Below are 121,896 nucleotides of genomic sequence, written 5' to 3'. Positions count from 1 at the left end.
AGAAAAAAAAAAGAAAAGAAATTGAGAAGTTGGTTAATGGGTACAAAAATACAGTTAGAGAGAAGGAATAAATTCTAGTATTTGATAGTAAAGAAGGGAAATTATAATTATAAATAATTTAGTGTATATTTTAAAATATCTAGAAGAATTATAATGATCCCAACACAAAGATAAATGTTTGTGTTTGAGGTGATGGATATTCCAATCCCTTCATAATTGATCATTATACATCATATACATGTATCAAAATATCACATGTACTCCCAAAATATGTACAATTATTATATATCAATAAAAATCACCAGCCTGGCCAACATGGTGAAACCCTGTCTGTACTAAAAATACAAAAGAAAAATCAGCCAGGTGCAGTGGCGGGTGCCTGTAATCCTAGCTGCTCAGGAGGCTGAGGCAGGAGAATCGCTTGAAACTGGGAGGCGGAGATTGCAGTGAGCCGAGATCATGCCATTGCACTCCAGCCTGGACAACAAGAAGGAAACTCCATCTCAAAAAAATAAAAAATTAAAAAAGAAAATAGAAGTGAAGGGACATTTCCTAAATTCATTTTATGAGGCCAGCATTACCCTGATACCAGAATCAAACAAAGACTTTATAAGAAGAAAAAGCTGCAGGCAAATATGACTCATTGACTCAGACCCAAGAATCCCAACAATATTTAAAAAGAATACTGTATCATCGGCTGGGCGCAGTGGTTTATACCTGTAATCCCAGCACTTTGGGAGGCCGAGGTGGGTGGATCACCTGAGGTCAGGAGTTCAAGACTAGATTGGCCAACATGGCAAAACCCTGTCTCCACTAAAAATATAAAAATTAGCTGGGCGTGGTGGCCTGCACCTATAGTCTCAGCTACTCAGGAGGCTGAGGCAGAAGAATGGCTTGAATCCGGGAGGCGTGGGTTGCAGTGAGCCAAGATTGTGCCACTGCACTGCAGCCTGGGTGACAGAGAAAGACTCTGTCTAAAAGAAAAAAAATACTGTATTTGTATCATGAATTAATGTGTTTTTTACAAGAATGCAAAGTTGGTTCATATTGAAAAGTCAGTCAATATGATTCATCATAGTAATGGAATAAAGAAGTAAAACTGGCTGCGCGCAGGGGCTCACACCTAATCACAGCACTTTGGGAGGTCGGCGGATCACCTGAGATCAGGAGTTCGAGACCAGCCTGGCCAACACGGTGAAACCCCATCTCTACTAAAAATACAAAAATTAGCCAGGCGTGGTGGTGCATGCCTGTGACAACAGCTACTCAGGAGGCTGAGGCAGAAGAATTGCTTGAACCTAGGAGGCGGAGGTTGCAGTGAGCCGCGATGGCACCACTGCACTCCAGCCTGGTGACAGAGCGAAACTCCGTCAAAAAAAAAAAAAAAAAAAAAGGAGTAAAACTGTATGATCATCTTAATAGAAAAAAAACTTAAGGAAAATCAACAACTATCATGATTTTTTAAAATCTCAGCAAACTAGGAACAGAAAGGAACTTTCTAAACCTAAGAAAGGACATCTATACACATGCAGGTGCATGCACACACAAAACTACAGCTAACATCATATATAACAGTAAAGTACTGAATGCTTTCTTCTTAAGAATGGGAACAAGGCAAGGATGTCTACCATCACCACTTACATTCAACTGTGTACTGGAAGTCCTAGCCAGTGGAATAAAGCAAAGAAAAAAAAAAGGGATAGATAGAAAAGAAGTTAAAGTGTCTTTATTTACAAAAGACATGACCATATGCATAGAAAACCTGAATAGATTTCCAAAAAGTTACCAAAAGTAATAATTGAGTTTAGGAAGGTCTCAGGATACAAGGTCAACGAAAAAATCAATTATATTTTAATATACTAGAATTTTTCTTTTGAGACAGAGTCTCACTCTGTTGCCCAGCCTGGAGTGCAGTTGCATGATCTCAGCTCACTGCAACCTCTGCCTCCTGGGTTCAAGTTATTCTCCTGCCTCAGCCTCCCAAGTAGCTGGGATTACGGGCATGAGCCACCACGCCCAACTAATTTTTGTATTTTTAGTAGAGACTGGGTCTCACCACGTTGGCCTGGCTGGTCTCCAACTCCCGACCTCAGGTGATCCACCCACCTCGGCCTCCCAAGTGCTAGGATTACAGGCATGAGCCACAGTGCCGGCCAGCCTTTTTCTTGAAAAACGAACAAAGTGAGCCTGTCACTTCAAGGAAAATAACTGACAGTATTTGTTGCCAATAAGAAAATTCCAAAATTCCACATTCAAATGCCAAATAAGAAAAAGCCTTCGGCTGGGGGCAGCGTGAGCCACCGCGCCCGGCCAAGTTTTGTATTATTTTTCTTAACTATGTCTTCTCAAATTGTGGAAGCGTTAGGCCCAACAACATTTGACATCACCAGTAGGGATCCAGTGGAGAGGAGGGACATGATCAGAAACTGTTTTTAAATGATCATTCAACAGCCAATTATCAGGGTGGGTAGCAGTGAGGCAGGGAGATCAAAAGGCAGGGAGATTGGCTGGATTACAGGCGTTGTTACCAGAAAGGGGTCCCGATCCGGACCCCAAGGGAGGTTCATGGATCTCGCACAAGAAAGAATTCAGGGAGAGTCCGCAATGCAGTGACCGCAAGTTTATTAAAGTACAAGAACAAAAGAATGGATATTCCATAGATAGAGCAGCCCCAAGGGCTGCTGGTTGCCCATTTTTATGGTTATTTCTTGATGGTACGCTAAACAAGGGGTGGGTTATCCACGCCTCCTTTTTTTTTTTTTTTTTTTGAGACGGAGTCTCGCTTTGTCGCCCAGACTGGAGTGCAGTGGCGCGATCTCGGCTCACTGCAAGCTCCGCCTCCCGGGTTCACGCCATTCTCCTCCCTCAGCTTCCCGAGTAGCTGGGACTGCAGGCGCCAGCAACCTCGCCCGGCTTAATTTTTTGTATTTTTGGTAGAGACGGGGTTTCACCGTGTTAGCCAGGAGGGTCTCGATCTCCTGACTTCGTGATCTGCTCGCCTCGGCCTCCCAAAGTGCTGGGATTACAGGCGTGAGCCACCACGCCCGGTCAGGTCCTGAAACTTAAGCTTCATTCGTTTCACTGCAAATCTGCTTCTGCCTACAAGTCTGGTCTAATTTTCCTCTACCTAAGGATCTTCCTCCATGCAATTTCGGCCTAGGAGGCCCTTCCCGCCCCTTTTCGCCTAGCTAACTCTTTCGGTACTCAACCACCAGCTCCTAATCCTCCCTGATTCCCCAAGTGGGCTAGGGGCTTCTTTGGAGTCCCTCGCACTGCTCTAAGCATCCAGGCAGAGTCATTATTCCGGGTGCCAGGTTGCTCTTTTTCCAGCAGCCTTCAGGGGACCCCTGGCTGGGCGGAGTCTGTAGAGGCGCGCGGAGTCCTGGGAGAGCGTCGGATGTATTTCCTTCCCCTTTTTTCGCTCGTGTCCCGCTGGGTGGCGCTTACCACCTCCCCGGAACACGCGAGTCTCCCGTCGCGGTTCCGGTCGGAATTACCCAGTGGCGCACGCCGACATGGCTGCGCTGACACTGAGGGGTGTCCGGGAGCTGCTAAAGCGTGTGAACTTCGCGACGGTCCCGCGGAGACATCGATATAAGAAGAAATGGGTAAGGTCCGGCTTGGGGCGCAGGAGGGAACAGTGAGGGTGGAAACTTCTCCAGTCTTTCCGTTTCCCGGCCCTCTAGAACGCCTAGCGTCTTTCCCAAGCACTCCACGGAGCGTCCCTAGGCACCTCCCTCTCTGGTCTTTTCCGTCACCGCCTCTGTCCGCACTCTTTACGTCCCGAGCGTTAGTCTCTTCCACTTGTTACGTCTGCAGTCGCCTGACTCCGCCCCTCTAAGTTGCGTCTGTAGTCGCCTGACTCCGCCCCTCTAAGTTGCGTCATCACCTTCGCCTTCATTCTTTTTAGTGATGTTACCGTCTCTTGTTCCCCAGCTGTGTCCACCTACCTTTCTGTCCCCCACTCCCCCTTTTACTTCCCTCCCTCCCCTCCCCCTTTCCCTTGCCCATTCTTCCCCCACATGACTTCTCCTCCTTTCCTCATTGATTTTCCAGCCTGGTCGCCCTCATCCCTCGGAAAATACCATAGCGACCTTGCCTGCACTCCTGGGTCTCCGCCGCCTTGCAGGAAAGGATTCAGCCCCTTCCTCAACCTCGAGCTGCCTCTGGCGACCGGGAAAGGTTACAGCGACCACCCTGTCCATACTGCCGGCCCAAACCCTGGCAAAAGGTGCAACGAATCCTCTCATCCTCTGGACTCTCCCTGCTTCTCCAGAGACCCTTTTTCTTGCCTCACTGGAAGCCCTGGAATTTCTTCTATGACCGGCACGCCCCCCTGCCCACCCCAGCCGATTCCCTCGCCACCTCCACCATCTCTTCCACCCCCACAACCTTCCTCGCACTCAGGGAGATGTTCTTTTGAGTCCTCTTCCCCACTCCTGGAAAGGACCTACTACCGCGAGCCCTGCCACTCGGGTTCCCCACTCTCCAGCCCTTATTTTGAGCAGTTCAGCATTCCGGGGTCACCCCCTCTCTGTCAGCGGACCCCTTATTGCAGCTGGATGAGTCCCTCGAAAATGCGGCGTCCCTGTCTTCGAAGCACGTACTTTGACCAGCACACTAATCTCTGTTACTCTAGCGGATGCCCTTCAGCTTTTGGAACCAGCCCGACAACCTCCTTTCCCCTTGCTCATCAGTCCCCGGGAACGAGCCCAGTGACCTCCCCTCAGTTCACTCATGTACCCTTGGAAACTGGACCCATGATTTCGCCTCCTCCTACACATAGCACCCCGGGAACTTGCCTCACGTTTTCACCTCCTCTTGCTCGCCGGCCGGTGGAAACTAGTCCTATGGCCTCCCCAACCCTTTCTCACAGAGTTTTGGAAACTGGGCTGATCTCTCTGCCCTCTCACTGGTGCTCAGGGAGAAGTAATAATGACCCCCTTCTCTCCCCAGCATCTTCCCCACCTACTGGCAGCTTTTACCGTGGCAGCCTTAAGCCTCTAGACTCTTGTGAACCCAAACCACAGCTTGACCTGCCCCTTGAGAAAAATTGTTGTGGCTCCCCACTCTCTTCTCAGGCAGGCATTCCTGGCTCTCCCAGCTCACCTCAGGAAGGTTCTTATCATTACTCCCATCTTTCCTCAGAGGCCTACATGCCTAGCCCTGGGAGTCCTTGCTATGCCATCTGCCTGTGCCCCGGGAGTACTGATTCTCCTTGCTCACCCCAGTCCCAGGCTCCCAGGAAGGCTTGCTGTGAGTCCCTTCTCTCCTGGGAGGCAACTGGGAACTCTTACCTCATCCTAACCCCGGGCACCACAACTTCTGGTCCCCCCTGTTCCCAGGAACCATCTCGTCCCCATGGTCCTCATTCTGTCCTTTCCTTCCCTTCACCCCTGGGCAACCAGTTTATATCTCCACCCCAGTCACTTCCCCGCAGAAGCTATAATGAACCCCCTCTTCCCACTCCAGTTTCCCCTCAACCGAAGTCCCCTAAGTCCCCAGATTTAAGACAGTCACGTACTCCTGACAAATGTCTCTCCCTAGTCAACACTCCCCAGCACACCCCTTCTGGCCAGCCCAAGCCCGCTAAGGCCCACACCTGTCCCCCACCTCCCTCCTGCCTCTCTGGTCCTTCTTGTATGCAGCCATACATCACAACTCCTTCAAATTCCAGCCCCAAAGAACTTCCCCCAGGGACTACCTTACCGACTGTGGTCCCTAGAACCCTCAAAAGTGTTATCGCCACTTCTCTTCCCCTCTGCCTTCCTTGTGATCCTGTCTCGCCCAATAGTTATGCTCAGAGCAGCCCCCATGGACCCTCCATAGAGCCCCCCTGCAATACCCATATATACTCTGTGGTTCCCTCCACCCCCCATCCCTGCCCACTGTCTGGCTCCCTCAATCATTCGACAGGCCCCCCTCCCATTGTGCCTGTGTGTGACACCTATAGCACTCCCAGGGGCCCACCCCAACCTTGTTGTCAGCCTGTGATGCCTCGTTGTTCTACCCACATCTATTCTTTTATCCCTTTGAGAACACCCTTTGATCCTCAAAGTTTACCCATTGTCCCCCGAGTCCGGGCCTACCCTGATACTGTCCCCTGTGGCCTCCATATCTACCCTGTGGCCTCTCAAGGCCCTTGCAGAGAGCCTCTGCAGATCCCCTACAGCTGCCCTTTGCCTTCATCCAAGGATTCCAGCTGTAGCACCAATCCCAGCTGTAGTTCCACTATTATTAGCGAATGCCAGAGTAGTGACAGCGAGAGCAGGAGTTCCCGCCAAAGCCAAAGCCGGAGCCAAAGCAAGAGTCCCCATGATGGCAGAAGTCAGAGCCGGAGCAAGAGCCATCATCTGAGCAGAAGTCCAAGCCAGAAAAGGAGTCCCTATCCTAGCAGAAGCTGGGGCCGGAGCAGTAATCCTCAACAAAACACAAGTCAGGGCCAGAGTGAGAGTCCCCAGCTTAGCATAAATGAGCGCCAGGGTGAGAGTCCCCAAATTAGCAGAGGTCAGGGCAAGAGCAAGAGTCTATGATGGCAAAAGTCAGAACCGGAGCAAGAGTCCCCAACCTGGCAAAGGTCAAGGCCAGAGCAAGAGTCCCCAACATAGCAGGAGCCAGAGCAAGAGTCCCAGCAGGGCAAAAGTCATAGAGCAAGAGTCCTCACCATAACAAGAAATGAGGGCCAGAGCAAAAGTTCTGACCAGACCAAAAATCTAGGCCAGAGCAAGGCATAGATAGTAACAAGATTGCCAGCTATAACAAGCATCCCAGCTGCAGCAACCAGGACCGACTTGTGCACTCCTCATCTGAAGTCTTCATTTCTCTTTTACTCTACCTCCTCGCTCTTGTCCCCTGCTACCACCGTAGCAGTCATCCTACAAGTCCCTGTTTTGGTTCACACCTCAAGATTCTGTGGGCCCTCCTTATCCAGCCTTTCTGGGGTCTGGGAACTCTCCCAACATGACCCTTAACCCTCTGATTCTAAGCATGGTGGTGCTAGTCACTGCATGACGCTAGGTAAGTTACCCACATCTCTTCATCAAATTGAAATGTTAAATTTTTTTTTGTATCTTACTGAGCTATCAGTTGCAGTGCTCACATAAGCTAGTAGACATGAAAGTGCTTTGAAAATAGGACTGTTCAGAAGAAAAGGGCCTTTTGCTTTTAAGTTCAAAGCTTCCCAGAGCCTCCATAGTTTCTCCTAATCTTCTGCAGGCTCTCCTCAAGAGTCCTCTCCTGAGCTCCCATTCTCCTAAGTTCCTCTTTCTCCAAGGTCCCCCTTCTTGATGATCCCCGCACAGTACCGTGAGAGTTACATCTTTATCTGACAACCCTGGGATGGGAAGGCCCACCCTCCACTACTTTTCCCTCTCACACTTCTCTGGCAGGCAGGCAGGATGCAAAAGCAGGAGTGGGCACTAGCTGGATCCAAGTTTGCCCCTAGGCTCTGAGGTGGGGTCAGGTAGTAGGGGGTAGAGGCAAGACTGGGAAAACCAATAAGCCTGTCCTCTCTCTTTTAGGCTGCCACAGAGCCCAAATTCCCTGCTGTTCGACTGGCTTTGCAGAATTTTGACATGACTTACAGTGTGCAGTTTGGAGATCTTTGGCCATCAATCCGTGTCAGTCTCCTCTCAGAGCAGAAGTATGGTGCACTGGTCAATAACTTTGCTGCCTGGGATCATGTAAGTGCTAAGCTGGAGCAGCTGAGTGCCAAGGACTTTGTGAATGAAGCCATCTCCCACTGGGAACTGCAGTCTGAGGGTGGCCAATCTGCAGCCCCATCCCCTGCCTCCTGGGCCTGCAGTCCGAACCTTCGATGCTTCACTTTTGACAGAGGGGATATCAGTCGCTTCCCTCCTGCCAGGTAGGATCTGGAGCCATGACTGGAGCGGTCCTGAGTGCCTGCTGGAAGTAGACATGATGAGACCCAGCTTGTACCCTCTGTAATAAGGACCATAATATTGCTAATATTTATGGCATGTTTATACAGACTAGGCATTTTTTGAGGTGCTATACATATGTTATCTCTTTTTGTTCGGTCAACAGCCTTATGAAGTAGGTAGTATTATTGCTCTTTTACATTTGGAGAAACTGAGGTACAGAGAAGTTAAGATTCTTACTTGCTTTAGGTCCCTCAGATGGTAAGTGGTGTGACTCATATTTAGACCCAGAACCTGCACTTTGAACCCACTCTGCTCTGTGCCTCTGGTAGAAAACAGCCACCTTTTATGTGAGCACTCACTGGGCCCTCTCAAGTTGGAATGTGTGTTATTCACAGCAGTCTTCTCATTTTGCCCTCACAGCCACCCATAAAAGTGAATAGGAAAAGTAACTTCATGGTAGCAAAGAGGTAGTGGGACTTTCCTAGGAAATAGGGCTGGCCTAGGGGCACAAACTTGGTATTAGACTGGGAAAAAGAAAGAACTTCCAGTTTCTTGATTCAATCCTCATGTATATGAAGTTGAATGAGAAAAGACTGCAGAATCAAATGCTGAATTATGCTGTAACAGTTAAGGAGAGCTCAATGTTAGTTGTAGGGTATGGGAATTGATTTTTGAAAGACTGATTTATTTATTAAAAAATATTGGCCGGGCGTGGTGGCTCACGCCTCTAATCCTAGCACTTTGTGAGGCCAAGGCAGGCGGACTGCCGGAGCTCAGGAGTTTGAGACCAGCCAGGGCAACACGATGAAACCCTGTCTCTACTAAAATACAAAAAAAATTAGCTGGGTATGGTGATGTGCGCCTGTAGTCCCAGCTACTTGGGAGGCTGAGGCAGGAGAATTGCTTGAACCCAGGAGGCGGAGGTTGCAGTGAGCTGAGATCGTGCCACTGTACTCCAGCCTGGGTGGCAGAGCGAGACTGTGTCTCAAAAAAAAAAAAAAAAAATTTGTCTACCGAATGCTAGGCATTTAAGTGCCTCAGTGAACAAGCCCTCATAGAGCTTCCAGTTTAGTGAGGAAGACAGCTATTTTAAAACAATAATTGGCCAGGCACAGTGGCTGACACCTGTAATCCCAGCACTTTCGGAGGCCGAGGCGGGCAGATCATCTGAGGTTAGGAGTTCAAGACCAGCCTAGCCAAAATGGCGAAACCCCATCTCTACTAAAAAATACAAAAAATTAGCTGGGCATGGTGGCACAAGCCTGTAATTCCAGCTACTTGGGAGGCTGAGGCAGGAGAATCACTTGAATCTGGGAGGCAGAGGTTGCAGTGAGCCAAGATTGTGCCACTGCACTCCAGCCTGGGCAACAGAGCGAGACTGCATCTCAAAAAAAAAAAAAAAATTAGCCAGGCATGGTGGCAGGCACCTGTAATCCCAGCTATTCAGGAGGCTGAGACAGGAGAATCACTTGAACCTGGGAGGCGGAGGTTGCAGTGAGCTGAGATCGTGCCACTGTGCTTCAGCCTGGGCAACAAAAGTGAAACTCCGTCAATCAATCAATCAGTAAATAAATAATCATTCTGGCTCCCGTATAGATGAGTGAATAAGTGAATAAGTAAGTGTGGGTCTGAAAAATGAGTTTTTGCTGATTGGAGCTCAGGCCCCAGAGGGCATGGACTTGGTGGCCTTGACTCCCAGTGGGTGTCCTGACCTGGAATTTAACAATAAGTGGTCTCCTCTTTTCCAGACCTGGCAGCCTGGGTGTCATGGACTATTACCTGATGGATGCTGCCTCCTTGCTGCCTGTTCTGGCCCTTGGCCTGCAGCCTGGGGACATCGTGCTTGACCTATGTGCAGCTCCTGGGGGAAAGACACTAGCGTTGCTTCAGACTGGCTGTTGCCGTAAGTCAGGGTGGTGGTGTGTTGGGCAGAGAGAACTCCCCACCTCACCTAGTCCCAGGTACATTTAATGTGGTAGGTTCAGCCGGGCGCAGTGGCTCACGCCTGTAGTCCCAGCACTTTGGGAGGCCGAGGCAGGCGGATCACCTGATGTCAGGAGTTCCAGACCAGCCTGGTCAACATGGTGAAACCCCATCTCTACTAAAAATACAAAATTAGCTGGCGTGGTGGCGCATGTCTGTAATCCCAGCTACTTGGGAGGCTGAGGCAGGAGAATCGCTTGAACCCAGGAGGCGGAGGTTATGGTAAGCTGAGATCGCGCCATTGCACTCTAGCCTGGGCAACAAGAGCGAAACTAAAGAAAGGTTGAGAAATGTAGTCTTTTGGGGCAATTTTCCCCTTCTAAAAAATTGGGGTTCTATTCATGAGGAGGAAGAGGAGAATAATTTTGGGTAAATAAACTGTAGTATCTACCAAAGATGAAGAGAGCCATAGGTTTCCAGAATAGTAGGAGAGCATATTTTTTTAGAAATAAATATTCTTGGCTGGGCATGGTGGCCCACACCCATCATCCCAGCACTTTGGGAGGCTGAGGTGGGAGAATTGCTTGAGGCCAGGAATTCAAGACCTACCTGGGCAACATAGTGAGACCCAGTCTCTTTTTTTTTTTTGAGATGGAGTCTTGCTCTGTCGCCCAGGCTGGAATGCAGTGGCGCCATCTCGGCTCACTGCAAGCTCTGCCTCCTGGGTTCACGCCTTTCCCCTGCCTCAGCCTCCTGAGTAGCTGGGACTACAGGCACCTACCACCATGCCCGGCTAATTTTTTGTATTTTTAGCAGAGACGGGGTTTCACCATGTTAGCCAGGATGGTCTTATCTCCTGACCTTGTGATCCGCCTGCCTTGGCCTCCCAAAATGCTGGGATTTACAGGCGTGAGCCACCGCGCCTGGCCTTCTAGTCTCTTTTTAAAAAATTATTTAAATATATTTTTATTTTTGTAGAAATGAGGTATTGCTATGTTGCCCAGGCTGGTCTCAAACTCCTGGGCTGAAGCAATCCACCTACCTTGGCCTCCTCCCAAAGTGCTGGGATGAGAGGCATGAGCCACTATGCCCAGACTCAGAGACCCTGTCTTTAAAAAAAAAAAAAAAAAATGTGGCTAGGTGCAATGGCTCACACCTGTAATCCTAGCACTTTGGGAGGCCAAGGCAGGCGGGATTACCTGAGGTCAGGAGTTCAAGACCAGCCTGGCCAACATGGTGAAACCCTGTCTCTACTAAAAATGCAAAAATTAGCCGGGTGTAGTGGTGCACACCCATAGTCCCAGCCACTCAGGAGGCTGAAGCACGGTAATCACTTGAACCCAGGAGGTGGAGGTTGCAGTGAGCCGAGAGTGTGCCACTGACCTCCAGCCTGGGCGACAGAATGAGACTCTGTCTCAAAAAAAATGAAAGAGAAAGAAAAGGAAAGAAAGGAAAGAGAGGAAAGGGGAGGGGGAAAGGAGAGAAGAAAGGGGAAAGGAATGGGGAAAGGAAAAGGGGAAAGAGGGGAGAAAGGGGAAAGAGGGGAGAAAGGGGAAAGAGGGGAGAAAGGAGAGAGGGGACAGGAAAGGAGAAAGGAAAGGAGTCTTACTTGGTCTGCTTTGTTCATTGACTTAAATAACTTTCTTACTTTCTGGCCCATTTAGGTGTTTGCCATTGTAACCCTACTCCAGAATGACTGATGCTGTGCCATGCACATAATAAACGTTCCTGATGCTGGGGTTTGCATTGGCTGGGACTGCCTGAGAATTGGTCTGACTCCATCAGTGCCATTGCTGGTGGAATGTTTCACTGGGCCATGGCCTCTGAAGTATCTTTATTTCCATAGGCAATCTTGCTGCCAATGATCTCTCCACTTCTCGAATAGCCAGACTACAGAAGATCCTTCACAGCTATGTGCCTGAAGAGATCAGGGATGGAAATCAAGTTCGAGTTACCTCATGGGATGGCAGGAAATGGGGAGAACTGGAGGGGGACACCTATGACCGGGTGAGTGATTCTTGATGTAGGACATGCATCCAGCTTAGTGCGGCCTCCCCATCCTGGCTCCAGGGCCTGAGGAGTTAGGATCCAGCCCCTATGTTTGAGCATGTAGAGCTGTTTCTGGACTGGCCAGTTCTACATCGGTGATTTGACCAAAAGAAAAATCAGCTTAGATGACTGGTTGTTATCTCTATTAAAGATAGTTGGCAGCAAAAAAGAATTTGAACCTATTTGAGTGGGGGAAAAAGTTACTAGGCTTACTTTATTTCTCAAGTCACTTGGTTGCTCAGAAAGCCTCATGAAGGTGAGTATGAATAAGCTCATTTATTTATTTTTGAATGTTAGTACAGCACATGGTACAAAATTCAGAAGGCACAAAAGAGTATCCAGTGAAAAGTGAGTTTCTCTCTTCTGGCCTGTAGCCCCCTATTTCCCCACCCTATGGATAACGATTCTTTCTTTTTTTTTTTGGAGACGGAGTTTTGCTTTTGTTGCCCAGGCTGGAGTGCAATGGCACGATCTCTGCTCACTGCAACCTCCGCCTCCCGGGTTCAAGCAATTCTCTGCCTCAGCCTCCCGAGTAGCTGGGATTACAAGCGCCCACCACACGCCCGGCTGATTTTTGTATTTTTTTTAGTAGAGACGGGGCTTCACCATCTTGGCCAGGCTGGTCTTGAACTCCTGACCTCGTGATCCACCTGCCTCGGCCTCCCAAAGTGCTGGGATTACAGGCATGAGCCACTGTGCCCGGCCGATAGTATATTATATTATACTTACTATTCTGAACTTTGTATTTTTTTCATTTAATAATGTGTCCTGGGGTTAAATCCTTTTTAATTTTGTTGACATTATTGAAGTATAGTTGTTGAATAACAGTTTACATCCATTTAAGATTTTGATAGCAATTGCTAAATTTCTCTGTGGAGATTAAACCAGTTTCACTCCTACTGGTAATGAATGAGTACTGATTTCCCACATACTGCCAACATTGGTGCTATCAAACTTAATTTTTTTGCCAAATGGATAGTATCTAATTTATAATCTCTTATTAATCATGTTGAAAATCTCCATATTTATTTTTATTTTTTTTTTGAGTGGCAGGTTTTCACTTTGTCACCCAGGCTGGAGTACAGTGGTGTGAACACAGCTCACTGCAGCCTCAACCTCCTGGGCTCAAGGGGTCCTCCTGCCTCAGTTTCCCGAATAGCTGGGACTAGAGGAGTGTGCCACCATGCCCAGCAAATGATTTTTTGTAGAGACGGAGTCTCACTATGTTGCTCAGGCTGGCCTCGAACTCCTGGGCTTGAGCAGTCCTCCCACCTTGGCCTCCCAAAGTGCTGGGATTATAAGTGTGAGCCACTGTGCTGGGCCGGTCTCTTCATGTTTTTAAGTTATTTATTTTAAATGGCATACTCTAAAAATATTTGTTTAGAACACATATTTCTAAAAATATATAAAATATATAGCTGTTGTCTCTGTGTTGTCACCTGATTTACCTAATCTGTCTAGTTCTCACCATTCTGCCTCAACCACTCTAAGAAACTGAAAGAAAGACCAAGGCATATGGAATCTTGGATAGGCTTGAGACTTGCTTTCTGCCTGTGTAGGAATCCCCTACTCATTTTTTTCTTTTTTTTTTGAGACAGTTTTGCTCTTGTTGCCCAGGCTGGAGTGCAGTGGTGCAATCTTGGCTCACTGCAACCTCCGCCTCCCGGATTCAAGCCTGGGTTCAAAGTTCGATTCTCCTGCCTCAGCCTCCCGGGCAGCTGGGATTACAGGTGTGTGCCACCACGCCTGGCTAATTTTGTATTTTTTTAGTAGAGACGGGGTTTCACCATGTTGGTCAGACTGGTCTCGAACACCTGACCTCAAGTGATCCACTCGCCTCAGCCTCCCAAAGTGCTGGGATTACAGGCGTGAGCCACTGTGCCCGGCCTATTCATTTTTCTTGATATGAGAGCAGTGGAACATGATGGAGAGAGCATGACCTCTCCTGTCAGCCTAACCAGTTTCTACATTACAGGGGTGCTACTTACGAACCTTGGCAAACTGTTGATCTTGCTGAACTTCAACCTCTTCGTTTGTGAAACAGGGTAATCCTACCACTTAGGATTATTGTGAGGATTCAGTGAGAGTATCCAGGGAAAGCACTTAGTATAGTACCTGGCAGTGAAGATTAGGCAAGCAGGAGCCATTATCATTATTCAGCCTATGCTTAAACACATCCGTTGATGGGTACACACTGAGATTCTGTTGTTGAACACTTATAATGTAAGAAAGTTCTGCCTCTTACTGCAATCTGTAGATTGCATGGTATATGGGTGAGGGCAAGGATTCTGGAGTCAGACTGCTTGGATTAGCCCTGGTTCCATTACTTACCTGCCAGAGAAGTTTCAGTGAGTTAGTTAACTTTCAGTTAAGCTTCAGCTTTTTAATCTGTAAAATGAGGATAATAGTGTAGTGCCTATCCCGTAGGTGAAAATTAAATAAGAATGCATTTGGCACAATGTCTGGAATATAGAAAACATTCAATAGTATTATAATCATCACAATCCTTACCATTATTATTATTATTATTTCCATTCATTGATCCTAGCTACTTATTTTAGAACAATATAGAATGAGTGACCTGCTATTTCACTTGACAGCTTTAATGTTTGAAGATGTCTTTGTTAATTTGTTTGTTGAAAAACTAGTTGTGGCCGGGCACGGTAGCTAACGACTGTAATCCCAGCACTTTGGGAGGCCGAGGCGGGTGGATCACCTGAGGTCAGGAGTTTGAGACCAGCCTGGCCAACATGGTAAAACCCCATCTCTACTAAAAATACAAAATTAGCCGGGTGTGGTGGCAGGCACCTGTAATCCCAACTATTTGGGAGGCTGAGGCAGGAGAATTGCTTGAACCCAGGAGGCAGATGTTGCAGTGAGCCGAGATCGCGCCATTGCATTCCAGCCTGGGGAACAAGAGTGAGACTTCGTCTCAAAAAAAAACCAAAAAACTAGTTGTGTACAATATACTCTGTGGTAGGCAAGTGTTAAGCACTTTTATTTATTTATTTGAGACAAGGTCTTGCTCTCTTGCCCAGGCTGGAATGCAGTGGCGCAATCATGATTCACTGCAGTCTTGACTTTCTGGGCTTAAGTGATCCTGCTACCTCAACCTCCCAAGTAGTTGAGACTACAGGCACGTGCACCATGCTTGGCTAATTTTTTAACTTTTTGTAGAGATGAGGTCTCACTATGTTGTCCAAGCTGGTCTCGAATTCCTGAGCTCAAGTGATCCTCCTGCCTCAGCCTCCCAAAGCATTAGGATTACAGGTGTGAGCCACCGTGCCCAGCCGTGTTAAGCACTTTAGATGCAAAGAAGAATACTACTTCAGGGCTCTACATACTCTTAGTAACTCCATCCTTCTCCCGGCTCCACTTGTCCATCAGCTGGAGAAGGGACAGGACCTCAGAGCTCTGCCTGTTCATGGAAGACACTAACCCTTCCCCCCAAGTCACAACTTTCTTTTTTTTGTGAGCTCAAGTTTATTTCAAATAATACAATGTTTATTTGAACATGTTTCTATCTTCCCTTATAATACAATATTATACAAATTGATATTAATACAAATAATATTTGTTAGACACTTGCCCAGGGCTGAGATTCAGTGGGAGCACTATCCTGGCACGACTGGTTATTTATGACTGACATCCATGCCAGTGCCTGATGTGAAGATGCACGTGCCATATCTGATGTGGAATGATTTGACTACCCTCCCTAAATGTTTCCTAAGTGTAGTGCAACAGTACAACTTCCTTTTCTTTCTTCTGTGACTGAGTGAGATCAACATATTTTTTTATTTTTGAGATAGGGTTTCACTCCCATAGCCCAGGCTGGAGTGCAATGGCACAATCTTGGCTCACTGCAACCTATGCTTCCTGGGCTCAAGCAATTCTCCCGCCTCATCCTCCCAAGTAGCTGGGACTACAGGCACGTGCCAGCATGTCCAACTAATTTTTTTGGTATTTTTTGTAGAGACGGGGTTTTGTCATATTGCCCAGGCTGGTCTCGAACTCCTGGGCTAAAGCGATCTGCCCGCCTTGGCCTCTCAACATGAACATTTTCCACAGTTGACACTACTGAAACAATATTAGAAATATATTAGAACCAAGATATTCAGATATATTGCCATCGATTTATAGTCCCCTTGAAATTACATAGCTCTGCTGTTTCTCTGCATTAGGGGCTCAGGAGTCCAGCGGTCCTAAGTTTACCTTGCAGCCATCTTCCTAAGAGTTCTGGCCATGACTCAGGACACTGAGAAGGAGTAAGGAAAGAGTCTATAGACATTTCTGCCTTTTTGGGTTGGGGAAACTCCTACAGCTTTTTTTTTTAAAGCATTGCAGTTATACCTTTGCTCATCCCTTTATATTTAGGCCATTTCCTTTGAGGTGTATCTCTTATATGCTGCATAGACAGGTTTTGCTTTGTGAGCCAATCTATAAATTTTATTCTTTTCATTGCTGACTTAAGCAATTGATGCCATTGATGATTTTGGTCTCAGCTCTGTCAAGTTATTATCATTTTTTAAATTTATTTTTTGAGACACAGAGTCTCGCTCTGTTGCCCAAGTTGGAGTACAGTGGTGCCATCTTGGCTCACTGCAACCTCCACCTTACGGGTTCAAGCAATTCTTATGCCTCAGCCTCCCAGATAGCTGGGATTACAGGCGCCCGCTACCATGCCTGGCTTGCTTGCTTATTTATTTATTTATTTATTTATTTATTTATTTATTTATTTTGAGACGGAGTCTCGCTCTGTCACCCAGGCTGGAGTGCAGTGGCGCAATCTTGGCTCACTGCAACCTCCACCTCCTGGGTTCAAGCGATTCTCCTGCCTCAGCCTCCTGAGTAGCTGGGATTACAGGTGCCCGCCACCGTGCCAAACTAATTTTTGTGTTTTTAGTAGAGACAGGGTTTCGCCATGTTGGCCAGGCTGGTCTCGAACTCCTGACCTCAGGTGATCCGCCCGCCTTGGCCTCCCAAAGTGCTGGGATTATAGGTGTGAGCCACTGCTCCTGGCCTAATTTTTTTTTTTTTTTTTTGAGATGGAGTCTCACTCTGTTGCCAGGCTGGAGTGCAGTGGTACGATCTCGGCTCACTGCAACCTCTGCCTCCTGGATTTAAGCGATTCTCCTGCCTCAGCCTCCCGAGTAGCTGGGACTACAGGTGTGTGCCAACACGCCCAGCTAATTTTTGTCTTTTTAGTAGAGATGGGGTTTCACCATGTTGGCCAGGATGGTCTCGATCTCTTGACCTTGTGATCTGCCTGCCTCGGCCTCCCAAAGTGCTGGAATTACAGGTATGAGCCACTGTGCCTGACCCCTTTCAAATTATTTTACTGTGTTTATTTACCATGTTTCTTTCACTGTGGGATCTCTGTCCTTGCTGTTTTGTTTCTTTTAACTTCTTTTGTTATTTAGGAAGGTTTATATTAATATTTTAATTCTACATTGGATAATTCCTATATCAAAACTATTGTTGACAATCAGTTACAGATGGAACTTCGTCTACTCTTTCTCCCCTTTTCACTCCTGCTCTTTCTCCCTTTCTCACTCCAGCAGTTGACTAGTCTCATTGAAAAAACAAATTGGGGCGGGCCAGGCATGATGGCTCATGCCTGTAATCCCAGCACTTTAGGAGGCTGAGGCGGGTGAATCACCTGAGGTCAAGATTTCGAGACCAACCTGGCCAATATGGCGAAACCCCATCTCTACTAAAAAAATACAAAAATTAGCTGAGTGTGGTATTGTGCGCCTGTAGTCCCAGCTACTTAGGAGGCTGAGGTGGGAGAATCGCTTGAACCCGGGAGGTGGAGGTTGCAGTGAGCTGAGATCGTGCCATTGCGCTCCAGCCTGGGTGACAGAGCGGGACTCCATCCCAAAAACAAATAAACTGGGAATTTAGTTTTACTGGTTGCTGTTTCTGCTGACTTGCTCAAGGAGTCGTGTTTCCTTTTAAGTTTTGTGGTTATTTTTGTGTCCTGTAGTAAGCTTTTTTTTTTGAAGCGAAGTCTCGCTTTGTCACCAAGGCTGGAGTGCAGTGGCGCGATCTTGGCTTACTGCAACCTCCGCCTCCCAGGTTCAAGCAATTCTCCCACCTCAGCCTCCTGAGTAGTAGCTGGGACTACAAGAGCGCTGCCACCACGCTCGGCTAATTTTTTTTTTTTTGAGACTTGCTCTGGCGCCCAGGCTGGAGTACAGTGGCGCGATCTTGGCTCACTGCAGCCTCTGCCTCCCAAGTTCAAGCGATTCTCCTGCCTTAGCCTCCCGAGTAGCTGGGATTACAGGTGTGTGCCACCATGCCTGGCTAGTTTTTAAATTTTTTGTAGCTGGGACTACAGGTGCATGCCACCATGCCCGGCTAATTAAAAATTTTTTTTTGTGCAGGTGGGGTCTCATTATGTTGTCCAGACTGTAATAACTTTCCTATTGGAGTATAATATAGAAGTGACCAAATCATAAGTGTACTGTTTAAAGAATTATCTTATAGTTAGCCTGGGCAACATAGCAAAATGCTGTCCCTACAAAAATACAAAAATTAGGCCGGGCACGGTGGCTCATGCCTGTAATCCCAGCACTTCCGGAGGCCAGGGCGGGTGGATCATGAGGTCAGGAGATCGAGACCATCCTGGCTAGCACGGTGAAACCCCGTCTCTACTAAAAATACAAAAAATTAGCCAGGCATGGTGGCAGGCGCCTGTAGTCCCAGCTACTCGGGAGGCTGAGGCAGGAGAATGGTGTAAACCCGGGAGGTGGAGCTTGCAGTGAGCCGAGATTTCACCACTGCACTCCAGCCTGGGCGGCAGAGCAAGACTCCGTCTGGGGAAAAAAAAAAAAAAAAAAAAAAATATATATATATATATATATATATATAAAAATTAGTCTGGAGTGGTGGTTTGCATCTATGGCCCCAGCTACTCAGGAGGCTGAGGTGGGAGGACTGCTTGATCCCAGGGAGTTTGAGGCTGCAGTGACCTATGATCACGTCACTGTACTCCAGTCTGGGCAACAGAGCAAGATTTGTCTCTAAAAATTTAAAAAAAAAAAAATTATAGTTATTTGTGTGTTAGTTTTGGGTTTTTGACCAGCCATGAACATTCCCAAATATATTGTTTTCCCACTCATTATTTCATAATTATCTACCAAGTTAAAATGAAGAACTTTGTCGGATACTCTGCAAAGGAGGGATAGGCAGAGGGAATATTTCACAAACTTAGGCCAGGGGCCTAAAACATCTCTGGCCTAAGGAAGAGAAGCCTATAAGGATCTTTAATACTTTACCCTTTAACACTCTGGGTAGGTGCTGGTGGATGTGCCCTGTACCACAGATCGCCACTCCCTTCATGAGGAGGAGAACAACATCTTTAAGCGGTCAAGGAAGAAGGAGCGACAGATATTGCCTGTGCTGCAAGTGCAGCTTCTTGCGTGAGTGACAGATTTTTAAACTCAGGACTTTGTGCCAGAGTGCTCTGGGAGACTGGGGGACTGGAAGCTCTTACCAAGACCATAACCCACACAGGAATCTTACGGCTGAAGATCTGCCTAGAGGAGACAGAAATGGGATCATCTCTGGAACATAAAAACCCTATTTGAATTAGCTGGGTATGGCGATGCACACCTGTAGTCCCAGCTACTCAGGGGGCTGAGGGAGGAGAATCACTTGAACCTAGGAGGTGGAGGCTGCAGTGAGCTGAGATCACGCCACTGCACTCCAGCCTGGGTAACGGAGCAAGACTCTGTAAAAAACAAAAACAAAAACAAAAAAGCAACCCTATCTAGTAGGACATATATACTAGAGTGGGCTGCACGATTGACTCATGCTATTTCATCCTCAGTACCAGTGAGTAGCACATGTTTGAAAAATAGCTACTAGAGTAAGGACTCATTCTATAGCCAGCATAGCAATTTGGTCCATAAACAGAGCTCAGGGGGTCATTGTAAGGAGACTTCCTAGTGAAGAGCTCATGGAGTAAGGTTGGGTTGCTATCTGCCTTGAGAATGACTTTTCAGGCAGTGTCATTGTGGAAGGGACTTGAGAGGCAGTCTAACCGGCTACCCATCCCATAGTAGCCTTCCCTTATCCATGTTTCCAGCTCCTTATGTTGCTCTTCTACTGCTGGGAAGCTCACTAGTCACTGCTTCTGTCTCTTTCTGGTTTCAGGGCTGGACTCCTTGCCACCAAACCAGGAGGCCACGTTGTCTATTCCACCTGCTCACTCTCACACTTACAGAACGAGTATGTGGTGCAAGGTGCCATTGAGCTCCTGGCCAATCAATACAGCATCCAGGTGCAGGTGGAAGATCTGACTCACTTCCGAAGGCTTTTCATGGACACATTTTGTTTCTTCTCATCCTGTCAGGTTGGGGAGCTGGTAATACCAAACCTCATGGCCAATTTTGGCCCTATGTACTTCTGCAAAATGCGTAGGCTGACATAGCATCACCCAATCCCTGAAGCAAGAACACAAAGGGTATACTCTGTTGGAGGCAGCAGAAACTGGAAACTGGGACCAGTGGCAGAGATGCACTCTGGGTCCTGTCTCCATCCTGTTCGTGTCTTTCTGCAGTTTTCGGCAATAAGTAGAAGATTTTCTGTCCTGCTGTCCAATTGTGGAGCATCAGCAGGTTTCTAACTCACTCATTACCCCCTACCCCATCTCCAGGCCTGTACTAAAGTTCGCTGCCCACTTAGGGGCATAGAAGGAGAAGCCAGTGAGCAGGCTCACACTAAGTTGTAAACATAGGAAGAAGCATTTGGCCAATAAAGTTGTTGAAGCTCTGTAGACCTGGGGCTGCAGTTGGGGACTTCATGTCAGTGCAAATGCCATTAGTTCCATTTGTACCAGCCAGTTACTGAGCCCCTGTCACCCTTGAAGTGAGTTCCACCTGATCAGTCTTGAGCAGCCAGCAGGCTCAATTAAGCCCACTTGGTTTTTCCATATGGCCTATGATCTAATTTAAGGAACAAGTAACTGAAAATGTTAAGCCAGTGCAAAATAATCTGCTTACCTACTCACATTGGAAAAGCCCTCTGAGCTGAATAATTCTGGCCATTCCTGCTGTCAACAATACTGCTGCCCAAATGTGGCTTAGGAGGCAGCTTCTGCCACAAAACTGTCATACTCTTGTGCGTGCCTTGTTCTTTGTTCATTCATCTAGCAAGTATTCCCAGACCTCATGTATGACAGGTAGCTAGGGAGCTCTTGGAGATGTAGCAGTTGGGATTGTGGGAGATTACTGGGCTTCCTCATCCTTTAGAATGGTAACTCTCCTTTTGCTTTCTGAACACCTAGGAATCTCCTGATGTTTTGTTTTGTTGTATTCCAGACTTTTTGTTGTTTCTAGTCTGCAGCTGAGCTCTGGTGCCTGTTCTTTGGCCCACCCCCTAATCCCTAACTCTTCCCTCAGCATCACAGGGCTTCACTGCACACACTGTGTTCAGGGCAAGATTTCATCATTTACTGACTGCATACTCGATATGTTGTTTTTGTAACTTTAGCCAAAATAAAGTAACCTTTAGTGGCAGGGATATGAAAAATTGCTCAGGGTCACTTGCAGATATTTTCTTTTTAAACTTTTTTTTTTTTTTCCTGGAAAACTGGTCCTGTGCAGAAAAGGGTATATAATTTTAGAATACCTGAAGGCTTCTTGGCTCTTCCACTTTCCTTATTCCTCCTCTTCCTGCCACTCTTTTTGTCCCTTCTGCCTTTCCTGCTCATCCTTATTTGGGTATTAGAGGTGTTAGTTGAGGAGGGACTTTAGCTGAGGTTAAGCCTTCTTTTGGGATTTGCATTGTAATTGAGGGCCCTGGAAGATCTCTGAGACTCAAAATCAGGTGAAGCTAGGAAGATGGAGCTTCAAGGAGCATGGCTAGTGCTCTGAGTAGGACCCTAACCAGTCTCCGTGCGTGGCATGTGGTCCCTGCATGCTGTTCACTCTGTATAGTACTTAGTATTTGTTGAGGCTAAGAGGCCTCAGGTGCCTGGGCTTCTGTCCTTGGACTCCTGGTTATCCAGCCTGGTGCTAATTGAATGCTAAGCAGTGGTAATTCAAAATGAGAGGGTCCCCTGCCTCTAGAGTCATCATCTAATTGAGGACAGGCAGACCTAGATAAGAAAAGCAGAGAACTACTTTGGAAAACAGTTTATCTGCTGTAATTGAATATTCAGCTACCCTATAACCCAGTTAATCCAATACTGGGGATAAATCCTAGAGAAACTCATACATGTACGCCAGGAGACATGTACAAGAATATTCATAGCAGCCCTATTCACAAAAGCAAAAGCCTAGAAATAACCCAGATGCCCATGAGCAAGAGAGTGGTCAAGTAAACTGGAATATTCACGTAATAGAACATTATACAATTGTCAAATGAACTATAATGATACCTAACCATATGGATGAATCTGAGCAATAAAATAATTAAGTGAAAAAAGTTTAATCCCAGAAGAGTAAATGTAGCATGATGCCCTTTCTGAATGAAACGTTTTTTCTTTTCTATGGAGTTATTCTTTACATACAATATAGTTCATAAATTTTAAATATATTGTTTAATAAATTTTGATAATTGTATACAATAGTATAGTCACCATCACCATCAAGATGTAGAAAATAGAAAATAGGCTAGGCACAGTGGCTCACTCCTGTAATCTCAACACTTTGGGAGGCTGAGGTGGGAAGATCACTTGATCCCAGGAATTCTAGATCAGCTTGGACAATATAGTGAGACCTGGTCTTTACCAAAAAAAAAAAAAAATTAGCTGGGTGTGCTGGCATGTGCCTGTGGTCCCAGCCACTCAGGAGGCTGAGGCAGGAGGATCACTTGAGCACAGGAGAATCACTTGAGCACGGGCAAGAGAGTGAGGCTCCGTCTTGTGCCACTGCACTCCAACCAGGGTGACAGAGTGAGACTCTGTCTCAAAAAAAAAAAAAAAAAAAGGCATCGGGATTTATAATGTGCTGTTTAAAGTCTGGAGCTTGGCCAGGTGTTGTGGCTCACGCCTGTAATCCCAACACTTTGGAAGGCTGAAGCAGGTGGATCACCTGAGGTCAGGAGGAGTTCAAGACCAGCCTGGCCAACATGGTGAAACCCCATCTCTATAAAAATACAAAAAGGCATGATGGCAGGTGCCTGTAATCTCAGCTACTCAGTAGGCTGGGGCGGGAGAATCACTTGAACCTGGGAGGTGGAGGTTTCGGTGAGCCAAGATAGCGCCATTGCACTCCAGCCTGGGCGACAGAGAGAGACTTCATTTCGATAAATAAATAAATAAATAAAGTCTGAAGCTCCACTAGTCACTCCTTTTATTGATTATTTGCAGCTGGTCTAACCAGTTACATATGTCTGGCTTGATTACATGGCCAGAGCAACATAAAAGCCCTGCTGGGAACTTCTGATTTGAGCTCTTCCAAAACCAGGATGGATGCCTCACATAGATCATGATGATTCAATCCAAAAGTGCTTTGCAGTGCAGTCCACATGTGCATAAGGACCATGGGAAGCTTGTATTTGGGAATTCTGAGATTCCTGATGTTTACCTACCCAGTCTTTCTCTTGCTGCCCTGTATCCTTTGCCTTTAAATAAAAATCTTAAGTGATTATGCTCTGTGAAGCCTGGATAATCCTTTCAAATATTTGGTCTTGGAAAATTTTTGCATATATACGTGGAATCATACAATATGTAGTCTTGGGTGTTTGACTTCTTTGACTTAGTATAATGTTTTTGAGATTCACTTTGTTGTGAGTATTAATGTTTTGTTCCTTTTTATTGCTGAATTGTATTCCATGGTGCAGACATACCACCATGTTGTTTATCTGTTCACCAGTTGATGGACATTTGAGTTGCTTCCAGTTTGGGGCTATTATTAGTAATGCTGCCAATACCTTTTGGGCATATGATTTTGTTAGTACGTGTTTTCTTTTCTTTTTTTATTTTTTGAGATTGAGTCTCACTCTTTTGCCCAGGCTGGAGTGCAATGGTGCAATCTCAGCTCACTGCAACCCCCGCCTCCCAGGTTCAAGCGATTCTTCCTCCGCAGCTTCCTGAATAGCTGGGATTACAGGCACCCACCACCATGCCCGGCTAATTTTTTTGTATTTTTAATAGAAACGGGGTTTCGCCATGTTGGCCAGGCTGGTCTCGAACTCCTGACCTCAGATGATCCAGCCACCTCGGCCTCCCAAAGTGCTAGGATTACAGGTGTGAAGCACTGTGCCCAGCCCATGTTTTCTTCTGAGTAAATACTTAGGGGTAGAATTGCTAGGTCATATGGTAAATGTATGTTTAATTTTATAAGGTACCACCATACTGTTTTCCAAAGTGGATCTACCATTTTGCATGGCCATCAGCAATGTATGAGAGGTCCAGTTGCTCCACATCTTTACTAACACTTAGGATTATCAACCTTAAACTTTATTGTAGTGGGCCGGGCAGGGTGGCTCACGTCTGTAATCCCAGTACTTTGGGAGGCCGAGGCGGGCGGATCACTTAAGGTCAGGAGTTCAAGACCAGCCTGGCCAACATGGGAAAACCCCGTCTGTACTAAAAATGCAAAAATTAGCCGGGTGTGGTGGCGCATACCTGTGATTCTAGCTACTTGGGAGACTAAGGCACGAGAATCGCTTGCACCCAGGAGGTAGAGGTTGCAGTGAGCTGGGATTGCACCACTGTACTCCAGCCTGGGCAACAAAGGGAGACTGTCTCAAAAATAAATAATAAATAAATAAAAACTTTATTCTAGTGGATGTGTCTTGATACCTCGTTGTGGTCCTAATTTGCATTTCTCTCATGAGTAGTGATGCTAGAAAATTAAATACAACTAAGAATTTAAAAACATGTAAGAAGAACATGTATGCAGTAAAACCATGTAAGAAGGAAAGAGTGGTTCTCACTATGGGACTCAGTATAATGCTTCTTACAGATAGGGGGATAGGATGGGGCTGGAGGGAACATAAAGTTAGATTATTGTTAAGGCTCTAGCTTTTATGTTTGGTACTTATTGCATTATTAAAAGCAGCTAAGTTAAAAGTTATACATAAAAATTTGTTATTCATGACAAAAGTGATAAAAGTATGTTATAAACAAAGATTATGATTAATTCAATTTTGTACACCTGAGGTCTCCCTAAAAAAAGAGAAGGGGTTGGCTGGGCGTGGTGGCTCATGCCTGTAATCCCAGTACTTTGGGAGGCCAAGGCAGGTAGATCACCTGAGGTCGGGAGTTCAAGACCAGGCTGCCCAACATGGCGAAACCCCATCTCTACTAAAAATACAAAAAAAAAAAAAAAAAAAAGAAGAGAAGCGGGTAGAGAACCAAGCCCACAGAGAATAATAATGCAAAATATGGCTTAATGTAGGAGGGATCATATTGAGAGACCTGGAAGCTTAGCAGTATTGCCTCAGTCTTGTTCATGAGCTCCTCTTTCCTTGTGACTTGCAACAGTTCAACCATAGCAGAGGGTCAGGTATTGGGACAGCTATGGGTCAATATAGATTGATAGCTTTGATCTATGTTTTTCACCTTTTAGGAGTCACAAATCTGTTTGAGAGACTGGTAAAAGCTTTGGCTGTTCTCAGAAAAATAGAGACAAAAAACACCATAGCATTTTACATATAATTTCAGGGGCTTGGGTACTTCCTAAGACCTATCTCCCCCAAGTTAAGAACCTTTGGATTAGAAGATCTCAGATTTGAGGGTCTTTAGTGGAAGGCAAGGGGGTCAAGCAGAGACCCCAGTAACAACTCAAATCACCACTCTCACCCCTGCCAATCTGCCCTTCTTCCCATCTGCATTCTTCATCTCCAAACTTAAAACCACCCTTTACCCTGCTGCCCATGCCAGAAACTGCAGCTATCCTTGACGCAGTGACAGTAATCACTACTGTATATCGAAAGTACCTGAGCCAGGCCCATGTGAAAAAAGCATTGTTTTACTTACATCATTGTTTCTTACTTTCACAGAAACCCTGGGATATGCTCTTTTTTGTTGTTGCCTATTTATTATAAAACTTCGAAAGAGTTATTTGTTAATTTGAACATTTTCATCCATTTTGTGGCTTTTCTTTGCACTATTTTTATGGTGTGTTTTTATTGCAGGGCAGAGAAGCCTCAAAACTGGGGCTTAGCCTGGGAGAAAGCCAGGAAAGAATTCAAGGGCAAGCTGGTGGTGTTAAACAGCAATCTTTTATTGAACATTACTGCTCCTTGCAGAGTAAGGGTAACTCATAGGCAGCAAATCCAGAGTCAGCTGATATACTCTTTTTAGTCCCATTTTATAGAGAAGGAAACAAGCTTAGATTGCTTAAGTAACTCAAAAAGTTGCAATCTGAAATTTCTTTTTTTTTTTTTTAAGACAGGGTCTGGCTCTCACCAGGGTGGAGTGCCGTGGTGTGATCTCGGCTCACTGCAACCTCCGCCTCCCAGGCTTAAGTGATCCTCCTGCCTCAGCCTCCTGAGTAGCTGGGACTACAGGCACATGCCACCGCACCTGGCTAATTTCTGTATTTTTAGTAGAGATGGGGTTTCGCCATGTTGCCCAGGCTGGTCTTGAACTCTTGAGCTCAAGTGATCAGCCTGCCTTGGCCTCCCAAAGTGCTAGGATTACAGGCATGAACCACTGTGCCCAGCCTCAATCTGAAATTTCTTTCTTGAAATGTCGCTTATATTTCTCTCCTTCCTAGCATTCCTACCTTAGGTAGGGCCTTATCATTTCTCACTGATCAAAGGCAGTGGCCTCAAAACTCATTTCTATTACTCTAATCAGCCCTAAATTCTTCCATTCTCCCCCGTCCTCTCATGCCACCCCTTATCTGTTGTGTGATTGCCGATCACAATAAATCCTCCCATCCTGTCCCAGTACAATGTGACTTTGCTGCTTCTGTCATTAAGAGATGGAGTCTGTTTCCCCACCTCTTGAATCTGGGCTGATCTTATGATTTGTTTTGACCAATAAAGTCAGGTGGATGCTGTGCAACTTCTGCATGTTTAGGCCTCAAGAAGCCTCGCAACTTCCACGCTCATTTTGGAGCTCTTCTGCTACCCTGTGAAGAAGCCTGGACCAACCTGCTGGAGACATGTGCTGGAAGCTGTCTTAGACCTCCCAAGCTCAGTTAAACAGTTAGGTGACCCAAACAGCATGAGTAACCCCAGCCAAGACCAACCTAAATCGCTGACCCCCAGAATCGTGAACAAATAAAGTAGTGGTTGTTTTAAGCCAGTAAGTTTTGGAAATGGTTAAGTAAATTTAAATAAAATTTTAACATATGTCATTTGTGTTAGTAAGTAACACAAATCTGAGTGTCATTCATCTGCTTATAATTCTTTGTTCTTTAGGCTGGGCATGGTGGCTCATGCCTGTAATCCCAGCACTTTTGGAGGCCAAGGCAGGAGGGTCGCTTGAGGCCAGAAGTTTGAGACCAGCCTGAGCAACATAGTGAGAACCCATTTTTACAGAAAGATCCTTTGTTCTCTCTGCATTGCCAGCAGGATCAAGTCCAGACTCTTGCCCTGATCCCTGGTTGTTGATGCTGTTTTATCTGTGTCTGTCATGCCTTGCTGCTCCGCTTTTGCACAAATTCTTTGTCTATCCATGCATAGCATACCCCAATGCTTCCGTGTCAGGACAAATTGTCTCCTCTGTCTAAATGCCTTTTCCCTTGTGCTTTCTTGCTAGCTCCAATTTCCACCCCTCTGGAAGCTTTCTGTAATCCTTCTAAAGCTGGGTTGATCCTCTTCTGTGCTCCCCAACCCTCTCCATAATACAATGCATATAGCACTTTCCATGGCCACTTTTTCTTCTTTACCCATCCCCAAACTAGGAATTGTTAGGGACAGTAAGCTGATATTTATTTTTGCATCCCTAATCCGCAAGTACCAACATACTTAGTACCTATTTGGTAGTTAATATATATTTGAGTACCTCCTATGTGCTAGGCTTAATTGTAGACACTGGAGTGGTGAACAGAGCAGAAAAAAGTCCTTGTTCTCATGGGATGTACAATTTAGTGGGCAAGATAGACAAGTAATTACAAATAAATTACAAGCAATTACAATTAGTTATAAGTAAATTATGAGTGAGCCAAGTACTGAGAGAAATGTAAAGTGCATATACCTGAGGGACCTAACCTCTCCTGGAGGAAGAGATCTTTAAACAGAGCTGAAGATAAAGAGGAGTTAAATTAGTGAGGCAGAGGAGGATGTTGGGAGTGCTCTAGCAGAGGGAACAGTTCGTGTGAATGTGAAGTCAGGAAAGAGGATATTCTAGATTCTGAAAGAGGTCCAGTATCCTGCAGTGTAGGGAGAAAGGAATGGTTGTGAAACACAAGGCTGGAGAAGCAGGCAGAAGCCAACCTACAACAGGGCCTTCTGGGCCACTTGAAGGAATAGGTATTCTATCCTGAGTAACTGGAAGCCATTGTCGGGGTTTTAAGCTGGAAAACGACCTGATCAGATTTCATGGGCCCCCACAGTGGGAATATGATTATGAGAATTTACTGAATGAGGAAGTTAAATAGCTGGCTCTACAGAAATTGCTTCTGAAAGTCAGTCCTGTCCTTAAGCTTACTCAGCCTTATCTCTCTGAATAAATGGGAACTCTTGAGCTCCAAGCTGTTCAGACCATATTTTGAGGTGACACTTTAGGAGGTGTACTGGCTGAAGAGGGTGACCAGGATGGAGAGGAAACTGAAAGTCTCATTCTGGGGACAACTGGGGGAATTGGGAGTATTTCGCCAGGAGAAAGACAGACTTAGGGAAGAGAGATGCTGTCTCCAACTAGGACTGTTCTGTGGCAGGGGAAGCAGATGTGTTTTGAGTATCCCCAGGGGCAGAGCTGGGACCAGTAGAAGGAAGTTGTAGTGAGCCAGACCGTAGGTTAGCATACAAAACCTTTCAATGAGTGTTTTCTGAATTATCGCTCACAACCATGAATCATTAGTGGTCATGAAGTCAATTTGTGGGTATGGTAAGCCTTAGGACTTCTCACAAAGGAGTACTTAGTTACTCCTTCTCTTGGACATGTGGTAGGCTTGCCTTCCCCACTCCCTCTGCAGGTAGGCATAGTCATGTGACGTGCTTTAGCCAATGAAATGTGCACAGAGGTGGTGTCCTTTTTTTTTTTTTCAGATTCATTTCACTTTTGTTATGAACAAACACAATCTCAGATCAGTATAACTAGCTTCAGAGTTGACATTAATAGAAATTATTCCAAAATTATTCTTAGGTCACAAATAACTAGTATGCCACATAAAAAGGGAAAAATCCCACCTAATCAAAGAAAAGGTGTCCTGTGTATATTTCCTTGGGAATGAGTTTAAGCATTCTCAAATTTTCTCTGGCTAGTTATCCACCACTTCTCCAATGGATTCATTCAGTTTCTTGGAGAACCACATAGACTAATGATAGCATCTGGGACACACAGACAGATCAAGTTCATGGTGGCCATTGTTATTATAAAAAATACTCAGGTCTTGAGAATTCCTGTGCTGAAGGATCCCAAAATGCTTTATAAAAAGCATTAGTCATGCCTCAAAACTGCCCTTTGAGGTAGCTCAGTATTATTATACCCATTTTAACAGAAGAAAACTGAGGCATATTAGAGTTAAGTGACTTGCCCAGGGTCACATAGCAAGTCAGTGGCAATGTGGTAGGAGAGGCTCTGTCCTTAACCACCAGCATAACATTGCCACCTTAACTTTTTTTTTTTTTTGAGACAGAGTCTTGCTTTGTTGCCCAGGCTGGAGTGCAGTGGTCTGATCTTGGCTCACTTCCAGGTTCAAGCAATTATCCTGCCTCAGCCTTTCCAGTAGCTGTGATTACAGGTGCCTGCCACCATGCCTGGCTAATTTTTCTTTTTTTGAGACGGAGTCTCGCTCTGTCGCCCAAGCTGGAGTGCAGTGGTGCAATCTTGGCTCACTGCAAGCTCCGCCTCCTGGGTGCACGCCATTCTCCTGCCTCAGCCTCCCGAGTAGCTGGGACTACAGGTGCCCGCCACCATGCCCGGCTAATTTTTTTGTATTTTTAGTAGAGACGGGTTTCACCATGTTAGCCAGGATGGTCTTGATCTCCTGACCTCATGATCCGCCCACCTCGGCCTCCCAAAGTTCTGGGATTACGGGCGTGAGCCACCGTGCTCGGCCTAATTTTTGTATTTTTAGTAGAGACGGGGTTTCGCCATGTTGGTCAGGCTTGTCTCAAACTCCTGACTTCGTGATCCGCCTGCCTCGGCCTCCCAACGTTCTGGGATTACAGGTGTGAGCCACCACGCCTGACCAGGGAGCTTTCAATCATGATGAAGGTGAAGGAGGAACAGCCTTGTCACATGGCAAAAGCAGGAGCAAGCAAGCGGGGGTGGAGGTGGGGGGGTGCCACACACTTTGAAATGACCAGATCTCATGTGAACTCAGAGAGCAAGGGTATGCTTATCATTGAGGAGATGGCCCAAGCCATTCATGAGGGATCCGCCCCTATGATTCAAACACCTCCCACCAGGTCCCACCTTCAGTAGCGGGGTTTACATCTCGACATGAGATTTGGGTGGGGACAAATATTCAAACTCTATCAGAGTCCTTCTTTCCTTGTCTTGATAATCCCTTCTCTCTGTGCTAATCTCTTTAGCAAACTGGTTGCTGTGCCATACCCTTGGTTTCCTCTCCCAAACATGCCTTTTTACTGTTTTTTTTTTTTTTTTTTTGAGACGGAGTCTCCCTCTGTCACCCAGGCTGGAGGGCAGTGGTGCGATCTCGGCTCACTGTAAGCTCTGCCTCCTGGGTTCACGCCATTCTCCTGCCTCAGCCTCCCAAGTAGCTGGGACTACAGGTGCCCACCACCATGCCCGGCTTGTTTTCTTTTGTATTTTTAGTAGAGACGGGGTTTCACTGTGTTAGCCAGGATGGTCTCGATCTCCTGACCTCGTGATCCACCCATCTCGGCCTCCCAAAATGCTGGGATTACAGGCGTGAGCCACTGCACCTGGCCGCCTTTTTACTATTTACATGGCCAGGCTGAGTCTTCCAAATCTTTCCACTTTACTTCCCTTTTCATTATAAATTCCATCTTTAAGTCATTTTCCCCTTCTCCCAGCTTAATATAGGTAATTAAAAGTAGTCATGCAGCAACCTGAATGCTTTGCTGCTTAGATATTCCTAATTTCTCCCACCAGATAGCCTAACTCACTGCTCTTCAATTCTGCATTCCATAGAGCCCTGAGGCATGGACACAATCTATCAAGTTCTTTGACAGTTTTTTGTTTTGTTGTTGTTGTTTGAGACAGAATCTCAATCTGTTGCCAGGCTGGAGTGCAATGGCGTGATCTCAGTTCAGTGCAACCTCTGCCTCCCAGGTTCAAGCAATTCTCCCACCTCAGCCTCCCAAGTAGCTGGGACTTCAGGCGCACGCCACCACGCCCAGTTAATTTTTGTATTTTTAGTAGAGACAGGGTTTCACCATGTTGGCCAGGTTGGTCTTGAACTCCTGACCTCAAGTGATCCGCCTGCCTCGGCCTCCCAAAGTGCTGGGATTACAGCTGTGAGCCACTGCATTCAGCCTCTTTGCCCGTTTCTAACAAAGATGACCTTTAGCTTCCGTTACTTGTTCTTCAGGTCCATCTGAGACCTCATTAGAATGGCCTTTACTGTCCATATTTCTATCAGCATTCTGGTCACAACCACTTAAATAATCTCTGAGAAATTCCAGACTTTCCCTAGTCTTCTTTTTTGTCTTCTGATCCTTCACCAGGACTGCCCTTAATGCTCCAGTCATGTCAATACAGACCATGCTCCTAGCCAACCTGCTCCTCCAAATTCTTCCAGCCTCTGCCCATTACCCAGTTTCAAAGCTGCTTCCACATTTTCAGGTGTTCATTTTTAGCAACAACCCCACTCCTCAACACCAATCTTGTGTCTTAGTCTGTTTTCTGTTGCTATGAGTGAGTACCTGAAGCTGGATAATTTATAAGGAAAAGAAATTTATTTCTTTCAGTTCTGGTGTCTGGGAAGTCCAAGGTTAAGGGGTCCCACCTAGTGAGGGCCTTCTTGCTGGTGGGGATTGTCTGCAGAGTCCCAAGGTGGTACAGGACATCAAATGGCAAGGGGGCTAGAGCATGAGCCAGTCTGGCTTTTATAACAGACCCACTCTTGTGATAACTTGATAAAAGCTGGAGGCTGCCCTCAGATCAGGCCCAGGAGGCCCTCACCAATAATCCATTACCATGATAACCCATGAATCCATTAACTAATTAATCCATGAATGAATTAATCCACTCATGAGGGCAGACTCCTTATGACCTAATCTCCTCTTCAAGGCCCCACCCCTTAATACAACTGTTACATTGGTGATAAAGTTTCAACATGAGTTTCAGAGGGAACAAACACTCAGGACACAGCAATCAGGAATCTGAAAAAGTGGAAGTGGAAGTAGAGAATAGAATGGTGGTTATCAGAGGTGTGGGGTAAGGCGCTGGGGGATGGGGACGGATGGGGGTGGGGAGATGTTGGTCAAAGGATACAAAATTTCCGTTAGAAATAATTTTAAGAGATCTAGCTGGGCGCAGTGGCTCACACCTGTAATCCCAGCACTTTGGGAGGACGAGGTGGGCGGATTACCTGAGGTCAGGAGTTCGAGATCAGCCTGGGCAACACGGTGAAACCCCGTCTCTACTAAAAATACAAAAATAGCCGGGCGTGGTGACACATGCCTGTAATCCCAGCTACTCGGGAGGTTGAGGCAGGAGAATCACTTGAACCTGGGAGGCGGAGGATGTGGTGAGCTGAGATTGTGCCATTGCACTCCAACCTGGGCAACAAGAGTAAATCTCCGTCTCACCAAAAAAAAAAAAAAAAAAAAAAAAAAAAAAAAAAGAGATCTATTGTGGCCAGGCACGGTAGCTCATGCCTGTAATCCCAGCACTTTGGGAGGCCGAGGCAGGTAGGTCATGAGGTCAGGAGTTCAAGACCAGCCTGGCCAACATGATGAAACCCCATCTCTACCAAAAATATAAAAAATTAGCTGAGCATGGTGGTGAGCTCCTGTAATCCCAGCTACGCGGGAGGCTGAGGCAGGAGAATTGCTTGAATCCAGGAGGCGGAGGTTGTAGTGAGCTGAGATGGCACCACTGCACTCCAGCCTGGGCAACAGAGGGAGACTCCATCTCAAAAAAAATTAAAAATAATAAAATAAAATAAAAGGGGATCTATTGTATAACATGGTGACTAGTTAATAACAATATTGTATTCTTGAAAATTACTAACAGAATAGATGTCAAGAGCCGGTGGGCTTGGGACACTTAGTCCCAGCTACTTGGGAGGATGAGGTGGGAGGATTGCTTGAACCCAGGAGGTCTAAGCTATAGTGAGCCATGATCATGCCACTATACTCCAGCCTGGGTAACAGCATGAGACCCCGTCTCTGAAAAAAAAAAAGAATAGATTTGAAGTGTTCCCACCATACACACAAAAAAGTATGTGAATAATACATTTGTCATTAGCTCAATTTATTCATATTTCAAAACAATATTTGCACACCATAAAGATATACAATTTTTGTCAGTTAAAAATTAAAATTTTAAAAAGGGTAATAATAGTTTATTTGAACAATCAACATAATTGATAAACCCCTGACTAAACTGATCAAGAAAAGAGAACACAAACTACCAATATCAAGAATGAGGCAAGGCGTGGTGGCTCACGCCTGTAATCCCAACACTGGGAAGCAGAGGTGTGTGGATCACCTGAGGTTGGGAGTTTGAGAACAGCCTGACCAACATGGAGAAACCCCTTCTCTACTAAAAATACAAAATTAGCCAGGCGTGGTGGCGCATGCCTGTAATCCCAGCTACTCGGGAAGCTGAGGCAGGAGAATTGCTTGAACTCAGGAGGCGGAGGTTGCGATGAACCAAGATCACGCCATTGCACTCCAGCCTGGGCAACAAGAGCAAAACTCGTTCTCAAAAAAAAAAAAAAAAAAAGAAAAGAAAAGAAAAAGAAAAAAAAAAAGAAAGGTCTGAGTGCAATGGCTCACGTCTGTAATCCCAGCGTTTTGGGAGGCGGAGGCGAGAGTCTTTTTTGAGCCTAGGAGTTCAAGACCAGCCTGGGCAACATAGTGAGTCCTTGTATTTACAAAAAATAAAAACAAAATTAGCCAGGCGTGATGGTATGCACCTACAGTCCCAGCTACTCTGAAGGCTGAGGTGGGAGGATGGCTTGAGCTCGGCAGGCAGAGGTTCTAGTGAGCTGAAATCATGCCACTGCACTCCAGCTTGGGCAACAGAGCGAGACTGTCTCAAAAAAAAAAAAAAAAAGGAAGAATTATATTCACAATAGGTCTGATTTATATTAAAAGAATAGTAGTAAATAGGCCAGTGCATGGCTGGGCGCAGTGGCTCACGCCTGTAATCCCAGCACTTTGAGAGGCTGAAGCAGGTGGATCACCTGAGGTCGGGAGTTCAAGACCAACCTAACCAACATGGAGAAACCCTGTCTCTACTAAAAATACAAAATTAGCCAGGGGTGGTGGCGCATGCCTGTAATCCCAGCTACTTGGGAGGCTGAGGCAGGAGAATTGCTTGAACCCAGGAGGTGGAGGTTGCAGTGAGCCGAGATCGCGCCATTGCACTCCAGCCTGGGCAACAAGAGCGAAAGTGAAAAAAAAAAAAAAAAGAGGCCGGGTGTGGTGGCTCATGCCTATAATCCTAGCACTTTGGGAGGCCAAGGCAGGTGGACCACCTGAGGTCAGGAGTTTGAGATCAGCCTGGTGAACATGGTGAAACTCCGTCTCTACTAAAAATACAAAAAATTAGACGGGCGTAGTGGTGGGGCACCTGTAATTCCAGCTACTCGGGAGGTTGAGGCAGGGGAATCGCTTGATCCTGGGAGTTGGAGGTTGCATAAGTCAAGATCACACCACTGAACTCCAGTCTGGGTGACAGAGAAGGACCCTGCATCAAAAAAAAAAAAAAAAAAAAAAGAAAAATAGAATAGTAGTAAAGACATATTATGAATAACTTTTTGCCAGTGAATTTATAATTTGGATGAAATGGACAAATTACTTGAAAATTTTCACTGACTCAAGATGTAAGAGAAAATTTAATAGCACCTCCTTAGATAATAGATTAGTCTGTCTCTCTAAAAAAAATTAAAGGAACCACAACAAGCAAGTTAATAAATTAGATGGCCCCCTTTAAATGAAAGGATAGAATAGAAAACATGTGCATCACACATAGTAAAGGTAAGTATTATATTATGAAGCATTTGCTTTAGAGAGCATGTGTGTGTGTGTGTGTGTGTGTGTGTATAGAAACACACTTACTAGGTTTTTTTTTTTTTTTGAGATGGAGTCTTACTCTGTCGCCCAGGCTGGAGTGCAGTGGCACGATCTTGGCTCACTGCAACCTCCACCTCACAGATTCCAGCAACTCTCCTGCCTCAGCCTCCCGAGTAGCCGGGATTACAGGTGCGCACCACCATGCCTGGCTAATTTTTGAATTTTTAGTAGAGAAGGGGTTTCACCGTGTTGGCTATGCTGATCTTGAACTCCTGACCTCAGGTGATCCACCCACCTCAGCCTCCCAAAGTGTTCAGGTTACAGGTGTGAGCCACTGCACCGGCCTTTTTTTTTTTCAAGACAAAGTTTTGCTCTGTTGCCCAGGCTAGAGTGTAGTGGCGTGATCTCAGCTCACTGCAACTTCTGACTCCCAGGTTCAAGCAATTCTCATGCCTCAGCCTCCAGAGTAGCTGGGATTACAGGTGTGTGCCACCACATCCGACTAATTTTTGTATTTTTAGTAGAGATGAGGTTTCACCATGTTGGCCAGGCTGGTCTCAAACTCCTGACTTTAAGTGATCCACCCACCTCGGCCTCCCAAAGTGCTGGGATTACAGGCGTGAGTCACTGTGCCCCGCCTACTAGTTCTTAATTTTAAAAATATTTTTACTGTGAATCATGGTCAAAAAAGTGAAAAATCTGCCTCTGTATACAATGATGGTGGTCCAGCAATGGAGAGTTCTGCTTAGTAAATGTGGCAGACAGCAACTGACATGGGTCCCAGGGATCCCTGCCTATGACTATTTTTGCCTTTTATGTAGTCCCCTCCTCTTGAATGTGGGCTGGACCTGGTGATGACTTGCTTCTACAGACAGAAGGCAGTACAGCAAAAATGATAGGATGTTACTTCCATGATTAGGTTGCAGAAGACTATGACTTCCACCTTACCGGTATTCTCTTTCTGACTCTCGTGCGCTTGCCCTAATGGAGAGGGCCACCTAGGCCTGAACTATGGGCAGCTTTTATCAAGGAATTTAGACCTCAGTCAAAAAACCCTCAAGGAACTAAAAATCCTGCCAACAGTCATATCAACATGGAAGTAGATCTTTCCCCAGTCAAGTCTTGAGATGACTGCAGTCCTAGTTGGCATCTCCATTGCAGCCTTGTGAGAGACCCTAAAGCAGAGCCCCCAGCTCAGCCATGCTCAGATTCCCAACCCACAGGAACTGTAAGATATTAAGAGTTATGTCTTGGCCAGACATGATGGCTCAGGCCTGTAATCCCAGCACTTTGGGAGGCCAAGGTGGGTAGATCACTTAAAGTCACGAGTTTGAGACCAGCCTGGTCAACATGGTGAAACCCTGTCTCTACCAAAAATACAAAAATTAGCCAGGTGTGGTGGCAGGCACCTGTAATCCCAGCTACTCAGGAGGCTGGGGCAGGAGAATTGGAGAATTGCTTGAACCTGGAAGGCAGAGGTTGCAGTGAGCCAAGATGGTGCCATTGCACTCCAGCCTGGGTGACGGAGTGAAACTCGGTCTCAAAAAAAAAAAAAAGGAAAAGAAAAAAAAAAGAAATATGCATTTTAAAAAGGCTCTTCAGGTGATTTAAAAGTACACTAAAAACTAAAAACTGAGAATCTGCAACCTAAATGGTCCTCAGACAAGGATATCACTGATGGGATTTGCATACTGTTGGGAGACTGGATCCAATGACCTCCAAGGTCTCCTTTGAGAGCTGACACAAGCCCAAGTCATTGGCTTTGCTGCCATTCACTCTCTCCTCTCAACCAGCCCTTATCCTACCCACATTCTAGTGGGAACTTATTTCTTTTTAAAGCATTTCTAATCACTCTGCACTCTGTAAGCTGCCCTTCCAGCAGCACTTACTCATGGTACTATGTTTAATTTCTTCCAAGCATCTGTGCCATGCCATCAAGGGTTGCTAAAGTTTGGGCTCAGATGGCCCTTTGGCATTCAGAACCACAAAGTGACCATCCTGTCTGAGCCATAGGTAAAGCGGATGCCCCTCACCGTGACCCTAGAGCTAGAAGTGGCTATGGAGGATAGAAGGAGCCTGGCTTAAGTATCACACAACCTGGCTTCTATTTTCTGACCTGGCACTTGTCAGCTGGATACCACAGGGACAGTTCCCTTCCGTTTTCTGAGCCACAGTATTCTGAAGATTAAAGAGTACAACATTCCTTAAAGTACGGTGTAAACTACAGAACCCTGTAGAGAGAGATAAAGTATTAATAAAAATAGATGGTGAATTAGGTGTTTCCATCTCTTGTTTCCTTATCTGTAAAATGGAAATAAACACAGTTCCTAGCTCATAGAACTGATATGGTGAAATAAGAAAATGTCTGTGACATGCTTCTTAACATACAAAAGTGCTCAATGAAGGATGGCAGTTATCTCCATGCCCAAAATGTAGGATGGGACACAGAAGGAGCATTACTGGCTGCCAGATCCTACGCATGGATCTGGGCATATGGGGGCTGCCTGAAGAAAGGGGGAGGGTAATAATCAGAGTAGATAACTGTCTGTGGCCTGGACTGTGGTCTTTTGTGGGATCCTGGAGACTTCACAGGACAGGGAGGAGGGACATAGGTTGCCTGCAGTGATGAGGATGGGTCAGGGACCTTGGGGGCCACCACCTCATTCTGAGTCTTAAGTGCCAGCTGTTGCCAAGAAGCCTGCCAGATGTCCAAAGCTGCAAGTGGTGGGCAGCAGGGAGGAGCCAGAGATGCACACTCCCAGGACTTTGGAGCCATATGTTTGATCCCACATTGGGACCTTTCTGCATCTGCCCTTCCTTTCTCTTCCTCTAGTTAAGCCAGGAAAGTTTCTCAGGTGAACCTCAGCTGGCTTCAGTCACTCTACAACCCTACAGAGCATGTGTGTCTGAGTGTACACAAACAGATATGTCTGCAATTTAGCAGGACCAGGACCCTAAGGGTTTTCTTTTCTTTCTTTCTTTCTTTCTTTTTTTTTTTTTGAGACAGAGTCTCACTCTGTCACCCAGGCTGGAGTGCAGTGGTGCGATCTTGGCTCACTGCAACCTCCACCTCTTGGGTTCAAGCGATTCTTGTGCCTCAGCCTCCCAAGTAGCTGGGATTACAGATGTGCGCCACCATGCCCAACTAATTTTTGTATTTTTTAGAGAGATGGGCTTTCACCATGTTGGCCAGGCTGGTCTCAAACTCCTAACCTCAAGTGATCAGCCTGCCTTGGTCTCCCAAAGTGCTGGGATTACAGGCATGAGCCACTGCACCCAGTCCCCTAAGCGTTTTCTGCAATGACAAAACCAGAAGAACGCAATCTGAGGAGGCTCAGTTTGACCATTCTGTCCTTTCTTAGAGGAAGAAAAACTGCTTATTTTGGGGCACTCTGCTCCTGATCTAGCAGCCTATGGGCTGCCAGCACTTAACATATGTTATAAATAAAGTTTCGGTGCCACAAAAGAAATAGCACCCCAATATAAAATTTTCTTTTTTTCTTCTCAGCAAGGGAATTTACTTCTATAGAAGGGTGCGCCCTAACAGATGGAGCAATTGTGAGTGCACACCTGGCTGGACAAGGGAGGTGAAGAGGTTCTTATTCCTGACCCACGTGGCCCCTGCTGCTGTGTCGTTCCCCTATTGGCTAGGGTTAGACCTATAGGCTAAACTAATTCTGATTGGCTAACTTAAAGAGAGTGAAGGGGTGAGTGGTTTGGCAGGAAAAATGGTTATGGCAGAGCAGGAAATTAGAATGAGTCAGGGCAGAGCAGGTAATCTGAATCAATCAGGGTGGAGCAGGTAATCAAAATGAGTCAGGGTGGAGAATGAGTCAGGGCGGGGCACGTAATCAGAATGAGTCAGGGTGGAATAGGTAATTGGAATGAGTCAGGGTGGAGAATCAGTCAGGGTGGAGCAAGTAATCGGAATGAGTCAGGGTGGAGCAGGTAATCGGAATGAGTCAGAGTGGAGAATAAGTCAGGGTGGAGCAGGTAATCGAAATAAGTCAGGGTGGAGCAGGTAATCGAAATGAGTCAGGGCAGAGCAGGTAATCCAAATGAGTCAGGGTGGAGCAGGTAATAGAAAAAGGTTGCTTACGAGGAAGTTAAGTTTAAAGTGTAAGTCAAAGAATTGAACATACTGACATACTGATTCTTTGAAGAGAAATTTAGAACTCATATCTGAACACACAGGAGAAGGGTTTTTAGCAATTTACCAACCCTAGGGTTTGACCAGGGAGCGCTAGTAGTTTATCATTAGATGTGTTAAGGAAGAACAGCGGCTACCAATTAATTTTTTCAATTTTTTAATTTTTTTTTTTGAGACGAAGTCTTGCTCTCGCTCTTGTCGCCCAGGGTGCAATCTCAGCCCACTGCAACCTCCACCTCCTGGGTTCAAGCGATTCTCCTGCCTCAGCCTCCCAAGTAGCTGGGATTACAAGGCACCCACCACCATGCCCAGCTAATTTTTGTATTTTTAGTAGAGGCAGGGTTTCACCATTTTGGCCAGACTGGTCTCAAACTCCTGACCTCAGGTGATCTGCCCGCCTCGGCCTCCCAAAGTGCTGGGATTACAGGTGTTAGCCACCGTGCCTGGCCCCAATTTAATATACTAGCCACTGGGATGTAAGCAGAGGTGTCATCAGTGCAACAGAACACAACACAACACAATTGCATGCATGCATTCATACAATCCATACAACAAGTGTTCACTGCATGGGCATGGTGCAAGGAATAAGGTGATGTAGGACCCAATGCTTGCTCCGAGGAGAGTCCAGACAGACACAGGAACAGATGATTCAATACTGTGTGATAAATCCTCGCACCAGGGAACACAGGCAGCTTTGAGAGCATAGAGAATTGGCCGTGATCCAGATGAGGGAATTCTGGGAAGTCTTCCCAGAGAAAAGCATACTTCTGCTGAGACAGGAAGGACAAGTAAACCAAGACACAATGATGAAATAGCTGCAAGGCAAAAAATGAAAAAGGAAAAAAATCAACTATAATCTTCTTTTTTTTGAGACAGAGTTTCACTCTTGTTGCCCAGACTGGGGTGCAGTGGCGCAATCTTGGCTCACTGCAACCTCCGCTTCCTGGGTTCAAGAGATTCTTGTGCCTCAGCCTCCTGAGTAGCTGGGATTACACGCACGTGACACCATGCCCGCCTAATTTTTGTATTTTTAGTAGAGATGGGTTTTCACCATGTTGGCCAGGCTGGTCTCAAACTCCTGACCTGAAGTGATCCACCCGCCTTGGCCTTCTAAACTGTTGAGATTACAGGCGTGAGCCACCACGCCCAACCAGAGCTCTTTAAATAATAATAGACTTACCTTAGGATTTGATTTGCCTACAACCTACCAAGAATATTTTCTCTATGAAATATGACATAAATGCGTGATAATGACCCAAGAGTGCTTCTCAAGACGAGAGATGTACTTTTCTTCACGTCTGGTTTTCAAAAACTGGTTTGCCACCCACGAGATGTTTTCTCCCACACCAACTTGGACAGAAGAGCTTATGGCAGACAAGCTGACTCAACACTCAGACTGATGTCACTAGATCAAAGTGAAAAATATGTAGCTCTCATGATCCAAATAAAAATGTTTTCCTAATAAAATTGCCATTGCTGTGGATCAGTTTTAGTCACACTTTTATTTTATTTAATGATATAGTCCTTGCTATATGTCAGGCACTGTTCTAAGCACTTCCCTAACATTAAGTCATTTAATTCCCATGGCAACCAATGGGGTAGTACAACATCCCCATTTTACAGAGGAGGAAATTCAGGTACCGAATGGTAAAGAAACTAACCCCACAGTTTCAAACAAATTTTTTTTCAAAAAAAATAGGAGGGAGACAGCATGTATTTCATGTGTATCCAAAGAAGGCATGGGTGAAAACTGGTTGAGGAAAACAGATTTAAGGTGAGGTATGGCTGATGGGTTTCCAAGTTAATGATTGGGAACCTTTAATAACGATTCTACAGTCTAGTTTTAGGTGTCCATGTTACAGAAGCAGCAGGGCTTTTTAAAAATTTTTATTTTTTTAAATAGAGACAGGGTCTCCCTATGTTGACCAGGCTGGTCTCGAATTCCTGGGCTCAGTGGATCTTCCTGCCTCAGCCTCCCAAAGTGCTAGGATTACAGGCATGAGCCACCATGCCTGGCCATAGCAGAGATTTTTTTTTTTTTTTTTTGAGATGGAGTTTCTCTCTGTTCAGGCTGGAGTTCAGTGGTGCAATCTTGGCTCACCACAACCTCTGCCTCCCTGGTTCAAGGGATCCTCCTGCCTCAGCCTCCTGAGTAGCTGGGACTACAGGTGTGTGTCACCACACCCAGCTAATTTTTGCATTTTTAGTAGAGATGAGGTTTCATCATGCTGAACAGGCTGGTCTTGAACTCCAGACCTCAAGTGATCCTCCCGCCTTGGCCTCCCAAAATGTTGGGATTACAGGCATGAGCCACTGTTCCTGGCCAAGGGATTTTGAGTCTTGAAGATCCAGGTTTGATTCACAGTTGGGCCCTCCACTGACTGTAGCACTGAGCAAGTGACTGGTTGTCTGTAAGGCCTCGGTTACTTATCTGGGCAATGAAGATCAGGAGATCTATCAGTTAGCTATTGCTTTGTAATGAACCAACCCTCAAAGTGGTGGTTTAAACAACCATTTATTATTCTCTGAGTCTATGGTTTGGCAGGTGATTCTGCTGACCTAAGTTGGCTTGGCAAGACTCACTCATGTATCTGCAGTCAGGTGGCTCTGCTCATCTTGGCTGTCTCGCCTGTGTAAGGGCCTGACCAAGGGCACATGGGTTGAGCAGGCTTTTCTCCACATGGTTTCTAGTCCTCTAGCAGGCTAGCTTGGGCTTTTTCTTATGGCAGTGGCAGGGTTCCAGGAGAGAGAGACAAAACAGTTCTCTTACAGCCTGGGCTAAGAAGTAGCACAAAATTCCTTCCACTACTTTCCATTAGTTAAAGCAAGTCACAAAGATTTACATAGGTAGGGAAATAGACTCTCCTACTGGGGAGAGGAGTTGCAAAATCACTTTGCAGAGAGCACAGATACAAGGGGTCCTGGATTATTGGGGTCATTTATGTAATCAACTTAGCAGAGGAGACAAACTCTCCCCAAACTCAGAGGAGGGTGTAGAGGTTAGTAGGGGGCCCAGATATCTGCATTCAAAGTCTTGACAGTGCTTTGTAAATTGTCAGCACCCTAGGCAGTGCTTCTGAGTGTGGAATCCTCCCTCCTATGTGGGGCTGTGAGTTCCTGTCTTAGTCCAGTCGTGCAGTTATATCAAAATACTTGAGAAGGGCCAGGTGGGGCGGCTCACACCTGTAATCCCAGCACTTTTGGAGGCTGAGGTGGGCAGATCACAAGGTCAAGAGATCTAGACCATCCTGGCCAACATGGTGAAAACCCGTCTCTACTAAAAATATGAAAATTAGCTGGCGTGGCGGTGCGTGCCCATAGTGCCAGCTACTCAGGTGGCTGAGGCAGGAGAATCGCTTGAACTCGGGAGGCAGAAGTTGCAGTGAGCTGAGATCGCACCACTGCACTCCAGCCTGGGCAACCAAGTGAGACTCTGTCTCAAAAAACAAAAAACAAAAAACAAACAACAAACAAAAACAACTTGAGAATGGGTAATTTATAAAGAGTAGAACATTTATTTCTTACAGTTCTAGAGGCTGGGAGGTCTAAGGTCAAGGCACTGGCAGATTTGGTGTCTGGGGAAGCCTTGCTCATTGCTTTACAGATGGTGTCTTACAGCTGAATCCTCCCATGGCAGAAGAACAGAAGGGAAAAGTGGCGGTGAACAGCTACCCCATACCTCTTTTATAAGGTCTTTAATCCTATTCGTGAGGCCAGGGCCCTTTTGACCTAATCACCTCCCCCAAAAGTTCCACCTTCTAATACCATTACCTTGGTGATCAGGTTTCAGCATGAATTTTGAGGGACACATACACTCAAATCATAGCAGTTCCTTAGAGCAGGACTGCATCCTCCCCTTTAGTAGGCCCCTGGGAAAGGCTCACAGAAGAGAAAGGAAATGAAGAAGCAGAGCATTTACTGCTCCCATCCCTGGAACAGACAGACTTCACACCCTCTGGAATCTGAGAAACTCCCTTCCCTTCTCTCCCTTGGACAGCCCTGCCCCCACCTCAGAGGGTGCCAGGGAAGGTATTACCTGTCTTCCCACTCAACAGCTGAAGACACATAAGAATAACTTACCGTCACCAGCTGACTGCGGATGCTGGCAGGGAAACTTACCAGGGCATTCTAGAGGGGCTGTGGGCAGGAGTAACTCTTCCATGAATGACCTGACAGCAGGTTATGGCTCACAGAATGGTGTGGTGTTACCTTCTGGATAACACAGGTGGAGCCCTGGAAACCCACCCCTATTGGATCTTTGCATCCACCTGCTCTTCTAGTCCATGACCTCAGCTTCCAGCTTGCCTCTCCCTACCCTCCTCCATACTGCCTTCCCAAAATACTGGTTGGACTGCATACATCTCTGCTTAAAATAAAGTGAGCTAATATTTATTGAAAACTTACAGTGGATGAGGTGCTGTTCCAAGCTCTTTGCTTGGATTAACTTGCTTAATGTTCACATCAATTCTGTGAGATAGTCACCAGTGTTATCTCCATTTTACAGATAAGGAAACTGAGGCACAAGAGGTTAAAGAGGCTTACTCCAGGTTACACAGTAAGTGGCAAGTTAGGATTTGAACTCAGGCAGTCTGGTTCCTGAGCTTGGGAGTCTCAGCCCATAAAACCCCTCTCTGTAGGCCTCTATTTTTCTAATAATAAGTAATAACAACAGCAATAATAATAATGATTAACATGCATGGATTTTTTACTATACATATGCTAGGCCCTGTTCTGGTTGTGTTACATGCATTAACTCATTTGATTCATATAATAGTACTAGAGTATTTGCTGTGGGGGGGGTACTATTATTACCATTATTTGACAGGTAAGGAAATGAGGACACAGAGTCACACGACAAGGATGGGTTACTAGCTAGTCCTACTCTAAAGCTAAGCTCTAAAACACTTGCTCTGAATCATGTGCCATCTTGCTTCCCCCAAAGACTGTCCCCAACACAGTCCAAGGGCCCAGAATCCAAGGCCCTCTGGGTTATGCAGCATGATCTCTGCATTTCCACCAAAGCCTGCCTTGGTCTATGCACATCTTTTTTCTTCCCATTCAGGCCAGATTTTCAGTCTACTATTCGTTTAAGTTTCCCTAGAGCACAGCATATAGTAGCAGGTGTCAGTGGATGTCTGTTGAATTGAATCACTGGATGTCAGAAGGGTTTCTGGATCCTCTCTCACAGGAACAAAGTGGCCACTCACTGTGACTTGAACATTAGAGTCAGTCCAGGACTTGCTGCACTGGCCTCCAAACCCACTCCTAACCCCTAGACCCTTTTTGTAAATTAAATTATATTTAATATGTGCCCAGGGAGCTTTCTGCTTAGAGAAGCCATCATTTCAGCAAACACAAGTGAATGCTTTGCAACTGGAGTCCCTAAAGTAGCAAATCTTGGCCCTACTCACAACAGGTTACAAACCTGGTGATTAAGCCTCAGGAATGGCCAGTGTTTCCCTAGGACTATATATTATTTTCCCTTTGAGAAGGAGAGAGAGTCTGGAAAAATGCTTCTTGCTTTGCAAAAAGAAGAATTGAGTTACCCAAGGTCATCCAACAAATGAAGGGTGAGTTGAGGGCTAGAATCCCATTCTTTTACTCAGGAAATGGGGTGAGGTGACCTCATAAGAACCAATTCAGATTGCTGTTTCTATCATCAGCACCGTCAGCTCCCTTTTTCTAGGGAAACTGAGGTCTAGGACTTGAAACTTGTAAAGGGTTATCAGTGCTGAGTAGGAACAGAGGCACTCAATCCTCACTGAAGACAGAGATGTGAGGATTTGGGACCTTGCTTAACATACTCAAGAGCCTGACTCAAGGCCCTCAGGCTGGGATTCTTCCAGTACCAACCAAGTCTTTCCATAGGTGGGCCTTTCACTCCATTCATAATCATTTATGGAGGGCCTACTAAGTGCCAGGCAGTGTTGCTAATAATCTTGCAAGGTAGACATCATAAGCAGCCCCCTTAGACAAGTAAAGGCACAGATTCAGAGAGGTAAAAACAACCAGGATCCAGGACTGCACCCCCACCCGGGAGCCCCTCCCCATGTCTCAGGAGACAGTGTTTCCTGGCACAAAGCACTTACCTGTGTCCCATCATACTTTAAGTAAAAAAGTCGGGACAAATAGGGCCACTATGCAATAAAAAAAGCTACACGTCATCCCAAAGATACACATATTCTAAACTTTTACGACCCATTCCCAGGGGCAGTAATGGTGGTGCTGATGGATGGGGAAGAGCTCTGGCTTCCGGCTTCCCAGTGGAATCCCCATTCACTCAGCCACCTGTGTGACCCACAAAAGTTACTTTTATTTTTTAAATAATTTATAAACATCAGTTCTATGGGACACAAGTTATTTAATGCCATTTGTCTTCAGTTACTTCATCAGTAATATGAGCATAAAAATGCTTTTTTTTCTTTTTTGAGACAGTCTCACTCTGTTGCCCAGGCTGGAGTGCAGTGGCATGATCTCGGCTCACTGCAACCTCCACCTCCCAGGTTTAAGTGATTCTCCTGCCTTAGCCTCTCAAGTAGCTGGGATTACAGGCACAAGCCAAAACGCCCAGCTAATTTTTGCATTTTTTGTAGAGACGGGGTTTCACCATGTTGGTCAGGCTGGTCTTGAACTCCTGACCTCAGGTGATCCGCCCGCCTCGGCCTCCAAAAGTAATGGAATTACAGGTGTGAGCCACCTCACAGGGCCAAAAATGCTTTTCTCATAAAGTTGTTGGGAGAACAACTGAGATAAAGAACGTAAAGTTCTGTGAGAGAGGCCAGGACAGCAGTAGGGAGCCTGTGTGTGTATGTCTGTGTCCATGTAATTCATCCCCCTCTGAAGCGGGCCAGGTCCCCAGACTCCCCCTGGTCTGGCATTCCTTCTGCTTCTTGGATGTAAAATCCAGAAGTGCCCAGGACTGGGACAGGGTGACCCTATGGAGGCCAGTCTGCAGGAAGTGGCTGAGCCAAAGGACAAATAATGGGCAGATTGGGCCATGAAGAACAGCCCAGGGTGAGAGACCCGGTGTCCTGGGTTTGGGAAAGAGGAGGGGCAGGGGGTGGATGCCCCAGAGACTCTTCCAGTGTTTGTCCTGGGCTGGTGCACCAGAAGCCCCATGCTGGGGAGAGGCGGGTGCCCTGTGGTGCATGACCAGCCTCCTGGTTCTCCAGGAAAGATACTGCTACAGGGTTTACGGAGGTTAAAGAGGTCTGTGAACCCAATCTGTCACTGCTCCTGATCTTGTTGGCTGGTGTTATAAATAAAGTTTTGGTGCCACAAAAGAAATAGCACTCAAATATAAAATTTTCTTTTTTTTTCTTCTCAGCAAGGCAATTTACCTCTATAGAAGGGTGCGCCCTCACAGATGGAGCAATGATGAGTGCACGGCTGGACAAGGAGGGGAAGGGGTTCTTATTCCTGATGCATGTGGCCTCTGCTGCTGTGTCGTTCCCCTATTGGCTAGGGTTAGACCTATAGGCTAAACTAATTCTGATTGGCTAATTTAAAGAGAGTGATGGGGTGAGTGGTTTGGTGGGAAAAATGGTTATGGCAGAGCAGGAGATTGGAATGGGTCAGGGTGGAGAATGAGTCAGGGCAGAGCAGGTAATTGGAATGAGTCAGGGTGGAGTAGGTAATCAAAAAAGTTGCTTTACAAGGAAGTTAAGTTTAAAAGTAGAAGGCAAAGAATTGAACATACTGACATAGTGATTCTTTGAAGAGAAATTTAGAACTCACATCTAGTAATCCCTCCTCTTGAATTTCCTTACAGCTCTTTCTCTTCAAACTTCTTTAACATGTCTTGGCTTAGTTGTTCTGCTTGATTTTCCAAAAGCAGCAGCTTCTCTGGATAAGGTGGAGGATAGTTAAGGGAGGTTTTAGTAAGTGCTGTTTTTATGAGCCTCTGCACCAACCCACGGATGGATGGTATGACACAGCACCCGATAAGAATAAGAACACCCATTAAGGCTGTGAGGGAAGTAAGAATTGAGGCTATTATTCCTTTCCATTTACTGAACCACTTTTCTAGCCATGCTGTAAAGGGATCATTTACCTCTGAGTTGTTGGCTAACTATTGGACAGAGCAGTCAGAACTTGCAATGTCTTTGTTATAGACAGACTAAACTTTTCTTAGCTTTAATTTGGTAGGGCTTGATCCAGGAACAATGGCCCACGATTCTGATGATAAGGGCACTTGCTTGACTCAGGTGTGATGTGTCCATCCCTTTCCGCTGTATCAAAAGCAGTCTTGGTGGTTAGCTGCACAAAGTAGAGTCCTTCCCAGGCTGGCTTGAGTTTTCCTTCTTTCCACCCTTTGATGAGAACATGATCCCCAGGCCGATGCTGATGTACTGGCAACTCCAAAGGTGGCCCCTGTGCTAAAAGACCTCTTGTTTTAAGGGAAGAGAAGGTGGAGGATAAACCAAATATATAATTTCTAAGAAACTGATCTTTTGGTTAAAATGTGGGGACATCAGCTGTGGACTTCATAGTCCTTGGTGCCTTCTTGCTGAGAAATTTTCTTTAGCACCTATTTTTATTAGTTTTTAGACCAAAGAAAGCCAAATACCATTTTATATTTAACAATGCTTCCTGTATCATTTTTATACCAGATAAACTAAATTTCACCTTTATATTAGTGTGTTATTAATGTTAAATTGAATTTTAATAAAATCTTGTAGACATATTTATCCAATTTTAATGTCTGACCATCAGGTAAGATTTTTATAGATTGTTTTTAACCTTTTATAATTATTGTTAAAGAGCAGGTTAGTGCTTTAAGAAAAACCTGTTGTGTTTTATTTCAATGTCAAGCTCACAGAAAAACTGGATGATACCCCTTTAACTTTAGCCAATGTTTACACACAGAATTTCCTTTATAATTGTTTTCAAAACTTGCTTAAACCTTTAAAACAATTTTTTAACCTTTTAATGTAGATAAAAATCCACATTCTTATGCCTCCTTATAACCTTTTACCAAGGTATAATTTACTTTCCTTACACACCTTGCACATAAACTGTTTCTTCAATAGTTTTACATTCAGGAGGCCTAATTACTTTTAAATTATACAAGATTTCTTGCATAAATTCCCTTTTATAACTTTTTTCCATGACTTTCACAGACAATTCTTCGACATGCCTCAACTTTCTGACTTGTTGCAAACATCCCTTTATTTAAACAGCCAGTTAATTTATTTTAGGACATGAATTTACCATATAACATTCTTTTTACATAAATTCTACCCCCCCGCATTTTTTTTTTTTCAGTTGCAAGATTTAATAGAGTGAAAACAGAGCTCCCATACAAAGGGAGGGGACCCAAAGAGGGTAGACGTTGCTGGCTCGAATGCCTGGGTTTATATCCCAATCATTGTCCCTCCTGCTGTGCTCTCAGGTGATAGATGATTTGCTATTTCTTTACCTCCTGTTTTTGCCTAATTAGCATTTTAGTGAGCTCTCTTTACTACCTGATTGGTCGGGTGTGAGCTAAGTTGCAAACCCCGTGTTTAAAGGTGGACGTGATCACCTTCCCAGCTAGGCTTAGGGTTCTTGGCCTAGGAAATCCAGCTAGTTCTGTCTCTCAGTCCCCTCCTCAACAGGAAAACCCAAGTGCTGTTGGGGAGGTTGGCCAACGACTGTTCTAACTGCTTCCTGCTGAATTGGGGTGAGTAGGGGTCGTGCAGATGAGATTTCCTTGGGAGGGGTGCCTTTGATGTCATCAACATTGGAGCATGGGCTAGCAGGCTGGTCCAGGGGTCCACAGTAGATCTTAGTCATGGACTGCATCCGGGGCTCCATTTGAAGACTGATTTTTAGTCTTACAGCTTCGATTCTGGAAGAGACAAACTTACAAGGAGGTTAAAGATACAGGGATTGAAATGTATGGCCTGTAGTATAGGGGATTATTTCTTTGGCACACTTTACAGGCCCTGACTATCTGCTTGATAGTTTTAAAAAGGTCTGGTCCAGTAAATAATAATTTGGCCATCTGATGGGTGCTATCAATGCCTAAGTGAAAGGTTTGGCAAAGGGTTTTAAGTAGTTTTCATTGGTTAGCTGCAGGCAAAAGTATTTTTCCTTTGTTGGCTAGCTATCCTGAGGGGGGGAAACTATGTCCTTGTGAGGTTCCCTATTCTATTTCTCCTGTTGAGTACTGGGGCTTGGTTTCCCAGAGGGGATTACCGCATACTAGGGGTCCTTCTATAAGTATTTTTAATGGAGGGTCCTTCCTTGTGGCTCCTTTGGCTTCAATATTCGCTTGGCAGTTCCCTTCTATTTCCCTTTCCTTTCCTTTCTGATGACACCAGCAGTGTAAGACTGCCACCTCTTTAGGTTTCTGTACAGCCAATAATAATCTCCTAATGGCTTCCTGATGTTTGATAGATGCTCCCTCGGAAGTTAGGTATTCCCTTTCTCTCCATATTGCTGCATGGGCATGGAGGACTAGGTAAGCATACTTAGAGTCTGTATATGTGTTTGTCCTTTTTTCTTTTTCTAATTTTAGTGCCTGAGTGAGGGCTATTACTTTTACCAGCTGAGTGCTAGTTTCTGGAGTGAGGGGATTATTTTCAAGTATTTTATTATTACTGACCACTGTATACCCCACTTTTTGAAGTCCTTTTTCTACAAAGGAACTTCCCTCAATATACAAGTTGAGGTCAGGATCAGTCAAGGGAACCTCTAGAAGGTCTCCTCGAGTGGCATAGGTTTGAGCAATCACCTGTTGACAGTTATGTTCTATCTTTTTTTCAATGTCTGGAAGAAATGTGGCTGGGTTAAGAGTTGCACAAGTGTGCAATTGCAGCACTGGCCTTTCAAGTAATAGACCCTGATATTTAAGTAAATGGCTGTCTGACAGCCACAAGTCTCCTTTAGCAGTGAGTATGCTGTTCACATCATAAGATGTCCACACAGTAAGATCTCTTTCCTGTATTATTTTAACTGCTTCAGTTACTAAGATTGCTACTGCCACCATTACCCATAAAAAATGAGGCCAACCCTTTGCCACTACATCAGTTTCCTTACTCAGGTTTGCCACGGGTTGCAAGCTCATTCCTTGGACCTTTGTAATGACTCCTAGAGTTATTCCTGTTTTTTTCTGTGACATATAAAGAAAAGTCTTGCCCCGTTGGCAAGCTTAACACTGGGGCTTGGGTTAGGGCCTTCTTTAGGGTCTGGAAAGTCACTTCTGCTTTAGGTGTCCGTCTTACTAAATGGGTATTGGCTTTCTGAGTTTCCTTAATTAGTGTATATAATGGCCTGGCTATTTCGCCATACCTGGGAATCCATATTCGGCAGAAGCCTGTTATGCCAAGGAACGCTCTTAGTTGCTTTAGGGTTTTGGGATGAGGATAAGCCAGTATGGGCTGGATACATTCCTCATTGAGGGCCCTGATGCCTTTGGATAATTTTAGCCCTAAGCATTTAACCTGTTGTGAGCAGAGCTGAGCCTTTGGTTTGGAAAACTTGTAGCCACAGGTGGCGAGGAAATTTAAGAGCGCTTGGGTGGCTTGATGGCACAAGGTTTCTGAACGGGTGGCTAAAAGTAAATCATCCACATACTGAAGGACAAGAGTGTCAAGGTATGAGAACTGGCTCAAGTCTTGGGTTAATGCCTGGCCAAATAGATGGGGGCTATCCCTGAACCCTTAGGGTAAAACAGTCCAGGTGAGTTGAGATGTTGGGTTAGAAGGATCTTCAAAGGCAACAAGAATTGAGAGTTAGGTTGTACAGAGATGCAGAAAAAGGCAACCTTAAGGTCCAGGACTGTAAACCACTCTGCTTCCTCTGCTATTTGGGAAAGCAGAGTATAAGGGTTAGGTACAGCTGGGTATAGAGGGACAATACCTCATTGATAATCCTGAGATCTTGCGCTAGCCTCCACTGCCCATTGGGTTTCTGTACTCCTAAAATTGGAGTACTACAGGGGCTATTGCATGGTTTTACTAGGCCTTGGGCTTTTAGGTCCTTAATCTTTTGGAGTCCTTGTCGGGCCTCAGGTCTAAGGGGATACTGCCTTTGGTAGGGAAAGGAGGCGGAATCCTTTAGTTTAACTTGAACAGGACGGGCATTCTTCGCTCATCCATATTGTCCTTTGTTGCCCAGACTTCAGGATTAATTTCTTCCTTAAGCAGGGGACAACAAACAGGTGTTCCTTTTCCTATGTTCAGGTGTATAATGGCCCCTGCTTTTGCTAGAATATCTCTCCCTAACAAGGGAGTGGGGCTTTCAGGCATAATTAGAAAAGCATGTGAAAAGAGTAAAGTTCCCCAGTCACAACTTAGTGGCTGGGAGAAGTATCTAGTGACTGGCTGTCCTAGGACCCTTTGGATAGTGACAGATCTGGAGGACAGTTGTCCGGGACAGGAGAGTAAGACTGAGAAGGCCACGCCAGTGTCCAGGAGACAGTTAACCTCCTGGCTCTCAATGGTCAGGCATACCTGGGGCTCTGTGAGGGTGATGGCATGGGTTGGCACTTGCCCCGGGCACCCTCAGTCCTGCTGCTGGATCATCTGGTTAGTGGCTTCAGACTCATAGGGCCTTCGTCCCCTGGGGCAGTGGGCCTTCCAGTGATTCCCTTGACATAAGGGGCATGGACGAGGAGGCGGCTTATTTCTACTTGGACAATTTATTTTTTTATTTTTTTTGAGATGGGGTCTTGCTCTGTCGCCCAGGCTGGATGGAGTGCAGTGGCACGATCTCGGCTCACTGCAAGCCCCACCTCCCAGGTTCACGCCATTCTCCTGCCTCAGCCTCCCGAGTAGCTGGGACTACAGGCGCCTGCCACCATGCCTGGCTAATTTTTGTATTTTTAGTAGAGACGAGGTTTCACTGTGTTAGCCAGGATGGTCTCAATCTCCTGACCTTGTGATCCACCTGCCTTGGCCTCCCAAAGTGCTGGGATTACAGGTGTGAACCACCTCACCTGGCCTACTTGGACAATCTTTTTAAAAGTGTCCTTGTAGACTGCACTGGAAGCAAGCCCTATTAGGCATTTGATTTGCCCAGCTTTTCTCTTTTCCAGAGACTCCAAAGTCCGCTTGCCTGAGGGCCATGACTAAAGTGGTGGCCTCTTTTTTATCCCGTTTGTCCCATTCCGCCTGCTCCTCCTGATCTCTATTATAAAAAACCAAGGTTTCCAAGTTCAATAGGTTTTCTAAGTTTTGCTCCAGGCCTAAGGCGGACTTTTGAAGTTTTTTTTCTAATGTCTGCAGCTGACTGAGTGATAAACTTATTCTTCAAGGTTAGTTGGCCTTCAATAGAGTCAGGTGACAGAGAGGTATGCTTTCTCAATGCCTCCCTTAGTCTCTCCAGAAAGGCAGTAGGATTTTCTTCCTTTCCCTGTGTTATAGTGGACATCATTGAATAATTCATAGGTTTCTTCCTAGTTTTCCTTAGTCCTTCTAGCATGCAAGTTAGTAAATGTTTGCGGCACCAATCTCCATGTTCTGATTCTGTGTCCCAATGAGGGTCTACACTGGGAACTGCCTGCTGGCCTGTGGGGAATCGTTCTTTCCTCTGTTGTCATCTTGTCATTGACCTGACTGAGATACCAGAGATCACCAAACTCTCGGGCGGCAGTTATGGTGGCACTTCTCTCATTTGGGGTTAGTGTCTGATTTAGCAATAACATTATATCTCTCCATGTCAGATCAAAGGATTGTCCTAACCCTTGTAAACTATCAATATAGCCATCAGGGTTATCTGAGAATTTACCTAGGTCTATTTTAATTTGCTTTAAGTCTGAGAGAAAAAGGTACATACACTCTGGCTGGGCCGAATTCTCCTCCTCCCATTGCTTGGAGAGGGGCATAATTGGGGAATATTGGCACTCTTTGGTTCATTGTTTACCCCTTTGTCTATCTCCTTTTGGACGTTTGGGTTGAAGGGGGGTCCTCATTAGTTGGGGAAGGAGTCGGGGGGACACCAGGGTAGGGAGGTAGACTCAGAGGGCTTCCTGTAGGGCATAAATGACACTTTTTTACATAATTGCGAGTTGTCTCTTAATGAAAAGAAAGTTTGTACATATGGAACTTCACTCCATTTGCCTTCTTTTCTACAAAAGAGGTCTCGCTGTAAGATGGTGTTATAATTTATATTTCCCTCAGGAGGCCAGGTTTCTCCCCCTTGAAGAGGATATCATGGCCAGGTGGTACTGCAGAAGAATATAAGTCATTTCTTTCTTAGCGTCTGAGGGTCAAATTGGTCCTGATTCTCCAGAATACATCTTAGGGGCGTTTTTGCCTCGTGGGGAATGTTTCCCATCGCTTTGGAGGTCCCTTTGTGGTCGCCAAATGTTACTGGGGGGTCCTTGCTCCCAGAGCTCCCAAAATGGTGGCGGGCCACTTCCAAGATGGTGGCAAGCCTGGTGTTCTCTGACCTGGGGTTCTTGGCCTTACGAATTCCAAGGAATGGAATCTTGGGCCATGCGGTGAGTGTTATAGCTCTATTAGAAGCCGTGGGTCATGGAAGAGAACTGTGGAACCCAGTGACTAGTGTTCAGCTTGATTAGGATGAACCTGGGCACTTAGCCATGCAGGAACAATGGCAAACCTTTAGCCTGATTGGGAGCAGCAATGGGCGCCTTGCTGGATCAGGAGCACAGCGGACACCCTGCTGGATCCAGAGGGATGGAAGTCAGCAGCAGGTCTGCGACGGCAGCAAACAGCAGTGGTGGACGTTGAGCGAAAGCTCAGCTCCAGCCATAGCAAACACGGACCAGAAGAGAGTGCAGCTGCAAGATTTAATAGAGTGAAAACAGAGCTCCCATACAAAGGGAGGGGACCCAAAGAGGGTAGCCCTTTTTTCACTTTCTTTTTTTTTAACTTTTGTTGAAAACATTTTAAGTTTGGGATTTCAACTATTCTTTGCTCTTAATAAGACCTCATTCAGTCCATATTAACTTAGAATTGGTATAGATGGGTCCTTCCTGATTCCGTAAGTGCTTTAAGGCTTGACTGAGTGCAAACAGCTCTCACATTTGAGCAGGCCAATTATTAGGCAATTTTCCTAACTCTGCTTCTACAAGAGTTTCCTTATCACTTACTGAATACCCATTGTGTCTTTTTCCCTCAATTACCCGGGAGGAACCATCTATCCTCCTGTCCTGAAGGGAGTTCCTCCTAGGTCTGGTCGGACCTTTGTATGGTAATTAATTAAGATTTAGATCCCCTGTTAGGAAACCTGCTGGGTTAAGGGAATTTTCAGTGGTTAATGTTAAATCATTTTTTTCTAACAGAATAGCCTCATACTTTAAGGTTCTTGAGTCAGTAAGCTACCTTTTTTTTTTTTTTTTGACTTAGGATAGTTCTGACCTGATGAGGTGTGCTCACAATGAGGTTTCCCCTAAAAGTTATTTTTCTACTTTCTTCTGTTAGCAAAGCTGTTGCTGCTACAGATTGAATGCATTTGGGCCATCTGCCGGTTACTGGGTTAAGGAGTTTTGATTAGGGAGGTTACGGGTTGTCAGTGGCCTCAGTGCTTTTGGGCTACACCCTTGTTTACACTGACAACAAGGTGGTATTGGAGTGTTATAGGGTCATGGAGAAGACCTTCAACGATCAATTATAGGTTTTAAATTTTATCCTGGCTTTTAAAGGAATAGGGTACACTGTTTTCTCTTTACTACTTCTATCTCTCTCTTTCTCTCTGACTCTCTCTCTCGTTCTGTCTCTGACTCCCTCTCTCTCTTTTTTTTTTTTGAGACGGAGTCTAGCTCTATCGCCCAGGCTGGAGTGCAGCGGTGCGATCTCGGCTCACTGCAAGCTCCGCCTCCCAGGTTCACGCCATTCTCCTGCCTCAGCCTCCTGAGTAGCTGGGACTACAGGCGCCCGCCACCACGCCTGGCTAATTTTCTTGTATTTTTAGTAGAGATGGGGTTTCACGGTGTTAGCCAGGATGGTCTCAATCTCCTGACCTCGTGATCCGCCCGCCTTGGCCTCCCAAAGTGCTGGGATTACAGGCGTGAGCTACCACGCCTGGCTTCTGTCTTTCTGTCTCTTTCTCTCTCTGCCTCTCTTTCTCTCCAACTTCCTCTCCCAGCTTCTCTTTCCTTTCTGCTGGTCTTTCCCTGCCTCTGCCAGCTGCTTATGCTGCTATTCTCCCCTCTCCTTCCCCTTCCCCTAGGGAAGGGACCGTCAGGAGTGGAGCTACTTTTTCTTCCCCGAGAAGAAAGTAAAGGGGAGTTCTGAATATTTTTCTTACTACCAGAGGTTTGTGTGAGGTTTTTGATTCCCTGAAATTTGTGGAAGGCTCAACACCTCAAACCAGGGGGTATCTTGCCTTGCCTGACCTGGAAGGCTCAACCCCTCAAACCAGGGGGTGTTTTGCCTTGCTGCCCTGGAAGGCTTAACCCCTCAAAGTAGGAGGTGTCTTGCCTTGCTGCCCTGGAAGGTTGACCTGTTTCCTCCCTTTCCCCCTCTGAATGTCCCTTGCACACTTCCCACTCATGTTGTCCTTTCTGGCTGCTCCCCCAAGGGAGAATTAGGCCCCCCTTAGCATTGGCATTCCGGTATAAATCCCACGGCAGGATCCTCCCTAAGCAATATGAGGTAGCTACGGAAACGTGGTGAGGACCCACTCACTCCGTCCAGCAGTAGGACTTGTCATCATCCACATGAACACCACCACAAGTAGGGTTGTTTGTGATCATTCACGCACACACACATTTAGCCCTCCAGAATTTGACCACCAAGGAAGTACTTTACCGGCTCCCTCGGCTTCTCCTTCCTTTGTGCACAGATTTGTCTCTGCAGTGTGTGAGGATGCTTTACCCTAGGTTGCTTGCTGGTTTCTTTTCGCGTTGCTGAGAGCTCGGGTTATTTGTCGCACTGGATGAGTCCTGATTTCTCACCCCTGAGGCCATCACAAGAGGGTGGGGCATACCTCCTCCGGAGAGAGAACCAGAGACTGCCCCTGAAGGGGAATGTAATCACGGGCAAGCCCCCACATTGTTATAAATAAAGTTTCAGTGCCGCAAAAGAAATAGCACTCGAATATAAAATTTTCTTTTTTTTTTCTTCTCAGCAAGGCAATTTACTTCTATAGAAGGGTGCGCCCTCACAGACGGAGCAATGGTGAGCGCACACCTGGACAAGGGAGGGGAAGGTGGTTCTTATGCCTGACCCACGTGATTCCTGATGCTGTGTGCTTCCCCTGTTGGCTAGGGTTAGATCTATAGGCTAAACTATTTCCGATTGGCTAATTTAAAGAGAGTGGGGGCGGGGGGTGGTGGTGAGTGGTTTGGCGGGAAAAACGGTTAGGCAGAGCAGGAAATTGGAATGAATCACGGTGAATGAGTCAGGGAGGAGCAGGTAATCGAAAAACGTTGCTTTATGAGGAAGTTAAGTTTAAAAGTAGAAGGCAAAGAATTGAACATACTGACATATTGATTCAAGATAAATTTAGAACTCATATCTAACAGCTTGCATGTCTGGCATGGGGCTCTGGCTGGGGCGCAGTCTTCAGCATTTGGGGCTCTGGGGTGCAGGGGGCAGAGACCAGCCGGGGCTGTGGTGCCCAACAGTGGCTAAACTCAAGCTTGGGAGGTCGCCCACGTGAAACAGTCGCCCTTCCCCACCCGCCTGCTCGGCTTGGCGGGGAGCGGGATGTCACTGGGGGCGATGCCAGGCAGGCGGCCTCTGATAGCCGCTAGGCTCTGGAGCGCTTCCCCGCCCCTCCCGCGCAGGCGGGCGTGGGATCCTGGCTGATCCAGTCCGGGTTTTGCGGCGGAGCGGGCGGGATGCGCATGCAGCGACTTCAACTGTCGCCGTTGGCAGCTGCAGGCTGAGGGGATCATGGTGCAGTATGAGCTGTGGGCCGCGCTGCCTGGCGCCTCCGGGGTCGCCCTGGCCTGCTGCTTCGTGGCGGCGGCCGTGGCCCTGCGCTGGTCCGGGCGCGGGGCGGCGCGGGGCGCGGTGGTCCGGGCGCGACAGAGGCAGCGAGCGGGCCTGGAGGACATGGACAGGGCGGCGCAGCGCTTCCGGCTCCAGGTGACTGCCTGAGCGTGGTGGGATGGGCGCGGCCTGAGGGTACTGGCAGCGGCACTTTCAGCCGCCGGACCCGCGGAGGGACAGGGGATGGGGCGGGCAGAACAGATGTGTAACTCTCCAGAATCTGTCCTCGCCCTAAGATATTCCGCACTTTCTGAGCCAGGTAGAACAAGGGGCAGGAAAGGAAAGGATAGTGTCAAGGCAGGTGGTGGAAGGCCTTTCCCTCACTGGGTCAAAGAGGAGTTTTGCTTTGTACCAAAGAATCTCACGATTACTGCCTATTGGAATGTGAAAACGCAAGCGTGACAACCAGTGAGATGCCAGGGTTTGAGGACTTTGGAATCGCAGAGTGTAATGGCCAAGGGAATCTGGAGAGCTTAGAGTTTTTTTTTTTTTTTTTTTTTTTTTTTTTTTTTTTTGAGACGGAGTCTCGCTCCGACTCCCAGGCAAGAGTGCCTCAGCACCCCCAGTAGCTAGGATTACAGGGGCCCGCCACTACGCCCTGCTAATTTTTGCATTTTTCATAGGGACTGGGTTTCACCATGTTGGCTAGGCTGATCTGGAATGCCTGACCTCAGTTGATACACCTGCCTCGGCCTCCCAAAGTGCTGGGCGTGAGCCACCGCGCCTGGCCTAGTTCAAGCTTCTTGATTTGTGCATTTGGATCCTAAGAGGGAGCAAGAAAGTAAACCTGCCAAGTGCACAGGGAGATCTTGGCAAAGCCAGGCTAGAAGGGAAGTCTCTCTGGCTCCTGCTGTGGTGTCCAACCCCTGGCAAGCCCTTTCCATGAGCAGGTTTAGTTCCAGCCCTCCCTGGGTGGTCTGTCAACAAGCTTTTCTTCTCCCTGCGCTGCCTTTGGATCACCTCAGTATGTGGGTTTGGAGGCGTGGAAGGGCCTGGCTGAGGGTTTGGAAGACGTGGCTTGGCTTGAAGAGGGGCTTTTCCTCTGGGTGTGTGAAACACTGACCCCAGTTAAAGCCTTCTTATGTGCTGAGAGAGGGAGGGCTTGCTGTGTCTGTGGGACCTGATAGGTGGGAAGGCTTTCCAGGTTGGGAACCGCAGGATTCAGGAGGGTGTGCCTGGGTGGGAGACAGAAAGAGTCACAGAAAATTGTGTTCAGCAGATGTTCCGCAAGTGATTTTTGAGTTGGGGCAGAGCTGGAACTAGAACCTAGGTGCCCGCTGTACTCTTCAGCCACACTTTCATGGAGAGGAACAGGAGAGAGATATGAGGAAGGCACCTTGCATGCCAGCCCAGGGTGTAGCCTTGCATGTTGAAGGGGGCCAGCCCCTCCGCACCTGTGCGTATTTCTCCTCAGGTGGGACGAGAGACTGAGAAAAGAAATAAGACACAGAGACAAAGTATAGAGAAAGAACAGTGGGCCCAAGGGACTGGCGCTCAGTATAGGGAGGACCCACGCCAGCACTGGTCTCTGAGTTCCGTCAGTATTTATTGGTCACTATCTCTACCATCTCGGTGAGGGGGATGTGGCAGGGCTACAGGGTAATGGTGGGGAGAGGGTCAACAGGAAAACATGGGAGCAAAGGACTCTGTGTCATAAATAAGTTTAAGGAAAGGTGCTCTGCCTTGATGTGTACGTAGGCCAGATTTATGTTTGACTTTACACAAGCATCTCAGCGCAGTAAAGAGCAGTATTGCTGCCAGCATGTCTCACCTCCAGCCATGAGGTGGTTTTCTCCTATCTCAGTAAATAGAATGTACGATCGGGTTTTACACCGACATATTCCATTCCCAGGGATGAGCAGGAGACAGATGCCGTCCTCTTATCTCAACTGCAAAGAGGCCTTCCTCTTTCACTAATCCTCCTCAGCACAGACCCTTTACGGGTATTGGGCTGGGGGACGGTCAGGTCTTTCCCTTCCCACGAGGCCTTATGTCAGGCTGTCTCAGTGGGAAGAAACCTTGGAGAATACCCAGGCTTTCTTGGGCAGAGGTCCCTGCGGCCTTCCGCAGTGCATTGTGCCCCTGGGTACTCAAGATTGGAGAATGGCGATGACTTTTTACCAAGCATACTGCCTGCAAACACATTTTTAACAAAGCACATCCTGCACAGCCCTGATTAAACCTTGAGTCAACGCAGTACATGTTTCTGCAAGCACAGGGTTGGGGCTAGGGTTACAGATTACCAGCATCTCAAGGCAGAAGAATTTCTCTTAGTACAGAACAAAATGGAATTTCTTATGTCTACTTCTTTTTACATAGACACAGTAACAGTCTGATCTCTCTTTTCCCCACACGTGTGTTGCGGTTTTGGCTGGCTGTAATGTATGAATTTACTCGAAACCATCCCTGGGGACAAGATATCTCATATTTATTTAGTAAGATAAAAAATATATCTGGTTCCAGCCTCCACTCACCAAGCTGGCTGAAAAGTCCACCATCAGTCAATTTTTAGGGTTTCTTCCTTCCAGAGTGGGAGGGCCCTGGTGGTCAACCCAAATTGGCCATCTCCCCTACACAAGCACAGGTTCTTCACTGTCTAGTTGCCCTCCCTGGCTGGGCTCTGGAGGTCCTCCTTAGAGATCCTCCTGTTTATCCCTGGCTCTGTGCAGCCAGCTGAGTTCTGCCAGCTCCAAGAGCAGCGTGGGCAGCACTAGCAGGGATCTGCTCACAGTTCTTGCCTGCAGAACTCCCCTCCTGGTTGCAAGGAATCCAACCTGGCTGGCAGGGGTGTGGGATGGTAGCAGGATGGGTCTTCCTGCACTTCAGCTCCAAACAGCAGCATCTGTATGGTTTTCCTCTGGAGCAACTGCTCTTCATTATTTTTATGAACAGATTATTCCAGGATAGAAGTTTTGGCTCTGAAAGCTTGGCTCTTTCAGGAGGAGAAGCGGGAAATTACCTTTCAGGTTTCCAGTGATTGTGGTTTTGAGTAATCAGCAAAGGGGCGGGATCCTGATTGACAATAGCTTTGTAGGCTTTGGGGAGTAGTAGGATTTTTTTTTGTTTGTTTTTTGTTTTTTGTTTTTGAGACGGAGTCTTGCTCTGTCGCCCAGGCTGGAGTGCAATGGTGTGATCTCAGCTTACTGCAACCTCTGCCTCCCAGGTTCAAGCGATTCTCCTGCCTCAGCCTCCCCAGTAGCTGGGATTACAGGCGCCTGCCACCATGCCCGGCTAATTTTTGCATTTTTAGTAGAGATGGGGCTTCACCATGCTGGCCATGGCTGGTCTCGACCTCCTGACCTCAGGTGATCCGCCCGCCTCGGCCTCCCAAAGGGCTGGGATTACAGGCGTGAGCCACCGCGCCTGGCCAATGCCTGGCTAATTTCTGTAGTTTTAGTACAAACGGTTTTGTCATGTTGGCCAGGCTAGTCTTGAACTCTTTTTTTTTTTTTTCTTTTTTGAGATGGAGTGTCACTTTGTTGCCCCAGCTGGAGTGCACTGGTGCAATCTCGGCTCACTGCAACCTCCACCTCCCGGGTTCAAGCAATTCTCCTGCCTCAGCCTCCCTAGTAGCTGGGGTTACAGGCGCCTGCCACCATGCTCGGCTAATTTTTGTATTTTTTAGTAGAGATGGGATTTCACCATGTTGGCCAGGCTGGTCTTGAATTCCTGACCTCAGGTGATCCCTCTGCCTTGGCTTCCCAAAGTGTTGAGATAACAGGTGTGAGCCACCTCACCCGGCCAGGACGTGGGAGTTTTAGCTGAGCCCAGCCCAGGCTTGGGAACAGCTCTTTCCCCCGCCTCCCCTCCCTTCTGCCTGCAACTCCTAAGGCACCCTTCTGTTTGGCTCTGGAGTCCTCGAATGATGGGCAGGTAGGATCTGTGACTGTCTGGGCAACTTTTCTTCTGGGGCTCTTAGCCCAGCCCTGAATCGCAAGGGGGCACCTGAGATAAGCAGGGCTCCAGCAGGCCCTGGGAGAACACAGCGATTTGTAGTAAAGCTCCTGTCTGATAGATTCTGGACAAAGCGAGTTGGGAACCAAGATTCTTTTTTTTTTTTTGAGTCAGAGTCTTGCTCTGTTGCCCAGGCTGGAGTGTAGTGGCTCAATGCTCAATCTTGGCTCACTGCAACCTCCACCTCCCAGCCCGGGTTCAGGTGGTTCTCCTGCCTCAGCCTCCTGGAGTAGCTAGGACTACAGGCGCCTGCCACCACATCCAGCTAATTTTTGCATTTTTAGTAGAGACAGGGTTTCACCATGTTGGCCAGGCTGGTCTCGAACTCCTGACCTCAGGTGATCCACCTGCCTTGGCCTCCCAAAGTGGTGGAATTATAGGTGTGAGCCACCACTCCTGGATTCTTAGCTGTGTCTAAGGAGGACACAGCTGGATGAGGGGGTACTTAAACACCTTCTGAATTTTCACAGAATAGTTCACCTCTCTCTAAACTCTTGAGCAAATCTAGAGAAAAGTGTGTTTCTGGGAACTCTATTGATGCTTCACCCATTTTTTTTCCCACCCTGCCCCCTGAATAAGTTTTGATACCTTTTCTAGACTGAAGAGAAGGACCACCATCAATAGAATAGTATAGCTGGGAGAGACATCACAGAACACCTATTTATGCCCTTATGCCTTTGTACATGCAATTTGGTTTTACCCTGAATGGTTTTTCCCACATCTCTTACAACCCGCTTATCAATCCCACTGTCATTGTGGTGCAGAAGGAGAAAACAAAACAGATGGAGGAGGGTCAATGCCCCCTAAGTGATTGGTAGAGTATCCGTCTCTTGAAAAATTGTGCATGCAGGTGGCCACAGGTTTAGATGTTACCTGTATACTATACTTCCTGCATTCTCCGCAAAATCAGGTTTCCGCCTGTTCACTGATTGGGCTCCTGGAGGTGCAGACTTACTTTGGTGTCTAGGAGAAAATGTCTCAGCTGCCTGACACTAGCTGAAGATTTAAAAATAGCTGTTAGCAGCTGTGTCATTATCTGTCAACAGGGAAGAACATAGGAAAGAATGAAAATGTGTGCAGAACATGGAGGGGAGCATGTTGATAGCTGCTAGCTGCCGTGCACAGGAACTCTGTGGGCGCCTTGTAGCGAGGTCGGGGGAGATGGTGACTGGGCTGTCGGGTGGCAGTTATTCCAGGGTGGTGAATGCTCTGCTGATTTCGATGTCCTTCTCCATACTCTTAGGCATTTTTAAAAATACAATGAACCTGTATTTATATAATGAGAACAAAAATAAAGCAAAATTTAATTTTCATTGTGAAATGGGAAAGGCAAGATGCAGTACTGTGTGTATAGTATGATTCCTTTGTGCAAAAAAGAATATATATAGACAACTGTTGACATGGTGTGTTTTTCATAAATATTTTCTTTTCCTGTAAGAGTACAGCAGAAACTGTTAATTATAGTTTTCCTTTATAGAGGAGGGACTGTGCAAGGGGAACCAGGGGTGGAGGGAATGCTCACTTTTCATTTTGTATACCTTTAAAAAATATATCAAGAGGATTATCTGGTGTGTTTGGGGAGAAATCTTGAACCCATTTTTTTCTTCTTTGTAGCTCCTAGTGTTAGAAAAAAAATCCAAAGTAAGTATTGTATCAGTTCAGTGAATTCAGGGAAGTGCTCATGATACTGAGGACATCAGCGGGCAGAGGCTGTGGCATGTGCTCGGAGAGGGCAGGCGCCAGGCTCTGGGGTGTGGGGGGTGGGAGGAGGCAGTGGTGCCTGGGTGGGGAGAGGTGCACAGGAGTCTGAGAGGACCACAGCTTGGGAGCACCTCCTGGAATATGCTCTGGAGCCTGTGGTGTGATGAGATGGGGATTTTAAGGGGAGAGGCAAGGCCAGGTTGGGTTTTGCACTGTCTGGCCCTAGCGGAAAGTGTGGGTTGGAGGGGCAGGACCTGGGCAGGGCAGCAGTTGGGTGGCCCCGTGTGACCCAGGAGACAAGGATGAGTCTGAGGCCCGGTGAGGGCCTTGGTAGAGGGGATGGAGAGGTGACCGTTTTTCAGAGCTACTTAGCTTGGTGACTGGATGCAGGAGGGGGTGAGAGGGAGGAGCCAGAAAGACACCTGTTTAATTTCCTGAACACCTGGATGGATGGCGTGGCCTCCCCTGAGTACAGGGTACAGGATACACAGGGAGGAGCTGGTTGAAAGTCAGGCAGGTGATGAGCTTAGAGGAAGGACAGGGAAGACGGACAGGTGACAGGAATAGCCCAGTGAGCTGGTTTGGGCTCCATTGCCTCAGGCTGGGTGGGCGATCTGGGGGATGTGGGATGAGTGGAGAGCCTGGAGTCAGAGGTGCTTAGGGGAGGAGTGGAAGCCAGGCTAGGGGAGGAGGGGAAGAGGGGAGGGGAGGAGGGGAAGGGTAGAGGGGAGAAGGGGAAGCAAGGGGAGGGGAGGAAGGGAAGGGTAGAGGGGGAAGAGGAGAAGCTAGGGGAGGGGAGGAGGGGAAGGGTAGAGGGGAGGAGGGAAAACCAGGTGAGGGGAGGAGGGGAAATGGGGGAGGGAAGGGGGGAAGTGGGGAGGGGAGGAGGGGAAGGGTAGAGGGGAGGAGGGAAAACCAGGTGAGGGGAGGAGGGGAAATGGGGGAGGGAAGGGGGGAAGTGGGGAGGGGAGGAGGGGAAGGGTAGAGGGGAGGAGGGAAAACCAGGTGAGGGGAGGAGGGGAAATGGGGGAGGGAAGGGGGGAAGTGGGGAGGGGAAGAGGGGAAGGGTAGAGGGGAGGAGGGAAAACCAGGTGAGGGGAGGAGGGGAAATGGGGGAGGGAAGGGGGGAAGTGGGGAGGGGAGGAGGGGAAGGGTAGAGGGGAGGAGGGAAAACCAGGTGAGGGGAGGAGGGGAAATGGGGGAGGGAAGGGGGGAAGTGGAGAGGGGAGGAGGGAAAACCAGGTGAGGGGAGGAGGGGAAATGGGGGAGGGAAGGGGGGAAGTGGGGAGGGGAGGAGGGGAAGGGTAGAGGGGAGGAGGGAAAACCAGGTGAGGGGAGGAGGGGAAATGGGGGAGGGAAGGGGGGAAGTGGGGAGGGGAGGAGGGGGAGTAGGGGGAGGGGAGTAGGGGGAATAGGGGGAGGGGAGGAGTAGAAGCAGGGTTGGGGGGTGGGAGGAGTGGAAGCAGGAGGAGGGGAGGCCTTCTCCCAGAATCAGAGAGGGAAGAGAAGGTACCCAGAGCTCTGTCTCTCCCCACATCTGGCATCTTCTTATCCTTCAAATCACAGCTGAAATGTGGCTTCTTCAGATAGGCCGCCTTTAAGAACTGGAACACTCACTGTGAGGGTCCACGGCTTCATTCTTGAAGTCAGTGAGACCAAGAACCCACCAATTCCGGACACAGAATGAATGTGTAAACCCTTTCTTTTGGGTGTGGTCTTTAGTCACAGACCCAGCCTCCCAAGATAGGGTCTTCTTGTTTTTTGCCCTTCCCTGCTAGAGGTTGGCAACCCCCTGAGTAGTGTTCAGAGCTGCTCTGTGGGTGTGGGGATGGCATGGGGTCAGGTGCAGGCAGATGGCTGGCGGGCAAGAAGGCACCTCTCTCTGAGCCTCAGTTTATCTGTGCAAGGGGAATGGCAGTAAGACTTAATCAAAACATGGATGACATCAGCGTGGTGCTTGGCACACAGAAGGCAGCCACTGCTGATGTATATTTGTAGTGGTTTAATCATCAGTCTGGAGCTAGGCACAATAGCATGTGCCTGTAGTTCCAGCTACTCGGGAGGCTGAAGTAGGGGGATCGCTTGAGCCCAGGAGTTCAAGTCTAGCCTGGGCAACACGGCCAGACACTGTCTCTAAGGAAAAAAAAAAACCTACTTGGGCAGGTCGGCTCGCTGGGCACCCCTTCAACAGGCTTCTGGAGGAGACAGAGCTGCATTCTCTAGGGATGGCAAGGGCCTGCCCAGGCTGGGCCATGTCAGAGCTGCTGGGGCATGGGCCACTGGTGTCTGCCGCAGGCCCATGAGACTTCGGCGAGTAGGGGACTGATCCGAGTTTGTCCCCCACAGAACCCAGACCTGGACTCAGAGGCACTGCTAGCCCTGCCCCTGCCTCAGCTGGTGCAGAAGTTACACAGTAGAGAGCTGTCCCCTGAGGCCGTGCTCTTCACCTATGTGGGAAAGGTAAGGCCAGCCCAGGCCAGCCCTTCCCTTTCCCCTGCCTCTCTCTGCACAGGCTGTGGGGAAAACCTGGCCTGGAGTTGTCCTGCTGGGGGCCATGGTGGGACCTACAGTGCCAGGGACTGCCAGGGAGGGAAGGAGCCAGAGCGTGTGCGTGTGTGTATGTATGTATGTGTGTATGAGACACTGAGCATGCTGTCTTAGCTAGTAACCTGGCTTTTAGCCCAGACTTCCCTCTCCCTCCCGCCTCCACCCCATTGGTCAACAAGTCTGGTCTGTTCCCTTATTTTTTTTTTTTGAGATGGAGTTTCGCTCTTGTTGTTCAGGCTGGAGTGCAATGGCGCAATCTTGGCGCACTGCAACCTCCACCTCCTGGGTTCAAGCAATTCTCCTGCCTCAGCCTCTCAAGTAGCTGGGATTATAGGCATGCACCACTACACCAGGCTAATGAAAAAATTTTTTTTTTTTTTTTTTTTGAGATGGAGTCTCACTCTGTTGCCCAGGCTGGAATGCAGTGGCGCAATCTTGGCTCACTGCAGCCTCCACCTCCTGGGTTCAAGTGATTCTTCTGCTTCAGCCTCCTGAGTAGCTGGGAGTACAGGCACCCGCCACCACACCCAGCTAATTTTTGTATTTTTAGTAGAGACGGGATTTCACCATGTTGGCCAGGCTGGTCTGGAACTCCTGACCTAAAGTGATCCACCCGCCTCGGCCTCCCAAAGTGCTGGGGTTACAGCTGTGAGCCACTGCACCTGGCTCCCGACTAATTTTTTGTATTTAGTAGAGACGGGGTTTCACCATGTTGATCAGGCTGGTCTCAAACTCCTGACCTCAGGTGATCCACCCACCTCGGCCTCCCAAAGTGCTGGGATTACAGGCGTGAGCCACCATGCCCAACCCCTTCTTTTTTTTTTTGAAATGGGAGTCTCCCTCTGTCGCCCAGGCTGGAGTGCAGTGGCATGATCTTGGCTCACTACAACCTCCACCTCCCGGCTACAAGTGATTCTCATACCTCAGCCTCCCGAGTAGCTGGGATTATAGACGTGCGCCCCCATGCTTGGCTAATTTTTGTATTTTTATTTGTCCGGGCTGGTCTGGAACTCCCAATCTCAGGTGATCCTCTGAAAGTGCTGGGATTACAGGTGTGAGCCACTGCGCCTGGCCTGTTCTCTTCTTTTACCCAGCCCTCTCCTGTCTCCATCCCCTTTGGCCACCCTGGCCTGCCACCACCATCTCCCTCCATGCCCAAGCAGCAGCCTCCTGGTCAGGTGCCCCCTTGTGTCCCCAGCTCTTCAGGCCTTCTCTTGTACTCCTCCTCTGTGTGTGGCATCACCTCTGGCCAAGGCCTTCTGGAGCTTGGGTGCCAATTCTAATAGCACATTTCTCATCACAGTGTCAGGCTTGTCTTCTCTATCTCTTTCCCATGGGGGGTCTTTGTGGACAGAGCTCGTCTCATTTGTCTTTGAACCTTAGTGCTCAACATGTTGCATTTCACATAATAAATGCTCAAGAAATATGTTTGAAAAGAAAGGGAGGGAGGGAGGAAAGAAGGAGACAAATTGTGCTTTGAGTGTGGCCTGCATGATTTCTTGAAAGGGTGTGGGACAGTGAGTGTGACCCCTAGGCAGGTGAACTTGTCTGGGTGCAGTGTATGTGACAATGCTGTGGGGGCTGCAGCTGAGGGAGCGAGAGCATGCTGGGCTGGTGTCTCTGAGAGGGGGCATATACATAGTCTCAGCAGATGGTCTTGCTTCTTCCCCGTCAATGTCCCTGAAAAGGCTCTTGCCCTTCCTAGTTAATCTAGTCAATCTGGTTAGATTAGCCTTCTCTGTTCCTGCCTCGGGTACCCCGGGGACAGATTTTGCACATGCCTGAATATGGCAACACAGCCCACCCTGTTTCGCCCAGATGCTCCCCAGGAGCAGGAGTATTTACTGAAAGCTGCATCTCACTCCGCCCTCACCTTTCCTTCTGTAGGACCCTGTGTGGTGTGGTTTGAGCATTCTAGGCAGATTTCCACTATTAGCATGTTCTTCCCTTTTGTCAAGCTCCAACTCCACGTGACTTGATTATCAAATTCAAGAGTTCCTGGGTAAGGGGAGGCTTGACTGGGCTATGTGTGGGGAAGGCGTGGGGTTGAGGAGAGAGTGCTGGGCTCCGGGAGGCAGGAGTCTGATCTAGCCCTGTTCTGTGGCTGCCCTTCAGTGTGACCAGTGACGGGGGGCTGCCCCTGTCTAGTTTCTGTCTGCCTCACTGGCAGACGTGGCTTGGAGGAGGTGGGGGAGTGGCCAGTGGTCATCTTCCTCCCAGCTCACCCCCTGCCTGGGGGGCACCTGAGGCCAGTATCTTGCTCCCTTGAGTGTCCCGGTTGTGCCCTGGTCCTGGTTGAAGGCCAGAGACAGCTAGGATGAGGCCTGGGCCAAATGTCCCTAGTGAGGCAGATGCTGGGCCCTAGGTCATCCTCTGTGCCCCAGGCTCTGGGCCATGTTGCTAGTTACCCTCTCCCTGGGTATACTTTAAAAGGCCAGTTCTACATGATGTATATATGTCACCACAATTTCTTAAAAAGGCCAGCCTCCTTTTATCTTATGTCTACTTCCCCTTCCTCAGGCCTGGGAAGTGAACAAAGGGACCAACTGTGTGACCTCCTATCTGGCTGACTGTGAGACTCAGCTGTCTCAGGCCCCAAGGCAAGGCCTGCTCTATGGCGTCCCTGTGAGCCTCAAGGAGTGCTTCACCTACAAGGTATGCTCTGCCTCAGCACCAGGCCTCCATCATCCCCTCCATCCCTGCCAGCCTGCTCTGCATCTTGGGTCATTTTGGGCCCTCAGAGGAGGTATCAGGTCCAGAGGCCTTGCGAGGGGACACTGGTATACCTGTCTTGGCCTGTGTGACAGTTGTTGGAGTGGACCCTTGGCTGCCCACGGGCCCTGACTCACTGGCCATGTCCCTTTTGGTGCCCATCCCTCCTCCCAGGGCCAGGACTCCACGCTGGGCTTGATCCTGAATGAAGGGGTGCCGGCGGAGTGTGACAGCGTAGTGGTGCATGTGCTGAAGCTGCAGGGTGCCGTGCCCTTCGTGCACACCAATGTTCCCCAGTCCATGTTCAGGTTGGGTCTTGGGGTGGGGTGGGGCGGGGCAGGGCAGGGCAGGGGCACCGGTCCCAGCATGGCACGGGCTGACCCATTCTTGCCTCCTCCAGCTATGACTGCAGTAACCCCCTCTTTGGCCAGACCGTGAACCCATGGAAGTCCTCCAAAAGCCCAGGGGGCTCCTCAGGGGGTGAAGGGGCCCTCATCGGGTCTGGAGGCTCCCCCCTGGGCTTAGGCACTGATATAGGAGGCAGCATCCGCTTCCCCTCCTCCTTCTGCGGCATCTGCGGCCTCAAGCCCACAGGGAACCGCCTCAGGTAAGGTGGGTGGAGGGCGCTTCTGGGCCCCTCGCTCTGTGACCTTGGCCTAGCTTCCAACCTCTCTGGGCTCCAGGCGGGGATTCGGTCTCCGGGGTTTTGCTGGGAGGAAGCATTACAGTACCACTGGCCGGGCGTGGGTCCTAGTTTCGAAAGCGGTGAGTGTTCAGAGCTGCGCTGTGGGTGTGGGGATGGCAGCGGGTGGCCATTTCCTGTTTCCAGCATCTTATGTTTCTTATCCAGCAAGAGTGGCCTGAAGGGCTGTGTCTATGGACAGGAGGCAGGTGAGGTCCGTGGTGGTGCTCTCAGTGCCCCGAGGAGGGTGGGGGTCGGCCTGACTCGCTTCCGCCCATGCTTCTCAGGTGGCAGGGCAGTGTCTGGCTCCCAGGCTGCTCTAGGTCTGGGTTCCTCGCTCCTTGTCTGCTTACCTCCCTCCCCTCTCTGCCCCACAGTGCGTCTCTCCGTGGGCCCCATGGCCCGGGACGTGGAGAGCCTGGCACTGTGCCTGCGAGCCCTGCTGTGCGAGGACATGTTCCGCTTGGACCCCACTGTGCCTCCCTTGCCCTTCAGAGAAGAGGTGAGCAGGGCTGGGTGGGCATGGGTGTGGACGGTTGAACCCAGACAGCCACCCCAGGCCTTGTGGGCAGGCCTTGGAGCCCCTGTCTCCTGAGAACCGTCCCCCAGGCCTCTGAGGCCAGGGCGGGTTGCTCCTCCACAGACGGCCACCAGATGGAGCCCTTGCCTGCATTTGGAAATCCACAAGCTTGCTTTTTTTTTTGAGACGGAGTCTCGCTCTGTCCATCAGGCTGGAGTGCAGTGGCGCGATCTCAGCTCACTGCAAGCTCCGCCTCCCGGGTTCACGCCATTCTCCTGCCTCAGCCTCCCGAGTAGCTGAGACTACAGGCGCCCGCCACCACGCCTGGCTAATTTTTTTTGTGTGTTTTTTAGTAGAGACGGGGTTTCATCGTGTTAGCCAGGATGGTCTCGATCTCCTGACCTCGTGATCCACCCGCCTCGGCCTCCCAAAGTGCTGGGATTACAGGCTTGAGTCACCGCGCCCGGCCGGAAATCCACAGGCTTTCAAAGGCGCCCAGCCTCTGCTGCTGGCACCAGGGATGCAGGAATCACTTCCCAGCCTGCTGACCTTCAGCAAACAGCAGCCTTTCTAACAGTATTCCTGTCCACATTTTGGGAGCAGCACGCCACGCTGCCTGCAGACCCCAGCTCATGTAGCCTGTTCCTGCCAGACTTAGGCTGCGTGAGCCAGGGTCTGCAAGCAGCGTGCTGTGCTGCTCCCCAAAATACCACCGCAACAGCCTGTTGCTGAGACAGGCTGGGCTTGTTGCTTTCTGTGGCGAGGCAGCACTGTCTTGCAAAGCCTTAGGATCATCTCAGAGGGCAGGAAGGGTGGGGAGATCTGCTGAGATTTTGAAGTCTGGTTTAAGGTGGATTTTTCAACATGGGGGTTGGTTGAGATTGGTTTAAGTTGGTTAAGATTGGTTAAGATCCTTAATCCCTATGTTAAGGATTGGTGGGCACAGCAGGGTGTGGATTTTGAGGCGAAAGATGTCAACCGATGCTTCCTGTTGAAGAGTTGGAATGAATCGGAAGGTTATTTGTGTTATGTGTGTTATTTGGAGGAGGTGGGGGAGTGGCCAGTGGTCATCTTCCTCCCAGCTCATCCCCTACTGCGGGGCATCTGAGACCAGTATTTTGCTCTCTTGAGTGTTCTGATTGTGCCCTGGTCCTGGTACTCTCTGTGTGTGTGTGTGTGTGTGTGTGTGTTGGGGTTGAAGGCCAGAAACAGCAAGGTTGAGGCTGGGGCCAGATGTCCCCAGTGAGGCAGGTGCTGGGCCCTAGGTCATCCTCTGTGTCCACTCCAACAGAGTGTTCAGGAACTGTAAAGTTAGATTGGTGCAGACAGAGGAAGAGTGAAGTCACGTTAATGTAGACAGTAAGCTGTGTGACGTAAGCCCCGTTTCTCAGCAGTCCAACAATTGTCTATCTTGTACAGACCTCTTGCCCTCGCCCCAGCCAAGGTTGCCTTGGAAAGGCTGAGGGTTTGTGGACAGGAAGGAGAGTGGGCCTTGGTGTTTCTTGGGAGTGGGGCAGCAGAGCAGATCTGGGCTGGGTAGGGTGAACTCCCCCCTCCCCAGGCAGAGGGAGATATTCTAACCAAACCCACGGGATAGGCAGCCGTGAAGTCCTTCCTCAGAGGAGAGGAGGAGATGAGGTCCCTGTCTGGAAGTCTGGAACAGTTTATCATGAGAGCCAGAACAGGTAGTGGAGAGCCTCAGCTCAGAAGACAGGATGCCTGCATTCCAGACCTGTCTTGTCACTCTGCATTGGGTAGCTTTAGGCAAGTCCCAGTCCCACCTAGTCTCCCTATTGAGACCTCAAGCCTCAGTTTCCTCATATGAGCAGTAGGAATCCTTCTCCTTGCTCTGCCCACCTGAGTCACTGTGAAGGTGTTTGATGAAAGGGTCAGATGCAGAAGGGGCTGGCCTCCCTGACTGCGGCCTCGCAGCTGTGTCTGGGGCTGAGTAGTTTCTCTGATCTCTAGGGGTCCTGCCTAGGGCTGTCTTCTCCTGACCTGCCCCTGTCCCCTGTGTTTTCCCTTCAGGTCTACACCAGCTCTCAGCCCCTGCGTGTGGGGTACTATGAGACTGACAACTATACCATGCCCTCCCCGGCCATGAGGCGGGCCGTGCTGGAGACCAAACAGAGCCTTGAGGCTGCGGGGCACACGGTATGACTGCAGGGTCCTGGAAGTACTGGCATCTCCTCCCCTCCCGGGAAGCCTTCCTGGTACCCATGGCTACTCCATCCCTGGCATCCTGGCACTCTGACGGTGTTGTCGTCGGGGTGAACTGTGGCCCTGTGGGACAAGTATATAGAGGGCTGATCAAGAGTATTGGAGTGAGTGATTGATGGAGAACTTTAGCCCTGTGCTGTGTGATGTGTGAGCACTGCATGTAGGGAGGCTCTTCAGCTGTAAACAGTGGTGCACAGCTGTCCAGAGGCTCCCAGGGCCAGTGGGTTTTGGTCTGGTCATTACACAACTTTATGTGTGGCTCCAGACTTCTCTCATGCTATGCGTTCCACAGTGAGTTTTCAGGGGTCAGTAAGGCTGCCTTTGTAGCTCTAGTGAGAGCTATCTTGTGGACAGGGTTGGTCCAATCCATCCTCAGGGCCGCCCAGACAGCATGGGGATCATGGAGCCAGTTGTTAGGTCAGGAGGCCTTACACCCCTCAATCCCTGCAGCTGGTTCCCTTCTTGCCAAGCAACATACCCCATGCTCTGGAGACCCTGTCAACAGGTGGGCTCTTCAGTGATGGTGGCCACACCTTCCTACAGAACTTGTGAGTGATAGTGGGCTTTGGGGTCTTGGTGGGATCAGAAAAGTAGGCAGACCCAGGGGGAGCAGCAGGGTGTGGTGATGGCTGGATGGGCCTTAGCTGAATCCAACAAAGGCCTGAGCACTCTGGGCAGGGACCTCACTGTCCCTCCAGCTGGGCACATTGAGCCTGGAGATCCCTTGCCAGGGTGCCAGCCCGAGGGGAGGCTGGATTGAGTATCTGTGGCCTACCCCTGATCTGAGCTTGTTGTGAGGTAGGAGGTGGGCAGGAGGTTGCCTCTCTGTTTGGGAAGGATTTGGGGCAAGGGCAGGATCCAGGCAGGAGGGTGGGGGTTTGGACTTGATGCCGTGACTCCAGGCTCTGTCTGACTTGAGCCAAGTCTTCCTTTTGAGCAGGACCTCAGCATTCTCTCCTGTAAAGTGGGTGGGTTGGACCAGACTCCCTTTAAGGGACTTTGCAGAGCTCATTTTTAGAGAAGTTCGTTCCTCTGGGATGTTTTTAGTCCTTAAAGGTTGTCAGGGGCAGAGGACAGGCCTGCGAAGGTGCCTCCTGGTGACATACCTCTGCCGGATGGACTGGAACCCTTCAGAACACAGTCCCCCTTCCTCCGCTTCACCAATGGAGAACTTGGCCCTGCAGCCTGGAGCTTGGCCCTGCAGCTTCACTCAGTCAAGGGCCCAGCCTGTCATGTTCCTTTCCTTCCCCTAGCAGCCAAGTGTGGTTCAGGCTTCAGTGGAAAGGGTCACTCCTCACTCTGGCCCTGGGAATGAGTCCCCAGGATCAGCTGCCTGAGACCTTTCCCTGAGATCTTGAGCCAGAGATAGCCTCAGAGCCATGCTTCATGGGCAGCCCACCCTGAATTGCCCCACCTGTGCCTCCAGGCTGTACCTCCCTAAGGGGAGGTACCCTCAGGGAGGCCTCATCAGGGAGATGTTGCCCTCAGTTCTTAGAGCTCTGAGCTGGGTTTGCTGGAGAGGGATACCCTGAGTCCTGACTTGGGGAGCTCCCATGGATGTGGGTTGCAGCCCAGGCATCCCAAAGGATCAGCAGAAACAAACGGCATGTTTGGAAGGAGGGAGCTGAGTCTGGTGAGGAGGAGGTGGACAGGATCCCTGCACAGAGAACGGGATTGCTGTGGGCCGGGCGAGCAAGCCGGGAAGGATGTGGGGATGGGAATGCCTGGACCCAGCCTTTTGTTTCCCAGCAAAGGTGATTTCGTGGACCCCTGCCTGGGGGACCTGGTCTCAATTCTGAAGCTTCCCCAATGGCTTAAAGGACTGCTGGCCTTCCTGGTGAAGCCTCTGGTGAGGGCACAAGGAGTGGAGGGGCTAGGATGGCTGCGGGGGAACCTAGGGCCTCCTATCCCATGATCCCCCATGGCCTCCCTCAGCCTCTCTTGGTTTGGGCAGGCATGGCCTCCTCTTCTCTCCAGTCCCCACCCAGACTGCTCTCCTCCCCTGTCCCCTGCGATCTTTAGCCAACCTGCATGCTGAAAGGGGTGCCGACCTGGGCCCTGAGGGGAGGCATGGAGGGAGGGATCCCCAGTGGCTTGGCCTGAAGAAGGTTGACATCTGCCGTGGCCCAGAGCTGAGTCACCGACCCTGTGTCTGTCTTGTGCAGCTCCCAAGGCTGTCAGCTTTCCTCAGCAACATGAAGTCTCGGTGAGGGTTCTTCTGTGCCTAGCTGCCGGCCCCTGCCTGTCCTGATCCGAGTCTGGGTCTGGGTAGTTTCTGACAGGAAAGGACTTGAGGGAAGTAGCCTCTGAGGCTGCAAGTGGCCCAGGCAGCGGGGCAACCTTTGTGGCCTTCAGGTGGGACTTTGAAGTTGTCTTGGCAAGGTCCAGTTCTGGCTAGAGAGCAAAGGCCTGAGGGGGACAAGAGGATGGCAGAGTTGGAGGGGAGGAGGTTGACCTGGATGGGGCATGAGTGGAAAGGACCAGGAAGTGGGGGTTGGCCTGGGCCGAGGGTGGGGCACCCGGGAGAGATGCTGCTGTTAGAGATCTGAGCTGACCTGAGCTGCACCAGGTCCTACTTGCCCCTTAGTGGCTTGGGCTGGAAAAGCAGGGCATAAACCTCACCGTTTCATGCCCTGACGTCCCATGGACTCACTCCTTCCCGCACCACCAGGCTTCAGGTCTGGCGGCAGCTATGGCCTCTCCTGTGTCCTGAGGGTAGCGAGGAATCAGGCCTGGGCTAGTCCTGGCTCTGCTGTGGAGGTCACCAAGTGACAGCCTGTGCCCCTCTGGGGCCTGATTTTCTCATCCAGACAGTAGGGGTTTGAACTTGCCTCTCAGAGCTCCCATGGGGTTGTGAAGGGTCCACCGAGGGGTGAGATCTGGAGGGTTGGCATTAGGGGTCTGATGTTGCTGATCTCCATGGCTGTGACCATCATGGCTGGTGACCACACTCCTTCTGCCCAGGTCGGCTGGAAAACTCTGGGAACTGCAGCACGAGATCGAGGTGAGGCCAGAGCCTCTGGACTGGAGCAGGGTGGCGGGGGGAGGGTGGAGTTGGACAGGGCACCCACTAGCAGTGTCTCATGGCCACTGCCCCCATGGGACTCCTAGATTGGCCTCTCATCCCCCTTCCACTCCCTGGACCACCACTTGGGGCCAGCTCTCTGACCCTTACTTGCCCAGATGCCCATCCTTTGAGGCTGGGTCAGCTCCAGGCTCCTGTCCTGGCCGCCTTTTTGCTCCTCTGGAGCTGCGTTTGTGTGGCTCCGCCTCAGCAGGAAGAGGCATATCCGCAATTCATTCTGGAGGTGGAACGACTGATGCCCTCCGAGAGGCAGCACTGCCTGCCCGGAGGACCTGTGTCCCACTGTGGCTCTGTTCAGATCCAGGAGCAGGTGCTGGGGCCAGAGCCACCCCAGCCACAGTCCCTGAGTTAAAGAGCCTGGGGTGGGCTAGGTCTGAGTGCTTTCACCCGGTGTGCTGTGTCCGCCACAGGTGTACCGCAAAACCGTGATTGCCCAGTGGAGGGCGCTGGACCTGGATGTGGTGCTGACTCCCATGCTGGGCCCTGCTCTGGACTTGAATGCCCCAGGCAGGGCCACAGGTGAGGCCCGACACCCTGCCTGTCCCTTCTGTGAATCTGGCCATGTGCCCTGTGCAGGGCTGCCAGGAAATGGAAGGAGTCCTCGGGGAGGACCCTGCCTTCTCGGGGCCCACAGTCTGGCTGACTGGAGACATGGGAGTCACGTGGGATGCCCTGGCAGAGATTGATTTTCCTGTCGTCAGCACTATTCAAGTTGGGGATCTTGAGTTACAGAATCTAGTTTGGGGAGGTGATGGTTTGAAGTCCAGGTGGGATTTAGATAAATCAAGAAAATAGGTGCCAGGGCAGTGGCTCACACCTATAATCCGAGCACTTTGGGAGGCTGAGGCTGAAGGATCACTTGAGCCCAGGAGCTCAAGAGCAGTCCAGGCAACATAGTGAGGCCCCTGTCGCTACAAAAAATAGAAAAATTAGCCGGGTGTGGTTACATGTTCCTGTAGTCCTGGCTACTCGGGGGGCCGAGGCGGGAGGATTGCTTGAGCCCAGGAGGTCAAGGCTGCAGTGAGTTATGATCACACCACTGCACTCCAGCCTGGGTGACAGAGTGAGACTGTCTCAAAAAAACGAAAAGGAAAAGAAAACAGGAACAGCATTCCCAGTGGGGAAAGTACATGGGCAAAGGCATGGGGCAAACCTCAGTGGGATGTCCAGCCCGGCCCTGAAATCTGAATTCCTGGGCTTTGTCACTCAGACCTCAGTCCTGGGAGAGAGCCTGTCTCTGGCTGTAGACGCAGGGTGCCATTTCATACGAGGTTTGACTCAGGCCCGGAGTTGGCACTGAAGATTCCCAGGGCCTGCTGCAGCTGCCTCTTATGTGTTCCAGGGGCTGTCAGCTACACTATGCTCTACAACTGCCTGGACTTCCCTGCAGGGGTGGTGCCTGTCACCACAGTGACTGCTGAGGACGAGGCCCAGATGGAACATTACAGGGGCTACTTTGGGGATATCTGGGACAAGATGCTGCAGAAGGTGAGGACTGGCCTGCCCCTCAACTGAACTCATTCCCCACCCTGACTCTGGCCGCTGTGGAGGAAACAGTACCAGCACTGTGGGTTTGCCAGCCTTTCTTAAGCAAGACCTGAAGGACTGTGGCTTGGCCCTGCTTTGCCGCCTCTCTCTAGCTGGGGTGCTTCCTGGGCCTGGGGGTGGGGGGTCCTGCCTCACTAACCCTATCCTGATGCCTGTGTCCCCTATAGGGCATGAAGAAGAGTGTGGGGCTGCCCGTGGCCGTGCAGTGTGTGGCTCTGCCCTGGCAAGAAGAGTTGTGTCTGCGGTTCATGCGGGAGGTGGAGCGACTGATGACCCCTGAAAAGCAGTCATCCTGATGGCTCTGGCTCCGGAGGACCTGAGACTCACACTCTCTGAAGCCCAGCCTAGTCAGGGCACAGCTGCCCTGCTGCCACCGCAAGGAAATGTCCTGCATGGGGCAGAGCTTCTGTGTCCTCTCCCCCAACACCCTGCAAGGAGCGCCGACTCCCTGAGTCTGGACCTCCATCCCTGCTCTGGTCCCCTCTCTTCGTCCTGATCCCTCCACCCCCATGTGGCAGCCCATGGGTATGACATGGGCCGAGGCCCAACTAACAGTCAAGAAACAGCTCGTGGTCTGTGTGGTTTCTGGGCGTCATCGTGAGGGTGGGGGTTGGAGCCTGTTGAGAGCAGGGCTGGCTTGATCGTGCACACCCAGGCTCCAGCCATGCCAGTCTCCTGCTCCACAACCTCCCCTGGTGCCCATCACCCACAGGAGGGGTGCAGGCTTGTATCCCCCAGCACTTCGGCCCTGCCCCTCCTCTCTCACCTACACTAAGCCCTGCTCTGCTGGACACTGCCCTTTGTCTCCTTCCTTCCTCTGCTCCTTACCCTGCCTAGAAAGCTCTTTCTGTTCCTCTGCTTTCTATCCTTTGAGACCTGGCTCAGATCCTTCTCTCTCCAGGAGGCCTTTCCTCCTCCCTCTGGGCCCTGGAGTGTATGGGCTGTTTCTTCCCAGTCTGCCCTGTGTGGTGGGCATTGGTGGGTGTGTCTGCCTGCCTTAGCAGGCTGGCTTTCCTTGACAGCAGGGAACCCATTGCTACATCTCTGTCTTCTGTGGCCAGCATAGGGCAGCAGGGGAAGCACTGAGTTGGGTTGCAGAGAGTCCGAAGTGCTGGCCCTGAGCTGCTGCTGTTTGGGAGAGGAGCCCATGGGCCTGGGGAGGCCGGCATGAGATAAGGTGACCTGGCTGGATCTGTATCTCTCTCTCTCTCTTTTTTTTTTTTTTTTTTTTTTGAGATGGAGTCTCACTCTGTCACCCAGGCTGGAGTGCAGTGGCGCGATCTTGGCTCACTGCAACCTCCACCTCCCGGGATCAAGCGATTTTGCCTCCTCAGCCTCCCAAGTAGCTGGGATTACAGGCATGTGCCACCACGCCCAGCTAATTTATTTTTGTATTTTTAGTAGAGACGGGGTTTCACCATGTTGGCCAGGCTGGTCTCGAATGCCTGACCTCGTGATCCGCCTGCCTTGACCTCCCAAAGTGCTGGTATTACAGGCATGAGCCACTGTGCCCGGCACATTTTTGTATTTTTGGTAGAGACGGGGTTTCACCATGTCGACCAGGATGGTCTTGATCTCCTTACCTCGTGATCCGCCCGTCTCGGCCTCTCAAAGTGTTGGGATTACAGGTGTGAGCCACCACGCCCAGCCTTGGTTTCTTGATCATCTCAAGCCGGGCCCTGCTTCAGAGCTTTCATGTTAGCTGTTCTCTCTGCTCTGAACACACAGCTCCAATGTCACCTTCCCTGGTCACCCATTTATAAAATGGCTTCCCTTGTTACTTTCTTTCCTTTTTTCTTTTTTTTTTTCCGAGACGGAGTCTTCCTCTGTTACCCAGGCTGGAGTGCAGTGGCGTGATCTTGGCTCACTGCAACCTCTGCCTCCCAGATTCAATCAATTCTCCTGCCCCAGCCTCCCAAATAGCTGGGATTACAGGTGTCTGCCACCATACCCAGCTAATTTTTGTATTTTTAGTTAGGACAGGGTTTCGTCATGTTGGCCTGGCTGGTCTTGAGCTCGTGATCTGCCTGCCTCGGCCTCCCAAAGTGCTGGGATTACAGGCGTGAGCCACCGCACCTGACCCCTTGTTTGTTTGTTTGCTTCTTTTCTTTCTTTCTTTTTTTTTTTTTTTTGACAGAGTCTCTGTCACCCAGGCTGGAGTGCAGTGGCACAATTTCAGCTCACTGCAACCTCTGCCTCCTGGGTTCTGGGTTCAAGTGATTCTCCTGCCTCAGGCTCCTGAGTAGCTGGGATTGCAGGCGTGTGCCACCATGTCTGGCTAATTTTTTGTATTTTTAGTAGAGACGGGGTTTCACCATGTTGGTCAGGCTGGCCTCGAACTCCTGACCTCATGATCTGCCTGCCCGGGCCTTACAGGCATGAGCCACCACACCCTGCCCTTTGTTACTTTCTAACAGGCTACCCTTTGTTCTTTTTTTTTTTTAAGATGGAGTTTTGCTCTTGTTGCCCAGGCTGGAGTGCAATGGTGGGATCTCGGCTCACCACAAACTCTACCTCCCAGGTTCAAGCAATTCTCCTGCCTCAGCTTCCCGAGTAGCTGGGATTATAGGCATGCACCACCATGCCCGGCTAATTTTGTATTTTTAGTAGAGGTGGGGTTTCTCCATGTTGGTCAGGCTGGTCTCGAACTCCCGACCTCAGGTGATCCACCCTCCTTGGCCTCCCAAAGTGCTGGGATTACAGGCATGAGCCATCACGCCTGGCCACCCTTTGTTCTTTATAGCATTATCACTCTCTGAGCTCTTTTATGTTTTTTTGTCTCCTCCGCTAAACCATAAGCTTCCTGAGAGCCGTGCTTTGTCTTGTTCATCACTTGTTCTTGGCTTGGAGGATGGTGCTCCACAAATTCTGGGATGGTAAAGTGTGGCTGTGTCAGGGGCCAGTCACTGTGCTGGGTGCTGGCAGTGACAAATAAGGCAGCGTTGGCCCCTGTCCTTGTGGAGCTCACATTCTGGAGGGATTTGTTGAATGAAGAGAAGGGGGACAGAGAGTTGTGCTAATGAAGACCCCTAAATATTTAATGCCTGGAGTGATAACGTGACTTTTGATCTGGAGAAAGGGGGAAAGGGAACTCTAGACCACATTTACTGAGTACCTACTATTAGCCATCTACTTTCTGGGTACTTTACAGTCATGCCATTTAATCTTGTGTTAACCCTATGATAGGCATTTTTGCCCCCCTTTTACAGAATGGTTACGTATCTTGCCCAGGGTCCCACAGCTAGAAGTGGGGGGCTTGGAACCGAAAGTTAGGCCAGTCTTTGTCAGCAACTGCATGAGGTCTTTCTGTTGAGATGCCGAGCCCCAGCAAGTACGATGGCCAGAAGAGTAAGAGCACAAGTCAGCCTCCTCCTCATACCTCCCTGACCACCAGTGTGCTGGTGGCTACTGCCTGTTTTCATGGCCTTTCCCCTTCTCACCGGGTCCACTGCCACAGCTTTTTTTTTTTTTTTTTTTTTTTTTTTGAGATGGAGTTTCACTCTTGTTGCGCAGGCTGGAGTGCAATGGCGAGATCTCAGCTCACTGCAACCTCTGCCTCCCGGATTCAAGTGATTCTCCTGCCTCCTCAGCCTCCCGAGTAGCTGGGATTACAGGCGTGCACCACCATGCCCGGCTAATTTTGTATTTTTAGCAGAGATGGGGTTTCTCCATGTTGGTCAGGCTGGTCTCGAACTCCTGACCTCAGGTGATCTGCCTGCCTTGGCCTCCCAAAGTGCTAGGATTACAGGCGTGAGCCACTGTGCCCGGCCTGCCACAGCTTTTTGCCTGGCTTCTCTGCGCTCCAGACTGGACATCTCCAACAGTCCTTCACATGGCAGTTAGGCAACCTCATGCTTAAAAATCTTTGGACTCACTTGTGCCAAGTCCAGATGCCTTGTTATGACCTGCAAGGTCATGCTTAACCTGACCCTGCAGCTGGCCCCTGTGGCCTCATCTCCTCCCCTTCCTCAGTGCTCACAGCCCGGCCATGTGGCCTGCAGGTAATGTTCAGAACACCGAGTGATCTCCCACCTCCGTGCCCTTTGCTCTTGGTGCTTGCTGTGCCTGGAGTGTTGTTCCTGGGGTCTCCACCTAAAGACCACCTACTCGTCCAAGGTGAGGGCAATTGCTCTTCTCTTCCAACTCTGTCAGGCTGTGTTGAAAGAGCTTCTTTGTGCTTCTGCACGTGGTCGAAAGCAAGGTCTGTGTCAATAGAATCCAACATCTGTTAGGCTGTGGAGTTGAATACCCATTATCTTATTTGGAAAATGGGCATTACTATTAAAATTTAATTTTTTTAATTTTTTGAGACAGAGTCTCTCTGTCGCCCAGGCTGGAGTGCAATGGCGTGATCTTGGCTCACTGCAACCTCTGCCTCTGGGTTCAAGTGATTCTCCTGCCTCAGCCTCCCGAGTAGCTGGGATTGCAGGCGCTTGCCACTGCGCCCAGCTATGTTTTGTATTTGTAGTAGAGATGGGGTTTCACCATGTTGGCCAGGCTGGTTTCAAACTCCCGACCTCAGGTGGTCCACCTGCCTCGGCCAAAGTGCTGGGATTACAGGCGTGAGCCACTGCTCCTGGCCTTTTTTCTTTTCTTTTTTTTTGAGACGGCGTCTTCTTCTGCCACCCAGGTTGGAGTGCGGTGGTGCGATCTCAGCTCACTGCAGCCTCTGCCTCCTGGGTTCAAGCGATTCTCCTGCCTCAGACTCCCGAGTATAGCTGGGACTCCAGGCGCCCGCCACCATGCCCAGCTATGTTTTGTATTTGTGGTGGAGATGTGGTTTCACTATGTCGGCCAGGCTGGTCCTCAACTCCTGTCCTCAAGTGATCCGCCCGCCTTGGCCTCTTAAAGTGCTGGGATTACAGGTGTGAGCTACCATGCCTGGCCCTATTATTTCCATTTTATACATAAGGAAACTGAAGTTCAGAGGGGGTTGCTGACTTGTTGAAGGCTGATCATTGTGGGTTACAGAGAAGACTTGAAACCCACATGCTCAACTCTAAACTTACTGTACCTTCCTCATTTGTACAATCATCACAAGAACATGCATTCAACATTCTTCGAGCACAAGCCTCTGTGCTAGGCGACCACAACACTTTGAAGACAGAAGCAATCCTGTGTACTGTGCACTCTGCCAATATCTGTTTACAGGAGATAACCGCCATGTCCCTGTCCACCCTCCCTTTTCTCTCCTGGCGGTTGCGATATTGGAGTTTTAGGACACAGCCAGAGCACTTGCCATTTGTTCCTGTTGGACACCATTTTGAGGATTATCCCAAGGGCTCTGGCTGTTTCCGCTCTTCCTCCCAACTTGTGCTTATGTATCCACAAATCTGAGCACTGGACTTCTGCAACTTCACCCAAGTCACCCATAAACCTGTGGATCAGAGCAGACCAAGGAAAGGGTGTGACCTGCACCCTTAACAGACAAACACATAACTGAGTTTTGAGTTTCCCAGCCAGATGTATCTTTAGTTCACATTTCTCTGGCTGGGCTTAGCTGGGCCCTCCCAAGTTTCCTACACATAGATTTGGGGTGGTGACCCTGGGCACCTCAGGAAGGTGAAGCCACTTGGGATCGGGGCTGTGTATGCTCAGCACCCAGCATGGTGCCTGGTACTCAGTGGGTACCCAGAGAAGGCTTGTTGAATGGAGCAATGGGTGACTTGTTATTAGGGAACCCATTTTGGTCCATTCTGATTACTTCCTCCTCTTACCTCCAATAGGGAATTTTCCAATCAGTCCCTGACCCTTTGCTCCTTTCACATTTATTGTATCTACCTCCATGATCTTTTTTTTTTCTCTTTTTTTGAGATGGAGTCTTGCTCTATTGCCCAGGCTGGAGTGCAATGGCAGGATCTCGGCTTACTACAACCTCTGCCTCCTGGGTTCAAGCGATTTTCCTGCCTCAGCCTCCAGAGTAGCTGGGGTTATAGGCGCCTGCCACCATGCCCAGCTAATTTTTTGTATTTTTAGTAGAGACGGCATTTCACTATGTTGGCTAGGCTGGTCTCGAACTCTTGACCTCAGGCAATCCACCTGCCTCAGCCTCCCAAAATGCTAGGAGCCATGATCTTGATTAGTGCCCATGAGGACAAATAATTCCCAGTCTACATTCAACCTATAGCTTTCTCCTGGTCTGCAGATCCTCATCTATCCACTTCTCTCATCCTCTTAACTCCTTCATCTCTCTCAGGCTGTTGAAAGAGCTTCTTTGTGCTTCTGCACTTGGTAGAAAGCAGGGACTGTGTCTTAATAGAATCCAACATCCATTAGGCTGTGGAGTTGAACCCATTATCTCCTTTGTAAAATGGGCTTATTATTTCCATTTCATATATAAGGAAACTGAAATTCAGAGAGGGTTGCTCTCTGAACAACAATGGAAGTTTGCTACCTCCATTCATCCTCCCATCCATGCAATAAAAATATTGAATTCTTCCCACAGTATGTTCAGGGTAACCAATCATAAATAGTCCCTGCCTGAATGGAGCTTCCATTCTACCAGGAAACAGACATCAAATGTAGAATTACACAGAAACACTCGTTAGAAGTGCAATCAAGCAGAAGCCCTGGGTATTATGAGAATAAACCACGTGGGACCTGATCCAGCCTGAGATGTGTGTATGTGTGTGTCAGGGAATGCTTCCTGGAGGAAGTAACATTGAAGCTGAAAACTGCATTGTCACCCGAGCCAAGGAATGAGTGTGTTTCAAGGAGGGTGAAGCTGACAACTGTAAATGCTGCAGATTTACCCTTGAGGAAATCACTGGGATGATATAGGCACAAGCCAGACTTTGTTGGGTGGGGGAGTGAGTGAAAGGTGAAGAAGTAAAGGCAGCCTGTGTAGAAAACTGGAAAAGCTCAGGAAGGGGACAAAAGACGTGGTAGTAGTGAGGGAGGGTGTAAATCTGAGGGAATCATCCTGCATCCCCCAAGATAGGAGAGACTTAGCATATTAAATGCTGCTAGGAAAGAGCTAGCAGCAACGCCCAGAGGGGGGAAGTCAAAGTAGGAATGGAGGGCTCAACCTGCCATCATTTCTTCACTGAAGAGATATCATTGAACATATACCATGTGCCAGGTGTTTTGAAAAAGGCTGACAAGGTCTATGCTCCCCCCACCCCCCAGCTAATTTTTTTGCATTTTCTGTAGAGATGGGGTCTTGCCATGTTGTCCAGGTTGAGCTCAAACTCCTGAGCTCAATTGATCCACCCAAAGTGCTGGGATTACAGGCGTGAGCCAATGTGCCTGGACTCATCTGTGCTTTCACAGAACTTATTTTCTAGGGAGGGAGGCAGGAGGTAAGTAACAGATCAACAAGAAAACTTCAGCTAATGATAAGTGTAATGATGAGATAAAATGAGGTATGTGGTAACGGAAGGGTGTAACCCAGGAAAAGGTGAGGTCACAAGGACTAGAGTGCTGTGCCGTGGGATGTGGTGCGGGTGACAAGTGGCCTGGGGGAGCTGAGGATATGGGGGAGAGCTGGAGTTCATGAAGGTGGAGTGGGGGCTATGGAAGAAAATGGTCAGAAAAGAGGCAGAAAGACAGAGGAGGGCTGGTCTGGAGGCCCCAGGGAGATGACAGAGTGTTACAGAGTGGGCGACTTCAGGGTCACCCTTAGTCAACTGCTGACCTCGCATCTGTTCCTTTAGACCCTCGGGTACTCAGACTCAACATTACCAACCACGAACTCAGTTCCTTCCCACCCTAACCTGCTGCTGTCCTGGCTTCCTGGTCTGGAGGGCAAAGGCGCCATTCTCCTGGGTACAGTGACTTGCAGCCTCAGTGATGACCATTGAGATGGAGACTGGATGGAGGCCCCTGAGGAGAGCAGAATGGTTCCCACATCAGGGCCCCTCTGCACCACTTTTCCAGTCTCCTCATGTCTTCTCTGTTCCTCCTCTGGGAAGTCATCTCCCTTACCCCCACAACTCCCCTCCACCAGCAGGGAGAGTCAATAGACTGGGGAGGCTGGAACCCCAGATCAGAGTCGTGGCCTTGCTTTGGAGTCAAGGAGGAAGCCCAGCTGGGCGGGCTGGTCTCATGTCCTGGCATCATCTCCGCTGGGGTGGATGCCTGATGAGCCCTGCCTGCTCCTCCAGGTGTTCTTTCCTTTCCTCTCTGCCTGTCCTCCAGAACCTCCACTCTAGGCAAACATGGCCTGTTCAGTTCCACCTCCATGTGTCTGCTTACGCGGAACAAAGGAGCTTCAGGAGAATCCTAAAGGCAATGGGAACCCCAGGAGCAACCCCATCCATAACTCCTGAGGGTTGGAGTAGGGAGTCTGAGGGGCGGGATCTGAGAGGTAGGATGGGTGGGAGTAGGATGTAACAGAGGTGAGGTCAGCTGCCCAGCTGCAGGCTTGGGCCCTTCTTCAGGCTCGCCTGCCAAAGCCTCTTCCTCTGTGTGGCCCGGGAGATAGGGGTTTTGTCCCCAGGAAGTCCAGATGGGGTAAGAACTAGGAGGAGGTTGATCACTGCCGCACCCAGGGACCCAGATGTGCATGGGTGCCCTGGCAGCATCCCTGACAAATAAATGAGACATACTCTTGAAGAAAGAGCAGCTGGATGCACACCTAGGGTAGCTTGGCTGTTTGACTCCCTGGTGATGCTACTCCTGCTGGCCCTGCTGGGGGCTGCCCTGCTGGGGGCTTCCCTGCTCACCTGGTGGCATGCTCCAGCCCGGAACAAGATCCCTAGGGCCCAGAAGTGGAGGGAGGTAGCACTGCAGAAGAGGGAGGCCCTGGCCCAGTAACTCCGGCAGCAGGTGAGTCGACACGGGTCCCGGAGGCCCCCAGCCACAGGGGGCCTTGGCCCTCAATCCCAACAGGAGGACTACACCTCAGGATGCCCCTCCCATTCACGGTCCCAGCCCCTGCAGACACAGGGAGAAGGTGGGCACTTCCCCACCCCCAGTTCTCCCCATGCCAGCTCTGTGTGTGGTTGTCAGTTCTCCTCCATCCCCGGCCTTTGAGACCCTGGAGATTGGGGGCAGCGTATTCGTTCTCTGTTCTCCCAGCACTTGGCACATGGCTCAGTAACATGGGAAGTGCCCACTTAGGGTATTGCGGAAATAAGATAAATTGATGGAGGCAATTGGAGGAGGGAGGCCCGATCTCTTTCAGCCCCTGAGCACTCCAAAATCCCCCAAGGCAGGAACCCTAGTCTACCCGTCCCCTCCTACCCCCACCCCATTCAGTTCTGAAAACACTTGCTGAGCCCTGAAAAGTGCAGAGCACAGGGGGCTGGGGATGGGGTCTTCCAGGAAGCTGCAGGCCTTAAAAGGCAGCTTTGGCATCTCGGAGTGGGGGTATTTCACCGGGATAGCCTCTGTGGCTGGCTGGGCTGAGACTGGCAGGCGAAGTGGCTGAGCCATAGATATATCAGTAAAGCCTGCCCCAGGTGGCAGAGAGAAGGGCGAGAAGGAGGGACATGGAGACAAACATAGACTGAGCCTGGGATTTGCTGCGTGGCCTGGAGGATGTGACAACCCGTCTCTGGGCCTTGGACTCCCCAGCTGCCCGAGGGGGGATGGGCTCATGGTCTCTCGGGGTCTCCAGCTTTGGTTGACGATGGTGGACTCAGTCTGGGAGCCCAGAGGTAGGAGCTGGGGCTAGTGCCTGAGGTGCTGTTCCCATGCTTTGGAGTTCCTGAGTGTCCTCTGCCGTCCCCTGGACGGTGATTGATGGCCCCAACGGGCAGCTTCTCTGTCTGAGCTGCTGCAGTTGCTGAGTATGTGTATTAATATTAATTGGGGCTAATTAGTTGGATAAATCAATCTGCCCCCAGAGAGCAGCTGCCCCTCCCTGGTTGATGAGGAGGAAGTCTGGGCTAATGGGTTGCAGTGGCGAATGGGCATGATGGAGGTGTCCTGTGTGCGTGTGGAGGCCCCATCTGTGTGCGGTGGTGGGTATAGCTTCCTTTACCACGGACGAGGGCCTGCTTTCTTGTGCCTCCTGCTGGCATTTCATTGTGTCGTGGTTGGTTGTGTGTCTGGTCTGGCTGTGTGGTTATGTGCCTGGCTGGGTGTTCATGTGTTGGGTTATTGGTTGGAGTGTGTACATCTAGCTACATGTGGCTGGTGTGGGTCTGAATGTCTGGTAGAGAGTGTTCGTGTGTGGTTGTGTGTCTGATGCGTGGGGGCAGATGGTTTGGTGTGTGTCTGGGCATCTGGTTAGTGAACATGTGGATGTCTGGGCTGTTGGGCTGGGGACCTGGAAGGGGTATATGTCTGGCTGGCTGGAGGAGTGGAAGAGGTTTTGGGGTGAGGTCACTCGTGGTGTCTCCAGCTTCCCATTGTGGCTTCAGGCTTCTTGGCTCTCAGCACCTTGCTGTCTCCCCAACAAGCTATACAGGTCTGTCCTGGGCACCTTCTCAGTCATGTCTCCCTCTCTCTGCCAGTGACACCCTGGAGACCTCAGGTGTCCACCTTTATGTCCTGGGGAGGTGCAAAGCTGGGACACAGATCAAACCCTCACAGGCTCAGGCAAACAAATCCAATTCTGCTGAGTTTAGTAAAATTTCCCAGGGAATTTCTCCAGGTCTTGCCCTGTGCTGAACTCTGCGGACACATTCATTATAAAGATGAATCTGATGCCTGACTCACACTTGTGCTAAAAATGTTCCCAACCTGGGTGGAGATAGAGCTGTGCAGACCATGCAGGGTGGCAGCACAGCAGTGTGGTGAGGCCAGATGCCCACAGAACTGGTGACTTGGCAGGAGGGTGGCTGGTCTGTCTGGAGAGGATCATGTTGGGAGGGCTCCCCAGAGAGGTGGTGAGTGAGCTGAACCTCATGGCACCTGTAGGAGTTTTCTGAAAGGAGAAATGAGAAAGGCAGTACCAGGGAGGGAGAAGTCCTAGATGAGGCAGTGTTTCTGTAGAATGTATAGAAAATAATATTCCTAGGACCCATTGGGTAAATGGACCAGCTGCTCATGGCTGGAACTGCTCAAGCTGCTCATGGCCAGGAAGCTCTGCTCACCTCAGGCAGAGCCTGGCCGCCTTGAGAGTTGATGGTTGTTATGATACTAAACTATTAACCACCACATTGGAAATTTTTTTTTTTTTTGAGAGGAGTCTCACTTTGTTGCCCAGGCTGGAGTGCAGTGGCGCAATCTCGCCTCCCTGCAACCTCCGCCTCCCGAGTTCAAACAATTCTCCTGCCTCAGCCTCCAGAGTAGCTGGGATTACAGGCAAGTCCCACCAAGCCCAGCTAATTTTTGTATTTTTCATAGAGATGGGGTTTCACCATGTTGGCCAGGATGGTCTTGATCTCTTGACCTCGTGATCCTCCCACCTTGGCCTCCCAAAGTGCTGGGATTACAGGCGTGAGCCACCGCACCCGGCTGTAAATATTAATGATACATCAATTCACTACAAACTTTAAATTACTTTTTTTTTGTTTTTCAAACTAGGCTGGAAGCAGCATCCTGAGTACAGAGAAGGCCAGATGTCCACGGGGCTGTGGGATGGAGCTGGAGGGAAGGGTTAGCTCCAAACTAAATTATATATTAAAAAGTGATATAACTTGAGGCTCAATTTTTCATCAAATTATTCGAATAATTTGTTGATTTTTAGCTTTTTTTTTTTTTGGAGACGGAGTTTCGCTCTTGTTGCTCAGGCTGGAGTGCAATGGCGCGATCTCGGCTCACTGCAAGCTCCGCCTCCCAGGTTCAAGCAATTCTCCTACCTCAGCCTCCTGAGTAGCTGGGATTACAGGCATGCACCATCACGCCCAGCTAATTTTGTATTTTTAGTAGAGATGGGGTTTCTCCATGTTGAGGCTGGTCTGGAACTCCTGACCTCAGGTGATCCGCCCACCTCGGCCTCCCAAAGTGCTGGGATTACAGACATGAGCCACTGCGCCCGGCCTTTTGTTTTTCTTTTTTTTTTTTTGAGACGGAGTTTTGTTCTTGTTGCCCAAGCTGGAGTGCAATGGTGCAATCTCCGCCTCCTGGGTTCAAGCGATTCTCCTGCCTCAGCCTCCTGGGTAGCTGGGATTACAGGCGCTCACCACCACGCCTGGCTAAATTTTTATTTTATTTTATTTTTTATTTTGAGTAGAAACGGGGTTTCACCATGTTAGTCTCGAACTCCTCACCACAGGTGATCCGCCCGCTTCGGACTCCCAAAGTGCTGGGATTACAGACGCTCGCCACCGCGCCCAGCTAATTTGTTGATTTTTAGAATTTGTTGTGAGGATCTTGTGATGTAGCTATCATGTTTTGAAAGATGTCCCTGTCTTTCAAAGCGCTCCTGATACATTGGAGTCATTAGGTCGCTTGCAGTCTGATTAAGGAGAGTCTTTCTCTTAACGTTAGTGATATTGTTCCTTGGGTGGAGTCCTCTCTCAGCTTTTGCTGAACCAGTAGCAATTACACTCACAATTTTCTAGCTTTTCTAATACAGCGTTAGATTTCATGTAGTTAAGCATCTCTGTTGTCAACTAAGTAATAAACATTGTTATTAGAATGTCATTAACACTAATTAGAAGTTGTCTAGCATGGCAGCTAAGAGTGTGGCTTCTGTTGTTGGGCTGGCTGTTTGAATCTTGACTCTTGACACTTTTTATTTTGTTTGATTTTATCATTTTACATTGTCTTGAACTCCTGGCCTCAAGCAGTCCTCCCACCTCAGACTCCCAAAGCACTAGCATTACAGGTATGAGACACCAAACCCAGCAAACACTTACACTTAAATGACTACTCTGTATCTTAACTTCTTCGTCTCTATAATGGTATGATGATTGTAATGATAGTACTCAAACAAGTTAATAAATGTTTACAGTGGTGCCTGGTACACAGCAAACACCATACAGATGCTCCTCGACTTACCGTGGGGCTTCATCCTGATAAACTCATCCTAAGTTGAAAATATTGTAAGTTGAAATTGCACTTAATACACACAACCCACCTAACATCATAGCTTAGCCTAGCCTTTTTGAAATGTGCTCAGAACACTTACATTAGCCCACAGTTGGGCAAAATCACCTGGCAACACAGTACCCTGTAGAAGATCCACTGTTTCCCTTGTGATTTTGTGGCTGACTGGGAGCTAGGCTTGCCGGCACTGTCCAGCATCGAGAATCAAGAGAGTATCTTACTGCTTTTTTTTCTTTTTCTTTTTTTTTGAGACGGAGTCTAGCTCCGTCTCCCAGGCTGGAGTGCAGTGGCACGATCTCAGCTGCAACCTCTGCCTCCCAGGTTCAAGAGATTCTCCTGCCTCAGCCTCCCAAGTAGCTAGGGATTACAGGTGTACGCCACCAAGCTGGGCTAACTTTTGTATTTTTAGTAGAGACAGGGTTTTGCCATGTTGGCCAGGCTGGTCTCGAACTCCTGACCTCAGGTGATCTCCCCACCTTGGCCTCCCAAAGTGCTGGAATTACAGGCGTGAGCAACCACGCCTGGGCTCTTACTGCTTTCCGATGAATGTATATCAATGGCTTTTGCAGTACCGTAAAGTCAAAGATTGTGAGTTGAACCATGGTAAGTTGGGACTGTCTGTACAAGTGATAGTTCTCACTTTAGGAATGAAGCTACTGTTGTTGTCCATGGTGAGTGGGTATTTTGGGTGAGCAGAGTATGTTCTATTAGATGGATGTGACATTCTGTCCTCCCAGGTCCCTGGAGCACCTGCTGTGGTCTCAGCAGCCGCCTGCAGAGGTCACATTAGCCACTCCCCAACCCCTGCCCTTGCCTGCTGTTCCCACCTCTCCCCAAGCTCCCTGAGATTCAAAGTCCCCCAGAGGCTGCCATTCCCACAAATGGCCATGCAAGGACAGCTGCAGGGGAAGGCTAGCCTCAGGGGCCCAGAGGGACACAATGGGCACTTGCCCATGGGGGTGCCACCAGGGGTGTTGTCTCTCCAGGTAGAAATATAGAAAGGGGGGCTTGTGTGCAGCTGCTGATGTCTCTGGGGTGCGTCTGGGGACCTGTGGGTGCAGGGAGGTCCCTGGCGGGGCCCGCTAGGGCTCCTTAGGGTTGGAGGGCGTAGGGCAAGGGATGAACCCAGGCTGGCCCTCCACAGTTCCTATGCCTAGAGGGTCCCTGCTGGGCTGGGCATTAACTTTACTTGCTGGACTGTGTACAGAGGGTGGAGTCCTGGGGAGGGGCTAGGACAACTGGGGTGGTTGGGGGGGGGTGCCCAGCAGAGCGGCTTTTTGCCAAGTGACTCAGAAATGTTTCAGTAGTTTAGCCACTGGCATGGCTGTGGCGGTGCATCCTGGCTGAATGCTAGCCCTGTCCGAGGGATCTGTCTGGACCCTCCTGAGAGTCCCTGTGGCACACCAGCCGGGGAGCTCTGAGCTGAGGCACAGCAAGGAGACGGACTGGACAGTGTGGCTGGAGCAGCGTGCATGGGAGAGGCCGAGAGAGACAGGCCCACTGGACCCAAGCAGGGAAAGAGCCTGGTCCAAGTGCCTGGCACCTTAAAAAGCCTCCCTTCCACAAGATGCCCCAAGAGCCAGGACAGGGTAGTGGTTAAGGTATGGACGGCCTGGGTTTAAGCCCAGGCTCCCCGTCCTCTGACCTTGGGCAAGAGAGTTAGTCTCTCCGGGTCTCAGTTGCCTTCACTGGGGAAATGGAAACAGTAATAACAGCACTTTGCCAAGGGTTTTTGTGAGGATTTAATGAAACGGTGCAGTAAAGGGCTTGAGAGGGCTCCCACCCCACAGTGATACTCTGAGTACTTGGTCAACGGGAATTGTGTACATCGAAGCAGGAACTCACGTTACACGTTTCCAGTGAAGGCTTTACAAGTGGTGCTGGTGAGAATGGTGTTGCAATGTTATCCTGAGGGCTACTGGGACCTATTCTCAGAGTGGGCCTTATAAGATCTTAAAAGGATTGCCCAGGCTGCAGTGAAGAGGCTGAGTTGGAGGAGTGGAGGCCAAGCCAAGGAGGCCAGTGAGGAGGCCGATGAGCTAACAGAGAGAGGTCCTTAGGCAGGCAGGAGGCCTGAGGGTCCGAGGTGGGAGATATGAAGGAGTAGAACCACCTGCAGGCAGTGTGTGCAGTTAAGAATGTGGTCACTGGTGCTGGACTGCCTGGGTCCAGCTCTGCCACTTACTGGCTGTGTGTCCTTGGGCAAAGAGGAGGAGGTCTCTGTGCCTCAGTGTTGTCTTCTGCTGTGAAACGAGAAAACGATGTGACCTACCTCTTAGGGTTGTTGCAAGGGGTAATATGAGTTATTATATATTTTAAATTTTTAATTTACAATTTTCTTGGAGACAGGGTCTCATCTGTCATCCAGGCTGGAGTGCAGCGGTGCGATCATAGCTCACTGCAGCCCCAAACTCCTGGCTTCAAGAAATCCTCCCACCTCGGCCTCCCAAAATTCATTATAGGCAATGGCTGATTATATGCAAAGTGTTTGGAATAGGGCCTGGCACTATTAAGTGTTAGAACACATCCTAGTGTGATTATGTTAGCTAGTGTAACTATTAGCAGAATGGATGTGAGGGAGGACCTAGGATGATTCTGAGGTTTGTTGCTTTGGTGACATGCATGTCATCAATTGGGAATTTCAAGAAGAAGAACAGATTTGGCTGAAAGAAGGTGAGTCCTGGGGAGTCCGTGTATATGTGGGTAGGTAAAGGGGTCTGAGTCCTGGCAAAAGAGAGGCCTAGGTTAGAGAAACAGGTGGCCTGCGTATCCTTGGGGTGCACCTGGCTGCCGAGGTCACCCATGGAGAGTGGGCAGGCAGGGAGAGAAAAGGTCACGCCCTGAGGTACACCAACATTTCAGGCAACTGAGAAGGAGCCGCCTGAGGGTAGGAGAGGCCAGCCGAGTTGGGGGCATAGAGAGCTTCGGGAGGGAGAGTGTCAGACGCTGCTGAGGAGAGTGAGATGAAGACTAACCCGAATCCATAAGATTTAGTAACCGAGAAGTCTTGGTGCCGTTGGTGAGAAGGGGCCCAGTGCAGAGGGGAGGACAGATGTCAGACTGGGTGCTTTGAGGAATGAAAGAAGACAGACTAGAGCCAGGGGATCCTAACCTCCCAGGGAAATTTATTTGTCTCCACCTCCCCCCACCTCCAGGACCAAGAAAAGCCCGCCCAACCCATACTCCAGCTTGGGGGCATTGGGGTCTTAACCAGAGCTGAGGGGGGCAAGAGGAAGAGAACTTTGACTTCCTGAGTGCCTGCTGTGTGCTAGACCTTTGTCATATCACACTTGCCTGGGACAGCAGTCCTGAGGGGCTGGTATCAGACCTCCCCTCATATCCTGAAGGACGGGGCTCAGAGCAGTTGAGGGGCTGACTCGGGATTGACTCCTAGTCCTTCCCTCTCTGAGGAGACCTAGGCTACGGGAGAGAGGGGAACCGCCTCCAGTTACCCAGCTGACCAAGGGCATGGCCAAGATGGTGCCAACTCTCTTGCCACCCATGCTGGACTCCTGCCTCCCTAAAGTCAGCTCAGCAGGGGGAGGACGGGGTAGGGAGGAGAGGTGGGATGCCTGGGATGCCCCTGAAGGCCAGCCACCCAGGGCTGAACTTCACTTCCATAACCTCCAGTCTCATGATGTCACGTGTGGAGTCACCCCCACTCCAGTTGTGACCCTTCTGAAGAGCAGCATGAAGGGGCAGGCCCTTCTCCATGCCAGGCCCTGGGCTGGCCACTGGGGGCAGAGGCAGAGGAGAACATCGTGCCCTTGGAGGGTTTTCATGACAACCTGGAGACACAACAGATGTTTTTAGTGCTAAGCATGAGTGCCGGAACATGTACCGAGAGACATGGATGTATGTGCAGCTGTGTGTGTAGGGGAGTATGGGGTGTGATGTGGAATGTGTGGGAGTGGGCCTTAGCGGGTCCATCTTTGATATCTGCCTACTCCATCTCATCTCTGCAGGAGCCAGATCTGGATCCCAAGCCAATCCTGGAGCTGCCCCTGGCAGAGCTGGCCCAGCAGCTTCGGACTGAAGAGCTGAATCTGGAGAGCATCCTCTGTAGCTACTTAAAGCAGGTGGTGGCCCGGGCACAGGATCCAAGCCGGGGGCTCTGGGCTGGAGTGGGGGATGTCACTTGTCATTGTTTTACTCAGAGGAGCTGAGGGGCAGGTGTAACTCTGCCACTGACTTGGGAGGTGGCACATGCCACAGTTACCTCAGGGTGGCAGGAGGGGCTGGGGCAACCGAGTGCCCTGCTTTGGCCCTGGCCTCACCTGGGGCTGTTGTCTGCTGTCTTCACTGTTGTTCAGGCACTGAAGGTGCACCAGGAGGTGAACTGCCTAATGGATTTCCTGGGGGAATGTGAGGAGGAACTGCAGGCATTAAAGAAGCTTAAGAAGAGTGAGAGAGGCCTTCTCTATGGGGTCCTCATGAGCCTCAAGGACACCTATGACAGCATGGTGAGCCTGGGGTGTACATGCACACGAATGTGCATATGCATGCTTGTGCCACCAGCCTGGAGCTTGGTGTGTGACACTGGGGGGCTCAGTGTGTGACACTGGGTGAGTCATTTAAAACTGCACAGCTACAAAACGGCAAACTGAGAGTTAAACCCAGAATTTGGGCTCCAAACCCCAAATTCTCAGCCACAACACTCTTTTGCCATCCGTGAAGTGCTGCGCTTGTGTCCCCAAGGATGTGAGAGTGTGTGTGAGTCGGGGTGGAATGGGGCTGAAAATGAGCCAGCTGGCTGGTTCCACCCTGACCCCCATGGCTGGAGGTAATGTTCCTTCCCTGCAGGGCCATGACTGTACATGCTGCCTGGCCTAGTTCCTGGAGAAGCCTGGACTTCATAAGGACGGGGTCATTATGAAAGTGCTTAAGGCCCAAGGAGCCATCCCCTTTGTTAAGACCAACATCCCGCAGACGCTGCTCAGGTCTCTGAAGTGGGCTAGCTGGGGTCTGGGGCTGGGCTGAGCCCAGGGCTGAAACAGCTCTTTAAAGTCCAGATTCAGGGCAGAGGGTGAGGAGGGGGCTAGTCATGCAGACTTCAAAGACCAGGGTTCTTGGGCCAGCCCTTTCTGTCCCTGGGGCTGAGTTTCTTTATCATAGAACATGTGGATGGACTCCACAATCTGTAAGGGCCCTTCGGGCTCCAAGGTTCTGTAAAGCTACACTCTGTTTCTATCCCAGTTTCTCTCTCAAATTGTTCTATTTCTCCCCAGGCTTCTCTCTTTGATTTTTCTCCCCATTGCTTATTCTCTCCCTTCCCTACTCAGCCTGTGGTGCATCTGTGTTTTGTGAGGAACATGTTCTCAGTTCTGATGGCAGAGCTGTGGGCTCTTTGGTCCTGATATTAGGAGTCATGGCTGGTGTCTGATCTTGGTCTTTCTTGCAGGAGCAGCCCCTCACTCCAGCTGGAAGGGAGCCCAGGAAGCCTCAGCTTTAGGGAGGAGCTCATGGAGCCCAGGAAGCCCTGGGGTTGACTCTGGAGGGTGGTTGGCCCCCATATGGGGAGGGGTCTGCCCAGTGAGGCTTTCACCCTCAGCTCATTTTCTTCTGCTTCCCTTAGCTTTGAATGCGGCAACTCCATCTATGGCCAGATGTTGAACTACTGAACTTAAAGAAGACACGTGGGGGATCCTCAGGGGGTGAGGGAGCTCTGCTGGCAGAAAGGGGGTCCATCCTAGGCATGGGTACTGACACAGGTGACAGCATCTGCATACCAGCCAGCTTCTGTGGTGTTTATGGTCTCTGGATCACAGGTTCCCGCCTCAGGTACTCATTGATGGTGGTGGTGGGGTGGGCTTGGACCTGCCTAAGGGAACTAGGGGGTGGGGAAGTAGAGGTGTCTGCTCCTCCCATCAACTTTCATCTACCTAGCTCAGTAGTAGGGGAAGTGGGTAGGAGGGCTTCAAATAACTCCTGCAGTAGCCATGCTAAACGTACCATGTTTTGTCCAGGTGGCAGTAGAATAGACCTTCCACTCATTAACTCATCAGCTCATTAATTCATTAATCTATACAGCTATCCATCCACATACCCCTTCTCTTACTCACTCATCAATCTGTCCATTTATCTGCCTATCTGTCCTTCATCCATTCAATCACCCACGTGGTCATCATCTCAGTTTCTATCCATCAATCAATTTTACCATTCATCCACTATTTATTTAAAAGATTTTTATTGACTATTTACTGTGTCAGACATAACAGCTCCTTGGGTACTAGCTACTTGGGTTACTTCAGTGAACAAAAGAGACAAATATCTCAGCCCTTGAAAAACTTACACATACTCTTCCTTCCAACCATTTATTTATCCATCCATCTTTCCATCCATCCATTTGTGTATCCATCCATCAATCCACATTTGTATCTCTCCATCCATCCATCCATCCATCCATCCATCCATCCATCCATCCATCCATCCATCCGTTCATCGTGTATGCATGCATGCATCCACCCATCTCTCAACCCCTTTCTGTGTACCCACACCATGGCCCCTATTCTGGGGACATAGACCACTCTTGGACCCAGCCCCTGCCCCTGCTGTGCTCTTAGACACACAAATGAGTTAGTCAGAAAGTGATCAGGTCTCTAAGAGAGGGTCAAAGCTTGTGGGAATGCACAAGAGGAAGCTGACATTTTCTTCAACAGAGATTTATTAAAAGCTTATACTCTTGACTTTCAGAGGCAGGGCAAGGGAAGGGAAGGATTCCTGGAGGAGGCAGCATTTGAACGTGGTTTTGAGGGCCAGACATGCCAACATGATGTGGCGTCTAGAAGGCTGTAAGATTGTTTGTAAGCGGCTGACTTTGCCTGCAGCAATATGCACGTGTGGAAGGGCTAGAAGGGGAAGCCGTGGAGAGTTAGAGTCTTGAAAAGCAGTCAAAGAGATCAGACTTTATGCTGTGGGCAGCAGAGAGTCAGGGAAGGTTGAAGCAGCTCCCATTTTTGTGGGCTGCGCCCTGGGGGAGCACATTGCCTGGATGCTCAAGCCTCCTGGCACCCAGGCCTCTCCCTTCACATGCTGAGCTGGGCTCTGGGTCAGAATGTTTTGCAGCTACACTGGAATTGCCTCTGCCATAAAGGGGAAAAAAATTGGGTAAGTCCTGGTCTGTGCCTGTGGCCACCCCATTTAAAGATGAACCTGCCAGTCTTTCTCCCAAGGACATTTCGCTCAGCTCATATCTCCAGACAGATCAGCCCCACAGATGATGACTGAGAGGGCGGACTGCATGGTTCCCACCTGGCCTCCCCTTGTCCAGTGACTCTTGGCCCTCTGAGAAGGGCTTCTGTCCTGCTATCCAGCTTTAATCTCTTCCTTCGCCCTGACCATGACCTTGGAACCCACTCTCTGAGGCCAGGCAGTTGGGATCCCCAGGGCACAACAAATGAGAGGTGCTTGCTGGGCACGGTGGCTCATGCCTGTAATCCCAGCACTTTGGGAGGCTGAGGTGGGCAGATCACTTGAGGTCAGGAATTCGAGACCAGCCTGGCCAACATGGTGAAACCTCGTCTCTACTAAAAATACAAAAATTAGCCAGGTGTGGTGGTGCGCACCTGTAATCCCAGCTACTGGGGAGGCTCAGGCAGGAGAATCACTTGAACCCAGGAGGTGGAGGTTGTAGTGAGCAGGGATTGTGCCACTGCACTCCAGCCTGGGTGACAGAGAAAAACTTCGTCTCAAAAACAAGCAAACAAAAAATAAAACACAACAAACAAACAAAATGAGAGGTGCCTGTCTCTCTCCCCTCCTCTTTGTGCAGTGACCACGGTGGCTGGCCCCATGGCCCGGGATGTGGAGAGCCTGGCGCTGTGCCTGCAAGCCCTGCTGAGTAAAGACATGTACCGACTGGACCCCACTGTGCTCCAGATGCCCTTTAGGGAGGAGGTAAGCCAGGTGGGAGAGCAGACCTGGGGGTTTCCTTGCCCCCCACCATCATTCCTCCCTGACCTGTCTGCCATGTTACCTTCCCAGGTGAAGACCCCCTTTCCCACCCCAGGCTGCAGTGAGTGAGAAGCCCACATGCTCAGTCCAGTTTGTTTCCTTCCCCTGCTGGAGGCCAGCTGCTTTGGCCTCTTGGCTATCTGGAGCCATAGCTTGTAAGTGCCCCCAAAGAGGGCCTCCAGTGCCATATACCCAACCCATGCAGGCAGAATACTCAGCAAGTGTGGTTCAGAGGGTGTGGCATCCAGTTAAGCTGGGTTTTTAACCCTCTAGGTAACCCTGGCCAAGTCACATCTCTTCTCTCAGCCTTAGCCTCCCCATCAGTACAATAAAGAGGTTAGGCTGGGAGATCACTCCACACCCTTCTGTCTACAGCAGCCTTCATTTATTCGTTAATTCATTCAACAACATTTTCTTGTACCAGCTGTGTGCCAGGCTCTGTGTGTCTCATCCTCACACTCTATAGAGTGAGCAGTGCTCCTCCCATTTACAGCTGGGGAGACTGAGGGGAAGTGAAATGACTTGCCTAAGATCATGTAGTTAGTAACTGGCAGAGCTGGCTTTGAACCCAGCCCTATCTAACTGCAGAACCCTCTCCATAGGGCAGTTTCTGTCTACCTCCCGGCAATGTCTGTTCCTCGGATTCCCTACACCCCTCCTAGCATTATCAACCTGAGATCATTGTATATCATCCATGATTTGCCCCTACAAACATGTGCTGTGTGACGGGTGAGGGGCAGCTGCTTTTCTGGCAGCACCCCACTTCCCAGGACTAGGGGCCCTCCACCCCCGACCCTGGTCTGGGTATTTGCCCCTATAGATCTCCATCCTCATCTTTTCCTAACATTTCTCTAGCTTAAAGATATTTGTGTCTATGCATGACTTACTCACCTGCCAACCCACTCAACTCCAACCGTCCATTCACCCACTCACCCACATATGCATTCAACCCTCTGCCCACCCAACTACCCACCATCTCATACATACATCCACCCACCCACCCAGGAGTCTGTCTACCATCTATCTCCTATCCACCCCATCTGCCCAACCACCCATCTCATCCATTTCTCCTTCTTCTAGGGGTTTCCCCAGAGCACCTAGAGCCTGGAGAGTATATAGGGAGGCTCCCAGGGGGTCTTGGGGTGTCCACGTGGATTCCCCCCTTTGTGAGGACAGCTGTAGACCAAGGCCCTGCCCTTAAAGTCTGGCTCTTGGATAGAGTGGGGCCACCTTGTCCCCAGCACAATCTCTCCTCCGAGCTCCATCCAGCCCCTTGTGCCCCTAGGTTTACACCAGTAACTGGCCCCTTCGAATTGGCTACATGAATCAGATGGTTACATCCAGCCATCCCCTAGCATGGCCAGGGCTGTGCAGCTCACCTTCTGGCTGCTCCAGGATGCATGACACCAGGTAGTCTCACCTGGTCCTGGGTGAGAGAGAGGCTGGGCCAGTGCGAGGATGCTGGGTGGGGCCATCCTTGGAGACAAAGGTGGCTACATCTGAGTTTGAGGTGCTGAGATAATTGTGTTCCCCCTATGCTTCCTGGAGAAGACTGATGGAGTGGAGGTGGGGACAGGGTGAACCCTACCCTATAAGGAAGGCATCAAGCTTTTGTGCTTCCTCCTTCAGTGGTGGAGATTCAGGGACTCACTCCTATAATCCCTTTAGCTTGGGTCTCTGTTGCCTCCATCAAGTGGCCGTAAGGAGCTTTCTGTCTCCAAAATCCCCACCCTAGCCCTACCCCCACCTCCCCTGCCCCCAGTGGCTTGTCCTGGCCTCACTTCCCCTTTGAGATTCTACCATGTGATCTTGGGCTAGCCTTTTAACCTCCCTGGGCTTGTTTTCTACCCAATGGGGTGGCTGTGAAGATTAAATGTGGTTCCATAGATAAAGCACTTGGCATGCTGGCTGGATCACAGTGAAGCATGAAGGAAATGAGGGCTGCTCTCGTTCTGTTCTGTCGCATCTGTGTGTGAGGGTGAGGGAGTGGGGTGGCAGGAGACCAACCAGTGACACAGGCCTCCCATACCATGCTCAGGCGCTGAGGTGGATGGAGATGCACGAGATGATGTGGCATCCCTCTTGAAATCTTGGGGGATGCAGAGACAGAGAACCAGGCAGGGTTGGGGAAGCTCCAGACCCTGACTCTGCCTCTGCCTCCCCAGGTTATCCCCTTCTCCATCCCCCAGGCAGAGTACGCCATCAAAGACTTGTACATGGGGGGAATGTTTACTGATGGAGGGGCCACTCTTCTAGAGAAGATGTACATTATCTGCTGGGGTGGGGCATAGTGGAAACGAGGTAGGGGAGTGGGCTGGAGCCAACCTGAGTCCCAGGAGGGAAACTGGGGGCCTGGGCTGGGATGCCTCTGGCTAACAGTGTGACCTTATGCTGCAAGCCACACACTGGGCCTGTCTTTAGGATGCACCTGTTCTGGGGGTGGGGCTGAGAGCAGAAGTGCATCTTTGGGTTTGGCCTCCTTCTGGTCTACGGAGTGGAAGTTGGGTGGCTGTGGGGGCAGGTCACACATTGGCTAAGGGCTGTGACTTACCCATCTGCGACTGGTTCCTCAGAGAGGGGGACATTGTGGATCCCAGCATAAAGGGCATGGTCAACCAGCTCTGCCTGCCAGTCCCTGTCAAATGTTTCTTGACCTGGATCCCGAAGTACACAGTAAATGCAGGCCCTGGTCAGGGAGGGCTTTGGAAGGGCAGGGGGCACAGGGAGTAGGAGGGGCTCAGAAAGCAGAGGGAGCTCACAGAAGAAGTGGAAGTGGGATCAGAGAGGAGGATGAGGCCCAGAGAATGCTGGTAGCTCAGAGAGGGGTTCAAAATGGGAAAGAAGAATGAAGGGCTGGGTGCATGGTGGCTCATGTATGTAATCCCAGCACTTTGGGAGGCCAAGGTAGGAAGATCACTTGAGCCCAGGAGTTTGAGACCAGCCTGGGCAACATAGTGAGACTCCATTCTCTAAAAAGAATGGAAAAAACAAAACAAAACAAAACTAGCGGGCATGGTGGTGCATGCCTGTGGTCCCAGCTACTCAGGAGGCTGAGGTGGGAGGATTGCTTGAGCCCAGAAGATCAAGGCTGCAGTGAGCTGAGATCATGCACTGCACTTCAGCTTGGGTGACAAGTAAGACTCTGTCTCAAAAAAAAAAAATTAATTAAAAAAATAATGAAAGAAGGGGATGGGGCTAAAAGGGTAGGGTGCTCACAGAGAGGGGAGGGGGTTTCAGAGAGGAGGCTCAGAAAGGGGGAAGGGCATTTGGAGGGCTACAGGGCCAGTGTGAGCTCGGAGAGGCTCAGGGCTTGGTGAAGCGGTGTAGGCTTGTTGAGGATCGGAGGGTTCCATGTCAGTGTGTTAAGCAATGCTACCCTTCTTGGACCCCCTCCTGGGCAGGCTGGCTGTTTTCCTGTCGGTTCTGAAGTTGAACTCCCTCTCTCAGCCCCCCTCTAAGATCCCCGAACTAGCCAGCATCTTGAAGAGATTCGTGGAATGGGGTGAGTCTCCCTAGGGACAGCTCCTGCTCACAATGGTTGTCCATGGGATGGTGGGAATAGAGGAGGGGCATACCCACTTAGTGGGTAACTATTTAGATTTTGGACTCTAATTAGGGTTTTAGGATCATGCCTGACATTATCGTTAGATTGAGACTTTTGACTGGTGTCGGGACTTGATTTGGAGTTAAGATCTGAATTAAGGCCGGGTGTGATGGCTCACGCTTGTAACCCCAGCCCTTTGGGAGGCTGAGCGGGGAGGATCACTTGAGGCCAGGGGTTCAAGACCAGCTAGGACAACATGATGAAACCCCGTCCCTGCTAAAAATACAAAAATCAGCAGGTGTGGTGGCACGTGTCTTTATCCCAGCTACTCGGGAGGCTGAGGCACGAGAACCACTTGAACCCAGGAGGTGGAGGTTGCAGTGGGCCAAGATGGTGCCACTGCACTCTAGCCTGGGTGATAGAGACAGACTCTGTCTCAACGGAAAAAAAATCTGAATTAAGGCTAGGTTGAGGTAAAATTTGGGACTGAAGTTGAGATTAGGTTTTATTTGGGGATGGGCTTAAGACTGAGGCTGGGGTTGGAGTTGGTTTGGGTTGGGGTTGGTGGGGCGAAGATAGATTTGGAAGAGGGTTGGGACTGAGCCTGGAGTTGGGGTGGGGCTAGAGTTAGGGTTAGAGATGAGGTTGGGAGAGGCTGGTATGGGCTTGGGTTTGCTGTTGGGCTTGGCCTGGTGGGGTTGGTGTTGAGATGCTGGGCAGAATTGGGCTGGAGTGGCCTGAGGGCTAACTGGGTGCCTCACAGATTAGGGTAAGGAGCCTGTGGCCTTTGAGGCAGCCCATGAGTTCCTGTGACTGGTGGAATGGGGGGTAGATTGACCAGAGGATGTGTGCTCTTGGGGACCTTGAGCAGGCAAGATGTCTTGGCCAGGGGACAAGACACGGGGTCACTCCCAGCCCATCAGCTGATTTGCAGCGTGCACTGAGGCCTTGGGTGTCATGTCCCATTTGTACAAAAGGGTTCCCTCCCATGCTGACCTTTGAACTTGTCAGAGTCTTCCTCATTCTTTCAGGACACCCAAGAAACTGTGGGAGCAGCACACAGCAGTGGAGGTGATGCATGCCTGGGAAGACCTTGAGGGGCTGCTGGAGCTGGGGCTGCAGACACCTGGGTAGTGCCCTGAGTGGTCAGAGTTATGGCCTGGCCTGCAGAGGAGGCCCAGCTGGACCTGGGTTGGGGGGCGCTTGGTGACCTCAGAAGTTATTCTAGTCCATCTCCCTAGAGCATTGTCCCCAAATCCTTGTGACCTGAAATTCAGCTTCCCATCCCTTCACCTCTGTCCCTTGGAAGATCCTGAACCTCCACAGGTATCTCAGGCCGAAGCTTATAGCCTGAGACTTCCTCCTGGTGTGCAACTCAGTGCTGCCTGGCAGCATCTGACCTTGTCTGGCAAACAGTAACCCCTGCCGGTCCTACCCCTACCATCCCTCACTGTCCCTGCAGGAATATCAGCAAGAGTTCATAGCCAAGTGGAGGTCCCTGGACCTGGATGTGCTGCTGGTGCCAGTTCTGGGCTCTGCCTTCTGTATAGGCTCTTCCTCCCTAGCATCAGGTGAGAGCACATTGGGTCTTGGTGGCGTTGAGATTGGGAGTCCAGGACTCCCGAGTCCTGCCCCAGCTTCTGTGATCTTGCCCTCTGTCTCCATTCACTTTTTAAAAATATTTCTTAAATTGAGATAAAAGTCATAACACAAATTCACCATTTTAAAGTGTACAATTGAGTGGTTTTTAGAATTTCAAAATGTTGTGCAACCACCACCATTATCTAATATCTGAACATTTCTGTCACCCTGAAAGGAAAGCTTGTACCTGTTAGCAATTTCCATTCACTTTAAAAATGAACTTTATGGAAGTATAATTTACACGCAATAAAATTCACCGATTTTAAGTATAATTTGATGAATTTTGACAAATGTATACAGTTGTATAACCACTACTATAATCAGAAATACAGAACAGAATATATTTTTAGATTTTATAGATATATGTTCCATCACTCCCAAATTTCCCTCATGTCTCTGCAGTTCACTCTATCCCTAACCCCAGCAACCACTGATCTGCTTTCTGTCACCATAGTTTTGCCTTTTCTAGAATTTCATACAAATGGAATCAAAGGGTATGAAGCTTTTGTGTTTGGCTTCTTCCACCTAGCACATCCATTTACTAGTTTTTTTTTTTTTTGAGACAGAGTCTTGCTCTGTCACCCAGGCTGGAGCACAGTGGCATGATCTCAGCTCACTGCAACCTCCTCTGCCTTCTGATTTCAAGCAATTCTCCTGCCTCAGCCTCCCAAGTAGCTGGAATTACAGGTGTGTGCCACCACGCCCAGCTAATCTTTGTATTTTTAGTAGAGACGGGGTTGCGCCATGTTGGCTAGGCTGGTCTCGAACTCCTAACCTCAGGTGATCCACCCACCTCAGCCTCCCAAAGTCCTGGCATTACAGGCGTGAGCCACTGTGCCCGGCCCATCCATTTACTGTTAACATGCCCTCTGCTGCCCTACTTCAAAAGGGGTCTTCAGCCCAGCCTGACCAAAACATGGGCTCAGGACAGGGTAATATCTGGGCCATCCCTGGGTCCCATGCACAGGTGCTGGTCTCAAAGGTGCTGCCCAAGGCAGGATAAAACTCAGTTCCAAACCCGAGTCTGGACTCCTCTCCCCTGACCTTAAGAACATGTCCTCCTGGGTCCCCCGACTGTGGCCAGCCAAAGGCGCATCCCACGCCTGACTCTCCCTGCACACATGTGGCTGCTGCAGAAAAGCTGTCCTTTCAACTCCAGGTGGCGCTGTGCACCCCTACTATCTTGAAGGCCGCTGCACAGGAGGGCATGGGCTGAATCCTCCGCCATCCACTAGCTGTGTAGCCTTGGAAAAGCCCCTAACTCTGCCACCTCGATTTCCTCACTTGTACACAGTCAATAGTAATCCACACCTCACAGAGTGGAGAGGATTCAAGGGATCAGCAATATGATGAGGCCAGCACAGTGCCTGGCACTGAGTAAGGCGTCTGCAATGCAGATTCCGTCCTTCCCTCCACCCTGGGGAGAGCATGAGGCACTCCTGACACAAACTGGCTAGTCCGAGCCCAGAGCGCTGAAGTTCCCAGAAGGACCGGGAGGGGGCGCCCACCCACATTCTTCCCCACCTGAGTCTGCGCTGACGATTTCCTGGGCTTATCTGGATCTTCCTGCAGAAAGCCAGTCTTACGTGACCCTGTACAACCTCCTGGACTTTCCCGCGGGCGTGGTGCCTGTCACTATCGTGACACTACAGGGCGAGGAGGAACTGGCCTTCTGCAAGGGGTGCTACGGAGATAGTTCTGATAAAAATTTCTCGGAGGTCAGTTTCCTTCTCCGAGCCTCTCCCGCAGCGGGGACAAACCAGGGCTGGCTCTATCCGGGTTGGGGCCCCTGACGGGTGGTGGTGGAGAGAGTAGGGCGGGGCTGGTCATTCCTGGTGTTCACCCTTTGGCACTTATGCTAGTTTCACCCCAACCCTGAGGACACATCATTTGACCTTCTTGTCAGCCCCATCCATGTCAAGGGAGAAAACTTTGCAAAACCAGTGGTTTTCTTTAAATTTCTTTTTCCTCCTCTTCCTCCCTCTCCCCCTCTTCCCCTTCCTCCTTCTCCTCCTCCTCCTTCTCTTCCTCCTCCTCCTCCTTCTCCCCCTCCTCCTCCTCCTTCTCCCCCTCCTCCTCCTCCTTCTCCCCCCCTTCTCCTCCTTCTCCTTCGTCCTCCTTTTCCTTCTCCTTCTCCTTCTTTTTTGAGACAGAGTCTTGCTCTATCGCCCAGGCTGGAGTGCAGTGGCACGATCTCGGCTCACTGCAACCTCTGCTTCCTGGGTTCAAGTGATTCTCCTGCCTCAGCCTCCCAAGTAGCTGGGATTACAGGCACCTGCCACCACGCCCGGCTAATTTTTTTTTTTTTTTGAGATGGAATCTCACTCTTTTGCCCAGGCTGATGTGCAGTGGTGCGATCTCAGCTCACTGCAACCTCCACACCCTGAGTTTGAGCCATCCTCCTGCCTCTCAGCCTCCCAAGTAGCTGGGACTACAGGCATGCACCACCACGCTCGGCTAATTTTTGTAATTTTAGTAGAGACAGTGTTTCACCATGTTGGTCAGGCTGGTCTCAAACTCCTGGCCTCAAGTGATCCGCCTGCCTTGGCCTCCCAATGTGCTGGGATTACAGGTGTGAGCCATTGCGCTTGGCCTTCTTTGCATTGCTGTAGGTAAAAACAATCTCAGAGGCAGGGAGGGCAGAGCAGGGCAAAAGCCGCTGGTTATGAGCTTACTGTGTATCTGCTCTGGATATGACCTCTCTTGGGACCTCTGTTTCTTCACCAGGAAAATGGGAATAAAAACATCTACGTTGTAGGGTTGTGCTAAAGGTTAATTAATTTGAAAAAGAGAATGAAGCAATTTGTATAAGGTCTTGCGTGTAGGAAGTGTTCAATAAATACTATGATTAGTAAGTCAGAGTGGTTTCAGAAAAGAAAATATTACCAAATATTTAACTGCAGGGTCTAAAATAACACACCTGACTTTGGTGAGAGAGAGAAGGAGAGAGAGGAAGAGAAAGAGGCCAACTCCGAAACATATGCACGTATCCGAGTCAGACATTAAGTAACTTACTTTTTCTGGAAATTGGTTTTAGTGCTAGAGTTACCCAGTGGAACTGCTGACCTGAATTCAGAGAAAATAACAATAATGACACTATCTCATGTGTCTTGAGCACTTACTCTGTTCCGGGAGCTGTTTAAAAGTGCCTTGTATAAATATTAAATCATTAAATTCAATAACTCTCCTGTGAGGTTTTTTAAATGAGGAAAATGGAGGCACAGACAGATTAAGGGACCGGGCCAAAGCCACACAGCCAATTGAAGTGGAGGAGCTAGGACTTGAAGCAGGTGATCTGACTCCAGAGACAAAGGCAAATAAAGCCTCAAATGATATCATCATAAAGCAATGAAAACAGGTTTGAATTCCTACAAGGATGTTTGGATTTCATGGCAGGGACTCAGGCTTAGCCCCCATGTTCCTGGGCCTGTTTTGGGCCAAGGCAATACTTTCACTGTGGAAGGGTAACCAGGCTCTGGATCAGGGATTAGCATACTCTTCTTTCTCTTGCTTGAACATTGAGTGGATGCTCGGCTTTCTCTTTCATCATTATAATCAGCATTCTGCACACGGAGCAAGTTTTACATGTTAACCCTGAAGAACTATGGCCAATAAAATCACAACAGTCTTTTCAGGATTCACTGAGAGCTGAGGAAGCCTGGAATTCTGAGATCTAGGTCATTTTTACCTTAATATAGATTGGGAAAGGGATGTTTGGACTAAAGCATCACCTAGACCAACCCTTGGTACAGAGGCCCAGAATAGCATGGGTGATGAACAGAGCCAGGCAAGGGGCCTGTGAGCAGGAAGGAGGCTCTGAGTTCCCAACCTTCTCTCCTGGCAGGCGATAACAGGATCCGTCAGACTTCCGGTGACTGTGCAGTGCTTTGCTTTGCCATGGGAAGAGGAGCTGTGTCTCCGGTTCATGAAGGAGGTGGACACCTTGGTCAAGAATCAGAGGGGGCCCAAATGACAGGCTCCTGGAATGGAGTAACAGCTCACGAAACATGGGGCTGGTTGTGGTGGCTCATACCTGTAATCCCAGCAGTTCAGGAGGCAGAGGCTGGCAGATCACTAGTGGCCACGAGTTTGAGACCAACCTGGGCAACATAGCGAAACCCTGTTTCTAAAACATTTTCTTGGTGTTACTCCTGTAGATCCTCACTCAAGTGTGCTCCTTCCTTCTCATGAATACGATGTCCACCTTATGTCTCCTTCTGGAACCCCACCAGGTTCCTTTTCTTTGTTGGTCCCTCTGTGTGGGTGCTCAATATTCCTCAGATGGGCCCACGGTGGGGAGCAGGGTGAGGAGCTCAATAAACATTTTCTGACTGGCCTCGGCCTCATGATCTCTGGTCTGGGTGAGGCTGTAATCTCCTGGTGGTCTTCTGCCTCTAGTTGCTTTCCTCCAATTCAGTCTCCCTGATGCTACCCCAGATTGCAGTGGGGAAAGAGCCCCAAACAGAGAGGCTGGAGATCTGGGTCCAAGTCCTGACTCTGTCTCTGACTTGCTGTGTGATGCTGGGAAGTCCCTTCATCTCTCTGCACCTGAGTTTTCTCATCTGAGTTTCAGATTGAGGGGGTTAGATTTGATAAGGTCTATGGTACCTACCAGCTTGACCATTCTGTGAGCTGTGATTTCTGGGCACTGTCCTGATTAAGAACTTGCCATGATTCCCACTGATGTCTGGAGAGGGTTCCAGAGAGCAAGGCTGAGACAGTGGAACCCAGTCAGAGTGGAGCTTGGGTTAGGACCTAGACCCCTGGCTCACAGTTCAGTGCTTTTGCCACAAAACACCAATTCCTTGGTCTGACATCGGCATGTCTCCGGGATCCTCCATAGCCTCCTCTCCCATGGTTCCACCACAGCACTGCCTCCTTCCGTTCCCTCAAACTGGAGCCTTCTCACCAGCATAAGCCCGCCTTATGCTTCTGGCTCCATGTCGCTATTCAGACTGTTCCCTCCACCTGAACACCATTGCTGTCTTCTGTGTCCTTCAAACCCTGTGTCAAATACCACTTCCTCCAGAAAGCCTTTCTTGATCCCCCCCCATTATTTTCCCTTCATCTAAACTCTTGAGATCCTCCTCCCATCAAATCTCTCCCTTCCCCCATCCCATTCCTCTTTGTAGCCCTACTTCCGCCAACTATGCAAATTGATGAACTCACTTTTCCCCGTGCATCATAGCACAGATCTTCTGAAGACAATGCAAAGGAATGGAATTCATCCATCCACGCTACATTTTTTGAGTACCCCCTCTGAACACAAATGTGAAATTTCAGGCAGAAAAATCCTGACTTAAAAGAATTTAACTCAGATGAAGACCCCAGGAATTGCACAGCAGAGGGGGCAGCCCTGCCTCTGCCTCCCATAGAAGGAACCACTCGGGGTGTCCAGGTGCAGGATGGACAGGGCTATTGCAGACGTCACGTGTCCCCCCACACCAATTCTACCACAGAGTCTGAGATCTCTGCAGGAGAGGGAGCCTCAGAGTTTCCCCTCAGATTGGGTTAGTAGGGCTGGTGCCCTGTGTTCCCTGCCCTGTACGAGGGAGGTCTGAATAGCTTGGAAAAGGTGAGAGACCTCAGGTGTCTCCTGCCTCTTCTTCCTGCATCCCATTGCTGGCGCGGCATTCTGGGCACCAGGGGGCAGCATTGAGCTTCACAAAGCCCAGACAGTCCTTTCCCTCTGCTCTCAGACCCACTGTCGCTGCGACTTCTCCAGTGAGATCCTTTATTCAAACTCCATTGCACTGATGGGGAAACTAGCGAGTGGAGGGACAGAGATAGAGGGATGCAGGAATTAGCAGGCACTTTGGCTTTAGGTTAAATATTTGCAGATTTTAAGATGTAGGAGGTAGAATTCTATTTTGGCTGGAATTAGCCTGGGGAAAAGGGGTGGCAGATACCAGCTCGAAGGACTGAATAAATGGGAAGCCCTATGCTAGGCGCAGACTTCTTTTCGGCTTGGGCTTTCTCTAGTATCGCCTGAGCTGATGTTTGGAGTCATCAACCTCCCCACCTCCAGCGCCAGCTCCAGCGCTGACCCCTAACCTCTGACTGGTGACAACTACCTGCCAGCACCATCTTCACCTGAAATCACTCCGTGATCTGTGACTGTGGATGTCATTTGCTGTCTTGCTGTGGGGGCCTCTTTGAAGTCCGTGTGTGGGTACATATGGAACCTCCTCCCCTTCCCACTCTTATTCCTTCAACCATGAAGGGTTTGGTCGGGGTACACACGGGTCCAGGTTCTGGCTCTCTTTCCTCTGAGACATTGTGCAAGTCTCCAGCTTCTCTAAGCGTCTGTAACATGGGGCTGAAGATCACGTCTGCCCAGCTGCAGGATGAGACAGACCCTCAGAAACCGAGGGAGCAGGTGGGAGGGACTCGGGCTCCCGCTCCCCAGTCGCTGTGGGGTGAGGGGCCTGCTCAGGTCTGGGTGTCTGTGCCCAGAATTCACGGGGAGGAGCCGGCCCCTCATGCGGGTGCCTGTGAGAGAGCAACAGGGTGGGTCACTCCAGCGGAGGAATTTAGCTGAGAAACAGGAGCATTCCCAGGGTGAGGGGCTCTAGAAAAGCTGGGGCTAAGGGCCCTGACTAGGATGTTACGGGAAGGGGGCCTTGAATTCTGATCTCGTTTCTGCCTAAGACCTATCGCCTTTCTGAACCTCAGTTTCCCCTTTGGCTGCATGGGGAAGGGGTGCCCGCATGCCCCCGCCCGCATTCAGTTCGAAGGACCAGCCAGTAGGCCCTGCGCCGCCCAGGGACCCCCCCGGCCTTTGCGTCCCACCCAGCGCAAGCCTCTTCCGCTGCGCGCGGCCTCGGGAGCGCTGGGCAGACAGCTCTGGTGGGAGCGCCCACGTCTCCCGCGGACACTGACGGACGGGCGGCCGCGCAGGCCCGCGCCCCGCTCCCGCCCCGCCGGCCGCGCCTCCCGGGGCGCCCGCATTAAAGCGCATATGCAAGCCATGAATTATCAACTGAAAGGAGTCAATTACCGGCTCTAAAAACGAGTGTCTGCGCCCGCAGCGCCCCGGGCCATCCGCCTATTTACGGAGCGATCTACCCCGCCCGGCTGGGGAGGAGGCCTCGGGAGGGAGAGAGACGGAGAAACGGAGCCCGAGACCGGGAGAGAGCCGGAGAGGCAGGGACTGGAGAGTCTGGGACACGAAGGAGAGTCGGGGAGACACCGAGATTCAGCAAGACGCGCGGAGGGCCGGACGGGGGCCAAGGCGGCTCAGTCCCTCTTCTCCCCCGAGCAGGGGAGGAGAGGTGGGGTCTCAGGACCTCCAAGGCCCTGTTCCCCTCCCTTGGCATTTGTGTAAGGACGCAGGCCCTCCACACTGCTGACTGTGGCACTGGGCAGGGAGGCCCCTAGACTGGGGGTTTGGGGTTAGATCTGGGGCTCAGGCAGCGCTGGGCTGGGCATAGTTTGCAGAGGGACCCGCCGTCCTGGCAGGAAACTGGGGAGGAGGCCGCGGCTTCATCCAGGGTGGAGGTAAGAACGATGGTTGGACAGCATGACCACGAGTAAAGGGAGGAGGGCTTGAGGATAGGGACAAAGTGATGTGGAGCTTATGTAGGGGATGATGCACAGCCTTTCGGCATTGAGAGAGAAACCGGGAGACCAGCCAGCCTCAGTGGGCCCAGGAAGTCCTGCTTCCTCCCCACCCGCTCAAGCTGTTGCCTCCTCTGGAAATGCTTTTCCTGCCTTCCCTCTACCCATTCTGTGATTCCAGGCCTCCCCAGCCTCTGTGCTGCCTTAGCCTCAACACAATACACTTATTATTATTATTATTATTATTAGTGACAGGGCCTCACTTGTCACCCAGGCTGGAGTGCAGTAGTGCAATCATAGCTCACTGCTGCCCCAACCTCCTGGGCTAAAGTGATCCACCTCTGTTTCCCAAGTAGCTGGGACTGTAGGCACATGCCACCATGCCCTGCTAATTTTTTAAATTTTTTGTAGACAAGGGTCTTGCTGTGTTGTCCAGCCTGGTCTGGAACTCCTGGCCTCAAGCAATCCTCCCACCTCAACCTCCCAGTGTTGGGATTACAGGCATGAGTCCCACGATACCTGGCAACACATCCCATTCAATTCCATGATCCAGACCTGACTTTACCATAGGGCCAGAGCTTGTCCATGTTGCTCAGTATTGTGCCCTTGGAAGAAGGTCCTTGAATGTTTCCTGAAAAAAATGAATGAAGGAGTAAGCTGAGCTGGAGACACATTGGCCTGGACAGAGGCTGTGACAAAGACGGCAGGACCGGTGAGCCCAGATATGGGCCTCCCGTACAGATCAGATGGAAGGCTTTAGGCAACCACAGTACTGGGGTGAGGTCACAGAAGCTGAGTCCAGCCCTTGCTTGGGGAGAGGGGTACAGGAAGTAGCAGGGGCAGGGAGAGAAGGGGTAGATGGAGAGCTGTCATCAGCACGAGCAAGTCACTGCCAGAGCCCCGGGGCTTTGACTTGAATGCTTCAGGGCCCCTGAAATCCTAGGTCTCTTCTGGGGGAAGAGGTTCAGGGAACTCCCAGTAACTTTGAGGAAGGAATGGGGCCTACACTGGGGCGGTGAGAAGATTCTAGACTTGGGAATCAAACAGAGCCTTTCTCTTCTAGCTGTGGGATCCCAGGCAAGCCTCAACTTCTGAGCCTCAGGTTCCTCATCTATGAAATGGTGATAGCTGGGGAGGTGCCTCACGCCTGTAATCCTGGCACTTTTGAGCTCAGGAGCAACAGACTTTGTCTCTATGAAAAAAATTAAAAATTAGCTGGGCTTGGTGGTTCATGCCTGTGGTCCCAGCTACTCAGGAGGCTGAGGTGCCATTTTTGAGGCTACAAAATACCAAGCACTATGATAATGGATTATCTCTCTACTGTTCACAACAGCTTTCTAAGGTTGCTAAGTCATTTTGCAAACAAGGAAATTCTAAGACAGGCAGGAATTGGGAAATGGCAGATAAAGGTTTGAAGCCAGTTCTGACTCCAGAGTCTCTTTAACCTGTGCACCATGAAGCCTCCTAGGTAGGTCCATATACGCCCTGCCCTGTTCCCTCAGCCCTTCCAGCCTGGCCAAGTCCAGACTGGGGGAAGTGGGGGCTGCACAGCAGGCAGGGCAGCTCAGGTCCAGCAGAGGTGGCCCCTGGGGTCTTGTTCCTGCCATGGCGTGGGCTGGGCGTCTGTCCAGCTTGATGAGTCTCCAGCCCCGCCATGCCATTAGCGGGCAGCCAGAGGGGGTGTCTGCAATCGCCAACACTGGGGTTCCCACTGCTGCTTGCCTATTAGTGGCTGGTGGCTTCGTGGTGATTTATTGGGGCTTCATTTCCCCTTGGTCCGCTATAAACATATTTATACCACTGGGGTGACCGATAAATTTCCCTTATGAATCCTGTTATCTCGCCTATTAACCGTCCGTCACCTTTTATGTGGCCACAGTGGGCCAGGCCAGGGCACCAGGGCTGGGTGGGAGGCCTGAAGCCCACAGCCCCGGAGCCCAGTGAACTCTTCACCTCCCCCACTGCTCCCCAGACAGGGCAGCTGCTGCCTCCTTGGAGTTGCCTCTAGGATGAGGATACGGTCCTGGGAACAGACTGGACTTACGCGGGGCCTTTGAAATGTGGCTTCCTCCAGGGTCTCAGTGTGGGAAGTCCCTCTCAGGGTTAACCTGAGTCTCTCCTACTGTAGCTCAGCCTTCATCTCTTCTAAGTGATCAGGGGCCTCCTGAAGCTGCTACTGCTGTTGCTCTTCCTTCTCTCCCCACCCTCAGCTCTCATCCTTATCCTCTAAGTGCAGCAGAAAACTAAGACACAGTTAGATGTAGTATGGGGTTGTGGGGAGATGGCAGCTGGCATTTGCTGAGCATCTCTTCTGTGCCAGTCACTTTGCATTCGTGACTTCATATGATCTTCACACAATCCTAGGCCCAGGCATTTATGGCTCCATTTGCCAGATGAGGATGAGGAAACAAGGCTCAGAGACGTTAAATGAAGAGCCCAAGATCACCCAGCCAAAGGGCAGAGCTGTGATTTGGGGCTTTTCTGGCCCCAAAGCTGGTGCTTTCAACCACTGCACTATACAGCCTCTTTGAATGCTCTTGGCTGGGAGAGGTTAATCAAAGAAAGTTTTCCAGAGTGTTATGGAGCAGGAGAGGGAGATAAAGAGAGGGGAGGACGGGGGGCCCCTGTGGAAGGCTGATCGGGAGAAGTGGGCAGGGATGCGGAGTAGGGAGTAACCTCTTTTGCTTTCCAGTCAGGGAAACTTGGACACCTGTTCAGTCAGGCCCCATGTTGCTGGGGGTAGGGGGTAAGGTCTCTAAGAGCCAGAAGCTACCTGTCTTGCCAGAGCCTGGGCTAGAGGACTAGGGCCTAGCTCAGACCTCCTCAGCTGTATGCCTGGGCCAGAGCACCCCTCATATTTAGGACTCAACCTTCTCCTGCACATGGGCATGGAGGATTCTACCTTTTGACTACTGGATATACCAGCTTCCTTGGGAGATGGCTGAGTGCGTATATATATTGGGATGCCTCGGAGTCTTGTTTCCGCCAACGTCACCCACAAAATCGGCCACAGCTACTGCCAACTCCTCTGGAGTTAAGATGACCCCCCCATGTTCCAGTGAAAAATTCTGAGACTTGAGGAGACTGAGGTCCACGCTCTGAGTCCTGGCATTGCTTCTCCAGCTCCAGGATGATGGGTATGGAAAGGCATTGTTATTCCCATTTTACAGATGAGGCAACTGAGGCCCAGAAAGGGAGGGGATCTTAACAAAGAATGGAGTCCCAGGGCAAGGGATGGTGACTGGGGTGGGGTGGGGACTCAGCAGCATGACAGCCAAGAGGAAGCAAAGTGGGGCTGAGGGGTGGAGTATCGTCTGTGGGCCTGGGTGGCCATGGGTGGAGGTGAGGGGCTTAGCTCTCTGGAGGATGTCTAGTTATTTATGTCCTCAGAAACAGAGTCCCAGGTGGTCTGAGGGTGGCTATGGAAGAGAGGATTATGGGCTTAGCACCCCAAGGAAACAGATTCTCTTCTGACTACCAGAGGATATGGAGAGGTCATTCTGGCCACTCCCCTGCCTCCCGTGGTCCAGAGGGAAGAGCTGTTGGAGGGACAGATGGCTACAAGATCTAGCTCCTTTACCTCCTGGCTCCCCATACCCCAGCACCTGTGGGACACGGAGCCTAAGCTGGGAGGAAGTTCTAGGTTCAGGCCCCATGTGGTCACTGACCTGCTGTGCAACCTGGAGCATGCCTGGCCTCCTCTGGGCCTCCTGCTTTATCAAATCTCCAGCTCAGACTCCAGCTTACATGTTACCATATGCCACGGGGACATCCTCCCCTCAGAGCAGAGCTCCTGAGACGGGGGCCAGGGCAGGGACAAGCCAGACACTCTGGGCGTCTCTCCACAGTGGTTCTCAGCCTTGCTCTGTGTCCTGGGCTCACCTGCTCCTCTCCCTCCCCTCCTTCCACCTTCCGTCCCTGTCTTACCATCTGTCTGTCTGTCTGTCTGCCTTTGTCTCTGGTCTGGCTGCTTCCTCCCACTCCCCCATGTCCTCTCCTCTCCACAAGGTTGGTCTCCCTTGGAGGGAGGGGGAGGGCCGTGAGTGCGGTGAGAGCACACCCGAGCTCCCTCCCTCTCCCCTCCCGCCCTCTCCTCCCATATTCACATACACGCTCTCTCTCAGTCATTTTCAATGTCATAAATTTCCACGTCTCTCTCCTCCACTCGGCTATTACCTGCGCCTCCGTCACCGGGCCGCGCTCTCTCTCCCAGATGGGCTAGGCCATCTCCGCTCTGCAAATGACTCAGGGAGAGAGAGGCAGGCAAGGAAGGAGAGAAAGGAGCAGAGACGAAGAGAGATTGAGAGAGAAAGCAAGTGAGCAGAAAGAGACGGAAGCAGAGAGGGAGAGAGGCAGCCCGGGGTAGGGCTCAGCCCCTCATCCTCTTCCAAACACAGAGGTCACTGCCAACAGGGAGCCTGCCTGCGCCGGGGGTGGGGCAGGCAACAGGGTAGGATTGGGGGCTGGTGCTGAGCCTGGGGTGGAGTCAGGTCGCCCAGCTCTGCCTGCACCCATTATGGGACTCTGTCCTTCCCCTCCACTCACATTTCCTGTGCACCACCCTTGTGCCAGCCCTGTGCTGGTATTTTCTCGTTTCAGGAGGCCGGCTCTCTGCTCTGCAGTGCAATAGGCCCTCTGCTGTGCAGTGCAATAGGACCCCGTGGGGACACTGCTGTGCAGTGCAATAGGACCCCGTGGGGACACTGCTGTTCAGTGCAATAGGACCCCGAGGGGAAACTGCTGTGCAGTGCAATAGGACCCCGTGGGGACACTGCTGTGCAGTGCAATAGGGCCCCAAGGGGACACTGCTATGCTGTGCAATAGGACTCCGTGGGGACACTGTCAGGTGTGTTCAGAGTTCCTTCTGGGGGTGGAGCTGCCCTGGGAGCCGTGCCTCTTTCTCCAGAAAAGGACTCTGGGCACAAGGGACTCTCTGCTCAGACCAGGGCTTCTCACCACCATTTTGAAGCTCCCTTCTTCTCTCCTATCTCCATAGGAACGCCTAGCTTTTGCAGGACTGGTTCTTTGGATGAGAGCAGAGCAGAGCAGAGCTGGGAAGATCCAGGTGGTCTGGGGAGAGAGCATTTCCAGGTAACCCCATGGGACAGAGAGTGGAGTTAAGGAAGGGTCACTCTCCCAGGCAGGAGTAAAGTAGCAGGACTGGGAGAAAGTGGACAGGGAACCCCAGGCCTCCGAGATGTGTCTGGGAAGCACCAGCTGGTGGTATTAGTGATGGCTGTGATGTATGCACACTGCTGCTATTGCTGGGAGGGTATGGACCCTAGGCCTGGTGTGGGTACCAGAACTTCCAGAAAGGTTTACCAGCTTCTGCTATCCATACCTCCAAGTGTCCCTCCACCTAACAGAGTGATCTTCCTGAGGCAGGAAGATCTGCTTGAGCCCAGGAGTTCCAGGCTGCGGTGAACTATGATTGCACCTGTGAATAGCCACTGCACTCCAGCCTGGGTGACAGAGCAAGACCCCATCTCTAAATAAATAAATGAAAAGAAAACAATGCAAATCTGATCATGACACTCTCCTGCTTAACCCCTCCAGTGGCTCTACCGCCCATGGTGAACAAAACCGAAGCCCCTGCTGGCCCCAGCCTCTCCTCCTCTTTCTCCATGGACCTCTGTCTCCTGATAAGACCAAGAATATGTCCAGTGTCTCTGCTCTTTCTGTTCCCCTTTTTCCACAGAGGTGGCTCCTCATTCCTCAGCTCAAATGTCACTGCACAGAGGAGCCGACCCTGATCAAATGCCAGGTCACCCCATGAATCTCTGTCATGGTCTTCTGAACACCTGTTTTGTGGCCCTTTTTGCCCACTGTCATTGTGTTTCCTCATCTGTGTACTTGCTCAGTGTCAGACTCCTCTGATGGGCTGTACCTCCATGAGGTCAGGAGCTGTGTTTGTTCTGCTCACCAGAGATGGCACCTGCCATGTTATGAGCCTTCAAGGAGTGTTTGTTGACTGAATGAATGATGTTGATGTAGGTGCATCCTCTGACCTTGGTTTGGATGGGGACTGATGTTGGGATGGATATTGAGGTTGGACTGATGGTCTCAGGGTTGCTGTCCATCTGGGAAATTTGATAAAATTCCAGTGTGATAGGATCTATTCCAACAGGGAAAGGCATCTTGCCCTGATGTTGGGAATTTAGCCTATGACCAGGGTCAGGCCTCATAAAAGAGAGTTTTTCTTAACTAACGGCCACACTCTGGAGTCCCTTCATCAGTGGGTAAACGTACAGACACACACTCACACACACAGACACACATGTGTGCTCACCACAGGCATCTCCATGCACAGAGTGGTCTCAGGCAAGCCACACTCACACACATACAGTGCTCAGAGATGCTGTACACACACCTAGGCACACAAAGTGACAAACCCAGTTATGCACATTCCTGCACATGCCAGACAGAATCCCACAGGTGTATTTGTGAGCAGATATATACATACATGTACACATACCTGCAAGTAGGTACGTATGTGTGCAGACACAGTCAAAAACCCAACATAAACACTTAGAATGACATCAATGGAGAAGACACCTGTTCACCTGCTTGCTGGCTGGGGCATCCACACCATGGAGTAACAGACTGGGCTTGGACCTCCCCTCTGGCAGTGGGGTGTGTTACACTGAGGGGTCCATGTTCTCCACCCCCACCCCTGACCCCCTTCCCCTACCCCTGCCGTCATGGTCTTGTGAGAGACTCAAGCTTCTGCAGACTCACTCTGTGGCCAGAGGCAGGTCTCGGCTGGAACTGGGGTCAGGGCTTGGTCTGTGGACAAGGCCAAGGTTCACTGGGTGGCTGGGATCAGGCTCATCTGGGACCAAGGTCAAAGGTGAGTTGGGGCTGAGGTTTTCTTGCTTTCTGTGTCTCTGCTCACAGGTGTACCCACCCCAATGTGTGCCACCCTGAGGAGCCCCTGGCAGGACCAAGACTCAGGGTCCTCACTGTGGGCCTCTGCAGCTTGTGGAAGGTGAAGGGGGGCAGGTGGGGGGCCAGACCTGGGCAGACAGCTGTGAGGTACGTTTCCATCTCTGCGGGTCGGGCGGGCGAAGCTATTTCCAATCTGCTCTCTATCATTTTCAATATCATTAATCCTAGACACTCTATTTTCCATGCCTGCGCAGCCAGGCCCCCGAGTGTGCGCCGTGTAAAGTGACACATATTCATCACCGGCTCGTGGCGCCGGCGCCGACGCTGATACAATATTAGTGTTGCCCCCCCTTTCGGAGCCCGCTCCGCCCGGCTCCCCGATGGCACGAATCCATCACCTGGAGCCCGTGTCACTTTCCCCAGCAGCCACATTTGTTTGGGCACTTAGGAGGTAATTGTGGCACATTAGCCGGGGCGGGGAAGGGCGCTGGGCCCCCGGGAGGAGGGGGAGGCCAAGGCATCTTCTATAGCCACAACTCATCCTGGCCTGGCCCAGCCCCTGGGTTCTGGATTCTTGCTCATTCTTGAGGGAGAGGATCTTGGGAAGGAACCCATGTGGAAGAGGTCAACTCGGGCCTCATCAGGAAGTCTCAGGTGGTTCCCCAGCTCTCCTGTGAGCCCCAACATCGGGAGTTGCTCCACAAAGGCGCTGGCTTGGAGGTGATGGATTTAAAACCTTTTCTTGCCAACCAGTCCCCATCCCAGCACTGAAACTCAGGATGTGGCAACACCAGCTCTGCTGGCTCCATTCCAAGTTCCATATGGGAGCGGGGAGTAGAGGGAAGCAGGAGGAAAGACATCCCAGCCCTTGGGATCCCAACTCTGAGGGAAAATCTGGCCCTGCCCTAGAAGCCTGGGCTGAGACAGGAGGCCCCTCCTCTGAGAGGGGGTGACATGGCCCACCCCTCAGCAATCCTATCTGCATTCAGGTGGAGGGGACATCACCCAGCCTGACTAACTGAGGTAGCCCAGGTCAGGGTGCTTTTGGGAAGGCTGCCTGGAGGTGGTGAGCTAGACACAGGGACAACCTCTGGATACACAGAGGCCCAGAGTGGCTGCAGAGTAGAGAGGAGCAGCAGCCGGGGTCATTGATCTGAGCAGAGGCCACACTGTGCAGGGGCATGGGTTCTCCCTCCCCAGTCCGCAGGGCTAACACCCATTAACCTCGTCAGCAGACAAATTGCCCATCTTGTCAAATTCCCATTTAAAATGCAAACTCGATTTGACAGAGTAAACGGAGCGGAGGTGGGAGCGGATAATCCAGTGGAGGCTCATTAGCGAGGCCCAATGAGAGGGCTCTGCTGGGATGGCCTAACGGACCTGTCATGATGAACCTCTCAGCCTCTTAGCATCCCACCACCCGCTCAATACCCTGACTCTTCTGCCCTACTGCCCAACCCCTCACGGAGTCTGGGGACCCCAGCTGCCTACCACCACCTCTGGGAAGGTGCATCTGAGAGCTTTGGAAGCAGACAGAGCTGGGAACCAGGCCCTGCTTCTCTGCCTGTCCACTCAGTGGCCTTGGGCAGTGACAACAGCAACCATTCCCCCAGAGATCCCACTGGATCACAGTGTTTCTATTCTCCTACAAGGCCCACACTGTAGGGGTCCTGTGAGTTGGCATGATTAACTCACGAATGAGAAACTTGGGGCTCAGGGAGGTTGCCCGGCTAGAAAGAGGCAGGCGGAGTGCGGACTTGAACCCCAGTCCATCAGACTCCAACAGTCACACTTGTAACCACTGTCCTACTCTGCCTTCCTGGATTGTAAATGATTGTCCTTCCTTTCTGCCTGCCTGCTTTCAGTGTTGTCACCAGCTGTGTGGGTCTAGAAAAAGTGACTTCCCTTTGAACTTTGTTTATTTCATCGGTAAAAAATGGGTGAACAACAGTTGCCCAGGGCAAGGGTTAGGGTAAGGAGAATTTTAGTAAGTATTTGGCTTAATGAATACTCATAACCACCCCTGCAATATCTGCAGACAACTTAGCCTGGGGGGTGGGGGTAGGAAGGGATGAGTCTGAAGGGGAGAGAAAGATGCCAGATTTTCCCAGGAAGCAGCTCATGAACAGACCACAGGCCCTTCCTGGTGCTTGGGACCTGGACACCTCTAGACTGGCACCCTCCCCTGCCTTCTCAGCTCCATGCCTGGACACCTCTAATAGGAAAGAAGCTCATGGCCATTCTCAGGGCCTGGAGTAGGGCTGATGGGTCTCCCAACTCTGGGAAGGGGTGTCTTGGGCAGGTGAGGGTCCCGCCTCCCAGGCCACTCCTTCCCGTCCCATACTGCAGCCAGGCTCTTGCTGCCTGTTCTTAGTAGTTGGAATAATAGACGATTATGAGGCTCTGGAGGGCAGCTGCCGAGAGGTAATGGGCTGTTGCCCTACCTTACCTTTCCCTGGGTGCCCCCAGCTCTGCTCCCTCACAGGTGCATGTGGATGCCCCCATCCCCCAGGCTCAGGCTGCACCTGTCCCTGCTGCCACACAGGGTGTTGTGCTGCTTGGCTGCCTGGGAGCCAGTGCTGGCTGTTCTCTCTGGGTTCCATTGCCTGTTGCTGACATCACAGCAAGAGCCTCACCCCAGCCTCTGCCTGCCTCAGAGGATGGCTTGCCAGACAACTGTAGGGAGCTGGAGAGTGCCACCCACTCCTTTGCCATTCCTCCTTTGCAGCCCACCCCAGCCAGGCTTCACAGGCACCAAACCAGCTGCTCTGAATCCCACCATGACTCCTCAGCATCCCCAGGGGAGAGCCAAATCCCTCAGCTGGCATTCAAGGCCCTACACAATCTGGCCTCATTTGCCTTCTGGTTTCTCTCCTGGCACACTCTCCTGAGCTCCACTCTGTCTGCCTTTGCCAAGCTGTGGGTTACCCTTGTATCCTTGCCTAGCACCCCCTCTAGATTCAGCATGGACCTGAGAGGTGGGGAGCCTCTTCCTCTTCAGCCCCCTCTGCCTCGTCCTCACCTGGTCCTAGCAGGGAGCTGGTAGGGATCCCTCTGAGACCCTGGTCCCTGGCTGGGGGTGGGGGTGAGCCACAGGGGAGGAAAGGCTGAAGGGTGGGTGGTGCTCTCAGCCTTCCTCCAGTTGTCTGGAAAGCCATCCTCTGAAGCTGGCCTAATTCCCTTCAGAGCCCGGCTCCCATCTTCAGGGTGGGGCTTAGGGAGCTGAGAGCCCAACGCTAATGCCTAAGAAAGTCGTGGGTGGATTAGAAAGCGAGGGGGATTAGGGCCAGAGCTGGTGGCTGATGCAGGAGCGGAGCCCCTCCTTCTGAGGAAGAGGAGGCTAATCCTGCTTAGCGACTGAGGAGCTGTCATGCTGACGGGGGCTTCTTCCCATCCTCTTGGGCTGCCCAGGCCCAACAGGAGCAGCATGAACACCCATCCACTCCCTCTGTCCTCCAAACATTTTGTCTCGTGTCCCTCCAAACCATCCTGCTCTGCCTTGTCCTCCACAGAGCCCCAGCCCTCCACATAACCTCAAAACTTATCCTGCTGTGCCCGCCCAAACTGCCCCATCTAGCCATGTCCACCAACCTTCATTACCACCTACATCTCCATGAACCGAGCCATCGCTAGGGCCCATTCATCCCTCTGCCCAGAAAGTCTGCAGTGGATGCTGTGGTGCTGCCCAGATTGCCGTTGAGGGCCGAGACATTCCTGCAGTGCTGGGAGTGTTGGCCGCTGTGCCCTCACGGTTGAGTTCCTTCCCGGGGAAGTGTCCTCAGCTGCCTCTCCCAAGGTTATGTCCCCTTGTTGGGGGCAGTCCACAGGCGACTGGTCAATGTGGGAGTCTGGCCTCCCCACTTCAATCTGGGACATCTCTGAAAGGCCATTCCAGCAGCAGAATGGGATGTGAGACTGGCCAAGCCCACTGTTGCAAGGGTAGCCCAGTTCAACCTCTCCCTCTGGCTGTTGCGGTGTCCTTACTGCCTCACCAGGCCATTGTTCCCCAGAGCATTCCAAAGACCCCACTGCATACTCCCTTCCCGATCCTCTGCAAGACATCTCACCTTTCACTTTCTTAAGTCCCAGGTTCGAGGATGGAAGATTAGATTGATCAGGGAAGGGCCTGGATTAGGAGCTCCTGATCTGGATATCAAGTGAGGACCAGCAGTCCTTTCCCTGGGGATTAATTCTCCTCGGGGCTCCTTTAGTTTTAGTGGTGTAGGTAGCAGCCCCATGGGCTGAGAAGGGAGAGAGGTGCTGCCCTGGAGAGCCAGTCTGGGATCCTGGTCTCAAGGGGGAGGCAGATTCTGTCCAGGGAGCTGATTAAGGAATGAGAGCTTCATCTGAGAGTGGAAACAAATCGTGCCTCCCTTCAACTCCCCATGAGTCTGGCCTGAGAGGAGAGGCAGAAGTCTGACTTGGGAAACTGCTCTGAGCAGGGAGGAAGGACTCTATACTGAGAGCTGAGTCTGAGGGTGCAGGCTGGCCTCTAGACCAAGAGAAGAGGCCGGTGCCAACCCAAACTGCCTGCTCTACTGGGTCCCTGGCCCCACCATCAGCTGGGTCTTCACTTGCCAGCCTTGGCTGGCTCTCCAAGCAGGCAGCCGGTGTGATGCCTGCATGTGGGGGAATGGGTCAATGTGTTAATAATGGGAGGGCGTTGGAGAATAACAGGAGAGGACATTGAAGAATAGCTGGCTCCTTGGCGCCATCAGACTTGAAGCTCTGTGGGGATGGAGACCTTCCTGCATGCAGGGTCTCTGAAGAATTCTGGTCCCAGGGTAACTTGAGAGCAGGGGCAGGGAAGGGGATGGATTGACCTTTGAGAGTCAGTTTGGGATGTGGGGTCAGTGGAGGGGGACCACTCCCACTCTGTTCCCTACCTTTGATGGACAAATGCTAATGACATTACCAGCGATTGACTAGAAACGAATAAATAATTCAGTCTGGCCTGAAAATGGGAGAAAAGTACTTAAATGCTATTGACAAGCCAGTCCCTGGTCTCATTACCCATGCAGACTCAAGCCTCCACATCGACCATGTCCCCCGATTCCTCCAAACCCCACTGTGGGCAGCCTCAGGCTTCCCTCCCACCAACCTTGCCCAAGTAGCATGTGCAGGGGGTTACCTGAGGAGACCAGGTGGAGGGCTGAGGCTTGTGGCTCAGACCACAGGGACCCCACTGCCCAAAGGACAGCAGTCCCCCAAGTTCTTCCCCTTTTCCCAGATACTGGCAGCAGCGTCTCTTCACAGGCAGGGCGGTCCTGGGAAGTCCCTCTGTAGCCCCGCTCCAGGTGCACC

General features: G+C 50.0%; 3 protein-coding genes and 1 long non-coding RNA gene across 18 annotated transcripts; 3 read left to right on the top strand and 1 right to left on the bottom strand.

Moving 5' to 3' along the window:
- Positions 1-2,604: 2,604 nt before the first annotated feature.
- NSUN4 (NOP2/Sun RNA methyltransferase 4) lies at positions 2,605-47,944 on the top strand. Of its 7 annotated transcripts, XM_054535372.2 has the most exons (7): positions 4,001-4,231; positions 6,868-7,017; positions 7,521-7,864; positions 9,632-9,786; positions 11,653-11,813; positions 19,155-19,279; positions 20,016-22,295. In XM_054535372.2, the coding sequence occupies exons 3-7, from the start codon at positions 7,575-7,577 to the stop codon at positions 20,290-20,292; spliced, it is 1,008 nt and encodes a 335-aa protein (XP_054391347.1). In that variant the 5' UTR covers positions 4,001-4,231; positions 6,868-7,017; positions 7,521-7,574; the 3' UTR covers positions 20,293-22,295. The 7 variants fall into 7 exon arrangements, with proteins under 7 accessions (XP_054391332.1, XP_002810928.1, XP_063575141.1 ...); XM_054535357.1 differs by lacking the exons at positions 4,001-4,231; positions 6,868-7,017; positions 20,016-22,295 and adding exons at positions 2,605-3,608; positions 46,586-47,944; XM_002810882.6 differs by lacking the exons at positions 4,001-4,231; positions 6,868-7,017 and adding an exon at positions 2,605-3,608.
- Positions 47,945-56,969: 9,025 nt separating this feature from the next.
- Positions 56,970-76,686, top strand: LOC100453623 (fatty-acid amide hydrolase 1). Of its 9 annotated transcripts, none has more exons than XM_024247329.3 (15): positions 56,970-57,248; positions 65,154-65,267; positions 67,875-68,009; positions 68,241-68,374; positions 68,467-68,673; positions 68,917-68,957; positions 69,126-69,250; positions 71,297-71,422; positions 71,939-72,036; positions 73,238-73,337; positions 73,654-73,694; positions 74,453-74,492; positions 74,984-75,092; positions 75,916-76,061; positions 76,289-76,686. In XM_024247329.3, the coding sequence occupies exons 1-15, from the start codon at positions 57,054-57,056 to the stop codon at positions 76,415-76,417; spliced, it is 1,740 nt and encodes a 579-aa protein (XP_024103097.1). In that variant the 5' UTR covers positions 56,970-57,053; the 3' UTR covers positions 76,418-76,686. The 9 variants fall into 9 exon arrangements, with proteins under 9 accessions (XP_024103097.1, XP_054391307.1, XP_054391297.1 ...); XM_054535322.2 differs by having other exon boundaries at positions 56,980-57,248; positions 75,964-76,061; XM_054535306.2 differs by having other exon boundaries at positions 56,980-57,248; positions 73,223-73,337.
- A 17,783-nt stretch (positions 76,687-94,469) lies between these two features.
- On the top strand, positions 94,470-106,480 carry LOC129050990 (fatty-acid amide hydrolase 1-like). Its single transcript, XM_054535284.1, has 9 exons — positions 94,470-94,787; positions 96,072-96,113; positions 96,778-96,902; positions 96,990-97,114; positions 100,407-100,461; positions 101,535-101,574; positions 101,966-102,074; positions 103,717-103,862; positions 105,989-106,480. The coding sequence occupies exons 5-9, from the start codon at positions 100,457-100,459 to the stop codon at positions 106,115-106,117; spliced, it is 429 nt and encodes a 142-aa protein (XP_054391259.1). The 5' UTR covers positions 94,470-94,787; positions 96,072-96,113; positions 96,778-96,902; positions 96,990-97,114; positions 100,407-100,456; the 3' UTR covers positions 106,118-106,480.
- Positions 106,481-107,436: 956 nt separating this feature from the next.
- On the bottom strand, positions 107,437-110,439 carry LOC103892691 (uncharacterized). The gene is made up of 3 exons (XR_656907.3): positions 110,224-110,439; positions 108,219-108,636; positions 107,437-107,909 (listed from the first exon to the last, which is right to left on the bottom strand). It is a non-coding gene; the product is annotated as an uncharacterized LOC103892691 (long non-coding RNA).
- Positions 110,440-121,896: the final 11,457 nt, after the last annotated feature.

Source organism: Pongo abelii, chromosome 1, assembly GCF_028885655.2.
Source record: "Pongo abelii isolate AG06213 chromosome 1, NHGRI_mPonAbe1-v2.0_pri, whole genome shotgun sequence".
In the NCBI taxonomy this organism is placed as follows: domain Eukaryota; kingdom Metazoa; phylum Chordata; class Mammalia; order Primates; family Hominidae; genus Pongo; species Pongo abelii.
The sequence above is the reverse complement of the archived record's forward strand: the minus strand, read 5'-3'. Positions and strand labels throughout refer to the sequence as shown.

What these genes read in the sequence shown, in the direction of transcription:
- LOC100453623 (XM_054535295.2), top strand. Translation starts at nt 57,054, where the DNA reads ATGGTGCAGTATGAGCTGTGGGCCGCGCTGCCTGGCGCCTCCGGGGTC. An exon ending in TCTTCACCTATGTGGGAAAG is followed by an intron (nt 65,268 to 67,874) that starts GTAAGGCCAGCC and finishes CCCCTTCCTCAG; the next exon opens with GCCTGGGAAGTGAACAAAGG. An exon ending in AGGAGTGCTTCACCTACAAG is followed by an intron (nt 68,010 to 68,240) that starts GTATGCTCTGCC and finishes CCCTCCTCCCAG; the next exon opens with GGCCAGGACTCCACGCTGGG.
- LOC129050990 (XM_054535284.1), top strand. An exon ending in AGCAGCACACAGCAGTGGAG is followed by an intron (nt 101,575 to 101,965) that starts GTGATGCATGCC and finishes CTGTCCCTGCAG; the next exon opens with GAATATCAGCAAGAGTTCAT. An exon ending in CTCTTCCTCCCTAGCATCAG is followed by an intron (nt 102,075 to 103,716) that starts GTGAGAGCACAT and finishes ATCTTCCTGCAG; the next exon opens with AAAGCCAGTCTTACGTGACC.